The 144,179-nt window shown below is 40.5% G+C and overlaps 3 protein-coding genes across 6 annotated transcripts; 2 read left to right on the forward strand and 1 right to left on the reverse strand.

Moving 5' to 3' along the window:
* Positions 1 to 402: 402 nt before the first annotated feature.
* On the forward strand, positions 403 to 38,574 carry LOC115043775 (integrin alpha-5-like). Of its 2 annotated transcripts, none has more exons than XM_029502467.1 (30): positions 403 to 758; positions 8,601 to 8,725; positions 10,976 to 11,076; positions 11,471 to 11,594; positions 13,784 to 13,845; positions 14,037 to 14,082; positions 14,263 to 14,388; positions 15,400 to 15,444; positions 15,731 to 15,774; positions 15,919 to 15,975; positions 18,148 to 18,200; positions 19,269 to 19,477; positions 19,657 to 19,848; positions 19,936 to 19,981; positions 20,069 to 20,182; positions 21,492 to 21,547; positions 22,034 to 22,191; positions 23,722 to 23,859; positions 28,393 to 28,460; positions 31,559 to 31,709; positions 32,052 to 32,144; positions 32,559 to 32,638; positions 32,809 to 32,889; positions 32,997 to 33,102; positions 34,114 to 34,272; positions 34,380 to 34,475; positions 35,969 to 36,082; positions 36,354 to 36,455; positions 36,561 to 36,683; positions 37,202 to 38,574. In XM_029502467.1, exons 1-30 carry the CDS (start codon positions 556 to 558, stop codon positions 37,283 to 37,285), a joined length of 3,156 nt encoding a protein of 1,051 aa, XP_029358327.1. In that variant the 5' UTR covers positions 403 to 555; the 3' UTR covers positions 37,286 to 38,574. The 2 variants fall into 2 exon arrangements, with proteins under 2 accessions (XP_029358327.1, XP_029358329.1); XM_029502469.1 differs by having other exon boundaries at positions 34,114 to 34,267; positions 34,369 to 34,475.
* A 1,044-nt stretch (positions 38,575 to 39,618) lies between these two features.
* Positions 39,619 to 45,590, forward strand: fbxo2 (F-box protein 2). The gene is made up of 6 exons (XM_029503265.1): positions 39,619 to 39,692; positions 40,425 to 40,490; positions 40,634 to 40,760; positions 41,888 to 41,980; positions 42,058 to 42,199; positions 42,417 to 45,590. Exons 2-6 carry the CDS (start codon positions 40,454 to 40,456, stop codon positions 42,549 to 42,551), a joined length of 534 nt encoding a protein of 177 aa, XP_029359125.1. The 5' UTR covers positions 39,619 to 39,692; positions 40,425 to 40,453; the 3' UTR covers positions 42,552 to 45,590.
* Positions 44,618 to 47,755, reverse strand: svbp (small vasohibin binding protein). Of its 3 annotated transcripts, none has more exons than XM_029503266.1 (3): positions 47,639 to 47,755; positions 46,928 to 47,069; positions 44,618 to 46,792 (listed from the first exon to the last, which is right to left on the reverse strand). In XM_029503266.1, the coding sequence occupies exons 2-3, from the start codon at positions 47,039 to 47,041 to the stop codon at positions 46,706 to 46,708; spliced, it is 201 nt and encodes a 66-aa protein (XP_029359126.1). In that variant the 5' UTR covers positions 47,042 to 47,069; positions 47,639 to 47,755; the 3' UTR covers positions 44,618 to 46,705. The 3 variants fall into 3 exon arrangements, with proteins under 3 accessions (XP_029359126.1, XP_029359127.1, XP_029359128.1); XM_029503267.1 differs by having other exon boundaries at positions 46,928 to 47,124; positions 47,639 to 47,730; XM_029503268.1 differs by lacking the exon at positions 47,639 to 47,755 and adding an exon at positions 47,155 to 47,188.
* Between the last annotated feature and the right edge of the window lie 96,424 nt (positions 47,756 to 144,179).

A 144,179-nucleotide genomic window follows, 5' to 3' on the forward strand; every position in this document is an offset into this window, starting at 1 on the left:
GCAACATATGCCGCTGCAAAAGTCAGGTCAGAGCTACATTTTGCTGGGAGCAAAAAAAACAAAAAACAACAAAAACAAAAAACCCAAAAAACAAACAAAAAAAAACCCTTCCCTTCTGTTTGTCATCTCTTCCATTGCTTAAAATGAAAATCCTATGAGGATGTAATGCATGTGTGTGCACTGACCAACTGATTTTCCTCAGACTGGCTGTTTTGCTGTGCTGTGCCTGACTCTGTGTCTTGTCGTGTTTTCGCAGTTTTTCCGTTTTTTTTCCTCCCTTTGGAGACCCACATTGCCTGGTAATATTTAAAGCTCCACCCTTAGATTGCAAAGTTCTTCCTCTGCTCCTTTCCCTCCCTCTCTCTGACTCAGTTCTGCCTTTCTTTCGCATTTCACCGCCAGCTGCGGACCGGCACGCTGGACCTGTCGGAGCTGAGGGGATTATCCACACCACCAGGTCTATGTTTCGCCAAAGCGTCCCGCATCAGGAACAGCACGGATGACGCGTTCTGCGCTGCGGCTATTCAATGAAAGAAGAGACGCGCAAAAGCAGAGATGGGAACAGTTCCTGGACTTTCGCTTTCCCGGTCAGGGGGAAAATGTTGGCACCGCTACAACATGCTGCTTGTACATGTAGTGGTGGTTTTGGTGCAGTTTTGTGCAGCTTTTAACCTGGACACTGAGACGCGCGTCGTTTTCTCCGGACCGCCGGGGAGTTATTTCGGCTACTCTGTGGAGTTCTTCACTAACTCATCCAGGTAAAGTCTCTGCTCATCACCACCAACATCCCTTTTCCCCTGAGTCCCTGGGATTGGCACTGGATACACGAATTAAACACTGACTGACCCCCTCAGTGATTAGTGGTTCTCAGTCAGACCCCTATTTGATAAGATTTAGATGGTTTATCACAGAAAAGGGTTTTAAACCCATGACCAAAATAGTCAGACACAATGTCATTGTGTTTCCTTTACTGGGGACCCGCAGGAAATCTTTCAACGACCCATGTGGGTCTTAGACCCGCTAAAATCACCATACAAGTCTGAAGGGTCCCCACAACTGTTAAGTCACTTTTATTCTTTAGCTTTTATGATATCCTGATAATTTTTTCCTTGATAATATTTCAGCTGCATGTGTGTTTCTGAAGAGTCAGTTTTGCAGAGTAAACATTCAAATGTATGTTCTGTATATCTGCAATCAGGCATAGACTGTGACTACTGTAATCCAAAAAGAATATTTAATGCATATTTAAGATAGTTCTTGATGCAACCTAGAGTCATTTATATGTTGTTCTTTTTCCCCTCATTGCACACACTCACACACTTACTCGCAGGCACACACGCACACACCCACAATGGATTCCAGCCAGAGTATGATTGGAAACAGACATATAAGTCCTTGTGCGTGTGAGAGAGAGAGAGAGAGAGAGAGAGTCAGAGAAGAGGGGGTTAACCTTCAGAGGCGTAAGAAAAAGCTAATCTTCCTGTGAATATACTCAAGAGATAGTTCTGAGCTTCCTGCTGGTATTTTGTTGACAGATGAGGATCTTCTGAGTGTGATAAAATCAAAGACCACAACGTTCTTGCCTCATACACACCAAGCAAGTAAACTACCATCACCTGTTTTGACTGACTGAAAAAACTCCATTCTGGGTACCAGTTTGAAAACCACAAACAATCACAATTCAAAGTAGCCTGGATATGAATGAAGTGTTATGTATATCAACCAGGACTAAAGGCTTCATCAAGCTCGTTTATTACCTTCCAAAGAAAAACCCCAGTTTGTGGTTCATAGCACTGTATATGTGATCCTCCCCAACACAAAACTACAGCAGAAAAACCCAAAGGTTTGTAGAGGGTCGATGATGCATTTCCAGGCTAATATTTTTCATTTTGCATACAAAATATTAATAGTCATAATATATTTTACTTTTCTTAACTTAATATTTCACTTTTCTTTTTCAAAAGCCGCAGACCTTTAGACCCCACTGAAAATAGCCAGGTTTCTTCCTCAGATCAAGGTCCACTTTACCATTAAAATAAAAGTCACACACCACCCAACAAAAACCAATAGGGCTGCTACTTAAGAAATATTTGATCAAACCTGTGCCTTAAAGTTAAACAGCCCCTGCACTTGACATGCTTGGCAAGGCATCAAGTTGCTATTTATATTGCTTCAACATTATCACAGAAACATGCCACTGGCTGGATGTCATCATGTACACCACGATTCTCAGTTGCGGTGGTGACATAGCTGTAAAATGTGACACTCTGTGTCTGTTATATCACAGGCTCCATTAGATTTCCTTCTAATTAACTTCAAACTCAGGCTGAAAGTTGGTGAAATAGAGCTAATTGTTAGCTTCATCCGCGTTTACTTTCAAATGTCATGCTGATTATTTCTGGGGAAAACATAAACCATAATCTGTTAACTGGCATAGCTATAAGAGAACACTCAGTAATATAACTGTGATCAAAGTTTGAGAAATTACTAAAATATGATATTTAAAAAAAAATCTTATGGAAAGAAAGACTGGTATAAGTTATATAACTAATTTCTGCTGGTGTGATATGTCAGAATGCTACTGAGTAGGTAGAGCTACTGTCTCCGCTCCGAATTACAACCGTATATTCCCTCTTTCAAAGATTTGAATTCACAAGCAATAAAAAAACTCTCTTCAGACTCTCATGTTTTTGCTGTAGAAGAAGAGGTGGGCCAAAGCTAACATAGGCTCAATCAGTGAGAGGAATTCTCTACTTGTTCTTATTTGAATGAAATAAATGTTTTACCACTTATTATTATCCCATAAGAATCACTTATTGCTCCTGTAGCGATTATTCAGAAATGATTCTAGAGCTAACCTAACTTTGATCTACAACAACCACCACTGATGTTGTCACAGCCTTAACTAACATACAGGTACCTTATTTGAGAATGGTTTCAATAAACTGTATAATTTATTTTAGCATTTATGTTGTTGGAAATACTTAATCACATAATACATAATCACTTTAATTTTGAGTATATTTTCTGAAAGCACTGGTGGCTAGGTAACCAGATGCTCCACTATAAACCCATAGGGCTAACATGCTAAGTGAAACTCTATGTTTTGGCTTTGGCTTGTCCTTGTAGCCAGCTGTTCACAGCTGGCTACAAGTTGAGGATCTCTGGAGGATGTTTTACATCATCATAAACCTCTGCATAGATGATGACAGGAATCTTGCGCGTATCAACTGTTTCTTATCTGTGTCATGATAACCTGCTTAAAGCGGAGATTACTTGAAAGGTCACACCTCTGAGGTCTTTGCCTCATAAATCCCAGTGCCACTTTATCAGCTCCCTGTGCCTCAGTTTTTCCCTCACTATCATCCGACTGGCCTCACAGTGATGTTGGTTTAATGAATGTTGATATTTTCCTGTGAGGAAATTGGTTAAGATTCTCTCAGTTTGGATAACTAAGCCTCTGGTGGTTAGAGGGCATGTTGTGGAGGAATTACTGACATGTTTCCAACTGGTTTGTACAGACTTAGCCCATTTATGCCAGTAATAGTTTTGCTTAAAATGAACAATACCAGACTGTTATTGACCAAATTCACGTTTTGACAGCTCACAATTATTATTTTGCATTGCTATGTGAATCTAGTGTTTCTTGTTTTGTGGTGGGTAAACAACTTAACAGAAAATGGAAGCTTTTCCTATGAGAGAGAAATTTTCTCTCAGCATATGGGGTTGTTTTTGCTGGTTGTCAGGCCTGACAATAAGTAGACTGTCACCCTGTCAAGAGCTGCAGCTATTGCTCGCCATCAATGCCCTGAAGTCAAGTTTAGTTCAGGAGACTGACATCAACTGTGTTACTCCTCGTGCTTCCCCTATGTCTCTTCTATCCCTTCATGTGAATCAGGTCACTAAATATCAAATCAAGTTCTATTTATACAGCGTCAAATTATAACAAAGTCACTGTAAGAGCCTTTACACACAGCGCAGGTCTACACCTAACTCTTTGCAGAATTATTTAAAGAGACCCGAGCGCTTGTCAACACTGGCAAGGAAAAACATCCTTTAAACCTCAGACAGAACCAGGTTCAGGGGGGACGTTATCTGCCTCAACCAGTTGGGCTGAGAGAAGAAGAAGAAGGGAAGAGATGGAAAAAGAGCAAAAGCAGGAGGAAAGAGAACACACAGGAATACAAGGAAAACATACCCATGTAAAGAGAATTAATGAGTGTTGACGCTAAAAGTACATTAATAAGGGAGTGTCTATAGTGTTTATATTGACAGTGAAAATGATAATAACTGTTGCAGCAGCAGGTGTTGAGCAGAAACATGGCGGCAGTGGTGATTCAGTACCTGCAGGATCAGGACAGGGAGAAAGAGGAAGGGAAAAACACAAAGGGAAATGCACAGTACATGTATTTAAGTGAAGCACGTTTCTGTTCGTACAGTGCAGCTACTCAGACAGTAATTAGAGACATTTCAAGTTGGCCAGTTACTGATGAGGGGTTTTCCAAAAACTCATTCAATTCACTTTGACCAATTTTGAGATAATCGTAACTGGGCAAAAAGTGAGTGAGGTTTGGACTATTCCAGCACATCAGCTTAACAGGAAATAAATGACTGAATGATAATACGTTTTGGGTTTTTTTTTTTTTTTGTGGGGGAAAAAAAGGAAAGATTTAATGCTTATTTTCACTGAAATCTTCAGTTCTTCGTGCTATCTTTATAGACTAAAAGTAGACTGAGAGAGGTTTGTTCTGTTCTTCACTAAACTATTGTATACACTGTATTTTACATAATAATTACCATAGTGTTCTATTTTTGCAGTTATGATATACGAAATCAACAAAATTTACCATCTTGTTTAAATATGAAATAATAGACGTGATAATAGAAAACTTAAAAAAGGGAACTCAAAGAATTATCACTTAGTCTGTTGTTTACCACATTCTTCCTATAGTTGGATTATCAAATACTCTTTCTTAAAACTACCCCTCATCTTTATTTGTTCTTTTCATTACAGTAGATTCCAGACTGAAATGGCAATAGCAATTCAATTTTAGACAGGTGTTCTTTCTGTTTCCAGAAGATGAAGCCTGCTGGTGATTTTAGTAAATCATTTCTACAGAAGTAAAGGAAGTAAAAATCTTTACCACCTGGTGGTCAAAATTTATGTTTATGACCAAATATCTGGAAGACTAATTATACTTCGGCTCAGCTGTTTTCATTTAATAATAACTCAAAAATATTGCATGCTAAAATGTTACACTGAAAACATTTTGTTTTGTTTATGTGCAGCCTTGCACAACTAAACCTTCCTTGTTTATGGAACATAAATACTAAAAACCTGTGACTCAATGCCAAAGAACATGTTAACTAACCTATCTGTGAGCTCTATAGTAAAGGAAACCAAAAAGCAAGTCCTGCCTTAGTGCAGATTAAACATTGTACATTTAAGCAGAAAATAATACTGAAATCATAAATGCTTTAGTGCTATTTATGCCGTTTTACTCTCAATTACTGGAAGAGGTTGATAGATGGTATCATGTTTGAGACAACAAGAAAAAAGACAATATTGTCAGACAATTCTGGGCCACCCACATATGCATGAGTTTGGTGATTGTATTTACATGTTTACTAAATAAAGCAGATATCCGAGAGGTCGGACTGTTTATTGTAATAAGTCAGATAAAATCTTGAGGACCCAAATCAGGGTCAACTGTGACAGAGGAGCTTTGTGGTCTTCTCTAAATATGTATTTTACTCCTTAGTGAATGTAATGGAAGATCATATCATTGCATATCAGCGAATCCCAACTGTTTTGGATTGTGTTCATTAAAATAAAGCAGTGTCTGTGTGACCCCTTGTCACATATTTAAGATGACTATAGGAGTGTATGTGAGTGCAGTATGCCCATTTATAAGAACACTGTCTTGGATTTATTGGCATCTTTCAATGCCTTCCCAAGTGTGTAAGATAACCTACAGTGGTCACCAGAAACCAAAAAATATATAGCAATGTAGATTTTTTTTAACATTCTGAGTTACTGTAAATTAGGGCTGAACAAATAATTAACTAAATCAAAATAACCAATTTCATATTTTGACAAGCAATATTTTTGATAAAGCTCAAATGTGTCACAATCAGTCAAAAGGATTCATTCTGAGCTGATGAAAACTTGAATGAATATCAGTTTCAGGGGATTGAACATTAACAAATAATATAAAAAAAAAAACCCAACACAATCATGAACTGCATTCATGTTCTGAAATTTGATTAGACCCCCCGGCCCATTGCAAATCCAAACCAATGGTCCTCTTAAATCTTAATAGTGACTGAGTATAATCGAGAAAATGAGGAAGTCTGCATACGACAACATCATTTTCTTCAGAAGAAAAGCATTGAATAGGTTGTGATGCATATGAAAGGTAAAAAAAAAAACAACAAAAAACACTGACCTACCATAAGGGTATGACTTGTTTTAGAATACTGTAGTCATGTAAATACATCCAGTGAAGCTCAAACAACTTTCAGTAAAAAAGACATGTTGCAGCTTTGACCTCACTGTGTCTATAAGCCATTCCTCTTTTTACAGATGTTCATGTTGAATGTAAATTAGAGGAAGAGAGCGCCATTTCAGGTCTCTTCTGAAGCATTAATCATCCCACTGATACAACTATATTGTTAAGGGGGCGATTGTTCGATGTTAAGTTTTCATTACAATTGCTTTTAATTGACTTAAAGTATATATTACAACTCCACATCTGTAGAGATCACAGAGGGAGGCGGGTGGTTAAAAATTGTGTACCTTTGGAAGAGAAAGCCTCTGAAAGCCTGCACCCTGTCGGCTGAGGGGCTGTGGAGTGCGTGGTTTATAAGGAAAGATTATCCAGCCATGTAAATATTCCTCTCCTGCTTTCCAGACATTTAGGGGGATGGGGGAGTACAGAGTCTGTCTGATCTCTGCTAATGCCATCAGTCACCAATGTCCTCAGTTGTGCCATTCTCTGTGGGCCAGACATTTTAGCAGGGCTGTCTGAAATCTCTAAAAGTGTAGCTGCTCTGTAATAAACGATTACAAATCCACATAATACTTGCCCACGTCTATATGCATGTTATTCCCACTTACATACATATAAGTGCAGTGATAATGCTTAGCTGTTGCATGTGTTTCAGTTTATCTCTCTCTCTTTCTGCTCTGCTCACCATTAATTTCCAGACTGCACTTTCACGAAAATATGCAGAAGTATCAGCAGATAGCTCTTGTTTAGTCTCTTGCTCACACATTTTGTTCTGAAACCATCTGGAGAAACGCTTAGAACCACCTTCCTAGCTAACCAGCAAAGATTTAATATGCATATTAAAAAAAAAAAAAAAGAAAAAACGTGATAGATTTAATAGTGAATTGAAAACTTCTGCAGGGCCACTTCACCCATGCCAGTGTGCTCTGTCAATTGTAAGTCCACAAAAATTACCGCTTAGCACTTCTTGATGATGGTGTTACCTAAACAAAGACTAAAAAAAAATCACCAAACAAGAATTTGGGAGGGTGATTGCCATCCATTAAGTCAAAGGCAACAACAGTAATTGCTTTCTGTCATGTCACCATCAGTCCATAGAGGTCTAGGATGACATGTCATCACTCAGCTAACTGTTGCTGTATTTTCACTATGGCAGACTTGCAGCATGCTAATTTCAATGTGTGAAAGATGTTGAAAGTTACTGAAATGGATGTTGACACTAGGTCAAAAAAGTGTTGCCAATGCTGAAGAGTTTTAAACCTGCATTATTTTAAGTCAGATTATACTGAAGTTCCACGACCCCGGATAAGCAGATGATGATGGATGGATGGAAGCACTGAAGTTTATGGGGAAATGGCCCTACTTCAATCCCCCTTTGCTCTACTAAGGTTTTATCTGATTGTTTTGATTTTTTGAGCTGGTGGATTTACTGTTTGGGTTCATTGTCAAGACTTTCATCAGCATTGTTTCTGGCTATAGCTTTTGTATTCAGCAAACAAGTTACATAAAAACTAAAGCGCACGTTTACCTGCTCAGCATGAGAACATACCCAGTAACTACATGAACACAGCAGAAGGTTTACCAGCTGAAACGTCAGCTATTCCCCTCAGGAGTTGATCCATGGGGGCAGGCAAAGAGCCAAAGGGACAGTGTGTGTCATATGTGTGTTGCCCACGAATTAAGATGTGAAATGATTTTGCTTCTGCTGAGCTCGTTTCACAGAGGAAGCATTCTGGATTTCATACTGAGGAATAATTCTCTAGTGGCATCCTGCAGAAACAACACAGTTTTTGGCTCCTCCAGAAGGCTGCTCTGGCTATATATTAAATTCAGACATTTGCAGGCAATAAGGCATTTTGAAGTTGACTTCATGCTGAGGAGGCAATGCTTATGTTTAAATTTACAACATTAATCATTGATAGATCTTTAACCTTTGGAACAGTTATAATATTATAACGATCAGTTGTGTCCTTGTCAAAGCTTTTCAATTGTATTTTTTACAGATGTTTCCTGGTTTCATGTCAAAATTCTTCTGCACTCAGTCTTGATCACAGTGTGTGATACTTCTTTATCTTTTCGCTCATCTAGTATCAGTGTTTTGATTGGTGCGCCAAAAGCCAACACCAGCCAACCAGACATCACTGAGGGAGGAGCTGTGTACTTATGCCCCTGGAGCCAAAATAACTGCAGCATTATCAACTTCGACAAGCAAGGTAGGATGTCCTGTTAAACCTTCATTGACAGTCATCCCTTTTCTACCCACATGGATAAAAATGGGATCTGCGAATTGAGCTCTGTATGTAAAAGCCGGGGGTTTTCCTTACATCATAATCACAGCAGAAGTCGATAACTCTCATTGTTCTGGGATTTGAAAACATCCCGCTGTCTAACGGCACTGTTGAACAGTCGAGACGATGAGGTGAACTGTCGGCTATCTCTAACCAGCCATAAAAGTGTCTGAGAGAAGGCATAGGTAGCATCTTGAGTAAATCATCACTGTGCTTGACCCTGAGGTCAGAAGTGCAGCTGCCTGCCATCATACAGCTCCTAATCCAACGCCTCCCTGTGCTGATTGAAACCAGCCTTTGATGTCTTTCCTGGGTTTTAATGGTGGCTGATGCTTTTCCTCGCTCCACCCCTCTGTGAGGTCCCCATTTTGGGCAATAGGCTGTGTTTGCAGTATTTTCACAGGGCTTTGATTTTTTTGTTGGACTCTGGCCCATTGTTGTGAGCAGTCTTTAATTAGGGCAGAGTCATTACAGGGACAAGGACCCCAGAGGGCCGAGTCTGCCCCCGGCTATGCCAGGAAAATAATCACTCACATCACAAATGCAGGAAGTGATAAGGACCTCCGTTAGACGATCACAGGATCAAACTTATCGCCACATAGCCTTCACATGCTGATATTGAGTCGTGGTTTACCCAGACTGTTCAAAACCCTGCTTACATAAAGACACACCACCAAAGTGTTTACAAACACAAACTGCCTCTGAAGTGTAATTCATTGCAGAGGCATACTTACAGTGTGTTCTCATACTCGCTTCACCACACATGCTTTTACATTCAGTAGTCTTGTATTTCCCATTCCATGCCTCGGGACTTATGGTGTGTTTGAGGACGCAGGCCAGACTCCATTAACCAAACAGGCGCGCTGAGCTGCAGCCAGGACAGTGTAATGTCAGCCACTCTCCTACAGCCGGCAAGCACATATATCAGAAAATATATATAATCTTGCGTAGTTACAGACACACTTGAAGATGAATTGTAATAAATTACCTTTAGTGCTAAAACAAGCATCAAATATAGACTTTCTCTTTCAGACACACCGAAGGTGTCATGTTCTAATAAGTGACTTCTCAGAAACTGACATGCCATAATTTTTTTTGATAATTAATTTTTGTCATCATAGGTGGGACAAAAACACCACATGTGGAAGACATTACAGCAGAGACAGCTAAAACCCCAGCATCACAAACTTTTATTTAGTACTTGAATAAGGACATGAACTCTTTTTCCAAGTCCAAGTCAAACTTGTTTTTACAGGCTATGGTATAAAAGCAGCCTGGCTGGTTTTAGCTGAGCTGGCCCAGGAGGGAGCTGTAATCACAGTAGGAATATCAACGCTTTGTTTTTGCAAATTAATTATTAACATTATTAACATGTGCCATGAAAGAAAAGTGATGGAGATGTAGTTTTGCAAAAGTTGCAAAGTTAGAACATTAGAATTAGAACACAAACACACACACACACACACACTGCTCATTGCCTTCATACTGCTAACACATCTTGCCAATGAGGTACAGCTGTTTGGGTTACAGTAACAACAAAATCCAAGTGCCTTTTAGCTGTTTGATGTCTGCCATAGCATGGAGGATGGATTAAGACTGCAGAACCTGGGAACAAGGCTATTAAATTTATTCATTCATTCATCTACCACTTTTCCGTTTCCGGGTGGTGGGGGGTGCTGGAGCCAATCCCAGCTCACACCGGGTGAGGGCGGGGTCACCCTGGACAGGTCACCAGTCCTTCACAGGGGCAACACACAGAGACACACAGAGACCAACAACCACTCACACTCAGACTCAGACCTACAGACAGTTTAGAGTCACCAGTTAACCCAAACATGATGTCTTTGGATGGCGAGAGGAAACCCACACATGCATGGAGAGAACATGCAAACTCCACATAGTAACGGAACCCACAACCTTATTGTGGGGCAACAGTGCTAACCACTATGCCACCGTGCTGCCCCAGACTGCCCCAAATATCCATGCAAGTACATATAGCGAACACTCTCAAATGAAGCCCAAATGACAGGAGGCACTTTGACTTACTTAAAATAGCAGCTCCAGATATCACCTAGGTTTCTTCAAAGTCCCAGAAAAGTGAAGTGTGCAGAAATTATTGAATTTGTGCGTGCTGCTTACACATATGGACAATGATTTTTTTTTTTTCTTTTCCAGGTGATAGATATTTTTATGTTAATGATGTGAACACTCAGGTTGAGTTCAAGTCTCATCAGTGGTTTGGCGCTACTGTGCGTTCCCATGGCAACAGCATCCTGGTAAGAATGCATCCATGAGTTTGTTGGTAAACATTAAGTTTAACACTGATATGTTTTATTGCACATTAAACTTAAATTTAAACTAAATTTAGTATTTTTATTTTGTCTCAAATAGAGTTTGAACATGTAGTTTGTTTATTTATTGCTATTTTGGATTTCCTTTAGCTGTTGCCAGGCAACAGTTATTCTTCCTGGGGTCAGGTACTCCACAAAATACAGAAAGAAATAAAAATCAAACATATTATCACGGGCAAAAGGTTCAGCATCCATCCATCCTTATTTTAATTTGTAGATGTTTTGAGATGTTTTGGTTTCCCATTTGTCAGCAACAGCATGTTGAGAAGACGTGAGAATTTGGAAGTTGGATTTTTACCATAGCTGTCTCTTCTTCCAGGCTTGTGCTCCCAGGTACTACTGGAGGACTGAACATGACACACCCTTCGCTGACGTTACAGGAACCTGCTACCTCTCTGTAGACAGCCTCAAGACCTTTGTGGAATATGCCCCTTGTCGAACAGGTGAGCTACTGCTGACATCTGCAGATATAAAACTGCACTCATGGTACACAAGTGCAGAAATACACAGCCCCCACAAAGAAAATATTTAAATCCACAAAAAACAAGGCAAGCTTAGCAGTGCCTGTACAGGTAGAACAGAAGCAATATCTGTGGCACACAACTCATGGAGGCAAACTACAGATTTTAAACCTTCAACCTGTGATTGTCAAAATGTACCACTAATTTGCATTCCCCAGGTCTGATAAAGCCAGCTCAGCAGTTGGTCAGCTCATGACAGCGACATTTGCTGAACGAACTGTCAGCTGTAATTTGTAATGTTACAATATCTGTCGCTAATGAAAGCTGACATATGACATTATGTAAGTTATGGCGTGAACAGAGAAACTCATAAAGCTTAACTGGAAAAGAAATTCACCATCTGATTTATCTGTGTCATGCATATGACACTGAAGGAGCTGACACAGGGACTGACCATTGGCCTGTCATTAACATGACAGAAAAAAAATATTTGGATGTTTGGCAGTGCAGAGTGGTTGAATGGTTAACTCAAATGCTCTCTAATTAGAGCATCCCAGGTTTGAATCTGTTTTGAGGGTCCACCAGCCATTGCGTCAGCTAGCATGTTTCCAGTGTAATAACAGGGTCTATGAAGCCAATCATTTAACAAAAGGGACTCAAAGTACAGATATCCCAGTTTCTAAGACAAATTACCACAATACTGAAGAGTAAAAACCCAAAATACCTATACAAAGAGGTCAGAGCTCAGGACTACACAAAATACTTATATAGGAAATAGCTGTTGACATTATTGCTATAAATCTTACTTACAGCATCTTTAATAGAGCCGTCATGACTTTCAAACTGGCTAAACACTAAGGCTAAAAACTAAGAAAAACTAAGAATAACCAGCAGTCACAAAAGAAGTGTAAGAGCGTATTCAGAATACAGCAAACTGCATATGTTATGAAAGCTGCAATTTAGGTGAGACATTTTCTGAAACAGATAGTCCAAACTGTAGTAATGTTAAGGTCGTAAGTAGAGCGGTTACAGAAAGCAGATACAATGCTTGGTTAAGATATACAAAAATATTGGCGCCCTTATACTTTGTCTTTTGTGAAATGGGGATGCTAAGTAAGGAGACCAAGGAGGACCTTCTGAGTGAATGCCTTGTGGACAAATGAGACCATAATTGGCTTTTCGGTAAAGTATATTATCGTGCTGTTTACAGAAAACACAATGAGGCCTTCCAGAAGAGAATATGGTTCCTATGTTTAAACACAGTGGAGGTTCACAGATGCTTTCAGGTTGCTTTGTTGTCTCTGGCAACCGATGCCTTGACCATGTGAATGGCATCATGAAGTCTGATGACTGTCAAACAGTACTGGGGTGCCAGTAGGTCATGTAGGGCATCCATTACAGGCCATTGATCTTCCAGCATGACAATGACCCACAGCATTTCAAAAACACATTTCAAAAAATGGTTAAAGACAAAGTGCTTTAGTGGTCTGAAATGGCCTGCATTAAGTCCAGACAATAATCCAATGGAACACCATGGCTGATATCTCAAAACAGCAGTTGTAAGAAGGCAAACCTTCAATCTGTTTTCAAAGGAAGAGTGGTAAACAGGTATGAGAAACTTATTCGCGGTTACAGGAAATGATCCATTTCAGCCATGACAGACAGAGACCAACAACCACTCACACTCACACCTACGGACCATTTAGAGTCACCAGTTAACCCACACCTGATGTCTTTGGACAGTGGGAGGAAACCCACACAGACATGGGGAGAACATGCAAACTCTGCACAGAAAGGCCCCAGGCCGGGAACCAAACCCACAACCTCCTTATTGCGGGGCAACAGCACTAACTGCTATGCTACGCTGTGCGCTATGCAAACAGTTGTTGTAATGCAAACTAAATGAATAAACATGAATTGCTTTGCTATGACTTTTTTTAGCAGAAGTGACGCATTATCTGACAGAAATGTAAGGGTTCCAATAATTTTGACCATGACTATACATTTACATACCTTGATGTGTTTGTATGTGTGTCTTTTCTGTTTTTCCGTTTGGTTTATCTTTGATAATGAACATTTATTGTATATGTACTCTTTATGTTGCTTTCAGTTGCACAATTGTCAAACTGAAAATGAATTACTTTGCCATGTTTTGTTGCTATTCTTTGCAGAAAGACACGGACCTGCAGGACAGGGCTATTGTCAGGGGGGGTTTAGTGCTGACTTCATGAAGGTAAGAAAAATATTTGTAAACGTTTTTTGCTGGTTTCTTCATAATCACATAGTCACAGGTTTTTGTGTCGGCTGATGTAAGCAGCAGATATTACACTGTGTAGACCAGATGTGCAGAGTTTGTTTGAAGCTTGTGATGAAATTGGTGACACACAGATTCCTTACCTCTGGCTACTGTTGTGTGTGTTACAGGATGGGAGGGTTGTGCTTGGAGGACCAGGCAGCTTTTACTGGCAAGGTGAGCTCACAGGAATGTGAGCCAGCGTGGCTTTTTTGCAGATATCTTCCAATGGATTTTTCCTTTGAGGGATCCAGAAAATCAATCATCATCTTTGTCAGTCAATGAAGTACAGGAGCTGGAGGGAAAAAGTTAATTTCACCTCTGACCTCTAACCCTTGTTACCTGTCAATCCTGCAGGTCAGCTGATCTCAGCCACCACAGAAGAGATTGTTAAGGCCTACTACCCTTCTTACTTTCTGCTCTCAGTTGCCGGGCAAATTCAGACCCATCAGGTGCAGGGGGACTATGACGACAGTTACCTGGGTAAAACTGTACTACTGCATACTTCTTACAGCATACTACTTATGCTACTACTTCTTATAACACTTACAGTATACGTTTTAGTTCCGACTTACATGTTCATGGTTCCCACAGAAAAAAAATCCAATCCATGTTAATGCCCTGAATCTTTGTTCCAGACCACCGTGAGGTTTATATTTCTCCTTGAAAGAGTTCAAGAGTCCAGAAGATTTAAATGTTTTTGGTGATCCATTTACCATAAGAGCCAGCATCTTGACAGAATACATCAAAATCAAACATGCAGGTTTTTTTTTTTTTTCATCTCTTTCATCAGGCATCAGGCCCATGCTCCCCATGTCTAGCCAACCCCTGGTTGTATACACAGGAAACTGCAGACTATTGAAAGACTTCTTAAGTTGTCCTATGACCTCACCTACCTCATCTTTCGTTTTGATTATTGCGAGCAGTGTGAGCTGCCAAGATGGTTTCTAGCCTTATGTTCTCTATGCACTGTTGTTTCTTGAGCATTTCATGGATTCCATTAGCTTCGCCGATGTGAAGACACTGAAGTTCAAATTTAGATGAGCTTTCAAGATGACATTTACAGTGTTGTAACAGACCCATATAGAGCTTTTTTTGTTTAGATATGCGCCACCCAGTACTCAAAGCATGGCTCTACGACTATGCCAGTGTACAGCAAAACACCAGCAGGCTTCTATGCTGGCTAGCACAGCATCTTCGATATGCCACTGATTGTTTCCACTGTTGATACAGTGGCTATTTTCAATTTTCATTCACAGTTACTTGATATTATAACCATACCCAGATTTAATATGAATGGTATGCCATGTGTCTGTATTATACATATATGTATACATTTTACAGACAAGCATCGGTCAAATGATGAAGTGTTACATTTTGTCAATGAACTTGCAAAATGTAGGTTATAGGTTTGTTCAAATCACAGATATCTAATATTTCCAAACATGTTTTCCTCTTTTCCTACTCTGCTTTTACCCTCCATCTCTCCTGCAGGTTACTCTGTGGCTGGCGGTGAGTTCAGTGGGGACGATGAGGAAGGTGAGGGTCATATTTACAGTACTGAGAGCCAAAAGCTATGTCTGGGTTTGTTGACTCCCCCCTCAAGTGTAATTGTTAACTGCTCAGTCTTGGCACATGTGGTTGTGTAGAAACGGAAAGGGATTATTAAGGCTTTCAGGAAGCAAGGACATTTAGAAACGAATAAGAAAAATAAAAGGGTGGGTCAAACACACCATATTCTAAATTGCAGTGTAGATTTTGGTTATCAGACCTGCTTTGAAATAAATCCCCTTAACTATGTGCCTCTTGTTTTCTTCACTTGCAGATTTCATCACAGGAGTTCCCAAAGGACTCATGCTGTATGGTTTAGTAAGGAGTTCCCACATTTTAATTTCACACCAATTTACCCTCCAAATAGTCTTTCAAACATAAAAGTAAAATAATATCCCTATGAACATACTTGTAGTAAAACATAATTTGTAATAAATAATGACTCCTGTTTGTCTCAAATAGGTGTCCATATTAAATGGAAAGAATCTGAAGTCTCTGCTCAACCTCACAGGGGAGCAGGTATGTGCACATCTGGCTGGAGATTTTCTGTACTTCAGCCAGGCCTCTATTTTCATATGTGGGTACACATTTAAAGTGGCGTGTGTTGTAGCAGAAGGAATTTGCCCTGTGGAGAGGAGGCCGATACCAGGGTCAGAGGTGAAGTTTACTGTATGCACAGCTCATGGCTTCTGAAAGCTGTAAATCAAACCCAGAAAGAGCAGACAACATGAGCGCACCAGGATAGCGCTCATGTTGTCACTTTTCAAGCAGGATTTGCTCTGTCAGTTCCTTGGCGTTCGTTCACGTTGCTGAAAATATAACCCACACATGACAAAATGTCACTGGAAGTTCACATACATATATATATATATATATATTACTCATATTTTATTGCGGGAAATCCTTCGCAGCTATTTAGTTTCCTGTTAAGCCAACTTGTTGTGGGGCAACAGCGCTAACCACTATGCCCTCCACCTACAATTTCCAAGAGTAAAATAACATTTAAAAGTAAATACATTACCAAATAAATACGTGAATAAAATAATACATACATAAAAAGCAGAATGAGTGTATATTTTTGTGGTTTTAAAGAACAAATTTAAGAATAGTGGACTTAATTATGAATGTGACCGTAATTTTGGAGGATCAACACTTTGTTTTTCTAACCCAAATCTCTAATCGCTTTTATTAACGCTGATGGTTGGCCTGTTACCTCCTTGTGTAGTTTAAAAAATTGCTTCATACCGCAACATGGAAGAGCATGTGACGATTCACACAAAGGAAAGCATGTGTGGCTGGGTGTGATCAGTGTGGGAGGTCATCAGTGACTGTTCAGAGGTGTCAGTGTCAGGCTGGAGGGCGCTGAGTAAACTGTTAGGTCATAGTGAGAGTGATCTGGGGTAAACTCTCACTGCTCTCTGTGGGTGAATGCTGCTCCCTCTGTGGGTTCTTTGACTGTGCTGTCAAAGTCAGCTGCAAAAACACACCGGAGGGTCTTTTTGCAACAGACCCCCCATTTGGTGGATACAACTTTACATTTTCTCATTTGTTAAGCCAGCAAGTGCTTTTTCAAGACATTGATAGCAGCGATATTTACTCCACCCAGTCACATCTAATTGTCTTTGCAATCCTTGTTGTGTCCAGATTGCAGACTTTATATGAAAGTTTGGCGCTAAATCTTTAGTTGATGCACCTTACATTGCCAGCTCAATCCAGCTGTCTTTGGTATTGCCTATTATCGCTTTTCTTAGATTGGTTTTTGGTTTTAATTGATTGATTCGTTTTAATTTAGTTGCATTGGCTTTTTTAGTTATTTATTCATAAATGCTATTTAAATTCAGGAGTTTTGGCTTTTCATATCAGATCTTAAATGACCTTCTACTGAGAACTGAGTGTGGCATTTAATTTACATGTTTGGTATGCTGAATGACAAAGTATCCTGATCTTGATCACTGTATATACGTAAAGATGAGTATAGCCTCTGTGATGCCACCCATAGGGCTGTTCTGGTTCCTGTTACGGTGTCGCTGGTAATCAAAGAATCAAGTAATGGAAGAGTCAAAGGAATGTAATCAATGATGGCTGATCACACTATGAGTTCACCTCAGATGGGCATTCAGCTCATCATCAAGTTGTTGATCATGTCTGAGAGTGAATGCACGTGGTCCAATCATGGTGGATTGAACTTTGGCCTGAGCCTCAGTTTGATTTTTATTGATATGAGCTGTATTGGATGCTGTTCAGGAAGCGAGTGCCAATATTCATATTAGCATTTTACAGGGGTCTCCAAACTCACTTCTGTGTAGCTAGACTGCAAATCACTTTGAAAACAGAGTCACCCAAGGATATAACCCGAATATATCATATGTATGAAATTGAACCAGAAAAATTTAAAGCCCATGAGCATGTTCTCCAAATTGTATTTATAGGAGTTTCAATCCCCAATCCCCAGACCCCCTACCTGTCATTGAGCTTACAGAAGCTCTGACACTGAGCTCCATGAAAAGAGAGAGGAGGAGAACCCAAGGGATTGTGGGATTGAGAGATTGAAGAGGAAAGCTTGTGGGGGTGGTTGTGAAAGGTACAAAAGGGAAAAAGGACAAGGAGAAAGAAGATGAAAGAAAAAAGAAGGGATCTATACACCATGGTGTGATTACAGGCTAACTGGGTCTTGTTTGTAATACTTTCCAGATGGGGTCCTACTTTGGCTATGCAGTCGCAGCCACCGACATCAACAATGACGGGTGAGTAGATGGAGTGACAGTAACACGGAGGATGGTCAAATATGGGATAAAGGGTCTGACAAGTGAAGAAATATGGAAACTAAAAGTTAAGAGTAAGGTCACTGAAACAGCAGTCGACATCAGGATTTTCTGCAAGTTTCCCAGTCTTGTTCACTACACTTATGACTCATGATGAATCATGAAAGTTTCCTCTTCTCTTAAAAAATGTTGCACTCCTGCCTCCTCACCACTCATTTCACTTCTCCAAAACTGGTAGAAACAAACTGGGAGAACTTCTTTGGGTTTTACTTTTAAAGTTTATTCCTTGCCTTTCAAATATTTGTCATCCCTTTGAGCTATTTTACAAGTTATGCATCATAGTACAATAATTTAGATTATACTGGATTTTCAAATCAATTTTACTGTCATTGAGTCAAGGGACAGTTGTATTACATGCAGATACTAATTATACATGGTTACATTATTTTTTATCAACTTTACGTCAACTAATTTCAAGTTACGCAATCAAAAACACTTTTAGGTTTGATTTAAAGTGCTTCAAATTAGTTCTAAATATGTTAACATGTGGCGATTGAGCAATTAAGAGAGGGACACAGAATTTTTGTTTATTTTTCCTATCTTAATCTATCAGAAAGTGATGGGAGGGACATTTGATGCTGAATTCATGCTAAGTAAACACCTGTTAACCCGGGGAGTAATAAAGCTAAAAAAAAAAAACTGCATTAGCAGCTATTTGCAGGTTTTCATATTGCTATGTACATCAACAGAAATTTACTTGCCGAGTACAGGAAATTTTAATCAATTTACCAACCTGAAGATGAATCCAGAGGTGAAAAGCAATACTAATGTTTCTCTTCTATGTCTAACATTTCTTTTTTACTCCTGAAGTTAGAATATTAACCAGCTAGCCACTGTCCAACCGAAACAGCAGTATGGTGACATTGGCTAATATCAGTTTAGGAGACATGCTAAATAAAGACACCTGGATCTTGAAGTACAGTTTAGATATCTGATCTGCTTCGCTCTTTATCCACATTTTTTCCCTCCTGCCTTTGCTTGTGTCTCCAGTCTGGATGACCTGGTGGTGGGAGCTCCAATGTTCATGCTCCGGGGGTCCAACGGGCGTCTGGAAGAACTGGGAAAGGTTTATGTGTACCTCCAGAGGGGCCCATTGCAGTTAGAGGCAAGCCAGTCCCACCTCCTTGGTCGGCAGGCTTTCAGCCGGTTTGGAAATTCACTGGCTCCACTGGGTGATCTCAACCAAGATGGATTCAATGGTACCTTTGTTCTATGCAGCATGGATAATATTGCAATATTTTCAAAGCTGATAACCTTTAATGAGGGTCTTTGGGATATCCAGCATGCTGATGTATCCCAGCGAGTACTGACTACGTGACACTTACCTTCTTTAAAAGTTATAAAGTTGTAACATTGTGCTACTGCTGTGTATGCTCAGACATGGCCATTGGCTGCCCCTATGGAGGAGAAGACCAGCAGGGACTGGTTCTCATTTACAATGGCCATGCTGGAGGACTGCAGGACATGCCCACTCAGATGCTCTCTGGTCAGTGGGCTTCAGGCTCTTTCCCAGCCAGTTTTGGCTTTGCACTGCGAGGAAACCAAGATCTGGATCAAAATGGCTACCCAGGTACTCAAGCTGACAGTCCACTAACCTCTACCTTATCTTCATGTGTGATGTCCTTATGGAACTGACATTCACTTTCTCTTCTGGCAGATTTGATTGTTGGAGCTTTCGGGGCAGATAAAGCAGTTCTATACAGGTTTGTGTGCACCCTCAGGAGTATAATGATACATGAATAGACCCTTCTATTTATCCTCATTCTTCCATGGTTTGCGTCTTCAATCAGGGCTCGACCAATAGTGATCGCCAGTGCATCTCTCACAGTGCAGCCAACCATGTTCAACCAGGAGGAGAAGACCTGTGGGCTGATCACTGGAGATGAAACCATTGATGTGTCTTGGTAAAGTTCAGTTCCACCTCTCCATTAATAGAAAAATTATATACTGCTGGATCCAACGTGCATCTTATTTGTCACTGTAGTGGAAATAACTGCTGAACAAAAAGCCTAAGAGTGGTTAAGCTCTCCCAGAATAACTGAACATGGAAAGTCTTTAAATGTTATGTAACACGCGTTTCAGTTCAGTGGTAGCTTTCCAAAGCTTTCCTCCCGAGAATGTCAAATGACTTCATGTTCTTACCGTTTCCTGTCCAGGCTGCACTGAACTACACTCTCAGTTTTCTTAGATCCAGTAAATAAATGGGGAAATTCACCAGGCTCTCAAGATCTTTCCACCAACTCACTTTTACCATTGCATTAAATGTGGAACGTTTTTAGACTACCGTGGCAGGCATTGCCAAAGCTGCTGCTGTTTCAGATTTTGCCCAGTAGGCTGATACAAGTAAGTCTTGTTTTTGTGTTTATTGGTGTTTTTGCTGCCCTGGAAACAAAAAGGAGTGTGAGAGAGAGGAGAAGAGGAAGTGGGGGAAAGGTGGAGCAGCTTAATGGACAGATGAAAAGGGGAGTGGAGCGTTTAGCCAGGAAAAGGTTGGAAAAGCGTTGCAACTGTCTTAAAATGAATCAGATATTGTTTGGCATTAGCATGAGGCTTCCCCTCAGCTCTTTTGGACATTCATACGAGCGCATGCAATACCAGTTGGAAAGGACTAACCAAACTTACACATATTTATGGATATTTCCTAGTTTTCTGAAAGATTCAAAACTTGAAAGTCATAATCCTCAAGGTTTTCCTCTCCAATGACCCCATGGTAACTACCATGGCAACAGATATTGCGGTTTAACATAATAACAATAGACATTTTAAACAGCTCTACTCTCTCTGAAATACGACACAAAAGCAACAGCTGAATATGTTTACATTCACTGTGAGCAGCCAGAACTAAGTGGAGAGACGAGAGGACTGTGTTCCCTGTGGCTTTTTGTGATGTTTTTAAGTTGCAGCAGCAAGGTGCCCCTTTAAGCATTAGCAATTATCCAATAATATTATGGAGCGGAGATAAACTGTAAACATTAGAGCTGAAAAAACAGTAAGACTTGATAACTTTTATTTTATAGTTTACTTGGGAAAACGTGAGTAGACATGTAAATCAAGGCACTATAACATGCAGAAATAATAAAAATAGGGTCTGATTTTGTGACTCTTAAAAGTCCCATAAGCGTTCATCATGGTTGGCAGTGATCCGGAAGATCATTTTTATCTGTATGTTTGTAGGTTTTTTTTTTCACATATTTGTTTGTGTTCATCTTCCAGTGTCAGCGTCACCTTCTGCCTGCTGGCTAATGGGAAACACCTCCCCTCTCATCTAGGTGAGGCATATATACACACCCCCACACACACACATGCACGCACATACGCAAAAAATCACTCACACACACAGATGGTCCCCATTACCTTGCTTTCCTTGTGTAGCCACAAGTATGTTGGACCTCAGTGTGGTCAATTTGGCAGTTAAGATCAAGATAAAAGAACAATCATGTAAATACAGGGTAACTTGGTGGGCTCCAGCAGTTTAGAAGAGTGTGTGTGTGTTTATTTTAAGTAGGCGAGTGTGCATTGTCTGTATTTTTTACACAGCAATGCCCTCAGTACATTTCCATACAGTATATGCAGAACAAAATAGGTCATAAAAGCCCATTACCATGATAATTTTTACCACCACAATATACACAGGATATGGGTGCAACCCTGCGTTTGTGTGCCTATGCATACTATTGCTTTCTATATGTATTTGTTAAGATGTGTCCTTACTTTCTTACCTTGTGTGTATGTCTTCATATATGTTTCTATTCAAGGCTTTGTGATGGAGGTTCAGCTGGACAGTATGAAGCAGAATCAGAAAGATTCTACAAGGAGAACTCTGTTCCTGGACAGCCAGGAGCCCAGTCTGGTGAGGACCATCAGCCTTTCCAATGGGGAGCGCTCCTGCCATGACACCATGATCTATCTGCGGGTGAGTCAAACTGGCTGTGCTCATGCTGTATATCTTACCAATTTGATATTTTTGAAGTGCTTCATTTTGAAAATATGTTTATGCGAGTTTGACAGCATTAAATAATTATAAAACAAAAGCTGTTGGATGCTGCAAGTAAGCTTACAGAAAATAATGTTTATAATCAGCGTGCTAAAAGGCTCATAATGGCAATCCTATTATCCGATTATATGAGGTATCATGTTTGTCATTGCCAATTTCTTGGTGTGTCATCATAAAGCAGAATATTGTAGAGTTAAAAATGTTTCTTTGTGCAAGACCATCATCATCATTAGAAAGGAGAGAGGAGAGCATAATATCCAAACCAAATGTCATGACAATCCATAATCTCTCCACAGTATAACTAAAAAAAAAAAAAAAAAAACAACCTCATGGTTGCACTGGTAGGGAAATGTTCATCCTGTGGGGACCATGAATGTCTGTACTAGCTAGCTATCTAGCAAATCCGATGTAAACAAAAAAACACACACAAAAAAAGCAGCTTGAAGACAATTACAAATGTTTTTAGAAGAAGCAAATCTAGTGAAAACAATGTAAGTAAAGCAGTGTTGTTTGCAAGAAAACTCACAAGGGCACCATTGGAGCATTTATAAGGCCAGGCTGCATTACAGCTGTTTCCTGAAGACTGCAATGAGTACATTCATGCGCACATGAGCATTCATGGCCAAAACGCTGATGATAAGTCTCTGGTTGTAAATGACACAGTTTTTGTCCCCCTTTTATTTCAGTCATATTCCATACTGAAATGAAATCATGTGCTTTACAACCACAAAGGTATTGTTCACTAACTATTCCTCAGACCAGTTGGCTCAGGCTAACACCTCTTTAGGCAGTTTGAATATGTTCTGGTTCTTAAGCCGGTGCCAGATTCCGACTGGGTTCCGTTGGAGCTTCACATCAAAGACTGTTCTGCACCTGCAGCACCTGGTGACTGCTATTAACTCATTGCCAGGACAGAGGTTAAAGTCATTTCCTAATACACACAGTCTGAAGTTTCCATTTGAAGTGCTATTTGTAGTGAAACGACTACAATACCAATCTTCTCGTCACTCAGAGGCAGCCTGATCAAAGGCAGAGTCTGACACAAACACTTAGGTCATGTGTAGATGTTCACTGTAAGGACAAATTAATCAGAGCACTTTGAACTTTGACAGGATAAGAGATGGTTCCAGTCAAAACCATCCGCTCACCTGTGGTGACTTACCTGTTTGGACAGCAATTCTTTTGTGGGCTCTTTCTTTCAATTTAGCACATAAACCCTCCAGTTCAGCTGTGTAATATCCGCTGTTGATCTCTTGACAATGTTTTTCTTCTGCAGGGTTTCGCAATCATCTTTTACAGAAACACTTAAGATCTAAACTAAGGAGAAATTCAAAACCATATCAGCAATTGAAACAAACATGAAACATGAATGCACCAGGTGGAGGTTAATCAACCCGTGAGGCCAATATGTGGATTTGTGTAACTCACACAGTTGTGTCTCTGTCGCAGGGTGAAGAGGAGTTTCGGGATAAACTTTCTCCCATTTACATCAGTCTCAACTTCAGTCTGGATCCTCATGCCCCAGTGGCCCAGCATGGCCTCAGACCGATTCTGAACTATCAGACAGAGCAGCTTATAATGCAGAAGGTAAGAGACACGCAAAAAGCCCAGTTACATCATGCTAAACCCTGCTGAGATATTTTCTGTTGTCAAACCCAAAAACAAGAGAAGAAATCCAACAATCGCCTTTGACTGGTGGTCGACAGTGTCAGGACAACACTGATTGTAATTAATAGCAAATGAATCTCTAAGGAAAACAAAGCACTGTGTTTTTCAGCCCTGAATTGTATCACATGCTGCATAAATAACCTGCACTAATCAGATCGAGGAGCAGTTGCCTTTTTTGTTCTCAGGCTCACAGTTCTTGAGCTCACTGTAATAAGGTCTGATGAAAATACTTGCATTCATATCAACTGCTGAAAAAATTCCTAAATTATTTAAAGCCAGGAGAAAAAGAAAAGATCCCAAGTGGAAATTTCATTACCTAAAGAAAAAAGGCCAGATACTTTCTGGTTCCAGCTTTTCACATGTGGAGTTTTGCATTTAGCATTTTTCTGCCAAATGAAACCCATTAAACCTGAGTAAACTGGATATGTTTTGGATAAAACAAGCGTCTTGAAGACGTACAATATTCCAGGATTTCATACATGTGACAGTAAATGCAAAAGCAATGATGCGTTTGATGGCTTGTTGCAGGCCTTGTTGCTGCATCTGAAGTTTGACTTGGATTTATTTTTGTATTTGAAACATTTTACTCTATGCTGCTTGAACATGATGTGTAATTAATGCATGTCAGAAATATCAAGGTTGAGAAAACGTCCCTAATTTCCCAACCTGGAAACGCTTCAAGGGCTTCTCTTGTTCTGCTCTCCAAGGATATGACGTGTATCTATATATTTCATTACCACACCAAACATCAAGACCGCACCACTTATATGGCCACACGCCTTGTATTTCATGAACTAAACAGATGGTCACCAAAATGATTGCAAACGGAGAGAGAGCATAACAGATGGCAAGATGAATATTATGACCAAACGTTACCAAACAATCTAAAACCATGTACAAGAGGTTCTTCTATACACAGTGGTTCTCTGCACTCTATGTGTCCTGCCGCAGCACATAACCCAGTGTTTACAGTCTGTACGCAGGAAATTTATTTGAAAGGCAAAGCCGGAGGTTACGGGCCGCCATTTTAAAATTGACATCAAATGTAAGGGCCCTCTCTAATGCTGATTCACATATGGTTAGAGGTTGAGGGTCAGGCCTGACAGGCCAAGGGCTGATTACAGCACTCTGGTCTTCGTTGGTGCTTTTTTTGTTTCCTTTACGAAGATTGGAACGGTTTATGCAGGACCGGCGAGTCATGGATCTGCAAAAACACAGAGGGAGGACTGACAGCTCCGTCTGGGCGGGTCGACGCTCAGCTCTCAGACATCTGGTTGTGGTTTGTTTATGTATGTTGTCAGTGGTCTCCTGCACCAAAGCAAAAGCCAGAGTTCTGAAAATGTGCACGTGTTTATGGGAGTGATATAAGGTGAAGCGAGTGTGTGATGTGTGTGTGTGTGTGTGTGTTGTGTGCATGTAAGTGGGTGTTGTTTTTTAATTTACAGATTACAACAACTCCAGAAACCTTCTCCTAATGCATTGGTGAACATAAAAAGGAAGTGTAAAGTATAATGGTGTTATTCACCTTTTTCAAGTGTAATGGACAAGATTCAATTACTCAGTAGTGAGCAGCGAGTCTAGAATTGGGATGCAAACTACTCACCATTTTCTCTCACCTTTCTGGATTTCTAACGACTGCCCCATAAGAACATAAAGCCAGGCACGCATTAGGATGGCTACTGTGTGATTGAAAGACTGTACCAGAAACCAGAAATGATGACATACCAGGCAAAAGCACAGAACAGGTCAGATCCACTAGTCGCCAGCTTCACGACCAGGCATAGTTTTTTCTGGATTCAAAAAGTCACTAACCTCATGAACTAAGGACTTCAAAATACCAGTGGGTGACATAAGCTTGGTTGTGGTGGTGGCACAATGGTAATTTTATGTTTATAAAATGCACAACTATGCATCGTAAGAGGGTTAGCAATACCAGTCAGGACTTGCCATCCATACTCGCACACTCACAGACTTGCAGACTCGCAGAAATGAGATATCAATAAAACTGGGCTACAGCTTGAGCCGCATTGATTCGGTGCATCACATTTAAAAGTAAGAGCTTGCCAAAGCTATCAGAGGTCCACAGTTATACAGAGAATCATCACTGGATTACTTTGATGCTGAAAGAAAAGCAAATTCTGGCATTGTATATGTATTTTTTCCCCTCAAGTGGATTTATGGTCATGCATTGAGAGATGACATCGGAGAAGTGTCACATTGAATCAAAACACATGTGTGTCATGCCTGTTTTAAGATGAGCTATGACTCTGAGTCAAGTATGACTTTTTTATGACTTTCATCACATGCAATATCTTTGTCTCAGACATAGACTGTAAATAAATTTGTATTCATCACGGAATACTGTTCACATATGTCTTTAAATACACTCTGGCCTCCTGCCTGTCCTTCTGCCTCACATGTCATTCTCTCCTATGGCCTACCATGTGGGCCTCACAGTGTGAACACCTTTTGTTCAACCTTGTGCAAACATTTTAACGCACATGTGGAGTAACACTAGGTTTCATGTTGACCCTTTACGTTGAGCGCAGCCATAGTGATCAGCTTGTGGTGCAGTAAGTGTCTTCGACTGGCTTCAAATGAGGAGTGTCAAACGTTTCAGGGGGGGAAATGGATTGCAGCTAAAACCAGCTGAAACCAGCTGAAACCAGCAGAAAATCCTGGTTGTGTTGCCATCAAGCTATTAAAATTTTATATTGTGGCAGTGATGACAATTGACTCTAGTTTATCTCATGTTAGATCATTGCTGGGTGTGGTCACAGTGCAACAGGCCACAATTCTGACCACACCATCGCTTAAACTTGCATTACTCTAAATTTTTACTGTGTCACACTCCATTATTCACACTATCAACGCTTTTCCACTAATAGCCATATCATGCATCAATGTTCTGAAATTGTTTCACTTAGTTTTTATTGTTACTGGTGGCTTTCCTCTATTGACACAGGATTCAAATTACATACCCTCTTGGTTTGAAGATTCTCTTGTGATTTAAAAATACTTCTTTTCCTGTGAATTCTAGTGTTTCTCACCATGAATGTTGAGTAATGCACCATCATTTCCACAAAAGGACCTCTGAACCAGTTACAGTAGAATATTCCTTTTGTGATGATCTCCAATGTTTTTCATATTTGACAACACCACCATCATAACTTCCTTTAAGGGCTAACCATTAAGAAGCAGCAGCTGATGTTCAGTGTGTGTTAAAGTATTTAAGAGAGAATTTTATTACATTTTCTGGAGCACGTAGTTGGTAATTCTGTTGAACTATACTGTACTTCATGTGTTTCTGATATTTGCTTTCCCTTGATGATATAAATAGGATGGATACTAATGCCTGATTACTAATCTGGTAGAGCCTCAACATTGTCTTGGCATGATGTGAAAGAATCATTGGAACATCAGATATAATTATGATGTTTGTGTTTTCAGTGCTACATGGCTTAAAGGTGGCCAAAAGGGCGATAGTGTGGCGGACATGGGTCAACATGGGCCGCATAGATGAAGGTTTGGGAAAGATGAAGACATGAAAAGTTGTGAGGACAGGAAAGACAGGATTGCACTTATCACTTGTGTCATGTTAAGTCTATAATGGCATGCGTGTGGTACTGATTGTTGTTGATAGCCTTTTGAGTTCTGGGTAAGTCTAAAACCAGACACTTGAATGGTGAATCTCCACTGAGACACTGTTAACCACTGCCAGGCTGATTCTATCCTCTCCATAGCATTCTTTTACAATGTAATGTTTCCCATATGTTTGAGAAATGGGGGCAACGGCAACACTGTCAGTACAGAGCTACATGGGAGAAGTGGTGGAGACAGAGGAAAGAGAATAAAGCAAAGTTCAAGGGATATGCTGGAAAAGACAATACAGTCAAATCGAATCACATCACATTTATCTTTCACTGTGGGTTTGACCATGTCAACTGTCATGTGAGACTAAAGAGCAAGATTAAGCCCTATTCTCCTCTAAATGTAAGGCTTTTACTTTTTCTGTTCAAGGCTTTTCCACAAAAATGTCACAGTTCTTTGCAAGGAATTCATTTTGTCCTTTTATCCTCCGAAACCCTCACCATGTTTCTCTGTTCTTCCCTTTCTTCTTTCCCACATGTAGAGCACACATTACGTCTCTGCTGCAAACATGAAAGGACAATGCTTTTGCACAACAGCTTGGCATCTGGTTTTTACAAATATTGGTACAGTTGTACAGGATATGTATAGTCTGTATCTTCTTGTATCCTCTCATTAAATCATGAGACTTAGTGGACTGGCTTCTGTAAACATCCACTTCCTACAAAGTTTCATTCTCGCCATACCTTAAGACTCTGTTCCCTGGATAGCTCTTACTCTTTCAGCCATCATATCCAGCCCTGGCTCGTCCTTGGCCCAATAGCCCTCTTCCTACATTTATCTCTGTTCTCCTCCCTTTTACAGGCCCAGATTCAACTTGATTGTGGAGAAGACAACATCTGTGTCCCTGACCTCAAACTGGCTGTTTATGGGTGAGAGGAAATCACCTTTTAATCCCTTTACCTGATTCAACAAACAAAATATCAACCCTAACGTACCACAGAATATGTTTCTGGTAGGTCGTTTGTCATGCATGCACGAGCAGCAGTTGCCATCTTGTTGGACCAAAGTGAACAACAACCCTTATAGGAACCACATATAAAAAAGCTGCAGTGACATAGGCTTCACGACTGGAAAGATGTTAATTGAGTTTTTGGCCACTTGATGGAAGCAAAAATAATTGCCAGATGGTAACACTGACATAAAATTGATATCTATTGACATATTTGTGTATTTAGATATTCATTAGCAATCTCTACATACATTAGTATTCATGAAGAGTCATTTTTCAAGCCATCGAAATCGCTTCACTTGCTTGTAGGTCGTTCATCCATGTTGCTTTCACTACTTGTTCTCTATGCTTTTAAAAGCCTATCAGGGAGCAGTGGTGAGTAAATGCATCATAATTTAATTATAAATTATGATGCATGTTATAAGTCTAAATGGCACACAAACAAACAAACAAACAAAAAGAAGCAGAGTGGTGTTGACATCAGGAATAAACACCAAATATGATGCATTTTAAAACTAAAACATGAGAAGGGCTGCAGCGTTGATCAAATGTCCACACTAGTTTTATCTTTGCTTTGGTTACCACCACCTGTCGAGGGATGTATTTATACAGGAAGTACAGAGCAAGTTCATAAAAGCTACCTGACAAGTGCTTGATTGATGAAAGCAGTGTGTGAGCCGAAACAGCAAAACCAAAACAAGAACCGAAAAGAGCTAAGTTGAGAATGTTCCCCAGAGCTGAAGGGAACCGTCGATTTTGCTGTTAATCTTTGTGGGTAATTCACAACAAGTGAGCCCCTTTGACCTCACATATTGTCCTTTAAGCCATGGGTAAAATAGAAAACATCTGATTTAACTGTCATAATGTAGAACAGCTTGGAAAATAAAGCTCAGGCTGAAGAAAATGCTGTGGAAAATGAAGGTTAATTGTTGGCTGTTTTTTTTTTTAAGCCAGAGTAGAGTATCCATGTTTTGCCTTAATTTGATAAATAACAGGAGGAGACAGACAGGTAGACAGAGCAAGAGGGACACAGAGAGAGAGACATACAGACACAGAGTAAGAGAGAGAGAGAGGGAGAGAGAGAGGGGGCGAGGGGGGCAAGAGAGGGCTGTGACATGAATCAAAACTCCCCCAAGCCAGACTCAAACAGTGGCAGATTTAAAGAGCTCATAAGTAAATGATACTGCACATTGTGCACATAAAAAATAACACACACTTCTTGAGGTCGCGAGCAAAATGTGTTTGACTCAGGGTCAGTTTACCCTGTGAACTCAGTTAACCATTGATACTGACACTGAAGTATTGTATGGAGGAAAAAGCCCTGACTCCGGGCATACTCACCTAATGTTGTTAATCATGTATGCTTATTTGTGAATGGAGGTTGGCCAGATATTTAGCAGTGTCTCGGTTCATTCACACACACACACACACACACACACATACACATTTTCTCAGACTCTCTCCTCCCAAACAGCTAGCTCTGTTTTTTATTACAGGGCCATGTGATTTCTCTTAGCAGCAGAGTGCGAAAAGATTCCCATGAAAACTCAAAGATCTACATTTGTATCAGCCACAGAACCAAATGATCCTGCGTATCCACTGAACAGATTTTCTCTTCTCCTCTCCAACATATAAGCCATAGCATTTTTCTCTTGCTGGCCAAGAATTCATGGATGTTGGGACGGCTAGCGTTCACAGCCTAGGGGGTTGTCACTGCTGTTTTGGTTTTAACCTTTTGGCTTCCGTCACACTTTTATGAGCTTTATGATTCACTGCATTTTTCCAACAAATGACACTGTAGTTAATGTCTACTATATGCTGCAGACTTCTGTCTACTCCCCCAGCATCTGGTCAGTGTTGGTGTTTGGGGATCAGCGTTGCTTGCTCTGCATTCACAAAACCCTCCCTGACTTAATTAAAATCATATGGCAGTTGTCTTACCTAGCAAGGGGTCACTGTGTCCAAACTTTCTGAAGAGAGGGGGAGGGAGGGAGAAAAAAGAACCCCGATTCTGACCCTGAACCAGACTCCTCTCCCCCTTTCTGCTCAATAGAAACAAGAATTTACTACCACAAAGCATAGGTTTTGGGCGGAGGGATGGGGATGGAGGGTGTTGAGAGGATTTATCACAACACTGAAAGTGTGTTTACACACAGGGGGTGTCAACGTGACCGTGCTAAATACAGTGGGGGTTGGTTTCCTGAGACAAATCACAGTGATCAGATTTGGGTCATTTCCCAGGTCAGTCATGGGCAGATATGCGGGAGAAAATTGCCTTTGGGGTCTGCCTCAAACAGAGAAGTATTGTCTGGATCAACTTCATGTTCCTGCTTTTCATTATGCTTTGCAATCGCTCCTTGGGCATTTCAGTGGTGCCCTGCACCAACTCACTTACAATTGACTTAGCAGCAGAGATAGCACAAATTAATCTGCCAGAATTGAGAGGCTGTAAACAATAGCTGCTGCTTTTGGCCATTTTTCTTGCCACATGGATAAATAGGTTTTGGAAAGAGTGCCTTTTGAAGAAGAGAAAGTGCAGCCGTGACACTGTCTCTGTAAATGCTGTGGCGTGGTGAGGTAAATTCTAACATCGGCATATCAACATATTCACAGTGACTGCAAACATATTAAAGTTGGCTAGTTACAATCTTACTTACTTACTTACTATGTGAAGTTGAGTCTTATGGGAATGTCACCAATTTTGCAGCTATTTTGTCACAAAATATTGGACAGATGAAAGATGATAGCTAACCAATTAAAGCGCTATTCAATTTAAAAGAGTGAGGATAGTGATGTGATAACATACAGGGGATTTCACTCTGGACTCGCTAGTTTGCAAACATGACATATCTATCTGTCAAGATCCATTTATTCCTGTCCAAAATGAATAGTGCGTCTTATTATGGTTAAACCGTTGTCTCTCAGCTGGAAAACCTTTATATTTATGGCCCTTTTATGATTGCATAGTAAAACATTCAGAAGAAACGTGGTGCTGATGTTGTGCTTCTCCTCCTCCAGCGACAGGACAGAGGCTTACCTCGGTGATGAAAACTCCTTGAGCCTGACCTTCAATGCCAGGAACGAGGGAGAGGGAGGGGCGTACGAGGCGGAGCTGTATGTGGTACTTCCCCCGGAGGCTGACTACAGCGGGATAGCTCGCAACAATGCGGTGAGCACGAGTGTTACTGTTACTGGAATCTGAGCTCAGGCTCTTTATGGGTACGAGTAATGGTTTTCATTGCCAATTTCTTTATCACTGAAATATTATTATTCTCTAACTTGAGCACAGTACCAAGTTTGGAAAACCCACAATGTGTACGTATCACCACTGAGATCTGAGCAGAGCAAAAGACCGTAAAAACAAATCAAACATGAGAATTCTTGTAACAGAGAATACACTGTAATCCAAGCTTTTATAAAAGCTGTTAGTTCACTCAGATGTATCCAAGTGCCTTGTTATAAAAAGAAGCTAAATATTTTACATTATTTGATGCTTTTGTGTCTTTTCCAGAGCTTGACTCAGCTGACGTGCAGCTATGAAGCAGAAAACCAGACCCGCTATCTCTTGTGTGATCTGGGAAACCCCATGAAGCCTGGTAGCAGTGTAAGAGTCGACAAAACCAACATGTTGCTTTTGGCCTTTTTTAGTTTTTATGTCTTATCACAATTAAGTCAAGTTATAATATTCTTGTGCAGAATAATTGATGCATAAGCAAACTGGAACTGTTTTCTTATTGATCTGATATAACATACAAAACATTGCTCAGGCTTTTCCCAGTTTCCAGCAGCTGGGGAATAACTTAGGCTGAGTTTTTTACTGTTTACCATCTGTTATCTAAGAGAAATTATTGGCACTTCTGAAGAATGAAAACCTTTCATCATCCCTACAAATGGGATGAAATGATCAGGTGGATTTTGATAAGTAAAAATAAACAAGGCGTAATAACAAGAGGCAAAGACACCCGCTGAAAAAAAAGGTCTTGTTGTGATTTTTCATTTTCTGTGGGTCATTTAATAGTTATGGGCTGGCCTTCGGTTCACCGTGCCCAGACTGAAGGACACTCACAATACTGTACAGTTTGAACTCCAAATACGAAGGTAGGTCACAGCAAGAATACTTTTGTCTATTTTTTTCAATGCTTTCAATTCAGTTTTGGATTACATTACAAGTTCACAATGTTAAATCAATGATTATAACATTTCTGTAGTCCAATATTACTTATCCTTTATTAAAATCTATTAACTTTATGTTGTTTTTTATGTTGTAGTAAAAATGCAAACAACTCTGAGAGTGAGGTGGTGCAGTATGAGCTGGAGGTGGCTGCGATGGCTGATGTTATTCTACAGGGGTGCGCTTGATTACCGCCTCTAGTTCTACATTATTACGTCAGTCTCACATAATCATTCCAACCACTGTGATAAAGATGCCAAACTCTGTGTTTGTGTCTGACTGCAGAGTTTCCCGGCCAGACAAAGTCATCTTTCCTCCTCCCAACTGGACTGTTCATCAGACTCTGAGGGAAGAGCAGGAGGTCGGCCCTGAGCTGCAGCATGTCTATGAAGTAAGCCGGGATTTCTTACAAAACTGTGCTCATGTGATGCCGCTCAGCCAATCATTGTGACTCAAGTCAGAGCATATGAATGAGGTATACACACACGGGAGAGATAAGAAAGACAATGTCAGAGGGCCCATGATGATGATTGGAGGGAGGGTGAAAAGGTGACATTAAAGCTTTTTTTTTCTTATTCAGGAAAATGGACTTCATAAAAAACGTTAAGGTGAACTGAGTTATATTATGAATCTGTTAATATTAGATGCCATCTACTCTGCTCCCACATATGTGACAAATCAACTGCTCAACCCTGCTAGGTTTGCGTTTGCATTTATTAACATTAACATTTTTATGAGTTCAGCATCAAACGTCATTCAAAAGTTGTCTCCAGAGGTGGAAAGCAATGACAATGGTAATTTTTTTCCAGGTAAGCCCACTCCATCTGGTAATTTTCCAACAGCCACCATAGCGTCCAAATGCCGCAAAGTTGTGGCGTGGCTAAATACTGCCACCAAGAAGCCACATTTTATAATGTACAAATAGACCCTTTAAGTTCCATCAGTGTAAAAAAATGTTAGGTGTCACTGCAGGCATGCAACAAAATTATGTTTGGTGTCTCTCAGAACACTACAGTAAAAATAAAATCGAAGTAAAATGTACGACCAGAAAACAAAAAATACTTATAGGGACAGAACACATATCGACGTACAACAGTGCAGTTTAAGTGCAGTGTAGAGTATACTTAAGGCCACTGTGATTATGCACAACCACAACCACAATCTTGTTTTCAAATGAATGCTAATGTTGCTCAACCCAACCTACATATTTAGCTAACCCGAAAGGTTGCCTGATAATTTAATAAAGGCACATGTTTGTTTCCATTTTACTACAAGAGATTACATTTCTCTTCATTTAACCTTTGTCAGACATGCAGTGCATCTGTCTCTGATAAAGATTTATTCCATTCCATTAAGTTTAAACAGACAGCATCTTAGATCAAAATTTGCCTGTCTCTTTCAGCTGGTGAATAATGGTCCAAGTGTGGTCAGCCAGTCAACATTAGAGGTAAAATGCCCCCTGAGGACTCCCAGCCATGAGCTGCTCTACCCTATGGAAGTAGTTACTGAGGGGCCGCTGAGCTGCTCCTCCCAAACCACTTTTAATGCACTGAAACTCAAGGTGAGGACACACACACACACCTCAGTCGGTATGGTCAGGCCAGTAGCCCTGTTCTGCACTTGCCCATGTTAATGATTCTGTCAATGTCTTCTTGTATGAAACTCCAGCCTCCAGCAGCAGATGATCCTACATCACTGAACTCAAACACTGAGCACCACATCCGGAGGAGGGAAGCACATCCGCTGGCTGAACATGGAAACCTGGTGAGACCCCATGAAAGAAATAGAAATTCAATTTGTAAAGAGGATTTATGGGAAATTTGGGAAAAATTGGAATTGGAGCTGTTCACAGATTCTTGTAGCAATGTTGTGCTCAGGATTAATATCAAGTCCATCAATCCACCAAGATTACCCACAATGCTCACGGATTTCTGATGTATTTGGCTGTTATGTTCGTGGCAGCCAATGTGAACAGCCATTACTTTAAATACTTGATATGTTCCCTTGACTGTATAAGCAGACTATGGAAATTTTTACCGCTGGAATCCTTAAACTGGCATTAAAGAATCTTATTTTGAAGTGCTGCTATTGCTACATTTCGAGCAGTTTACTTACCAGCCCAGAAGAAATGCTGAGAGTATCGCATAAAACTTAATTTCCTCAGAGCTGGACACCAATGAGCCCAGACATTATTGCGTTTAATGTATCCTTTCACTCCAAACCTCCTGAGCACATTTGTTACTCATCAGGATAGAATTGTTGAGTCCATGTGTTTCATAAGGACCCCAGGAGGTGTTTGTTTTTCTCCTTCTCTTTCCTCCTTGAGTCAGCATGTAGGAGTGGGATCGCACTGACGTGAGTCTGTTCAGCTATTCAGTCCAAGCACACCACAACAGAGGCTCTTAAATAAAGTCAATGGCTCTTGTGTTGAGTGTTCAATCCCACCGGGTTTCTTTTCTGACTGTGTGTGTGTGGGTTTTTGTTGAGTGGGTTTGCATGCTTACGTTGTGTATTTAAACTGAAGTAGTCCAATGTGATTGTATGAAGAAGCAGCTCTCGCCCCTGAACTTGAAAAAAAAAATTGAATCATAATGAGATTACCTCTTTGACCGGAGGAAATGGGAATAGATATAATGAGCCCTGGTCAACATCTCCGGTTGCTTGCTGAAATTGTTTCTGGGATGAGATTAATTAGGTTTATGATACAGGCCTGGTTTACTTTGGTGCAGCTTGCGTCACTGGCCGTAATGCCACTGACGGCTCATCTCTAATGCTATTCAAATGATCCAACTTTAAATTAGAGGATCCAACCCCATAAGAACATTTCCAAACATTCACTCTTCACTGTCTGGAAATCGGTTGTTCATTTATGTATGAATCACTAACAACATGCAAGGTTACAGCGTATCGTATACTGAGTCTGCGTTCAAGTCTACTGTACTTTAGAAGCTAAACATCCAAAGTCTGTTATGCAGCTTTGCGTCTTTAAAAGAGTGTAATGCGCTTATAGGGGGACATCATCAGATGTCACTGCACACATCCTTAATAAGAAAATTTAAACGAAAAAGTGAAACAAACAAACAAACAAAAAAAAAAAAAACTAAATACAGGTGATGCAGTGGGACACAAAGCAGCCTGAGATGCTGCCTGTCACTGTAACAACAGGCTCTAATGAATGGAAATGATTTGCCTCGCAGGAGAATTTATTAGTTAAAAGAAAGTGTGTTGAATGCCACGCTCATTGTTTCCCTCCTCAGACCTGCTCTACAGCGGAGTGCTGGCAGCTGCAGTGTAGTGTCGGGCTGTTGGAGAGAGGAGCCAGTGTCATCCTGGCTGTTCGCTCCAGGATCTGGGCTGAAACCTTCATTGAGGTGAGACCACAGGTCATTGCTGCTCTCTGCCATTGGTCTTATGTACACGGTTAATGCAGAACGCTCCGGACTGGTGAGGATACCAACATGAAGTCAGATCTCTGTTCTTATACTGCCCTCTGCTGGAGAATACTGTAAAGTTATAGTTTTTTTAATACTTGCAAATTATTTGCAGAATATCCACCAGCACATAATTAGCTGTGTTAAACAATAACTGGGGGATAAATAAAAACATAAACCCTAAACCCTGCTTTGCTTTGCCTTTACACAGAAGGCCTACAAACAGCATGTCCTCGAGTGCTCTGTCCAGTTCCAAGTGAACAAAATGCCTTACTCTATTCCTCCGAAATTCAAACCAATGGGATCCAAAAAGGTAACGTCATCTAATTCTTTTATTGGATTTCACAATTTCACAACTTTATAAGCTATTAGAAAGCCACAGAGGCTCATTTGATGGCTGTGGTTTCCTGTCGCTCAGGTGGTGTTTGCTGTGATGTGGAACAAGCCGGACAGTCTGTTCTCTGTCCCAGTGTGGATCATCATCCTGGCTGTTCTAGCTGGGCTGCTGTTACTCGCCCTGCTCATATATCTACTGTACAAGGTACTGAGCTGGTGAATTACCTTTGCATGGCCCCACTGCCATTCCAAAAAGGGCCACTGGTATGGAAAAAAGTTTAATTCAGTTTTGAGTAGTAGGTTTTCATCCAATAAGGTGTCCACGTTTTCCTGATTATATGGTGATTTATTACAGTTCTCCAATTGAAGCCATAATCAAATTTCACTACAGAAAAAATTATCTGTGTCTTATATTAACTTCATATTTTCATGTTAAAAAAAACTGCTTGCTTCTACCAAGACATTTCCACACACTAATCAGCCACACCAGTGAATAACTCAGTGACAACATGGGTACTGCCTCACGTGGGGGAAGGTGCACTCAAACAAAACCCAAAGCGAAAATGGCCCTTACCATTACCACTGAGAGGCTCCTCTCATTCTATCACGTGTTAAGGGTGAATACTAGAGCACTTATTAGAAAAACTAAGAATGTTCCTTTTTTTTAAGTCTAGAGTTGATCATGTTTGCTTCTAAACTTTCTCTCTGTCTGTTTCCCTGTAGATGGGCTTCTTTAAAAGGTCAGATCCATACGGTACGACCATGGAGAAGGCCCAGCTCAAACCCCAGGCATCTTCTGAAGCTTAGCTCAAGGACAGAGCTTTTCCAAGGAACTGGAATGATCCTTAGATTCCCATACACAGAAGGAAACTTGCTTAGGATAGCTAGGCAACCCATTTATGAATGGATAATTATGGGTGCTGTATCACTGGAATACAAAATATCTGGTGCTGCACTAAAATGCCAAAGCAGGAAAGATGACTTCGAAAGTTGTGCATGTACTCCGATCAGGTATAACATTATGACCACTGAGATGTGAAGTGAATAACTCTAATTGTCTCTTCATCATGGCACCTGTTAAGGAGCAAGTGGACATTTTGTTCTCAAAGTTCATGCGTTAGAAGCAGAAAAAAACAAGCTTAAGCATTGGAGCGAGTTTGATAAGGGTCAAACGGTGATGGCCAAAGTGATGATCAGAGCATCTCCGAAACTGGAGCCCCTGTGGGGTTTTCCCAATCTGCAGTGGTCACTATCCATCAAAAGTGGTTCAAGGAAGGAACAGAGGTGAACCGGCGACAGGGTCATTGGGGGCCAAGGCTCACTGATGCACATGGGGATCGACCACATGGTCCGATCCAACAGAAGAACTACTGCAGTAATGGAAGAAGGAGACCTGGTCTGATGAATCATGTTTTCTTTAACATCACGTGGATGGCAAAGAAGGTGTGTGTTGCTTACCTGGGGAACACATGGCACCAGGATGCATTATGGGAAGAAGCCAGCAGAGGCAGTGTGATGGGAAACCTCTGTGTGGATGTTACTCCGACACGTTCCACCTACAGAAGCATTGTTGTAGGCCAGCTACATCCTTTCATGGAAACAGTATTCTCTGATGTCTGTGGCCTCTTTCAGCAGAATAATGTGCCGTGCCACAAAACAAAAATGGTTCAGGAATGGTTTGAGAAGCACAACAAGAAGTTTGAGGTGTTGACTTGGCTTCAAGATTCCCCAGATTTCCTTCCAATTGAGCATGGCTCTGCTGGAAAAATTAGTCTGATCCACAGAGGCCCCAACTCAAAACTTACAGGACTTAAAGGATCTGCTGCTAACATCTTGGTACCAGATACCACAGCACACCTTCAGGGAATCTGTGCCTCGACAGGTCAGGCCTGCTTTTACCAACACAATATTAGGCAGGCAGTCATAATGTTATGCCTGGTCAGTGTATATGTACTGTATATGTGCATTTCTCTTTTGGATCTCCATTCAGAGCAAGACTTGCTTTTACAGAAAAAGAAACACAAAGATTCGCCTCCCCGTGAAAAAAAAAAAAAAAAAAACGCTTTTGGAAAATACTCCATGGACAGTACACAATACAGGAAAACAAATGCATCTTCAACAAAGGCACTCATGTAACAGCATTTCTTTACCCCTAAAAGGTCTATTGTAAACCATGTTTGCAGTCCCAATGTTTAATACCTTTTGAAATTCCTGCTTTTGTATGATCTATACACCACTCGTTATTTATGGCACAGTGTTTTCCTGTTGATTGTTGAATGTTGTACTGTACTGTCTGCAGGACAATCCTGGTGAAACTGCAATGTTTAACTTGAAGTATTCCTCTCCCATATTGGGAGGTATTTTGTGTGTTGCAATGTGTGTGATGCATTCTTTGTGTTATGACTTGTTGGTGTTGTGGCCCAGAATAAAACCTAATTTTGTATACCCATCCAAAATGTTGATTGATGCGCGAACTGTGAGCAAACAGGGGTAAAAGACACCAAACATTATTTGGCATCAAGTTACTGAGACATGGTCACGGTCACAGGAATGGCTTTCGGAGCCAGTGAAGAGGAAAATGGACAGGGTTAAACGATTAAAAAAAGAAATGCTCTGGATGTTTTGTGTGTTTGTGCTGGCTGACTGGGATTTGAACTGGTACGCTTACTGAAGGAAATTAAGGAAGGTCCCTTTAACCTGAACACTGGGGCATATAATCTGCATATAATCTAACCCTAACCCTGTTGTGATGCAGTTTGTTCATCTGTCTGTCTCTCTTCGTTGGCTGTAAAATAGACTGGCCTAGCTCAGGATATTGGCTGGGATTGGCTCCAGTGTGAGTGAGTGTTTTGAACCATCCTGTTGGTTAATTTGGCCATTTGTCATCTTGCAGGATAAATTAAACACACTAACTGTAGATCAAACATCTTCAAACTGGTCAGTTGGAATCATCACATCAACATGAACTATTTTCTTTAGAGTTCTGCATTTCTTAAATAATTTCTCAGCCAGGGTTAGGGATAGGGTTAGCTCTCTGTCTCTTCACTTTTCTCCCCTGCTTGCTCTCTCTTTTACTGAACGTGTGTGTGTGTGTGTGTGTGTTTCCTGGCTATAAAAGCAAATGTCGTGTGGGTGCTACCCGACAGAGCAACTCAAGTTTCAGTCTGACAAGCACAGCGAAGAAGGGGAAGAGTGCGCTTGCTTTCGATACGCTGTGAGTAACACATTCTACTTTCAGTGCTTAGATGAGAGTATTATTTCCAGCAGGTTATTGACATTAAATGTACATGTGCTGCATCTTTAAGAGTCGGTAGGGGCAGATGACTCAGCTGGTTGTTTCTGGGCCTTTAAAGCAGCAGTAAAATACAGAATATAAAGCAGCTAAGTGATATTTCATCAACACTTTCGTCTGTGCCTCCAGTAAAAAGTAGATCAGGGTGTCAGACCAAGCCCGCACAGATGTCCAGCATATTGAAACAAAACAAATGGAATACTGAATAATCTTTTCGTGTGTGAAGACATGCAGCATAACTGCAGACAAATCTTTACAATCCTGAATTAGGAATGTGAGATGTAACTAGCCCATCAAAACAAATATGTCTGCAGCAATGCACCGCTCTAGAATGTTTTCATGCTGGCTGACTGTCGGTGGCTGATCCTCTGTGATTCCACCTATTCAGAATGGACAGGGTGAGGCATTTGCCTCATCTGCTGTGCAGTGAGTCAGCAGACGGGGTATTAAAGTGTTTAGGACTGGACTCTGGGGAGATGACCTGGCATGGTTTGGTTAGATTTCTAAATTGCCTTGTAAATTCTTAAGCTCTTCACCCCTGCTGGACCCAGCAGTGTGTCCATCATTAGACTCAGTGATTTAAAGCTGTGACTTTATTTGCCAACCTGATATAAAACTGCAGTGGAGAGATGTATTGATTGTTGCTCTGTACAGATCCTGCTTGCTCTGCATAAGCTGTAGTCATGGCCAGAAACCTGCTGAAAAACCCCAATGGGGAAGGTAAGATGCAACTGTGTAAGTGGACTCTGGTCCCTTTTTTTACTCTTCAAATTTCCTATAACTGCTTTTGGAACTGATGTAGATGATATAGAACATAGAATATAGAGTCATTAGAAGCTATCGACTGTACATTTCCCTCCCAGAGCAGCTGGAATTCTGGGAGTTGAAGGAGGATGGCGGGAGCCACTGGATTGTGGAGGACATGCCAGGAGATTGTGGCCACGACTTCTGCAACGATGGTGTGACAAAGTACTTTGCAACCTCATTTGAGTGAGTATTTATCACTGTAAATGTTGTTTCATAACAAAATTTGAAAGCTAAATAAATTGATACAGCTCCAGTTTGGTTTAGGCATCGAAACTACTTGTCTAGGTACAGGAAAAGATCGCAGTTTGTGTCGAATTAAGTTCTTGAAGATTATAAAATATATATTTTATTTACAATGCAGGGAAAGAAAAACTTCCAGCAAGGAAATGCCAATGAAGGGCCTAGCTGCAGGCCATAATAAGAAGATAGGAGTAAATTATCCAATTAAGGAATTTATTGAACAAACAATAAATCAACAATTTCCCTGACGGAGACCTCCCAAGGGATTAATAAAGTCTATCTTATCTTATCTTATCTTATCAAAAGCTAAAACAACAACAACAACAACAAAAAAACACCCAAAGGATGTGGGTCAGACTGCAGGGGTCGCCTCAGCACACTAACTCTGTGACTTGCATGATTTATTTGGTGACAGTTTTACACCTGATGCCCTTCCTGTTTCTTACCATTTTTCCAGGCTTGGGTCTGGTGGAAGCTGGTTTGGGTCTGTGGTTTGAACCCACCTAGCTACATCCCCGAGCCTAACCCTAACCCTAACCCTAAATTTAATTAGTCAATAATAATGAGTTAAAATATGGGGGAGATGGGATTTTTGTTAAGATTTTGGAGATTGAGGGAATATTTCAAATGTAGAGCAAATTGCATTTAACAGAAAAAATACAGTAGAGTAAAAAAAAAAAAAAAAAGAGATTTATTCCAGCTGTAAAAAGAAAAGAAAAAAAAAGAAAGACATTAATGTGTATTAGGTGCTGAGGAATCCAGTTCCTGGCCTGGGTTTCCCCCAGGCACTCCACCGTCCAAAGACATCATGTTTGGGTTAAGTGGTGACTCTAAATTGTCTGTAGGTCTGAGTGTGAGTGTGAGTGTTTGTTGGTCTCTGTCTGTCTCTGTGTGTTGGCCCTGTGATGGACTGCTGACCTGTCCAGGGTGACCCCACCCTCACCCAGTGTGAGCTGGGATTGGCTTCAGCACCACCGGTGACCCAGAAAGGGATAAGCGATCATTGTTCAGCTCAGTGCATTGTTTATCATTTGTGTTTGATATGGATTATAAATGTACGTATGTCCTAGGCTGTGTCTGAAGAGACAGGTGATTGACTTGCTGGCAGAAGGTTACACCGCTGAACAGTTGGATGCTGAACCGGCTGTCACAGTGGAAGACTGGTAAGGCCAGGGTGGACGGACATGCATGTAGACACCCTCTGTAAGTGTCACTAGCTCATGTGCTGCTCATCCTGCAGGTACTGTGGGAGGACAGATTGCGGCTGCACTTATCAAATGGCCGTGTATCTGCTGGATGAGAATCAGGAGGTGTTACAGGAATTCAAGCCAGAGTTGGTGACTCTTGACCCCGACTCTGAGGATGGCTGTTCATGGAAACAGGTAAACAAGAGGGAGATTGCCCTGTACACATGTGAGGACACGCTGCAGGGTCCACACCTGACTCGATAGTTTCTTGATTTGATAAACTTTGTCCCACAAGTGGGCTGATCACCCATTATGCAGTGATAAAACAACACATATGACCAAAGCATACATAGCCAACATGGAACAGCATAGCAATGTTAACGGTGGTTTTCTCTCTGTGTATGATCTCCAGGTCAGCCACATATTTTCTAATTATGGACCTGGGATGCGTTTCATCTCCTTTGAACATGGAGGACAGGACACCAAATACTGGGAGGGTTGGTTCGGAGTGAGAGTCACCGGGAGTTCTGTTACTGTTGATGTGTGATTGAGGTGGAGTGAGGGGAGATTAAGAGGGGAAGGAGGAAAGAGGGAGCAGGTGAAATATAGGTGCACTGCAGTGACAGAGTAGGGTTCAGGTTTTTAACAGGGCCAGCTTTGCCTTATGGCGCCCAGTGTTGCTTACACCTCTGTGGAGTGGATGTAGACAGTATTCAGACCCCTTCGCTTTTTTGCTTTTTTTTTTTTTTTATTGTTGGAGATTTTACTCTAACAGGATAAAGTTTTTAATATTGCCATTCAACCAATAACCATTAATGACAAAGAGAAAACATGTTTTAAGAGTTTTACCAATACATTTCAAATAAAAAAATGAGATCTCTTATTTACAGAAGTATTCAGACACTTCGCTGTGGCACTCTAAGTCAAAAACTAGCTTCAAGGTGTATCCTATTGGCTTTACCTATCTTTGAGATGTGTCTGGAAGTGGAGTCCACTCATGGTAAACTGAATTGAACAGACATGTATATAAAGTAATTCAAGCAAAGGCCCAGCGATGCACTCTATTGAAGACTTATGATAAAACTGTGGCTCAGCTTTGAGTGTTCCCACTTCTCGGCCTCAGCAATTGTGACCTAAAAGAGAGAATATAGTGCTGGTGGCATTAGGAGAATGGTTAGAACTAAAGGAAGGACAAATAACCGAAGGGAGGACAAATGCAGTCAATTAAAGACAACTCATTTATGAAAAACTTCAGCACAAGGCTTGGATTCCCCTTGAGTAGTGCTGCCAAGGCCCGACTTATAAACCCTGCAGAACATCTGCAGAGAGTCTTGAAGATGGCAGGGCTGAAATTTCTATTGTATCCATTCAAGGCTGAGAGGATCCGCTAAGAACGTGATAGACAACCACAATCCAGAAGTGCAGAGCTTGTGAAGAAGACCTAGGAAGATTCAAAGCTGCCAAAAGATTTCACATGATTTTATTGAACATTTATTGCCTTGATGGGTTATTGAGTGTTGGCAGATTTGATCCGTTTACAATTACAGCAAAATAATGTGCAGAACCTGAAGGGGCCTGGATACTGGGAGCCCACTGTACAGTTCATTATGCATATTGCTATAGATGCGGTTGAATTGCAGTGCTAGGATGACTGCAGTTCCTAATTTGTCACACCACAAACACACTTTGATAGTTGGATGCAGCTTGGCTTTACTAACTTCCAAATTCCAGCTTGCAACAATCATGACTTATTAACTACTACCTCTGTATATAGACCAGGGATTAACTGTATGCCCTGTTTGGTGGGCGGGGTCATTGTTGGCAATCAAATAGTTCATCATTCATATTTGAATTAAAGCGATGAAATAAAGCATGATGTATTAAAGTTTGTCACATCCAACTTAAATGTGAAGATCTAATCAACCAGATATCCAATGTGACCTTTAATCCCAAAGATGATCACTCTTCCACTGATGACCTTAAGTTGTGAACTTTGTGGCGGACAAAGCAAAAATTATCTCACAGTGATTCCTTGATCTTGACGGTGAGTGAACTTCAGGGACATCCCGGTCACCAGATGTGGATCCTGAAACAGCGATTTTATAATGGGAGATTGGCAGAATTCATGTGAAACATCTCGTAGGACCAAAGCCAAAAAAACGGAGGCACTTTTAGATTAAAAGGAGGAACAGCTCAGTATGAACATAATTGTTGTGAGTAGGAAGTGGTCAGAGCTGCAGCTCTCATAATGAATGAGTCATAAAGCTTGAATCTGAAGGTGTAGTTTGTATAATAAACTGGATGACAACGAACCATCTGACAGATACAAACATAACCTATTTCTAAAATAAAACGTGTGCTCGGCCAGAAAAACTCACAGAATAGAATTAAAGTCTCTAAACACACTTAAAGTTTACTAAAATATATCACATATGACCTAATTTCCTCTAGTTAGTAATTCTATAACAGCTAAGCGCTGTGTAACTCATCATGACAGCTATATCCAATATTAAACAATAAATTCTCAAGTTGCGTTCAGAGATCCAGATTGAATGTTTTACATATACCAAACAAACAACAAGAAGGAACAACATTTTTAAAAAACTTGTTTTATTTTCATTAAATCCAAATTGTATAACTCAAATGAGGATGGCTGATTTACGGTGTTAAACAATATAAATATTATGTTAGCATCAGCCATTGATAAACATTTGATCGCAAACTTGACTGTCACAGCAAAATGCAATAAAAATATCATATACAAGTCAGTTGGCATCACGTCACTGACAAGAAATTGATCAAAGTGAGCACCATTAACACTAAAGGGCACAGTTTTGATTAAAGCTACATGACAATTTTAATGATTCACTGAACTACCTTTTATTCAGTCAATCCATCCAGTGCTTGTTCTGTTGATCTGCAGCCTTTCTATCTCGCAGTTTAGTGCCGTATTTGTCTTATGCGTTAGTGTGTTAGTGAGCCGATAGAGGCAACAAAAATGCAATTTAGCTGTGGTGCTGTTAGTATTATAATCACAAACTGCAGCTCAAAAAACAGACGATGACCAAATGTAAACACCATTGGGCAATTATGGAAGCGAAAGATAAAAACAGTTATCTTCATGAGTGGATTTCTTTTCCAAGAAACTTTCTGACATGACAAAATAACAGCATAAAAAAATGTGCTTTTTATGACTTAGCCTCTTTGCACACAGAGTTTACTTTCTTCTTAGTCATCAGAATTAGCTCTACAAACTACACAATCGTTTCCACATCAAGTAAGAGTTACGGGACTGAAGACAAAGTCTGCTGCTTCTCCTGTGTGTGCTTGTGATGCTTTTAAAAGCAGAAATGGGTGTGGCCTACATATGACAGTTTGTAGTAGTGGAGCAGTTTGAACACTGAAAAGCAGAAAATACAACTTTCAGGTTCATCTATTAGGTATACTTGTAAAAGTATGATACTAAAATAAATTTATTGGCCAATTTCCTAATATTCACCAGATTTCATATTTATTTACATTGAAGTAAAATAATGTGTGTACAAGCATAAATGCAAATTCAAATATTAATGATCCGTTAAAATTCCTGCAGGAGTATTGCCGTGCATGTTTAGTATATATTGTACAAGCAGTAATACTGCTGAAAATTGTCAATGTACAAAGCACATTGCAATGTAATTTTGGGTGAATGAATGAATAACATTAAAAAGCCTCCTAAAAATATATATATTCTAGCTATTGTGATTAGGTAGCAAGAATATGAATATTGACAAACGAGTAACATCCAAACAAGGGAGCAACTGTTTTAGTCTGCTCTCACTGTGCATTAGTTTTATGATATGTTGGATTCAGTTGATAGAAATTCCAAAATTGTCTGTACTGACAGAATTGTCATTTATAAGGAAAACCGTTTTTTCCTCTGCATTTCTCAAGCCGGTTATAACGTTAACTCAGTTTTAGTCATAACAAGCTGATTATCATTCAAACATTCTTTCTTCTGCCGCTTCATGATAACTCCAGGTTACAACTCCTCTGGAGCTCTCTGATATTAAAGCAAAAACAGAAGTGATTTCATATGTGAAGAAGGTTGAGCACAACAATGCATCAACGTGCTCATTTCAGGCAATTTGCTAAAGTGTTCTTAGTCAGAGACAAACCAATATGAATAAGAACTTAAATGTGAAGCTCATGTTGTGCGTGTTCATTTAAGCAACTTAATCCACTGTGATAAAAACGTCAATGATTGCACTGTCATGGATTGATGTCACATTTCAAGACTCTTTGCCTGAGGGTTTCTGTCTGACAGTGGTCAAGGTCCACTGAATGCAGCTTTAATTATTTCATCAGCAGGAAGATGTCTGGCAAAATGGCCCATTCTTCCACACTGTGAGTTGATTTGACCAGGACAAAGCGAAACATGTATGTGACAAAAGAACCAGAACAACCATAACACAGAACAAAGACAGGGTTTCAGGGGTGCAAACTCATCAAGGCCTTGTTTGATTCGACAAGGAAGGCAGGGGAGAGTAGTCAGGCCGCACAATTCTATCCAACTGTCAGCATAAATACGTGTGTGTGTGTGTGTGTGTGTGTGTGTGTGTGTGTGTGTGTGTGAGAGAGAGAGAGTGTGTATGTACATGGTGCTGTTGGAGTGACAGGTCCTGATCCTGATGAAGCAGGAAGGCAGGGCAGGTGGGACTGTTATTCTCCCTGTGACTGCATCTGTTTACAAAAGGCTTCAAACTGCTGCTGTTCCAACTCTGTCATCACCTTGTTCAGAGCATAAATCTGTGAACAAAGAACCAGCAAAAGCAGTCACAGCTGATTATGCAGAACTGAGTAACAAAATCAAACAAAATACACCTAGCACAGCGTGTGTGTCAGGTTTAACAATGAATAAGGCGTAATGATGGACTTGATCACCTCTGCTCTCTGTCTCTGTTTGAGCTCCTGCTGTGCAGATTTCTGCTTGCCTCTGTCTCCTCTGGTCGGGGTGGAGTTCAGCTTTGGCTTGTCTTTACGGCAGGCAGGCTCCATGGTGGCAGTCCTCACTCAGCCTGGAAACCTTCACAGGAGATACTCGACATCTTTGACCATTTCATGTTTACCCTAGAACAGGGCTGAACGAGCGCATAAAACATACTACTTACATTTCACAGATACTGATCAATGTTTAATGGAAGATGATGACTGGGGGAAAAATGATAACAATCATGTGACCCTTCCAAACAAGAGTCTTCCCTTATATGTGGGGAATACTATAGGCTCGCTACAATGCCTCAGTCATAACGTTATTTTGTTATTACATCGTCTTAACAACTTGGCAATGTAGCTTTGATTCATTGATCGGTTGGAGCAAACATCCCGTTGTCACTGAGGCACAGACAGAAAATCACATAAATGCTAAATCTTTTAGCTGCTACAATGCTAATAGGCGCTTCCAGTAGCCACTCTACAGAGCTACAGAAGTCCTGCCTCTGCTCAACCCAGTTTTAAACGTCAGGAATGAATTAGTGAGAGACTGGCATGTTAGTTAGCTCATGTTAAATAATATCGGTTAGCTGTCGTTTAGTTTTCCTAAAACGACATTTAAACCAACAGCAACGTTAGTCCAGGTAATGAATGCTAACCTACCTCGAAAATATATAACAGGCGGGGCTATCACAACGAATTCACCGTTAAGTTCGCTAAGCAGCTAGCAACTAGCCGATTTAGCAACTACTCTTAATGTGTCACAAGTAAACAAATCCGAGCTGAACCACCAGCCCTTTGTACCAGTGTTCCGTTTCTTCTTCAGCCTCTAAAGGCGGTTAACTAGCAGCTGAGCAGCGCCTTACTGACACCCAGTGATCTGAAGGGCTGATGGAGTCTGTCCAAAAAATGCAGTGGCCTTTTGGAATGCCAAGGTTTTCTGAATAAATTTGTCATAAAATGTGATCATCTAAGTCAACGGTATTGACAAATGTGTCTAAAATAATAAGAAAAAAAATCAGATCTTTCACATCTTTATTGAACACACTCATTCAACATTCAAAATGGCAGTGGGAAAAGTGAACCCCTTAGAATTAATAACGGTTGACCCTGCACCCCCTTAGCAGCAATAACCTCAACCAGGTGCTTCCTGTAGCTCTGGATCAGAACTGCACATTGTTGGAGGAATTTTCGCCCCTTCTTCATGGCAGAACTGCCTAAACTCTGCCATATTCTTTGGATGTCTCATATGTATGGCTCTCTTCAAGTCAATCGCAACAGGTCTGGGCTCTGACTCAGCCACTCCAAAAGGCAGATTTTGTTTTCCTGGAACCATTGTTATGGACTTGCTCTGGTGTTTTGGGTTGTTGTCACCCACCTTCTAGAGAATTTAATCTGATATACAGACATTCTCAGATTATCCTGTAGAATTCTCTGATAAACTTGGGCATTCATCTTCCCCTCAATGACAGCAAGCTGGCCCAAATCAAGGTTTCCTCCTCCATACTTTACAGTTTGGATCATGTTTTCATGACGATATGCTATGCCCTTTCTATGCCAGATGTAGTGCTGGGGGTTTTGCCAGTACTACTGTGGAGTGTCAATGTGCTGTTTTGCAAACTTCAGGCGTGCAGTAGTGTTCTCTTTAGTAAGCAGTGGCTTCCTTATGTTTTAGGTATTGTAGACCCATGAACAGAGATGTTCCTGTTCCAGTTCCAATGATATATTCAAATCTTTGGCTGTCTTTCAGGATTGTTTCTTTACCTCACTGATGACTCTTTGTTGTGCGCTTGGTGTCATTTTGACTGGGTGTCCACTTCTTGGTAGAGTAACAACAGTCCCAAAGTGTCTCCATTTGTAGATTGCTTGCCTGATTGTAGACTGGTGAGTATCTAAAGCACTTTGTAACCCTTGCCAGCTTTATGTGAATAAAGGGTTCACATACTTTTTCCACAAGCACAATGAGACATGAAAATTTACTCAGAAAACCATGAAAGTCCAAAAGGCTTACATAATTTTTCTTGCCACTGTACACTGTGTCTCTACTATCAAATAAATAAAATACTAGACTAAATTCACAAAAGGACTTTAGAGGATTAATATTATTCCTGGTGTTGCTTTTTTATTATTCATTAATTTATTAATTATTTTTTGCGCATTTCATGTTATGTGATTTAGGGTTAGAGTTACGACTAAACTGAACTCTATGAGCCAATGTTGCTCGTTTTGAAATTAATAATTTGATTTTGTAGTTTTGTGACGTGGCACCAACTAAAGCTCAGGCTCAACTAGGGGGAAACTCAGCAGGAAAAACACTGCTTGTCCACTGAAGTAAGCTGATGTTGCATGGAAAGTGTGATGGTGTCAGTCAGCCAGCCAGCTCACTGTTTAGGGATTCCAAACCCATTTCCCCAGACATAAACCTCTGAAAATAATAGTTTGATAACTCTAGACTGGAGCTGACCACAAGATGTCGCCCTTGCATCACAGTTTAGTTATAGTCCTTTATAGTGAAACAAATAGGTTTGCATTAAGATATTTTGGGCATGTGACATGATTTTGATTTAATTTGAATCTGATAGGTGTATCAGATACATTGAAAGAAAGAAGAAATTGGTTTAAAAGGAAAGCGCTTGATGAACTAAACCTACACAGGTCTTTAGTGTCACTGATCATGACCCCTGACACCTGCTTATGGGACAGGTAGGACAGTCAGTCAGTCTTCCAATTGCTTTTCTTGCATTTTCACTTTTGATTTAACAGTTAACTGATAATCATTTCTCAGGCCATACGGGCACACACAGACACACACGGACACACTCAGACTTCCCTCAGGGTACCTCTTGTGTGAATAAATCAGGTGAGTGAGGAGGGAGCCTGACACCAGCTGAAGGGTGATCCAGAACACATCTATCACCTCAGAAACAAAAACAGTCATTAAGAAAGGGGCAGAAAAACTAAACATTCTCACATATGAAGTGAGGAAAATCATCCTCTCAGACCAAACTACCTGACAATGCTGAAATTCTCTGGTGTTGTTGCGAGCTTGAGTGCTGAATGTATACATGTGTGCCCTCTGGCAGCGCTACGCCACAGAGATTTATCGTGCAGCATACCAATGGTTTACCTGGATTTATCCTCCCAACTACAGGAGAACGCTCTGACTTGGAATAATATCCTGCCAAGAACAACTTCTGCTGAACACTGCAGACAACAGCCAGACCTGCCGCTCCATATGCACAGCAGCATAAAGGAAAAACACACTTATATAAAGCCTGGCATCAACTCCCACATCAGTCCTTTTGGTTGAAAACACTATCTGCGTGTTTCCAGGTGTGTTTGTTATAATCTGAAAATTCTAGGTCTGACTTTCTGATTTATATGTCCCAAAGGTTATTTTGACCAAATATAGCTTGTGAAACCTTTTTATATGAGCTGTCCTAAGCCCCCAGGGTTGGGAAACATTTATTTGAATTAAAAAGTAGACAAAGTGGGGCTGTCAGAGAAATGTGCCACCCACAGAAAAATCCAAGGTGAAAGACGTCAGAGGTGACCGCGCTGTCTGAATGACAAGAGCTTTCTGGGAAGAGGCACAAACAGCTAGAGTGATGACAGAACCAAACTTAGCAACAAATCACACGAAGAGGGCGGCACAGGAACAATTACTAAATACATAGCCCCCTGACCACGCAGCTGAGATGTTAATATTTTGAAGATGATTTGAAGGGGAGGAGAGTTAATACTGACTCTATATGTGTGTATGTTTCTTTCTTTCTTTCTTTTTTTTTTTTTTTTTTAAATCTGGTTCAGTGACTTTAAACAAACAGGGAGGAATAAAATATGGGGCTGTTATCAGTCACAACTAAAAGAAAAGTACAGATGGTTTAAAATTAATTTTTTTATTTTTTAAACTGTTGATTGACTATCCTTGCGAAGAGAAGAGATAAAAACCTACAACGCTATTTGTCGGGTTTGAGCTGATCTTCAGCTTTTTTCATTAAATGATTCCTGCTTAATTCAAACCAGTGAGGAAAGCCTGGGAGCAAAACAATTTTTTGCAGCATTGTGTGTGGAAATGTAGGGCGACAAAGCTTTTGCAGATTTTGTTGTTTCAATTTCAAAACATAGGAGCAATACAAGTTAAATTATTGGATCGTCAGCTATTAGCTACTATTTTCTATGGTACCATAGACAGCCATAGATAGACTAATGGATGTAAACTCTGGATCTGTAAAGTGAAGCCAATTCTGAAGAGCATTTAACCTGCATTCTACCACTGACTATTGATAGGTGACACCAACTATCCATAATCTATACCACTTATCCATGCAATATCATGGCGGAGCTGGAGCCAATACCAGCTGCCACTGGGTGAGGGCGTACACCCTGGACAAGTCACCAGTCCATTGCAGGACAGGTGTGACTCAAGGGGTATAAAAATTAGTCAGATTATTTTGTAATATATGTGAAAATGTCCCTGCTTCTCACCTGATTTATTTACTTATGAAACATTTTTGTTCACAATGTTATGGTTACGGACTTTATGATCTCAGTAGGTTCAAGTCAGTTTTAAGGTACTGAAATACACCTTGTGGTGCAACCTGGGCAAATTTCAGGGATGCAACCTGGGTCACAGGGCGGTTCAGGTCATCGGACACCCTAACCCGGTGACTCAGCTGGAGTTGATCAGGCCCCGACTTGTGCCCAGCTAACTAACTGCACCACGTATACCCCTTCCTCGACCAGAGCCAATGTGAAGCTTTCTAAGCAGCTCCCAAGATGTTCTTGATGGCTCTTTACCTCTGCGGTCTGCAAATCCCTGGAGGTTAAGGATTAACAAATCTTTGGCAAGTAGGCCCCCTTGGATTTTTTGGGGGGGCTGGGCTTCACGCTTACTCAAATAAAGGTGATGCTGTACTGGGAAGAGTGTTGCCTTGTTGCTGTAGTTGATGACAATACAGATGCTACTGCCCACAGAAACTTGTCATGGTGCTAACAATACCAACTATATCCCAGGGCTTTTGAGTAGCAGCTGAGGATATGTTCCAATGAATTGGCAAGTCCACCAGGCCCCAGGTGAACAGGTTTGCAGGGCTTGGGAAGACGTCATAGACTGACTGGACCAAGAACTTAAAATGACTCCACCTTCAAGAATTCTGCCCAGGTGATCTTACGGCCAGCTGTATGCCCCCGCTTGGTCTCCCCCTGCTTGGACATGCCCACCATTCTGCTGAAGGGAGCTTCCTCCACTTCAGCACATACCTCCTCCTGGAACAGCTTTCACTTCTACTTTCCACTGGCTTTGCTGTAGCACGGTTTCAGATAGCTACCAAGCCTAGCCACAGTGCAGGACTTCTCCGGCTTGGGTGACCTTGAACTCCTCTGCCAGTGGTATCTGCTCAGGGCCAATTACACCATCTTGCATTAGCAAGGCCTAGCCACAGCACTGCCAAGTAGCCCTTGCTCTCTCGTACCTCTCAGATCAGTTGGGTTACATCACCTTTGTGTTCAATACATCTTGGGACCCCTGGGATTTGTGACCTGGGACTCCCTTGTCTATATAGGCGTTCTTCAGGAGAAATCTTGTGAGGCGATTGGCAACAATCTTGAAGAAGGTCTTGCACTCAACACTAAGAAGGGAGAGGGGCACTGCACTTGCCCCTCTTCCTGTACCACTCAGCAAGCCGAAGGGTAATTAGCCTTTCCCTTCCGTACCTCTTAGCTCTGCCATGAGTGCCTTCTCTTCCTCACTTGCTTTCCTGTACTGGCTCCTGAGTAACTGCAGCTCTTGCCTGAGTTGGGTAATCTTGACTTCTCGTTGGTTTGGAATTCGCACTGACGTGATGCCGATTATAAACTTGCTCATCATTCACTCCTCCCTTGGCTGTTACTTCAAGGACTGCATCAACATCTTCAAACTCTCAATCTTTGTTAGCAGCAGGCCAAAAAACCTAAAAAAAAATTATGTTTTGCTGTGCAGTGTAGATTGTGGTGCTTGGAGGCTCTGGGCACTGTGTCTGGGCCAGGGTCCTCCTCCATCTCCGGTGGAACTGGCCTGCAAAGCCCCTGCAGGCTTCTAAACCATGAACCCGTCTTGGACCCAGTGCCAACTAGCCTCTTTAAAGTGATTTCCTACGTAATTGAGCCCTTCATTCTTGATCTGATTAATTTGACCTACTGTTTGGGTCATGTACCCCGGAGTCTTAAGACCACAGTCATCAAACCCCAACTTAAAAAAATAATAATAATGATTCAGATGTTTTGGCCAATTATAGACCCATATCAAACCTTCTGTTCATTTCTAAAAACATTGAAAAACCAGTTGCTTTTCGATGTAGCTTTGAGTTCATCACGGCACAGAAACAGCGCTGGTTAAAGTCTCCAATAATATTTTAATGGCTTCAGACAATGGATCAGCCTCCATACTTCTCCTCTTAGATCTTATTGCTGCATTTGACACCATAGATCATAATATTTTACTACAGAGACTGGAACATGAAATTTGGATTAAAGGAACTGCACTAAGGTGGTTCAAATCCTATTTATCAGATAGACATCAGTTTGTTCATGTTAACAAAAGCTCCTCCTCACGCACTATAGCCAATTATGGAGTCTCACAGGGTTCAGTACTTGGACCAATTTTTTTCACTCTATATCTGCTTCCTGTAGGCAACATTATCAGGAAACACGGCATCAATTTCCACTTTTATGCAGATGACACTCAGCTGTATTTATCAATGACGCCAAGTGAAGCTAGTCAGATAGACTGCAGAAGACAAAAGACTTTTGTGTCTTGAAGACCTACTCTGACAAAACTGAAGTTGTTGTACTCGGCCCTAAGCACCTCAGGGAAACCCTATCTAATCATCCAATTAGTCTAGATGGCATTACTTTGGCTTCCAGCTCCACTATAAAGAAACCTTGGAGTAACTTTTGACCTGGACAGGTCCTTTGTCCCTCACACAAAATGTCTGTAGGGCAACTTTCTTTCACCTGCAAAGCATTAGGAAAATCAGAATCATCCTGTCTCAAGAGAATGCAGAAAAAACTAGCCCATGCATTTGTTACTTCTAGGCTGGACTAGGCTGTGACTTGACAGCGGGCCTTCAACCCATTCCTCTGACACTCAGCTACCAGATCTCCGTACTTGGCCCTTTTCCCTTTTTTGAGCTTCCTCCATTCAGTCTTCCCAGGGGACAGTTAGCTCAAGTAGCACCACCTGCCTGCTCGTCATGGACATCAAGATCATATCTGGCCGGAGTAGTGGTGTTGTTAATAGAGAACATGATATTAATTTTTCAAATTAAAGTGACTGGACCATGGCAACCTGCCTTCCAATAATGCCTAGCCCTCACTCCTCCTCAGCTCCATGTTCTCATCCTATTATGGTTTCTTCTGGTTTTAAAATAACATGGTGATGACTACAACTACAAACTGGCGGCTTCAAAACAGCAGTTCACAACCCAGTGGGTGATTCACTGTTCAGACATCACACAATCCGACATGCATCAAACTGGTATTCCATCATCTGACACTTCTTGAAATCACAATGTGACAACTGTTCACAGTTGACAACTGGCTGATTTTGAAGAGGACCGTCAGTCAGACCCCAGCAGAGCAGATGAGTGTGGGAGAGGAAGGACGAAAAGATAAGATGAAGAAGTTGAGCAGTAAGGGAGGAGAAGATAGAGAGATGGTTAACGTTTTATACAGTGGCATAAAGAGAGGGCTGGAGAGGGGATGGATAAGGGGTGTGGACAGACGGGCCAGGGAAACGGCAGAGGCACAAGTGTGTTAGGAGCCTTGTTCTTCTAAATTAAACTCTCTCTCTTCAGGGGGAAGCACAGCTCTGACTGCTCTTTCACACCAGCGGCCCTGAACACACAAACTCACCACAACCTCCTAATCCAGCTCGCCAGTCCACTGCCAAAAAACACACACATGCACATACCCAGCACACACACACACACACACAAGGAAGTTGTGTACAAATCCCCATAGATATGTACACACTCATACACACAAAGTCTTTCAGGACTAAAAATAAACAACCATGGTGACTGTGCCTAAAATAACGGGACACACACACACATCTACAAACATATACTTACTGTATGTGCGCACACAAAGGCCTTCAGGCATGCACACACACACTCAGACACGAACATGCAAACACACGCTGCGGCTTTCTTCACACCTGAACCCCAACAGACCTGCAGCCGCCAGAGCAAACAGCAACCGGCACATATGAACAGGATATGACCTGACAAGCTGGGGTCAGTGTGAGTGAAGCAATACACGCACACACACACACACACACACACACAGATGAACCCTTTCAGGATGTCTTTGGAGTTCCTGTTTCTATGCAGGAAAGGTTTTCAGAGTTTATGTCTTCATCACTTGTTAGCTGGCAACAAAGAGACAAGTAACTTGCTAAAGGGCACATCAACGCTATCTGCCGAGGAGATGGAAGAAAAGGGGAAATCAAACTTTAAATTTTACTGGGTGAAGTAGAGATGGAGTAAAAGAAAGAGGATAAGAGAAAATGTCCCACCATCTATTTCATGGACTGTGACATTCACAGCTGTTCTGGGGAAAATCCAGGTCACATCTAGTTAAGTCCATGAGACCTAGTGCTAATACTCAAATCAAGTTTCTAGTCCCTGAAGCCATGTCTCAGGTTTGCCAGAGTAAATCTCAAGTTTCAAGTTCTCAGGGGGATTTTCAGGGTCAAGTTCTGCCAGGTGAAAAATAGCTTTTAAGTCAGAAATCAGTTTTAGTCTTCAGGGAGCCACTCTCTAGTCCTCATCTTGTGACTTTAAGTGATGCCATGTCAAATTTCAGCTCTCAGCCTGTCCTGTTATACCGAAATGACTGAAATGACAAGACATCTCGAAGATGGTTGTGAGCATCATCATGGGATGTTACGTTAATTAAACCTTGAGTAATTTAACCTTAATTTAACCTTAATTTAACCTACCTAATGAGCTAAAAGTAGTGGATTTAAGCAAAAGCTAATTTATTTTTTTTTAAGAATTTCAGCGTGCCAAGTCAAAAGTGTCAAAGAGACAAACAGAAATGCAAAAGATTCCCGCAAAAGTTGAGAAGACATCCTGACAATGCCAAAATCCCTAAACATCTGTGTAACCAACTGACTCTACTGCATCAGGATGGAGACTGAGGGACTTTAAACCTTAATCTCCTGTCTCCTCCTCCAGTCTCTCCCATATCAAAACAGACTCAGTGTGCTGATGCACCCACACACATACAGGTTTTTGGCAATTGTTGGGACAACCTTTTTGACCATGACTATTGGGGACAATCCTTTCTGGAGGTGCTAAAGGTTTGGAGAAAAAAAAAAATTTGGTAAATTTGCCAAATTTTCTGAGGTCAAATGTTTTGGACATACTTACTGGGGACTTTGGGAAAAGCCATTAAATATGTGTCAAGGGGACAGGAGTTTACATATAATTTGCATGATTCACAAAGTTCTCCATTTGACTGCAGGGAAATTTAAATGCTCAGATTATTGCACTTATCACTTATGTATGGAGAATTTGAGCAATATAAGGTTTCAGAGCACCTAAGACAAGACCAACAGCTGAAAACGCACGTAACACGCACAGGCATGTTTGATTTATGTAGTGTAAAGATTCTTGTTAGTTGTGCCTGACTCAACGTAACCTTTGAACTACCTTCTATGAAGCATTTTTCTATACTTATATTTCATCTAGCATGATATCTTCAAAACATCAGAAAATTGTACTCATAAACAGGCCTGTAACTGTTATTTAATAATTGTCTAACCGTGATTTTTTTGCCGTTGCGGTTTCTTTGTTTAACCACAATCAAAGCAATTTTGGGGGGGTGGTGGGGTTTATTTTCATGAGATGAGTCAAAGCATCGTAGCACTTTTGTTTGCATCCATCAAACACGTTTCCAGTGTTTGTGTGCATCCTTCAGCATGACAGAACAGTAACTGTCAAGAAGTCAAATCGGCTTTCTAATGTGAACAGTCCAAGGTAGTTTTGTGAGAAGCGGTATTGAGAAATGCCCATAACATTAAGCTGGTACATGTTTGGTTTTCACTGGCGTTTTCGTTTAGTGTTGGGAATAAAAGAAAGAAAAAGCGTCACTTGACACTCTCCCGCTGGTTCTGTCATATTGTAAGGAATCTGCAAGCCCAAATGGTTTCAGATAAATTATGACTGGATGATCGGTCATTCGGGAAGGGACTAGACTGTCATCCTGCTTTCAGCTATAGCACCATTTTGACACTGAATTTGGAAAGCGAGATGCAAGATGGAGATTATTTCTAAATGTAGTACAACTTCTCCGTTGTGGGATTATTTTGGTTTCAAGCCAAAACAGAGGGGAGAGCCCGCAAATCTGGAAGAGGTGATATGCCGGCTATGTAAGAAAACAGTCACGGTAAAAAATTGCTAGCACAACCAATTGAAGACAGCATCTCAGAAATCACCATCCCTCACAGTTTGCACAATTTAACAAATCGATCAGTGCCCTTGCATCAGTGGATGCCCCCTCGAGGCAGCTGGGCATAGCAGAGTCATACATGTTCATATCAACTAAAATGACAAGGGAGATACATTTGGGAAAAAAATGCAAGTCAAGAATTGGTGATGACTGTTTTGACACATAGCTTTCTTTACAAATAGTGATGACTATAGGACTTGGATAATGAGAAAAGTAGTTTCAAGACAATTATAATTGTTAATCGAGAGAATTAGTTGTGTAGCAACATTTGGAATTGTGACAGCTCTACTCATAAAACACCTAATCATGTCAAAAGATCAGTTTCATTTAGATCTTTGATATGAGTTTTATGAGGACAAAGAAGTTGAACACTTTAAATTGCCAACTGAACATCAATACCTATTGATCTGGGAAATTGGTTCAAACCTGGGCTTTTAGGTACACCTATAGGAAAAGTCTTTTGCTTTGCTTTTTATTATTTGCTCAGCACTTTCTTTTTGTAGGCTATAATGCGGTTGTAAACAAAGAATTTCACTTTCTGCCAGTCCGGTTCTTGCGAGCTTCTGGTTCAGCCTTCAAGTATCTCTCATAGTTTGTCAGGCTGGCACAATGAAGAATGGATGGATCCACTCATGTGCCTCTCCACGGCATCAGCCTCTGATTGCAGCTATGGTGTTCCTCTTTGAATAAACTTACTTGTTACAAGCAAATAGAATTTTTTTAAGCTTATCAAGATTAGCAAACCCAAGTACCAATTTTTCATTATGGATTCTCAAACATAACGTGAATTGATACTAAAATTATGATACCCACTGGAGAGATTTAATATAAGCAGAGTTTCTTTTACATAACAAGTACTATAAATCCTGGTTCTCACTATTCATCCATCACGTAGCTATAGTTTAGTATTGCCTTGTCAATTCCTGAGATAAGAGCCTAACCCTAACTAAAGCACGTACATTTTTTGTAATTACATTATAAAGTGTTTAGCTGGCTTCTGTGAACTTTAAACTAGGTGATAATAGACATTTTGAAGAGGCCGAAACCAAACAGACTCCTGAGGACTCCCGAAGCTCTGCTGGACCTGATCTGCGTCTCTTATGTGTTGGTAACAAGTTGTCACCATCATCAAGATCAAATGGTCTCCTTTGCTGATGGCATGATGAAAATAGACGAAATGTCAATAAGACATATTACACTTTCAAGATTGCTGACTTTTACGAGTTAGTCCATTTTTGACTCTTTGTCTCTGTGTCTTTCAGTGAAATAATGTTTGCATTTTCTTTTTTTTTAAGTTTTTAAGAGGAGCAAATGTTGAGGTGCTTTGTACTTCAGATCACATCTTACCCCTAGAGTAAGGTATAATGGAACAGAATCCTGAAGGCTCCCCATATGCATCCCACAAGCCGCTCTCTGCTTTGCAAGAATTTCTGAAGGTTTAAAGAATAGGAACGAGTCCATCTCGCTTATGATGATTCTTGTGAAGTGTCTGCAAAGTCTCTTTTCAACCTCAGAGAGTGTCCAGTCCAAATCCTTATGATGATCAGAAACATCCCTCGACAAAAAACCAGACCAATTTTATTTGCCAGTGAAGGAATTCTAAATTTGTTGTTATTGCAGTCATCTTCAAGGCTTTGATCACTTCCAAATATTTTTGGGGATTTATAAATTCCACCATCATTTTCAGTCTGGTAACTTTTCTGGCATTATCAACCAGTCTTCCCAGTTCTCACAGCTTGTCCCATAAAAACAGTTGGTTTTTTGCTGTCATCCCACCTTTGTTTAAAATATGCTCCCCAAGATCGATAATAGAGGGGTCTGTAAAAGGGATTCACGGAACTTATTATTTTCCAGAGGAGTCTGTTGATCTGTGAAGGCACAGACGTTGTGTAGGCACACAGACTGAGCTCTGCTTTGTCCTGGTTTATTGACATGTGAATCTGTTTTCAGAGGGCAATTGTGTAGATGTGGCCACGGGACCTTCCTGGCAAAGAGTCCTTGGCAGTATGCGCAATGCATAAAATCAGTTCCCTGCACTTGTTTCGGTGGTCGTTTGAATGGAATGAGTTTTCCCTTTACTGATTCCAGAACAGAAGCATTGTGGGCAAAATTTTCTTTGTTTTTAATATAATTTAGCAGCTGTTTTCTCTCTTTGGAAACCTTTGGAAGGCTCACAGCTTTAGCCACACCAGATTTATCATGGTGTGCACTTCCAACATGTCTTGCACTCTTGGAGTTTACTGCAATGTAAGCAGTAATGTTTGACATACACTTTTTCCCCATGTATTTTTTATTTATTTATGTATTTTTTGAATGCCCAATAATTACATCATTACAGGGATGTGAACAGGATTCTTCCTGTGTCTTCTCTTCAGCGGACTCAAAACCAGGGGTAGTGGTGTCACACACTGAGGAGTCTGTGTCTTCCAGTACAGCATTATAGGGGTTTTGTGTTTTGAGGCTTTCGTCACTATCTTCTCTATGGGAGAATGTGTCTGGAACATACTTCTCACTTACTGAGTCTAAAGAGTCAGCATCTTCAAAACCATCTTCTATCTAGAAGTCAACAAGTACAGTATTAATTAGATATGTAGATGATTCCCACATACTAACACAAACATGCTTATCGGGGACATTTCATACAACAAGCTGTTGTCCCTTATGGGGACTTCGTCATCTCTGGTTCTTCAACTGATTCACACCAATATTGGATTCAGTAGCCTAAAGTGAATTATGGGGACACTGTAACTGTCCAACAATCATATTACAAAAAAAAAAAAAAGAAGTAAAAAAAAATGTTCAGGTTCTAATCTGTACTGGTGCATCACATCAAAGTGCTCTACAGTTCTGATTCACAACAGTTTACCTCATAATATGCTGACTCCATTCACTGAACTACTTCAAAACTATGAAACAGAAAGTATCAGTACAATATATGAAGTTCTGAACAGAAGTGTACCTCCGGTGGACGGTTGTGGGAACATGCACCTTCAACCATTTCTGTTTCTGAGCAAGCAGCAGCATGGGAGCCTTCTGCAGGTTGCACATCCTACATGTTGGGCTCATCTGTATTACTTAGTATAAATTACTACATTGTACTGCAGCAAAATTATACTTTTGGCACAGAGCTGTCTCAAAAAGACAGCATAGTGAAAATGAACAAAATTCCCATAGAATATTTCTTGTATATGGACACACTGACATGCTTACCGGGGATATTTTGGGATATTTTGCACAAGCTGTGGTTCAAGACCATTCAGTCTCTGGTCGTTTAGGTTCTCAATGAGCTAAAATCATAAGCTATTATGACGTAGCACGATGAACATCCAGCACACTTTAATCTTGATGAAACGTAAATTATCTCCAGGGTCATCTGTCCTGCACGTCCTATAAAATTTTGATTGTTTCATTTGTTCTAACTTCAATTACACTACTTTCAAATGATGTGATTTTCAACCACTGTTGAGTGACATATCTTCCTCCATTGGCCTCCATGGCCATGTGGGTGAAGAGACACAGATGGGGCCTTCCATTTACATAAATTATCTTCATCTTACAGTTGGGCTGTCTATGCTCACCATTCACCAATCGGCTGAATGATTCCTCATCTCTTGAAGCTTTAATACTTATTGTACAAAAACAAGACCAAATGGGCAAAACAATAACTTCAGAAACCTAAAACTATCATTTTAAATGTATAATTTTGTGTAAATCAGTATCATCAGTTAAGATATAACTTCAATTTCTTACCACCATGTTTTATCCTCTCAAACAAAAATGGCCACAAAATGCGTAGTAAAATTGTTTTCTTATCTCAACTTCAGCATCGTTTGAAAATCTCCCCAGCATTCGGCCACAAAATCCCCTTTGAGGAATGGACTTCATGCAAGTACACCATGTCCCGTGAATAGCCATTACAAAGTGCAGATGATGCATGTATAATATCTTACCCCAGCGTAGTTGCCATTTTCATACGTGACACCTGGTCAGTGATGTTAAGATAATATTAAGAAAACATTGGATGGATCTTGGCAATATTCCTGAGATGAAAACATGCTGAATTGTTCATGTTAGAGACTTATTCATACAAGTCATACAAAAGATGCTCACCTTTTGGTTTTGTGTGCTTCTCAGGTATCTCATTAGCTTCCATCCGCACATGGCGCTGACCGTGATTACACACTGATGAAAACAGCTGCCAGTCATAATCATTAGTAGCAGGGACGGGCCAGGACTGACCATATTTGGAATTCAAGCGCATGTGCAGGAGCGAGTGCAATACAGTGTGAACACATACCCAACGCAGTTTTTGGAGACGAGTTGACATTTGGGCCAAACCTTCACATCATATTAACACGCATTTGCACAACCCCAGCTCTCATTTCACAGCGTTTCCCTTTTGAGGATGCCACTTCTGTCCCCATACAAGCATTTTTTTTGTCCCCTGAAGAAACACAAACAGAGACGCGTGCACACACACACAAAATTGGTCCACTGATTAAACTATAACTCATGATATTGTATTCATAACATTTAAAACAGGAAATTGGATATTTTTACTGATGAAATGAATAAAATTTTTAATTAATTAACCTAAATCTAAGATCCTGTTTAGACATAGGGAAAGATGGAAAAACTCTAAGGCTGTGAAACCTAACCCCAGTGAAATTGAAATTAATTGGATCTATAATCAATATTACATTTTTAGATTTTTAATTTAAGAAGGTCACAGGTTCAGTTCCTGGCCTGGGGCAGAGTTTGCATGTTTTCCCTATGCCTGCGTGGGTTTCCTCCCACCGTTCAAAGACATCATGTTTGGTGATTCTAAACTGTCTGTAGGTCTGAGTGTGAGTGCGAGTGGTTGTTCGTCTCGGTTTGTCTCTGTGTGTTGGCCCTGTGATGGACTGGCGACCTGTCCAAGGTGTACCCCGCCTCTTGTCCAATGTGCGCTGGGATTGGATTGAAGAAGACTTGATGCTAGAGACTGAGATCTTGAAGTCAGGAGGAAAACCCTTTATGAGCTTATAAATTAACTAAGGGGTAGGATAATTTTCCCATCAACTTCAATGCAATCTGACTTCTCATGACAATCAGTAGAGTTGACCCCTGATGATCATTAGACAGAATAATTAGTGCTCTTCAACACTGGCTTCACTTGAGAATCTTTGAAGCAACATCTGGTTATATAAACACTAAACCAGTAGCTCTTCTGTGGGATCAGACCACATGATCCGCCCATTAGTCCAAACACATCAGTGAGCCTTTGTGCTCGATCTCTGGCCTTGTAGTTTTCCTTCCTTTTAGTGCCTTTTGGTAGGTCCTAACTGGGAACATCCCACTGAGCAACAGTGTAGGAGATGCCCTGATCCAGTCATCATGGTTTGGCTCATGCTAAAGTTGCTCACATTCTTAAGCTTGCCCCTTTTTTTCTGCTTCCACCACATCAACTCCAGGACTAAATGTTCACCTGTTGCCTCATTTATACCACCTGTTGACAGGTGCCATGGTAACCACAGTGGAGTTATTCACTTCACTGGTGGTGGTCATAATGTTATGGCTATTCATTTCCTAACACCCAGAATCCACCTAGCCTGGAATATAATACATCACCTTCCCCATATTCCTCTATCAATATACCATATATTTTACATCTATATTTACAAAACTTCAAATGTGATGTGTGTATTAAAATAGGGACGATTTGTTCAGCTCCTCTCATGCAGTCAGCTGCTGAACCAGAGCATCTGCAGGCAGCCTTGTTCACCCTGTGTTTCCCACACACAGTAACAAATCAACTTCTAACTGCATTCGCTCACCGTATACACCCCAGACACTTCTGCTATCACCCTCCCTCACCCTCACACCTCGGCGGTGAATAGAAGGGTGAGAAGTGGGGGACAGGAAGGAACGAGGAGCAGAGAGAGGGGTGAGGCTAATGAAGGTGATGGCCGTGCTATATATGGAGGGCGGAGGAGAACAGTGTATCCTTTAAGTCCGAGTGAGAGAAACAGCGGGGTCAGTGTGTTTCGCCTGGCTGGTTCTCCATTGCACTCTCTCTCTCTCTCTCTCTCCCTGTCTCTCTCTCACTCTCTCATACTCCCTCTCTCTTTCTTTCTCACTTTCTCTCTCCCTGTCCCAAGAGCTGTTTCTCATTAAGCCTGTTTGTTTTGGCCGACACATAGTGGCACTTAGCAGCAACACACTTGCCCATGTGTGTGTGCGTGTAGACATACACGCACCTCATATACACACAGCCACACACACACACACACACACACACAAATGCACACATGCACATACACACAGAGTTTTGTTTGTTTTGGCACTAACCAGGTGCCACTTAGTAGAGCCTCTAAACGCCAGCGATCAGCCGAACACACCACTGTGTTTATTTTGCCAAGCGTGGACGCACACCCCCTGTACACATATCCAACCAAGCTCAATATGTGGTGAACTTCAAAATGTACACCAGGAATTAATAATTTACCCGATTTCAGCCCCCATAATAACTTTACATTCCCATGACAATTACTATTCAAGTCACAGATTGATTGTATATTAAAATTACACCGTAAATATTCTTTGCAAAGGGCTATGTTAAGTGTACAGTTTATGCCTATACAATGAGTATACATTCACCTTATATTCATATTTTTTAAATCTATATTCAAATTTTTGTTGGTAAAACTTGGTAAAGCTTTTAATCCAATCAGAAGATCACACCCAAAAGTGTTGAATTTAAAATCGTACAAAACCAGACAAAACCAGCTTATCACCACATTTTAGAAACACAGAGAGTATTTGTCACTTTTCAGCAGTATTATGTTTGTAACTTAAGTGCATTAAGCAGAAATTAGCAAAAGCTTAGACAGATGGTGAATTACAGTCTTCAAATTATGATACCGTCATAATATGCTACTTACAGAGGTTTGTCTTCCAGAAGCACTGATGACATGAGCTGATATTCCATACATAGATTAGGAGAAATGGCAATACTTTGTCTATATGCCGCATTATTAAAACACAAGAAAAAGAAGGCTGTATTTGGTTATGAGAAAGCAAATGCTTAAATTTTTGTCAATATCACATATCACATGTCATTGGATAGATTCAAGTCTCTTGGATTAAAATATTAATTTCATTTCTCATTAACCAAGAGCAGATATATATTACATTAATATCCACAGCATTGTGTACCAGACTGTGGCACCTCCCTGCCTCTGAGGGGGTCCAGATATCAGATAAATTGTCCACCTTGGGAAAAAAGTTATTAAAAACAAAAACAACAACAACAACAAAAAAAAAAAAGACTTCAGGACAGAAATGCCATTATCCTGAGTTTCTGTTAAAATATACTCTACAGGTGACAAAACAAAGTCCTGACTGACAAGTGAAGATCCAACCCGTGTAAGATTGAATTTCAGACATTTTGAATTCATGGGGACTAATTTTAATAATTATTAGACAGGTTTGTATCTTGCACTGTCTCTGAGCCACTAACCCCTTTAAATATAGTGCCTGTCGGGTTGTCTAACAGTATCTGCAGCTCCCATCCCACACACCTCTTCAATGTTAAAGGCATGAGGTCAGCATCCAAGAAATTGTATAACATTAGCTGACAATTGCACAAACACACTCAGCTTCCCACAGGAGCTGGCCGGGTATGAAAAGGTGACAAGTAGTCAGTGTAAAATGTCTTCTGCAAGCTCTGGGCTTTTGTTTTGTGAGTGCAGCCAAAAGACACACAACGAAAGCCTTTGAGGAGAGGCAGTTCCGAAGTGTGCACCATTATCCTTATTTCTATTATTCATTATGTAAAGAGAACAAAGAGACACAAAAGACGTTACATTCTTAAAGCAAGATCACGGAGGAGGTGTATCAGCTCTCAAGTGTCGCTGATTGATTTAAAGTTGATTTTATTTGCAGATTTTTTTTAAAAATAAGCTTACATTAACTGTCGCATTAATCATCCTTCTGATGAAAGCTGAATTATCCAAAACTGTAAATGCACACGTAATTGTCGTTAGCCAGTAATGACTCAGGTATTCAGTGGGTTTGTGTTATATTTAATCCATATTCTACACATCTGTCCAGGGGAATGATGGTGAGCATTGTGGATTTTGCTCACAGGGACACACACACAAACACACACAGGGCTAGTGTTTTGTGTGTTTACTCTACTGAACACTGACACCGTTTAGTTTAGATATAATCGATAATTCCCCTTAAAGAGCCTGTCACAGTGAGGCTGCTCTTACCCACAGTTGGCCAAGCCAGAGAAAAACATATGCCACACAGCCATTTCACCACACGACACACACTCCCATCACTGTACACATGGTGAACACACAGTGAAGGAAACAAATGCAGCGTTCTCTTCTCTCACCAAGTGTAATTTGGACCCCAACCCTCCCAATTTTCTGTCTGGGACAGCCTGTTGACGGGTTGTGGAGAGCAGTGAGCGTACAGCCCTGTTAAGTTTAGGTTTCTCTGTTTCCCAACACACACCAACAGTGTGATAAACAATACACACATTCTTAGGATCTGGCAGATACATGCACGTGCAGTCATACATGCAGTGCGACACATATGTAAGCACACATACAGATTGATTTGACCACGGCCTCCAGCAGTTATAAAACTGACTTTACAGAGGTTTAAACTCCATGGTCTTTCTCCCACACACAAAGGCATACACAACGGGACTGTGAACACACAAATGATTCAGTGAGCATTCTCCAGAGCTCAAGAGTGTTTCCCAACAGGGTCCAGGCAGACTGCAGCCCTGTGGTTGCAATGTAACAGAGAGATGTTGAATTACAACCAACAGTCACTCTTTTCTTTGGAAAAAACGGGAAACCCTCATGAAACGCTAAAGCCTGAAAAAAGCACACTTTTGGCCAAAAAATTACATTATTGCAAGTCAAGCATATAGGAACATTCACAACTTGACATTAATAAGAATCATGTCAAAATATCAACTGGGTGAAAGAGGCTAATACCAAATATAGAACAGAAGCTCTTTGTATAGTTTGTTCAGTGATCCTTTAACAAAACTGCTCAGATTTATGAGAATAAAACAGCAAGTCATATATGAGTAGTATATTTACTTAATGGGTGTTTTATTATTATTTTTATTATAATAATGATTACTTTTTTGTCTTTTTCTTTCTTTTTTTGGATTGACCCTCTTGCCAACTCATATATATTTGAAATTGATGTAGAGCCTATGGAGTTGCAGGTGCACTGAGTTATTTTGGATTCTGAAAGTCTTTGAAGTGGAAAATTTGTTTGTTAATTCAACAGTCAAAGGGTGTTGGTACATACTCAGTTATACTAAACACAGTTACACACCTGTATATTTACGTGTTTCACACATACTCTGACTCAAATGAAAATGACTCTGAGCTTCTCAGCTGTAATATATCATCCTTTGCAAATGAAATCTAATGGTAAAGGTGGACAAATCAAGTCAAATCAAATTTATTTGTATAGCGCCAAATCATAACAAAGTTACATCAAGGCACTTTACATATCGAGCAGGTCTAGACCCAACTCTTTAGAAAATTATTTAAAGAGACCCAACAGATCCCCCGATGAGCAAGCACGTGGGGACAGTGGCAAAGGAAAACTTCCTGTGACAATGACACACAGTATTCTAAAAAAACAAGGAAACAAACATTAAAACGAACTAATGGTAAGATAAAGCTAAAGGTAAGTTGAACAATGAGCAAACTATAGCTAGTTATTACTGTATGTTCTGCAGTTTTGATTGATTTAGTTTGGATTAATTGATTTCCGCAACAGTGACAAATGTTTTGTTGTTGACTGCAACAGTACAGCTTGTCTGAGCTAAAGTGTCCCTGCTGTTACACACTTAAGGATTTGAAAATTTGTCCTGACTACTAAGACTGAATACTAAACAGCCAACCAGGCTGCTTCCTCTCCTCCCATTTGGCTGGCATTGCGATTCATTTACATACACGGTGCCAAGTTGAGCCGCTGTGCCGACCGAACTGAGCATACATGAAGTGCTGAGTGAACAGAGACACTCTGAGTGAGCACACTGCATGCTGTTCGTGGCAAAGATGAGTCTCACTAACGGTGGCGCAAGTATAACGCCATCGCTTTGGTGTGAGAACTGTTGGGGCAGTTTGAGAGCATGAGATTGAGAGAGAAAACATATGACATGTTCGTCAAATCAACAAACATTTTGCTGGAATTCAAAATTCACATTCTAAAATAAATAAGTGTACTATCCCCAGTAACTTGATACTTGATCAAATATGGTCACCCACGCTCCTTGACTCCTGTTCACGTTTACTTGTTAACTGACTACAGGGCTGGCTGAATCTCACTCTGCAGCTGACTTGCGTAGCTGGTGGCGTGTGGTGGCAACTGAGGTGCCAGGTCAAAAGGTTATGGTTTCTGTGGGACGTCTGAGGACACTGTGCTGCCTACTTTGAGCCAGCTGTCAAAACACACGCAGACATAAGCACACACATACACAGAAAGCAACATGCTCTCCAAGACAACCAGATGTCTTTGTATGAATGAGTGTAGTGTATCCCACTCACGCACACACACACACACACACACACACACACACACAAATACATATACACAAACTTGTGTTGTGCGCATGCAGCCAGGCCTCCTGAAGGGGCGCTGTCAGTGTTGAAATCGAAAACTATTTGGTAGCCCTATTACAGTTGTCAACAAATTGTGTGCAAGATTGTGTGTGCGTCTCTGTCTCACTCTGTGGAGCAGTCAGGGTACTGTATGTATACATGTGTTGACTCAGTGAGATTGGCGGCTTGGTCTCAAGGGAGCTGTGGCTTAGCCGACGCTGGCGCACTGTTAAAGCTAAACACGCCTAATTGAGAGGGACGCTACAGGCCCTCTTCTGTGTGTGTGCGTGTGTGTGTGTGACTGTGTGTCAGTTTTTGTGTGTGTGTTGGAGAGAGAAAGTGTGATTTAGGCAAGACCATATGGAACGACAAAAACACAGTAGGCTTGCTGTGGTAAATAGCATGGGATATTTCAGAGGCCTTTCTGGCCTTTTCTTGACAATTTTCTGCTGTCTAGTAGCCAAATGAAGCGTATGTCTTCACTGCTCTCTGTCACTGCCTGACAGAATTATTTTTGAAAGGATTTGATAATCATGCAATAATTTCATGGTGCTCTATTACTCAAAAGTAATGAAAGCCAGATATTTACACACTTCAGAGGATTGTGTGAATGTACAGTGAGTGACTACTGACTGACTTGTCGCTTCAAAAGGGAAGTGTAGCCCTGTACAGCATGTATGACGTCTCCGTGACATTTTCCAATTGGTGGTTCTTCCTGCACATCCAACTGGTATGGGACCCAGGGATAGATCCAGAACATCGCTAAGAGTTTATATATGTTTAACCCTGCAGTTATGCACACCAATTATATGCTGACCTGACCCTTGAAGGTAGCATGTGATCTCTTCACACAACATGCAGGAATACATGTACTTTGGTAACTTCATCAGCTCACTTGTAAATACAAGTCATCACACGTTTGGAGAGCAATCTATTTTTTATTATTATTTATATTACGCACATGATTTCCTTTTCAAAACTTATTTTAAAATATGTAAACTCAGAGAAGACAGACCAAAGCATCAAGTCCACCTTGCTATAGTTACAAATGGAGACATGAGTTCAAAGGGATTTTTTTGGCTAAAATCTGACATGAACCACATCTTAAAGCAGCAGTCTCATATCTGCTGTGTCTCCCACATCATGCCAACGCCACCTTAAACAGGGCAGGTGCTGCAGGTGTTGCAGATCTGCTCTGGGCCGCCTCGCTTGCTGAGCCTCATTCAATGCGGGCACTGTTAAGTGAGTGCGTGATTCCAGTGTTTCAGCAACTCCTCTGGCTGTTTCCCTCAGATGATTACGACAGAAGGGTTTACTTAAGGATGGGAGCGTGACAGCTGCTGGAATGCCTCTGCTCAGCCCTCAGAGAACGGGTCACACCAACACTAGAGTTACACAGGCCTGGGCAGCACGGTTCCACCAGGCAGTTCAAATGGGCCGTGGATCAGAGAAGCTTGTTGCCGACTTGGCAACAGAAGTTGCCATGGATTGTATATTGTAAATGTCCTGCAAAACATTTACATCTGTCCTTAACTTTACAATTTTTTTCTGGCTTTACTAAATATACAGGATTTATGCAGAAGTGTTTTTCATGATGGTTAGTGAGTTTCAGTAGTATAGTCAATCAACTTATTCTCTACATTGATATTATTATCTTGTATTATATTCACTTCAGGTTTTATTGAACTGAAGAATTTGTGCCCAGAAACTGTTTGCTCATCTCCTAATGTTTCCATTACAGTCATAAAGGAAATGCATTTTCTTTTTCAAAAAAATGCAGCAAATTTGACAGAAGAAATGCACAAAAGTTCTTATTTAATAAGGTTAGATACAAACCTCTGAGGGGAGGAGGTGGCACTAGTGAGATCACGGGATTTGCTGTTTTCATTATCATTCCGTCATTGCAGTGAGCTACTGTTGGTATGGCTTCGATCTATGTCAAAGAGAAAAAACAGAATGAAACATACTGCTTAACGACTTCACTTCTAAATCAGCAAAAACATTAGGCATGATGAGATAAACAGCTCAACAACAATCCCATGGCCAGCTTGTCAAGCTTTGAAAAGCTCCTTCAAACCATGAGAGACATTGTATAGAAGTATTCAAGAGGTGACTTCCTGTGCAAATTCTGTGTTGTGTCTATGTATTGACAGTAAATTATTATGGGATAGAATGATATGACAATGATATTGAAGCAGTTGGGTCAGCATTTCAGTTTAGTCAGCACTTGTGATTTGACTGGCTGTGTGAAGTGACATGTCTCTACAGTTCCAGTTTATTAAATAGTCAAATCATGTGAATTTATGCCTCCATTTATCTTTTCAAAACTGTTATTTTTACACTTGTGTGAACATGAAGTTGCTGAGTGACATAATTTTGAGGTCTTGTCACCTTCCCTCAAAGCCTGCCACGAGTTTGTATGCTGATCCAGTAATTCCCTGTTCTGTGAAGGTTCACCTGGGATCAAACATAAGTGAAAGGCGCATTAGTCCACAGTCTTCTCCAGCTGTATTTATTTCCTGGCTGGCAGCTCAGTGATGGTGACGGTGGTTCATGTTAGTCACGGCCTGGCTCATTCAGAGTAGCCACAGAGAGTTACTCTTGGCCTGGCTTCAGCCTGGATCAGAGACCTGATTGGACGCTCAGAACGGCAGCCGGATATCAAGGCTTTGGACATGAATTCACAAAGCTGATGGTCTTTGCACATATTACCTTATTTCAGCTATGAGGGAACAGCACAATAATGGTTTGAATTCATGCTGTGAAATGGCCTATTGCAATGACCTGGTAGTCATTTAAGGTATATTTACAAATCCAAATATGAAAATGTCAAAAGTCGAAAATGTCCCAATAGGTAACAAATGTAGGCGCTCTCATCTCTTTATTTTCAGAGCTTTTCCAAGCTGTTAAATGTACCATTTCCTTGTGACAGCCTGACTATCCAGGCCATGGAAGAACAGAGTTGGCTGGGCAACCGCCAATAAACAGCTCAACATGAAAGGTGAGGAGGTCCATTAAGCAAATTAACTGACAAAGTGGATTGACGTTGGAATGGCCTTTAGCGTGAAACTGGCACTCAGAAGTCCTTCGTGCGAGACAGGCATGCCACTCATTGAATCTGAACTTCACAAACATACGCAAACTCATACAGGCTCAGAGAAGTGGGAAAATAGAAAGTGCTTTGGCATGAAGATGTGCCCTCAGCCCCTTGTGTCATGCTCTAACTACAAGAGATAAGAGTTCTCAGAGCTCCAAAAACCACAGATTATTGCAACATGGGAGCATGGCTACTGTGTTCTCACAGTGGGGGATGTCAGTCACTTAATCAGTAGTTTAACAAGCATACTTTACCACACAAAAATATAGGACCAAGAAACAAATAACAGCACAGAAGAGTACTGCCTCAACCCATGAGTAGCAACTCTTGCAGTTCGGAGTTGACCATTATTTGGCATATTATTTTTGACAAACTGCTGCTTTTGCATGTACCATTTTGAGAAGAGCATCCAATGAACTCAGAAAAATGTATCACCTTGCGAATTACCATTCTACGCTCCTGGTTTGTGTTACCAAATTGATTTTGGAGAAAACATGGTCAAGTGTGATAACCTGAGGAATAACTTTGGTTAGCTAGCTGTAACATCCCTGCAGGCTTGCAACTGGTAACCAGTGTTACTGTTGTGGGTTACAGGTAACCCACAATGAATTGGACATTGAACCCTGACAATACAATTTATCAGTAACTTAAGTCTGACATTTATGCCAACGCTACCTTGATATACAGAAGACCTCTTTGGGAGCAAAACCTAGTGTTAGCTTAACGTTGCAGTGTCAGTTAGCCAAATTTAAATTTGGTCAATATGTCGTTTCGTGTTGCTTTACCTGCAGGATTCCAATTATTCCAATTATTTTTACTTTGTATTTCATGCTAATAGGCAGCACAGTGGCATAGTTGTTAGGATTGTTGCCGCACAATAAGAGGGTCATGGGTTTGGCACCTTTCTGTGTTCTCCCTGTGCCAGCATGGGTTTCCTCCACCGTCCAAAGACATCATGTTTAGGTTAATTGGTGACTCTAAGTTGTCTGTAGGTCTGAGTGTGAGCGTGAGTGGTTGTTGGTCTCTGTCTGTCTCTGTGTGTTGGCCCTGTGGTGGACTGGCGACCTGTCCAGGGTGACCCCACCCTCACCCAGAGTGAGCTGGGATTGGCTCCAGCGGACATTGCTGGATTGAGAAAAAGACATGGCATCTTATAAGACAGAAAGAGGCTGACAATCATATTATACCTGCTATTTACATATTTTGATGTGTGAATTTGTGTGAGAGTATGCGTGTTAGTGTAAGCCCATCACTCTTTGGCACGCATGGCCACCAGTTGTGAATAAAGTGGTGCAGCCCCTGCTCCCCTCTGCACTACTGAGCCTTTATCATGAAGTTTACAGTAAGGTGATATTCAACATGAGGGCTTCCCCATGTGCTGCTCCACAACAAATCAGAGAGCATCTGATAAGTGCCTTAATGCACAAAGCTGCAGGGCGCATCCCCTTTCACCAGCCACCTTACACTCACACATTCATCACATTCAGGTAAGACAATGACGTCCTCATGACTTAACAAGGACAGTGAACTTCTGAGACCAAGGTAAACATCTGCTTTATCCCATTATGTTTTTCATTTTTCTGAGTTCTTCTGAATAAAGTCTGCCCTCTTTCAGCATCAATCCTCCTTAGTCAGCATCTTTTATGTGTTTATGTTGTCTGTTAGCTTGTAACCGTCAGTGCCTGACAGAGTATTAGTGGTTGTGCTTGTTTAAACTCAGCCTGTCTTTACACTTGAGTGTTTCTCTTTCATTTTGTCATGCTCCTCATCCCCACAAGTCAACAGGATTAGTTATAATAATAATAATAATAAACACCATGCTGGCAAGGTTAACATTTTAATTTTCTTTAGGGGTGTCTTTAGGGGTGAGTGTGTTGACTTAAGAAGGCACTGAATGTCAGTGGCGCATACAAATGTACAATGAAAATTTTGAATTGCATTAATGGTTCATTTCTACCCGGGGGAAACGGCCCAATGGTAGACCGCATGAGCGTAGACGCCCCGGGTTCAAACCACAGCCACAAGGCAAACCAGTGGTAGGCTTGTGCCGGTCCCAAACCCAGATAAATGGAATGGTTGTGGCAGGAAGGGCATCTGGTGTAAAAACTGTAGCCAAATCAATCATGCAAGTCACAGTGCTGACTTGCTGTGGTGACACCAAATAGAGAAGAAGCTAAAAGAGAGAAATCAAAAAGAATGGCTCACTTCTGCATTTTAATTTAAATGTATATATTTTCATACGGGTTAATATAACAAAATAAACCTAAAAAAAAGTGGCAACACCAGACTGTAAAATCAGGTCCAGTTAACTGGTGCATTCACAATCTTACTAAAACCCTTACTAACTTACTAAAAGAGTTTTATAAGAAAACTATTCTTAAAATGTTGAAATTAAACATTGGGCTTTATTATTTAATTACAATCTCTGTTGACCAGTTACTAACACATTGATATTCAAGACACAATTTCTTGTCACACATTGAGAAGATTAGACCAATGCTGGGTAATTTACAGCAAATAGTTTATAAGATGATAAGGTTTTGTGTGTAAAAAGTCCTTAATGATAGGAAAGTATTGTATTGGTCAAGTTTGTCCATATGGGCTCAGGTATGGGAAGCACACATGCTCACATACCAGGAGTCTTCACCACCTGTGTCTCCAGTGACAGCACGGCACAGCACAATCTGATAACAAAGGTGCTGGAGCATGCATGGTTATACACAGGTGAGGTGTGTGTATGCGTGTGTGTCTCAGGTGTAGTGTAGCATGAAGGGAGCATAGCAGCAGAGGAGATGACCCAGATAAGAGGATTATTAGTTTATAAAACAGCCCTTACCTACACAGCTGGGCCGGGATCATTAAAAGCAGCGCTGTGAGACCAGGCACTGGACTAGATCATCATCCTGCGGCTCATCTGCTCCTGTAATACAATTAGCTGCAGCAGACTCCACATATCTGCTCTATGACAGCGCAGGTCTGCAGGAGGAAAGCAGATCCTGCAGCTCATTTGAATATGTTTATTTACAAAACTGTGTTGTCTTGTTTTAACCCTGTTGCTGTTTTAGGGGTCAAAAATGACCACGTTAAACAGCACAGAAAAGCCCCCAATCATCATTTTTCATCTTGAAATTTTTTCTCCAGTGACCCAAACATGAGAAAAAGTGTCCTGAGGGTAATTTTTGACCCAGCAGTTCTACAATCATTTACAGACCACAAGAAAACGCAAAAGCGCACACACACGCACACATCCACATATACACACAATGAGAAGCTGAGAATAAGTGTGCTACTGACTGAACTCAGACAAAACTAGAATTTTCTTGCGCATGTGCAGCATCTCCCCTCCAATGACCCCACACATGACTCAAGTTCACAGACAAAACAAACCAATTTCAGACAAAACAAACATTTCTTGAAATTCTCTAATTTTCCAACAAACATTTCTAATTGCTTACAAAGATAAAATCATATTTCTTTTTGCCAAATTTTTGTTGTAAAAAATTACAATAACATAAGAATAAATAGAATAACTAGGCATATAAGTGCCATCTCTTGCTGCAAAATGAATGTTTACACCTATGCAGTACTGTGCCTTTAGCAAGAATGCTACTAATAATAATTAACCTCTACTTATTGTGACAGCAGTGTGAAGAGGCAAAACCCAGATAGTCACAACGTTTGTGGTGAATGACAGGTTGTTTCATCATGCATAATAAATTTAAAACTTAATATTCATTGAAGCTGCTGTATTTTTGGGGTTTAGTAGATGCGGTCATTTTTGACACTGAGGACACGGGGTGTATAGAGAAGGTGAAGACAGCACACGGGTTAAAACCTAAATCAGATGTGACATGAATTGACGTTATGAAATTACTGCTCGGCCTTACTGTAAATCGGCTGCATGCGTGTTAAGCTTATTTTCTCCTCCTGTTGAGGGTTGACCTTCTTTTGCATGGTTCAGCAGAACTCTCCTGACCTTATTTACTGTGGAAGGCAGGAGGTGGAAGAGCCCCTGAAAGGAGTTGGGATGCTTTGAGATCTCTTTAAACTGCTTCATTTGTTACCTGTGTGTTTGATTGTAAATTATCTCTCTTATTGCAGATATTTTTATATTCATGCAGTTCAATGGCTAACAACACCCTAACTGTGCTACCACATCCCATCATCACTCCTCAGAGTGATATCTCAAACTGTAGAGGCACTGGCGCTTCTGTGTCTTTGTCTTTATGAACACACATGAAAGACTTGCTGTTTAGAAATAAGTGCGACAAGCAGCTACTTGGACTTATTAACTACTTGGACTAAAAAGCTATTTACACATCTACACATTTTGGTTCATGTTCATGGTTCATGTTTCGATCCATTTGTACTGTTGTATTCTGTCTTTAGCTGTTTCGGCCTTTCCTACCATTATCTGGATTGCTAATTATTTGTTTTGTGTGTCTGCTAGTGCTGGACAAGAACAATTAGTACGACTGATCCAAAGCTTATAGCTTCTAAAATGGCCCCAAGGGTCTATCTCCAATAGTCAGTCAGTCCCCATCAACAAGTTTGCAGCAAAAAAAAACAAAAAAACAAACAAACAAATACCAACAACAAAAAAAACCCAAAACGTTTTGATCTAATTTGAGCTAATTTCCTCCTTCATGATGACTGTACAGGCTGAATGTTTATGTGACTGGCCTGCTTACATTACATATATACATGCATCAATGAGGATGTTGGTGCTTTGAGCGCCAGGTGAGGGAAGATACTTTGACACAAACAGGGATGCAGTGAAGTCTTCACTCTTCATGCTTTATACACTTCTTTGGCAGTTTTTGGATGATCTTAGAGTTAGACCGAGTCAGCTGTGATCACAGATTAGTGCAGTCTGAGCTTCGAAACCACTCCCCAATTGCATGCAGGTGATACATTTCTGCGGATGTACACATTGTGTGACCGTTTCACGACATACCCATTTGTTCCAGTGTTACTATAAAGACATTAAAACTAATTACAGAGCAACATTAATATACTTCAATATAAAGTGTTTATTGATGCAGCTCTAAAGCCTTCTGTCTCTGCAGTTCTCCAGTTTTTGTGAGTTTTTCTGTTTGGTGTTTATCACACTGAGATATGTTTGCAATGGAATCATTATATTAACACTCCATGGTTTCTACTAAAATGAATTGTTGTTTCCTGTTGAGCTGTGTGCGTGCCCAATAAAGGCGAGGATTTAGTGTCTACGTATGCGTGCATGTGTGCGCGTGTGTATGTCATTTTGTGTGTAAAAGCAGTTCTAGATGTCTGGGATTATTTATACTGACTGTGGCTTCCCTTGTCATCACCAAAGGCAGCAGAGACCCAGGATGAATAACACATCACAGAGGCTAACTGGGAACACTCATGCGGCTGAGGAGATTGCGGTTCCAGTGAGGTTTTGCCGATCTCACGACACCACGCTCATTTAAAAACGTTCCCATGAACATTGTTATGCTAATGGCCTTACAGAGAACTTCCTGGTCTCCGTCCAATCACGCAGCTTCATTCGTGGTGACAGCAGGTCACGCTGTGGAGAGGAAGAATCACATGGATGCAAAAAAAAGGAATGGGATGTGATGACAGGCTTAATGGGATCTGAAAGTCACACACATGCACCACAGACTGAGAAACATAGATAGCATTGCTCACAACAAGCAATATGTGTGTGAGGTGGCCTTTCAGACCTTTTAAACATGCACACACGCACATACGCTTACCTAGGTACAACCCTCAGAGCTCAGTGGTCTGTTTTTGTCTCTAACTTGACATTTATTATGCAACATCTGGCTCTGACACATCACAGACAAACTGAAGCCAGTGTTTGGTTTCCCTGCTTGGTTAAATTTACCACGCTTTGGGACCGCGACACGCACACAGTCTCTTTCATGACACCGTCCACCATCTATCCTTTCATCACTTGCTTTTCATCCTTTCTTTAGTCTCATTTTCTTTCCTTCTTGCTTCCTTTTTGCTCCTCAGTGCCTGTAAAGTACTCGGAGGCACAGTGATGTTTGCCTTTACACCCTAATGTAAGCAAGTTCCACATGTTAACCTCGAAAAAGTGTTATTTAAAAGGCTATTTATACACAATTGGTTCCACAGAGAGAGCAACTGTACCGGCCACCCCATAACACCAAGGTCATGATGTTTCACCATGGTGCTGTTTGGTGCTGGCAGGTAGCTACGTATAAAAGCAGCTAGAAAGAAGAATAATTTGGTGTGGGTCTGCAGGCTGCTCAAGTTTCTGTGTGGCTGTACCATTTGCAAAAATTTAATCATTTGCTTTTGTATTGAAACCCTTAAGAGAGAGAAGCACCTCTTTACTCATGCCCTGAACTCAAAATGAGGACAGCTGCAACATAGATGAGGTGGTTTGGAGGGAGAATCTGATGTCTGTGTGCTGATTATTAATCATGGCGCAGCTTCGATTTGTACCAGAATAGCTGCACATTCCTGCATAATCCATCACAAGACACGAGCGCTTTCTGCTCCCAAACATCTTTATTAGCATGCAATGTAATCTCCCTAACTCCCCTCACTCCTGCTCTTCAGCCTGGAATTCCTTATCTCCCATATACACAGTGCAAATAAAACTGCGTGTGTGTGTGTGTGTGCGTGGCGTGGTGCCCATTGCATCTTTAGGCCAGGATATTACCGAGGTCTGGAACACCTCAGGACATATTAGCGCGGCAGGACTGGTGGAGGTAGCAGTCGAGATGGTGTTTGTTTGAACAATGGCTGATGGAGAGCAGCGAGCACAGCTTCACCTTGTGTTTGGAAGGTTTCTTTAAATAGACTAATTCTCCTCTTCTTTCTCAATCACTTATTTTTCTCTTCTACCCCTTATTGTCCATCTCTTGTTCCTCCCCTTTTTATTCTCTCCTTACATCCCTTCTCCTATGTTGCTCTGTTGTTTCTTCCCATCTACTCCTGACATGTACCCTCTCCAGTCCTGTCCCACTCCTGTCTTGTCTGGTCTTGTCTAGTCTCCTATTGTCCTCTCCTCTTTTATTATCACATCCCTTCATCTCCTTCCTCTCTGCTCCTCTCTTCCTACTGTCCTGTCCCCAATTCTATAGTACTGTTCTTTCCTCATTTTTCATTCTCCTCTCCTCTCCTCTGTATGATTGGATGGACGGAAACACAGTACAGTTTGGAACAATAAGACATTTGTGGTGATTTAATGGCAACAATAGTAATAACTTAACATAATATATAACAAATATCAGCAGCTGCAGCTCTAAAAAGCATCAGTAGAATTCTTTGAACGAATAAACAGACTTATGTGCTATATAAAAACAGGCCAGTTAGGTTACGTGACATTCAATATTTTGTCCATTTCATTTCCATTTTAATTGCGTTGCTTCAACTTTTGGCTCATTTGAAAAGTAAAGCAATGAGCTTTTAATACCTTGATGAGGCAATTAACTCAACCAAAAAAGATAATGTGCGATAAAAATTCAAACCTTGCATATGTTCAGCTTTTGCCCATATGGTCCATATATCATGTATCAGTTTGGCATGCATGTAGCGTATAAACCACTTGCCAGCGCTGTATGTAGTGCTCTAACCATCTTCGGCTGCCAAACTTACTTCAGCTTGTCCTCTGATATATTCTGATAATTATAGATGGCTAAAGAAACACAGGGAGAGTTTGGCTGTGGGCTGTTTTCTTCTCTCCAGCTCTGTGGGGCATCACTACAACCAAGGCACCCATCACAGTTAAAAGGAGTGCCTTTTGGACACTGGGAATGTATAATGTATTCCAAGTATATAGAGGACATGATGAGGTCAGCAGTGGGACCATCCCACCCACAGATGAGAGGCCAATGAAATGGCCTAAATGATAGTTTTTGGTTGTGAAAGTAAAAAAATGTCAAAAAAAGCAAACTGTCCAGCAACCCCAGAGGAGTAAATTGGAAAGTTTTTCCATCAGGATTTGCTCTGAAAATATCATACCTCTTGATGAGAACAGTTTTGTTTTCATCCAGGTGATTTCTTCTGTTCTTCATTCACTCACTCACTCATTTTGTACCTCTCATCTGTGTATCTGTGAGGGTGCTGGAGCCAATCCCAGCCAAAATTCCGGGCGAGGGCGGGGTACACCTTGGACAGGTTGCCTGTCCATCATAGGGCCAAAATACAAAGAGATCACACAGCAAATGTTTGGTCAAGCACAGGGAAATCATGCAAACGCCACACAGAGAGGACCCTGGCCCAGGAACTGGACCCACAACCTTCTTGCTTTGAGGCAAAAGCACGAGCCACTATGCTGCCATTCTGCCTTGTTCTCCATTCGCTGTTTGTACATAAAAGATTAAATGTTCACTTCATATTTTAGCCACACCATAGCTCAGTGGATGCTAATGCCGATTTGAGTTTGTTTGTCTTTCTGCATGTTTGCCTATTTGTCTGTCACTCTGTCTGTCCACTCGTTGATCCAGAGCCTCATGACTCCCAGAGAATGGATCCTAATCAATCCTAATTTATTGCAGTAATCCCCTAAATCTTTCAGTATCATCTTCACGGTTCTTTGTGGTTTAGAGTGACAAAAACTACTAATTGATGTTCCCTGCCAGTATAAACTGCATCAATTTTGGTTTGAGTTAATACTTTGGTTAACTTTTCTTCAGGCAACATAACTCAAATATTGGCTTACACACTTATAAAGGCCTTTAAGGCCTTGCACACCAGCCTGAGATGAAACACAAATACAGGGAGTGATATCAACTCTCAGAGTACACGCACACACACACGCATTTAAAATGTGAGCTGTTAGCTGATGGTCAGACTGTTAAAACAGATCTGCGGTGTCTCATCCCTGGAATGGTGCTTTGTTGAGTGTCTGTGTGAGACACCTATTTTAATGCTACAGCAGAGAGATTCTGGTTTTATGGTACTTATTATTATGCCCCCTTTGAAAAAGTTTGTGTCCATGTTCATCTTCAGACAAACAAAGGCTTGGTGGAAACCCCCCTCCCCCAAAAATATCCATGTGATCAGTTCAGAGATATGCGAAGTCATCAACGTTCCAGCACAAACACACACATACACAAAGTGTTTCCGATCATCTTCACACTGACGATCATAAAGACTTTGTCCTCTACTGGGAATCATAGCTGGATGCTTTCATGATTAAGGCCAGACCTGGAGAACTGGGAAAGAAAGAATCAGATATGTGCGTTCACATTTTATGCTGTTGTGAACCAGGAAACTCATTTATGCAGCATACATTACACCGAACTATTTGTTTAGTCATGTGTGAAGCATACTTGGACGCAGCCAATCTTCTCATGGTACATGTAGATGGAGTGTTTCCATGATTGTGTGGTACTGGACAAGTTTTTTTGAGAATATAGGTCCTAATTACTGTATGTGTAGACAATGTGTGTGTGTGTGCGTGCCTGTGTGTCGGAGGACAGAGGCCATTTGTATTTAATTTATGCTGGGAGGGAAGGGGACCCCGACTGAGAGACTTGTCATCACTGGGAGAGGACTGCTCTGCTCTGCTCAGCACCCTCATCTCCATAATGGCTTCCAGTTGCTCGTAAAAACACTGAACCCTGGGAAACCAGCAGAGGCCAGTGGCCATCAGAGCCTCCTCAGAATGACCTGGTTGACCTGCTGGTTGTATGTAGCTGCAAAAGTTGGTGTGTCACTTGGATACCAGAGGAGATAACATGCTGATGAAGCTCTTACTGCCCATGGCAACTACTAACCAGAATATTTCCTCTGAAGCAAGAGAAGCCATTTATCAGTCACATGCGAAGCAACCCTCTAACTGGTAACACGTACTCCCTCCGTCTGCTGGCCACTGAGAGATGCAGCCACTGAATTGGGACAACAAATTTTTATTTTAATTTTTTTTATAGATTACCTTCTTGGCTGCTGTGACATAATGTCTGAATGGCATAACAATGAATGAAATCATTGCACCAACAGCTATTCTTCCCTTCTGTACAAGTGGTTTGTGTCCAAAATCCCCACTGCCTACGATGGAAACTGTTCGTGCTCAAAGCCTTTCTGCTCCGGACTGTAGATATACTGTACTGCTCACTTATCAGTTGCTTACTTTTGCATTTGTTGAACCAAATCACAGTAACCAAAATGACGAGTCAACAACACGCTTGCACAAACAATATTCAACTGAAGATAAGTCTCTTTTACTTGTTCTCATGCAGCACTAAGTTTACAGTAGAAGCTACTCTATGAGCTCCATAGGTATACATACAGTACTGTATATATGACATGTCTATATACATTCCGTTGGGGCACTTAAGTCATAATCCACGTCAACAGATTTGTGTTTTATTGGGTGGAGAAAGAGCAGCAAGGGCCTGCGGCTCTGTGGGCACTATTCATGCCAGCATAAACACCTCTGACGTTGTTGCAGTTTTGTGTGTTTGTGCATGCATAAGCGTGACGTAGGTGTCTAATTGTCTATATCCAGTTTGGTCTCCAGTCTGTCATGAGCGGTTTGCTCTGCTCAGAGGGTATTATTTCATGTCTTGAATTAACAAAGCTGCTTGGTGGCAAGTAAACTAAAATACTAACGTGCTAACACTGTATGTAGCAATAATAGAATTTACACATAGCGTCTATAAATGATAATGTAATGGCAGTAAAGCCATGTTTAATTTGTTTCCCTTTTCATTTGAGTGAAACTGAAGATTGTGTGCACCTGCATGTACACAGAGGCATATTTAACTGATAAACATACAAATGGATGCACCCCAGACATTTGTGTAAAAGCATGTCCAGCCTTTTTAGCTTCTGCCTTGAGTAAACATGTTTTGCAAGACTGAAAATGGTGGGAAATGAAATTTATACTCTGACCAGCCAATCCAAAAAAAAAAAAAAAAAAAAAAAGCCAGCACAACAAAACCAGTCACACCCACAATTTACATAAAAGACACATTTTGATTGTGTGTCTGTTCAGCTATTTGAAGACAACATGGGATCTGCATCAAACTGCCCACAAAATCACAAACGTCAATAACTCATTCCGTGCACAATGACTTTTAAAGTGAAACTTACAAGTCAGGTAAGAAAGAGAGCAATCATGGTTTTCGATGAAGCAGCGATGGATCACACTGACACACAGTGTAACAGAAGTGTTAACTAGTTTTGGTCTGGCGATGTGTTTCAGGCCTGAATGTATTTCTCTGGGATACTGACACATTCCTCTGGCCCACAGACTCTGTGGTCAGCCACACATAATGTTTTACTGTGGGAGAGTGTGTTACAATGTACAATGCCAATGAAGTGATTGATATTGTCGATACTGAGGTCTTTGGTGTGTGTGCGCGCGTGTATGTGTGTCTGAGTTTGTGCGTGAAGTGTCTTGTTCTCTGCTCTGCATTGTGAAAGGACACATGTTTGATAGATTACTTGATTTGGACCACAGACGTTTGCGTGTGGCAGACACAGATCAGAACTCTGTCAAATAACATCACCAGTACCTTCGCCAACAGAGCATTTACATGTGCGTGTGTGTGTGAGTGGATGGGTGGAACAGGACAAAGAGGCAAAGAGGGCTGATGCGTGACTAAATGATAGTGTGATTTAGCGACAGAGTTATGAGGAATTTGTAATCATGTGGCTTTTCTTTGTGTGTGTGTGTGCGTGTTTTTGTGCGAACATTCTTCAGGAATCTCATCATTGACACCAAAAGGACAAAGCTTCACTGTATCAAAACATTGTGTCTTTGCTGCATTCAGGTTATCTAATTGGCTCCAGACAGAAAAATGAATGCTGATGCTGAAAATAGATATGAGGGCCTCCACTGACCCAACGCACGCGCACACATGCACACGCACGTGTCACATCTATATATGTTCTGTATACATGGACTTCACACATTATTTTCTTAAACAGTAACACAAACCCATTTATCACATATTTAAAATTAAATATAATACATACGTTACAGGAATGAGATCGAATATCGGTTGAGGGGCAAACTTGCCCTCAACTTTCAAGATCAGGCCTCAAACATTCCTTTTGATAAAGCATATAGCTAAAAGTTAAAGCGTAATTACTCTGTAGTTATGCTGCTATAAGCGTAGACTGCTCGAGGATGCAGTGAACACCTCGCCTTCTTTCTCCCTTCCTCCCTCCCTCTCTCTCTCTCTCTGCTCTGACAGTTATCCATATCACATTATTACATGTCACTAATTTTGCTTCCCATAGTCTTGTGTCCTCTCCCTCCCTGTCCTCATTTTGCACGTGTTGCATCATCACTGCTCCATGTTCCTGCTCAACGACTGTCATCAGCAGCAGGGCGGCACAGTGGTGAACGCTGTTGCCTCACAATAAGAAGATCATGGGATTCAGTTCCCGGGCCTGGGGCCTTTCTGTGCGGAGCTTGCATGCATTAAATGTAATAAACAACACTTTAGTTTTGTACAAACATTATCGATATAATGTTAGGATTTGCAGGGAGGTTTCCTTGCAAAAATGTCAAATCATCAAAACTTGTATTTTTTTGATTATTTTCCCGTTCCAAGCTACACTTTGTCAACAAAAGAATGCACAATGTCCAGCAGACTTCTTGTAAGTAGTGAAAAAAGGTATTGGCACAGCAGAGGTGCAGCTTGGAAAGGGAATAAATCAGGCAGAATACATTATTGGGGGGTGTGTTCCGGTCATCACTCATTTCTAATCAAATCAGCTCCTCCCATTTCTTTTAAGTGCTGTGCATTCACAGCTGTAGCACTCTGACAAGAGAGGAAAGTCTTGATGCGCTTCCTTCCAACATCTCAGTGCTGTTTCTGGAGCTGCTCAAAGATTTCCATATAGTTATAACAGGAACTTACCAACAGGTGGTAAACATATACACAAGAGAAGAAAAATATGGAAAAAAATATTTTTAAAACTTCTTGGCCAATGTCTTGGGGGGGGGGACCTTCACCATAACCGGAGGACTTCGATACACACAATTGGTTTTTATGAGACACTGTATGCAAACTGTTAACATAATTGTTAAAGGCAATGTGGAAAATCCACAGAATAAATTTCACAATGACTCAAAAAGCTGCACTAGGTGAAAGACTCAGCTGCAGTCAGTCAGTTAGTTAACTCTTAGGGGCACACGTATGTGCTTTTTCAAATAAAATTACTGTCAAAATTATCAACAGTTTTCCAGGCAATATTCATTAATCATGGATCACTTTCTCTTCAGCATGACATGTTCTGTCAGAAAGAGTGCCCAGTCACTGCTACGACTCGATACCACTATAGACTAGCAACAGCATTGAAAACAGTGATTCATTCCTCAACGCACACTATTGAATTCAATACATAACTGCTAATGTAAGTTCTGAAAGCGAGTATAACAAATAAAATATTATTATTTTGATTGTGGTGAAAAGACAAATGACTTGAGACCTGGACAATCGGGAACAGACAGTATGACCTCTGTAAGTCAGTGTTAGTTCAGTTAGTCAGTGGTGCTGGGTCATCAGATTCCAAATGTTTCAGATTGTCAGATGTGTATGAAACCAAAATAAATGTGTCATCTTTATTATACAAGTAGACAGCCATGTATGCTATGACTATTTCTGGCCATCCAGCATGTTAGCTGAGAATGGAAATACGGCTTTGTTGTTTCACCTTCGTTGTTCCAGACTGAAATATATCAATAACTAATTTCCAAAATGAAATCCAGTACATACAGTCATGATATCACGGCAGTGTATCCAGCTGACTCACCTCTGAGGCATTTTGTTACTGCCAAGTTTTGACACTTTAATTACTATTTACCTGGAAGATGACACTACTTGTTATTCAGGACCAGTGTTGTGGTTTATTTCCTGGACCTTATGTTTACTGTTGATCAGCTTGTATGGATGTTGCCAAGATGGTGAAAATGTCAAGACACTGGCATGTTACCACTGCAACTGTGCATATATTAGCACGGTGATATTAGCATATAACTCCAAGTGCCCCCTTCACTTAAACATAACCAGGTAGCGTGGCTGTATTTTTGTCCATATTTTCAATATTATGAGCACCAGGATCAAAGCATCTTTATTCAATGTGAGCAAAAATTTTGACAAGCTCTTGAAAAACAACCATAGGATTATCAGTTTTTTCCATTCTCTTCTTTTTACTTCTTTTATATCATAAGACAAGTGTGTGACTGCTTTGCACGAACATATAATGATACTAAAGTAGGCCACCAACAGACCAAGAGTGTAATCTACAAATCATTCAGCTGTCTGTGTACTTACAGCATTAGTTCGCCTCATGGCAGCTTGTCACTCTTATGAGGCCCAGTGGACGTCTGAAAGCAGAAAATCAATACCAAACACAAACACACATGCACAGAGGGAGGAGGTCATAGTGTCTCAGTGGGAGAGTTAACCGCTTCCAGCTTCTAAATGACCTGTTGCTGTTGAAACCCCAGTCACCTCCTTAAAGTGGACAACATTTGGACGACTCCTAATGAGTTTCCAAAGTCTGACAATGTATGATGCGCACACACGCGCACACATGCACACATGCACACAGAGCAGGCAGTGGAGCCAGAAAGTAAATGGGATTTATTGTTATTGGGATAACCTGGGAGTGTAGCAGTGGTTGAATGTGGCTGAAATGAGGCTGTTTTAATAAGGCCAGATTCAAAGTAGGACCCCTGGAGAAGTTACAGACACACGCACACACACACGCACATCTTTAAACATCTAGCTCACTCTCCCTCTTTTGCTCGCTCTCTCTCTTTCTCCATCCCTCGCACTCTCCTTCACTTGCAATAACTTTCATCTTGTCAGCCCCTGGGTGTGTGTATGCAGGGAAGAACACTGAGGTATTTATGAGGATCATTTCAAATCATCTGTTTTGAGTTGCCATGCCATCTCTGCTAAGTTTTGAATGTGTGTGAGGATGTGAATGTCCGGGTGTGTGAGTGTGTGTAACTCTGCTGTTGCATCTGAAGGGGATTAGGTCTGTGTATGTCCAAGCTGAACAGACAGCCATGACAAGCATAAGGCTATTACGTTTTGACTTGCAAGATACAAGTTTTGAGTTTCATGTTAGGGGCAGCAGTAGGGGTGTTAGTAGAAATTACAGAGACTGTCTATTAAGAAACTCAGAGCTCAAACTGAGCATAATGAGCCTGGCATATCTAAAATTCTATTAAAACCCACTGAATATTGAATCGAACTGAATAAAAAAAAAAACAAAACATCTCTTGCATGTGTGAAATTTGTAAAAATTTTCCTTGAGAACCAGGTTTAAAGTCAAAGCCACTTTGTGTTCATTTAGGTGTGCAAAGGAGAGTGGTCCAGAAAAGAGGTCAGTGTGAATGCTTGTGTGTTCCTAGATAATGACTCTGCCATGGACCAGCAACCTGTTCCAGGTAAGCCATGCCCCTGCCTACCTTGTAATATAAAGTTGAGTGAACAGAAGTGAATGGCCTTGCCAAGTGATGTTAGACAGCATCATTTGACATGACGTAAATCTGTGCTGGATTCTGTATTCACCAGAAAGAAAAAAAAAACAAAAACTTAAAATTGGTATGATGTGGTGGATGCATGTGGCACTGGTTAAATGATGATCAGGACTACAGAGTGAGCTGCAGCAGCACAAATTGAACCACTTAAACACAAGACATGACCTCATAGGATGGAAATGGTAAGTAGTAAACACACAACTACTTTAAGCTAAATTCAGTCAGAAGATTGATTTTATGAAATAAAAACGAGTCATCTGTCTTTTTACATCTTTTAAGGGTCAGATTTTTCCATGGAATTGAAGTTTCTCTAAATGAGCAGCATGACTTGAGGGGAAGCAGTGTTCTTGATTTGTTGCTCACTTCACCATTATTTTGTATAGCCATGCTGGTCTAGGGCCGCTATAAGGTTCGCTCAATTATGCTTTGTAGTGAAATTTACCAAGAACTGAAGAACTTGATTGGATTGTTGCGAAATTTGCTACATGCTTTCATTTTCCCCATAGTATGACCCTAAATAAATCTTCCTCTGGCTGACTTAAGGGTCTCGTAGAGGTGCTCGCTGTGCAAAGTATTCACACACATTCATCCAGCACTTTTCTAGTACACCTCTGTGACAGAGAGGGTAATTTGGCGTTCAGTATCTTGCCAAAGGACACTTTGTTAAAATGGGGATCAAAAGACCAACCTTTGGTCGTAAGATAACCTGCTCTACCGCCTGAGGGTGACAGAAGAAGAGGACCACTGAGCGTAGTAAAACAGGATGAATTCTTTTGAAAATCTGATGCTCAATAGATGAGACTTGAATGAGAAACTAACATCGTGAATCAAAACCAATGCAGATACAGTACGGGCCAAAAGTTTGGACACACTTTCCTATTCATTTGAATGAGAAGGTGTGTCCAAACTTTTGGCCCGTACTGTATTTCTGAACCAACCCCTCATTTGACTCTTTGCACATTTTGCTGAGCTATAAAATCATTCACATCATCCTTGCGTTTCTATCTGCGTGGGAAAAGAACTTCTTTGCCAAGACCAAGCTAATCCACAAAGATACTAAACATGGGCCAGATGTTAAAGGGAGGTGAATACTTTTTACACACAGACATTCACAAAAATATTTGATATTGCCCTCATTCTCCCAATTTTAATTGTCCTTGGGGTTGATTCAATCCATTTCTCCTCTCCAACTACTCCCTTCCCTCCCGTCAAATGATTTACAGGCAGCACGATAGGATCCTGATCACAGTGTCTTATGGCCTTGCTAATGTGATAACCTGACATATTACGACCCAGGATATTACGCTGACCTCATCCAAGGTAATAAAGGATTCATCGTTATCATCACTGTTTGTTGAAGATATACACAGTGTGTGGTTTGTGAGCAGCTCACCGACCTTGTTAACTCCTGTAAAATTAATTAAAGTCAGTGAGTCAGATGGTATGTTGTGTACTTGGGTGATTGGAGTGAACCAGAATTGTGCCTGGCAGAGACACAGTGGATAAAATAAAAAGTTTGGGAAGGGGGAGGTGGCAGCACATGTCCTGGAATAGGTAAAGGAAACAATGCCTTAGTGATTGACAAATTTTTATCAAGGTTACTCAGGCAGTAATAGAGCGTGGTAATAAAAGGGTTCGATTATTTAAACCTACCCTTATTTTAATCAAAGTGAGAGTTTTCACATAATTTGTTTGAAAATACATTGTTAAACTGCGCTCATGGGAGTTTCTAATGTGTAGTCTCAGTGTTGGCAACACTATTAGTCAAGCGACACTGTGCCTCCACTTCCACGTTTGAGGCCATCCTCCTCTGCTGGAAGACAGCGGCTGGGAATGATTGTCTATCCCAAATCAAAGAAGTTCAGATATGTCAAGGTGTTTTTTTGGTGAAGCCAAGATGCTGTGCAAAGCTGGCAGATGAATCAGTGTAGCATGTTCAGCAATATGGGTATTAGACTTGGCTTTTGTGGAGAGAAAACAACAAGCCAGGCGATGAGCTTCATGATTCAGCTGCTGTCCAACATCAAGGCTGGACCGGGATAGTTACTGACACTGGGAATGTAAGATCAATCCAGGTCATATTCACATATCCTCATGTATTCTTTGGCTTTTAGAACTACAATCAAAAGGTATTTCATTATATATATTATATAATATATTCAAAATATTCAAGCACAGCCAAGTTCTTGGTCTAGATTCAATGTCATTCATTTTCACCATGTAGGTTCATAAATGCAATAATATAGTAAACTGAATACACTTGCATCTCTCTGTGCATATAATCTGGACCCTTCTATTCTGCTTTTGCCACATTTCGCCTTTTTACTGCGCTCCCTCTCTGCTCCAAGTCCTTTCCATTTTAGTTCTCTCACTTGATTCAACTGTCCGTTTTCCCCACACCCCTTGGCCATGTACACGCCACACACTGACTGAGTGTTGTGTCCATGAGCAAGCCCAAGTGACCAATGGGAAGCCAGCAACGATCGTATTATCAGATTTAAACCAGGTGTCAGTCTGAGACACTATATTCATTTAAATGTACATTAACATTGTCATTTAACATTTAACATTGTCCCTTTCCCAATGCTCCTTGTGGCTCCTTGTCAGCCCAAATAAGTTTCCCTCTCAGGCTGTTTGAGCTTAGTCGTCGGAACAGGTTGAGAAGATGAGACATGAAAGAGCTCAGAGTGTTCTAGCTGCAAAGACAATTGAGCGGCAGATTGACTACTTTAAATCCATCTCAGATTGCTCTCAGAGCCATGAAAAATCTGTGTGCATGGCGAGCTGGTTACAAATGTCAATTACATATTTAGGGAGGAACAATGGAAACAATGTGAGCAGTAATTTTTTTGGTTTTATTTTCGGTTTCTTTCGATTTCCTCGGCAGTATTTCTTTCAACATTGTCTGATTTCACCGTCCAGCTGCCAAAATCCAGACAGTCACAGACAGTCTGAGTTGATAAAATATGGGTTTTTTTTTATGGGACTTTATGCTAAAAAAACAACCTAACTAGAAGTGTATTTGCCATATAGTTGTAACACAAGTGTAACACACTTACATTTACGTTCTCTTTAACATCTCTGTCTGACAATATCTCTTTTGCATCAAAGTAACCTTTGGTTACACAAGTTTCACCACATTTTTTTTTTTTTTTTCATTCACTTGTCACAGTCTGGTTCAATAACAAGCCATCTCTCGCTCTCTCTTTCTGGCAATACGCTGAGAGTCCTGATGGATGGGTGGTATGTATGAATGACTGTCTCTATTTATTGAAGGTGGAGGACACAGGCACTGTGTTGTTGAGACAGGACTCAGACCATGACCCACTGACCCCGCATCACACACACACACACGCACACACACACACACACACACACACACACACACACACACACACAAAGTCTGATCATACCATAATGAATATGTCCCGGTCACAGTAACCTCTTTTACCTGATTACTCAGACACTGATGTAGATGCAAACATGTGCTGATCAGTCACCATGTCTCTGCTCACTGAAAATGACTGAATAACTTTGATAAGTAGGCTGTAATGGCTGCTGCTTGCAGTACAAAATAATTTTTTCTCTATAGCCCAAGCACCATCCTGTTAGCGTGCATCTGTGTTTTCGTCTTTTTCTTCAATTTCAATTAAAAGAGGGATTTTGGGAAAATGGGGATGGTGATCTGGTAACAATGAAACAGGGCAAGACAAGATGATGGAGGTGTTACGGCATGGCATAGCATCTAGTTATTGAGGAGCCGATCTAGAATGATGATAAAGGATGATGGAGAGTAGTGGAGGATGCGGGTAGCTGGACAGTGGCTACGGTGAACGAAGTCTTTGGTTTGTCTTTGGATGCTGAGACACACAAATCCATAGAAGAGAAACAATAATAGAAAAATGCCTGTAACAAGAACTAGGCCGTGTGCTTGGTACCACTGCAGGGTTAGGGTTAGCAAATCAGTGGGTGACGTCATGGTGGGTGGACACTTGAGAACAAGTGAGCTGGTTGTAAAATGCTGTTTCTATGTCCAGCTCAACCCTGTCGAACTCAACTTAAAGTCTCAAAACAATCATCGGTCATAATATCACATTTGTGGTTTGTGGTGGAATTTGGTCCAAACAATCATGTTCTCTTCAGAATGAATTGTAATAAGTCTGGTGATCTCAAACATCTGCAGCGCTAATGACGTTCTTCTCTGGCCTTGATTTCCTGAAACTGGACAGTTGAAGTTGATTGAATGTCCAACATATTCAAAATAAAGCATTTAACCATATTAAAGATTATTAATGATGCAAAGTCTTCTATTGTGATATTATGAACGAGGATCAGTGTTTCAAACAAGCACAATAAGCCTTGAGATGTGTAAAATACACAGACTTACAAACACACACACACACACACATATATATATATATATATATGTACATATATATATATACACCTTTAATTATAGAAACAGGTTAGAGCACGCATCATGTAGACTAATTGACCTGCTTATGAGTCACAGTATAAGGCATTTACAGTAAAGAGCCTTATCAGTCATAGTATAGCAGAGGCCAAAGAGTTTTAATGTCGCTGCAGTTCTGTCAGAAACACTTATAAAAAGTTATTGCAGAACATTTGGCAGCCTGGATGTTGGCAGTCGTGACACAAACAAGAAGTTGGCCCCATCACTGCAAAGCTTTTAGTCGTGATCAACATGACTCAGTGCTGAGACAAGAGCTCATTGTACCTGTATGCAATGCCCTCAGCTTGATGCCCTTCCCTCAAATTGTTGTTGAGCTACTTTAATAACTTCTTCACCCTATTATTCTACTGCCACAGTGGAGCTTCATCAGGCTTGCTTGTGATATTAGTTTCCTGTCACTTGTTCTGTCCTGATTAGTTAAAAGAGGAGAAAACAAAGTGGGCTGATGTGAATTATTCTCTAAGTTCCATTGTCTCCTTCTCACTGTTGTATATCACTTAAAAATGTGTCAACACTCTCGTGTTTGGAGTTAACACTAACTGTCAGCAGTCTAAGATAGTTAAGTTTGAGGTTTTGAGTTTTCTTTAGGGCATTCTGCAAAAACAGCATTTCAAGTCACGGCACAGAGAAAGACACAACATGGAAGACAGGTCATGAGCTGTCTGAGGAGAGTGAGACAGTCTGCAGGTCACTCTATAAACCCTCCTTTATAAGTCGGGTGTAAACTCACTCCCCCAGGACCTCCTCATGAATGAACCACTCAGCTCTCCCTCCAGGCTGATTCGGTGTGTGTGTTTTGAGGAAACTACGCTAGTTTAAGTTGCATATAGTCTGCAAAGTGAGATTCGCACTTGCTGTGCTATCGGCAAAAATTTGACATCCTTGATATGAACTCATACATGGATGCATAATCAAAGCTGTTAAGTTGTTTATTTAAACATAGCATACATCTCCCCAAAACTGGTCCCACTGCCAAACAAACAATGTGGTATGCTGAGGTATTTACGCTGAATGCTGCAAATGAGATTCCATTGCGCCACCTCATGTTCAGCAAAACATTCCTTTGAGGCCGTAGACTGACTCCATTCAGCTCCATGTTAGTCACTTTTATCTTTTCCTACTGCACTAACTGCCTGGCGAGCATGTTTAAATGTAAACATCAAAACATTGATTCAAACACTTTTATTTGCATGGTGTATTTCATTTTAATGTAAGAGAACTGAAAATGCTTTTTTCTTGGATAGTGTTTTCTTTCCTTGGTTAGAAAGAACCCTGATATGCATATTCTTTATATTCTGACAAGATTTCCCATAATGACAGTGTGCTGAAACATTAACCAGCAAGTTATATTAAGATAATTATCATGAAAAAAAAGGAAAAAAAAAATGGCAGCACCTCAGTTTGAACAGGTGTAAGCAAGCTTATCCATCCGTGGTGTATATCACTCATTCATCACAGTCAGGCCTACAAGCAGTTTAGAGTCACTAAAGAGAAAGGGCCCATACCCAGGAAATCAAATCTAGCACATTCTTGCTGTGAGGCAACAATGTTGTGTTTTTTGTGTGTTTAGTTCGAAAAGTGACATAGATGAGAAGAAACTTATATGAAGAGTGACTATCCTAAAAGTTAGCAATCAAGCAAAAACGTGTTGTAAATGTCCTTATCAGCGGGCGATTGGTGGCCTAATGGACACCACATGACTGCAATGTCTACAATTCAGTTTCTGGCTGGGGGCCTACACGTACCCATGCCGAACCCTTCTGACCCTGCCCTTGTTTCTTCAGATTTTGTAGGTAATTGGCACAAAAACATTTAAAAATGAGTAAAGTCACAAAGTGTCTGCCAAATGAGTAAATGCAGATACAAGATGAGCCCAGACAGCAGATGGGACCCAGAATCTCCCTGTCTAGTTTGAATATTTTTCCTTAGAAAGATAAATACAGCATTTTCTGCTCACACTAAATTAACTTTATGACTTCCTAATGGTAGTGACTACCATTAGGAAAGGGAACAATTTCTCATAAAGTAGAGCCTCCATCTTCACCTTGTCGAACAAGGGCAAAAGAATGAGACCTCAGAAGTCCGGTATGACGTCAGGCCATTTGTCTCAGCGAGTCAGAAAATAAGCAAGACAGGCTCAGGATGTAAACAGACAAATACACACACAAGCCAATAGCAATCCTGAAATGAGAAGAGTAAATCACTCCTTGCTGCCAATTTTTACTTGCAAGTGACCTTCCATTCATTATGAGTTACGGACAGGAAGTGCAGCGAGCAGCCAAAATAACACAATACATGCATAATGTAATAGCGGCTAACGCAATAAAAGAAAGTGTAAATATAAATTGAGCAAGTTGCTGTCTGGGATCTTGAGAAGATATGTGCAATGACTTTTAGGAAGTCATTTCACTATGGTGGGCAGCACAGCAGCAGCAGTGGTTAGTGCTGTTGCCCCACAATAAGAAGGTTGCGGGTTCGGTTCCCAGCCTGAAGCCTCTCTATGAAGAGTTTGCACGTTCTCCCCGTGCCTGCGTGGGTTTCCTCCAGGTACTCCAGTTTCCTCCCACCGTCCAAAGACATCATGTTTGGGTTAACTGCTGACTCTAAATTGTCTGTAGGTCTGAGTGTGAGTGGTTGCTGGTCTCTGTCTGTCCCTGTGTGATGGGTGGCCCACAGTGAGCTGGGATTGGCTTCAGCACCTCCTGTGAAACGGATAAGTGGTATTAGATGGACGGATTTCACTGTCGCTCTTTAATTTTAAGAAAAAGACTCCTGTTAATAATTTGCGATTAATCAGTACTCAGTACATGAAATACATAAGTGAACAACAGTTAACTTGTTAAGTTGCACTCAGACCAGAACTATCAAGATGAAGTACACACACGCACGCACACACACACACACACACAAGTGTAGCAGGGCTTGAAATGTCAGGATACAAGGTTACATTTTTGAACGCAAAGCCTGCAGGCAGTTCCAATCGTATACATGACGCACCTTAGTTTTGGAGATTTTGGAGGTGAAAATCTATTATAATTCTGAGCTTCATCAATGGGGGTGAACTGGAGAATATTGAGTTTGGGACTTGGCCCTCCAGAACAGGTGCAGTAAAGACTGCACACAAACATCAGTTTCTGAGAAGAAGTTATGAAGCTCAGAGTGAGCTGCCTCCTTGGCTGTGTCTGAAACTGCTCCCTAATCCCTAATGAGTGCACTATATGGGGAGCTTGGCGTTTTCTAGTGGTGTCCGAAAATCTTTTGCAACAAAATGTAGTGCACTGAAAGTATCCCACAATGCATTGCGCTGGTGGCAAAAATTTAAAATCCCACAGAGACTATAATTAATATAAAATATATAAATAAAAAATTAAATCTAATAAAAGAAGACCAAATACGAGAATAAAAATTACAGTGCAGTGCAAGATTATCAAAAGCATTTAACGCAATGCAGTGATAAACAGAAAGGTTTAGCCGTGAGTTGGGTATGTTATAAAAATAAATAAATATATAAATGACGCAATTAACGGCGCCAAAAGTAGTGTCCGAAAGAGATTTGGTGAATGTCCACTACATACATCTCCCTGAATGGGGAGTAGGGATTAGGGAGTGAGGGGGTGGTTTCGGACACAGCCCTTGTTGCCATCTTTGCAGTGCCTGAATCTGCGTAACTCCCAGCTATGTCCCAAATATGACAATTGGGCATGTGTGGAGCTGGGATTTCATTTCAACAAGTGCATATAAAGATATAAGTTTCTCTCCAGATGTGTTTTAAACTACATAAAAATACTCTTCTATGATTAATGATTTACTTTACAAGGTTTTCACACATAAAAAAGTCAAAAACTTGGTCTGAAACACATCTACACTCTCCCCCTCAGTGAGAATCATTACATCAAAGACTGTCTGTAATAAAGTGTCTAAAGATGGTTGTCCGTGGTCTTATTTTTGTCAGTTAAGGGGTCCTTGATGTGAAAAAAGTTTGAGAAGCACTGTAGGTTATATGAAGTATGACGCCCCGGCTGTCTGGATCAGTTTTTATGAGACTCTCGCTGGTTCCAAGGTGGAAATATGCAGCCATGGCTTTGACTGCATATTTTGTTCATGAAGCATCATGTGGACATGTTGACAAGGTTAAAAATATTTTCATCTTAAGGGCTCTTGATGCACGTACGAATACGACCCTCAGATGAAACAATGCACCACGATTTATTCACTTTTTATTACTGTTTGAGTTTTTGCTTTCATCTCTTTTCCCCTGTAGAGATTTTAGCAGTATTAGTTTGTCTTTTAATTGGTCAGTTGTAATACTGCCAGTGCATTGTGGAATAAATCATTACATTACAAACAAAGAGTTTAGAGTGAGAGGTTTACTATGATTAAGAATTATGTCATTGTTTTATTACGGCCAATTTCGCTGCCCACGGTGGACAGCGAGGTTGGTGGTCAAATAGAAATCATTTATGACACGAAATCAGTGAAATGTTTTACTGCTTTGAAAATGTTGCTGTTTACAACCTCAAACACACACACACACACACACACACACACACAGACACACACATGCACTGTGAAGGTGATTACTGAAGGAGCTATGTGCTGACTTTATGTGTTTCCAGTCGGAATTATCCAGGAATGAAGACTGACACACCAGGATTAAAACCAACATGAAATTACAGTTAACCAGCAGTGGAACACAGAGGATCACACACAAACACCCAGCTACACACATAATTGAAAATGCATTGAAACTGAATGGCTATGCTCTCACAGAAGACAGAGTATAACCGAAGTGTGTATGTGTGTTTTTGTACGTGACTGTGTCTGTTGTTTTAGCATCATTCACAGACCAAAATGATGATTTAAGTGCATGTAAGTAGATTTCCAATGAGAGTTGATTTTTGCATTTTGGACTGAGGATATTCACCACCACCACTGACATACACACACACACACACACACTGACCACAAGTACCACATTGTCAGAACAGCATCAGTCAAATTAACGCTGAGCTACTGAAAATCACTCCATGTTGTCTCACTTTCTTCTCTCTCTCTCTCTCTCCCTCTCCCTCTCACATGCATGCAGCCTAGGAACAAGTTTCAATTAGCATCCTTTTCCTTTTCTTTTGGAGTTTTAATACAAATCTATGACTGTCTGTTTAGTTGGCTTGGGCCGTGATAGGCGTCAGCTGAGGCCTGTCTTCTGGTATAGATCCTTATGGAGTCTGTCCATATGCCTGCTACATTACAAAGTTATCAATTCTCTCTATTTTACCGTCTGTTAACAGTAGGGACAGCCAAATAGGTTAGCATTGGCTTCATTGACACTGCACTAAGCCAAAAAAACAAACCAAAAAAAAAAAAAAAAAACACTAAAAAGATTATATGATTTGTTTCGCAGATGATCCACAAATATGTGGTTTGGATGAGACTCTTCAAATAGGAAATTACTGTATATTCTGCTGACACAGGTGTCCCAGCTAACCTGACTCACTCAGTCTCACTCATGGAGTAGTGCAAATTGTGTTTGATTGATTGATTCATAAAACTGTCTCTGTCATCTCTCTCAGGGTTTATGTGCCTCACTGGTGTAAGCCACCAGATGAACACATATTTCACTATTACAATTAGTTGAAACTTTTCATTCCACAGAAATTGTGATTCTGCTAAACCCATTTGTATTACGGTTGTGAAACATTTGAAATTTTTAAACAGATTAATCTCATGGCCACTGTGGATTCATTTAGATTAATCAGATAGACTAGAGACATACGTATGGATTAATATTCATTCATTATTGTGTGACCAATAAAACGCATTAAAGAAGCCAACATATAAATATTTAAAATGTGTTTATTTAAACTAAAGAGCAGATGTGGTGTCCAGATTGCAATATAAAAAAATGTATAAAAATAAATCACTCTTTCTAATGCTCGGCTTTGCTCTTTACCACCAGCCGCCATTGCTGCATCGGCAGAAAGGTTTTTTTCAGGATGTTGAGACTTTGAGATTTTTTCAAAATCAAATTAATCCTGCAAATGGATTAATATGGATTACCGTGTTACTCTCGGCACACACATACGTATATATGTAAACCTGCATTAACATTTCCCACAGTTTCAGCTGCGGTAGCTCTTCTGTATTCCCCACACAGATCCTGTCACTGGTTTTACTTCCTTGGATCACGTTTGGTTGGTTGATTTGAGCAACTTCTCTGTTGGTCAGCTGGTCGTTTTTTAGAAAACACCATGACCAAAAATATTCCCTTCTGAAAGCACCCAAAAATGTGTTCTGTGTTTACTATTGATGATTCATACTCCCCCTCCTCACACATTTACATCCAGCTGAAACAACAAACAGGGAAGTAGATGTAGGAATACAAGTTAAATTGTTTTTGTGTGTATTTTTCCTTTAACTGGAAGTTAAATCATCTGCAGCTAACCAGCAGTCCTCAGTGAGCTGAGCATCGGCCGGTAGTTTGATCACGCATCAAAGATTTTACTGCTGACATGAACAGCACTGTCTCACAGCTCCACCATGTTCCCCATTGCTGAGCTGCTGATCAACCTCAACGATGCAGCTGTGTGTGTGCGTATGTTTATGTGTGTGTGTCCAGAGGTTAACAGCCTGCGGTCTCACTTGCATGCAAGGCCAAATCCTTTGGGTTTGGCTCTAATGTTGTTGAACAGTGGATCCACAGCAGCGTTGCTGTGTAATGTGTGTGTGTTTTCCTGTGGTTGGCTCCATAGCAGTGCAGAGTAAACAACAGCTTTGCTAATATCATCCATACGAGCATCCTACTGAGCTACATATGAGCTGTGTTTTCTCAGCTGTTGTGGTTCTGAAAGCTACCACCTAATGCCACCACTGAATATTGCTCTGTTGCTGTGTGACAAAGGGCAACTGGAATAGGCAGGCCGGATTCTCTCTCCTCCTCTCTCTCCAAGTGTTTAGTTGAAAACATTTAATATAAAGTTAAGGTTTGATAAATGTATGTGTTCCACTTATTATAAAAAAAAAAGAAAAAAAGAAAAAGAAATACATTAAGTAGTAATGGCAAAACCTAGAGAGCATCTCTCATTAAATAATTAATTCCTCATGTCAGCAAGTGTTATTACAACCTGGAAACTCAGTACAGCCAAGTTGAAAGAAACGATGTGTTCAATCATCGCAAAGTATGTCATATTTGGAAGATATTCAGATGAGATTTAACAAAATTTTACCGCAGAAATGAACATGGATTTTGGCCAGACCTTAAATCTAATTGATAAGGTTTTCATTAACTTTGGGCAAATTCAATTGGAGATTGGTTATGTGTCCTCAGTTGGAGAATAACTTCTACTCCTCAGCAGGTAGGTGAGAAGTGCTTATCCAAATGATAAACTAACTGAATCATATAAATGAATCGCCTTCTTCCTTGAATGCCCTCCCATACTCAAACAGACTCTTAAAGACTCGGTGTGTCTTGCATTTTATCGGAAACGTTCAAAATAGCTGGATTCATTTTCCTTATTGCTTTACTGAGCCAGAGAACAACAGCTAATTTCAATATATTTTTTTAAAATGTAATTTTAGTGGTCCTCTGTCCAAGGACAGAGGAGACAGACAAATAATGCATTTAGAAAGTCAGACAACAGTGATCATGATGAGTGATCCAATATCGAAGGTGTAATAGATTGCGTTGGCTTTTTGGTTGAGTTCAGACAGCAACCAAGTGTAAATGGGGTCAAACATGAATAAATACGTCAGTCAGTCTCCCATTCAAGGTCACATTTAATTTATATAGCGTTAGAGTTCATTTAAAAAAGGTTGAATTGCCAATTAGTGTCTTGAAGTATCCAAACGTTGGCAAGTCACAGTAATCTATCAGGAGTCAGTGATGATGTGAACATGGCATTAACTCAATTTCCACTTTTTGGCATATGTGGTGGCGAGAGTCTGCGGAACATAAATTTCATCATCTTTCCATGTCTGTGAAAGTCTATGCACATCATCCAAAATTTATGATGATCTAAACAAATGTGACCGTGGTTCAATTGTCTGTGACATCTTCCCTGTGGATTTTCTGTTTCCAGCTCCTTCTGTGTGTGGTGGTCTTTCTCTCTTCAGTTATCGCATCTGTCAGTGGTCATGAAGTGTCCAGTTCTTTTTCTGTGGTTCCAATGTAAACAAAGGATGTAGGACAAATCATTTACACTGTACAACATGATTATTTCTTGGACAGACATACCAGACACCAGGTGTTTGGAGGAGAAAACACACAAAGCTTCATGAATCCAAAAAAAGAAATGAAGAAAAAAGTCATCACTTTAATTCTAGTTATTTGCTAAATTTATCTGTGTAATAAAACCAGAATTGAGCTCAGGCACACCTAGGCCACATTTTTCCATCACAGACTTTCACGACTCCCTCCGAATACCACCAAAGACTCTGTAAAATGAGCCAGTAGGACGGAGGGAAATTCCACGTCAGTGTTTCTTGAAGATTCAGCCTTGTCTCGGTAATTGAATTAGGAAGTGGTGGGAATCTAAAGAGCTGCAGAGAGGGTTGTAAGTAAACAGACATGGCCTTTTAATCCCTGCCTCGGTTTGAAGTGCACAAACGCCCCCATCCCTTTTATGAGGTGTACTTCCATTGGTGTTGTGCCGTCAAGGATTGAATTTCACAAGTGAGGTCAGTTAGTTTATTTTAGAATGAGGCAATGAAGGTGCCGGCTGATAAGAGGAGGAAAATAGTTAAGAGAGATGCAAGCATTGAGAAGAAAACAGAGAAGAACACAGTGTTACAGCACATGGGGAGAAGTCAGACAGGGTTTAAGTCTAAGTGGGTAGTAACAGTTTGTTTAGGTTGTCAGAGGCTCCCCTGGGTCAGGGTCAGATGCTGGGAATCTGGGCTGTAATGCTGGGAAAACACCCCAGACACCATTTGATACCAACAGCCTGCGTTAGTCACAGAAAAGGACAACAAAAAATTAATTAAAACCATCAAGCACTGTTCGTCATTTGAAGTGAAAGCTGGACTTAAAAAATGTGCATAGTCACAGTTGAGTCAAGCGTTAGACGAGAAGAAGACACTGTTCCCATATCTCTGCCGTGAAAAGCTAATGCTGGTAGCCGGTTAGCTTAGCAGACAGACAGCCAATGGGGAAACGGCTAGCTTGGCTGACTGAAGAGGTAACAAATTCTTCATATAACGAGTTCCTTAAAACATCCAGTATAAACACAATTTCTTTCTTCTTGTCCTTCATGAAATCTAGGACAAGAACAATGGAAGCATTTCCATTTGTGTTTCATAAGCTGTGTCCAAGTTTATTTTGTGAGTTGGCCAGACTGACACATTTTTGCCATTGTTGCAGATCTGTATCCTCAGCCATGAAATTAAGAGTTTACCGGAGAGAGAAATGCCATTTTGTGTCTCATTTGTATTTTCAAAAAGTGTTGATTGACTGTGGATAGTTCCCAGGCCCGTGACTTTAGCTGAATAGAGCTTGAGTCAGACAAACATAGCTGAACAGCAGGCTTTTTGTCAGTTAATGCGTGACGATATCTATCGTTAGCCCAGAAGCCAACAGGGAGCATGAAGACGGTATCTGATATATTCTGCTGTTTTGTTATTCATGAAGCAAACAGACATGAACATATCAGTCACTGGGCAGTGGTTAGGACTCTCGCCTCACACCAAGAGGGGGATCGAGGTTAGATTCCTGGGTCTGCACCTTTTCTGTATGGAGTTTTGTATGGAGTATGGAATTTGTTTGCTCTGTGTTGGTTCCTTCAACAGTCCAAAGACATGGAGGTTAAATTTAATTGACGGCTTGAAACTGTATCAGGTATATCACTCCTGTGATATACCTGTCCCCTCACCTAATGTCAGCTGGGATTGGCTCCAACCTGGACCGACAAGCTGTGTATGTATCGAATGGATGTGTATCACTCTCACTCATTTTCTACTGCTTATATGTCAGAACCAATCCCAGCCAACATTTATCCTGGACTGGTCGCCAGTCTACTGCAAGACTAGAGACATATATGTATGGATAACATTGTTAAGTCCACTTTTAGAGTTGTAAATCTTTCAGGTGTTAGACAGGCCCAAATCCACATCACGAGATCATAGCAAATTAAAATAAGAAAGTCTTTCTTAATTCTCAGTCATAATACTAACAAAATGCTCCCGGCGTTACAATAAAAATAATGGATGACAATGAAATTCAACAAACAGATGATACATGATCAATTATATCAATGGAAATAAAAAAAAAAACAAACAGGGTGAGATAACATATGAGTGAAAAGTTACAATCAAAATAAAATAGGCTTTCAGCTCCTGACAGGGTGTCTGATTGTTTTTGAGAATGGTTCATTAAAACTCCAATGAACAGAGGTTGGGATGGAAAATGGAACAGCTGTAAGAGGAATATTATACATGGCTGCATTAATGTAAGAATAAGATACATTAAAGCATAAATTTACAGTTGCTTCATTCCCCTTTGAAACGAATGAAAGACAAATGACTGCATTGCTTTTGCTATTCCAAATCTTGAAGTAAACATGTCTATCTTGAAAACTGGTTGAGGCTTATTTTGATTTGTGAGTGCCAGCATATTGGAGAACAATGTGGAAAGCATGACTATCTTAACTTAATATCAACGACACCGTACCAATAGACATATACTAGCTCCTCCCAGAGCAACCAAAAGCTGTGATCAAATAATTTATCTCTAGATTATGGCTTGGCAAAATACATGGCATCTATTTTATGGATATCCAGATTTCTCTCTCCTGCTCTCGCTCTCTCTCCTTTCTTCTCACCCTCCTTAGTGTGAGGTCCTGAAAATCACCAAGCCACATGGAGAATTTATGACAGAGGACTTGAGTTGCATACCTTAGATTTCTCTTCAAACAGATCCATCTCTACATGAGCACAGCCGCTCTATAAATCAACCTGATGAGGGGATAAAAAAAAGTGCACAGGTCTTTGCAGGAATGGTGGTAACTAAAGCTTTACATACGCAGATATGAATATGTATTATGCCCAGTAACCCCGCATGCTCTATTGACCCCAAGTTGCAGCTCCGGTGCATGAGGCTAGATGGCGTAGTCTGTTCAAAAGCTAATCTTAGACAAAACAGGGCTTTTTGCCAAGCTACTGATAACAGCAGTAAAGCTTCTCAGGTAGCAGCATAAGCGGTTTTCATTCCCACTGCACAAAAGACAACATTGGTCTGGAAAAAAAAAAACAAAAAAAACAAAAACATATGACGTCATGCTTTTATAAGAAATCTGCATTTGCTGATCAACAGAAGAAAGATAGTGGCGGCCCTACCGCACAAAAAAAAACAAAAAAACATTTCTATTCGTCACAGTTCATCATCTAATTCCCTCATTGCTGTGTAATTATGGTGAAATAAAGAGATACAGTGATGGAATGACGAATCCTTTTCTTTTCTTTTTTCTTTTTTGACAACAGGGAAAAGATTATGCAAAAGAAAGGGCAAAGAGTGCGGGGTAAGCCAGGTCGCTGCTTTGGCTCTGGGAGGTTTTAGGGCCACTCAGCAGCACGGCATGAAGACTCAGCCGCTGCACATTCAGCCTGTGTGGTTGTGAGGTCGGCCTTGCCGTCTTGCTTGGCTGCTGCGCTGCATAGAGTGGCTGCAGCCAATCTAAACAGCCCTATACTCCGCCATCAGACACACACACACACATTGCTCCAAGTCTTAATTTAGACTTTATTTTGATTTCTCCTCAATCTGTGGGTGTTGGATTCTCGCTCTTTGACGCTGCCCAGCTCAGCTGTTCCCTTCACCTTGCTCTTTCTCATTACTCTGCTTGTCTGTCCATCTGTCTTGTTGCTAAGTTCTCCGCCATTCAAAACTTGTTTTGCTGTTGATGCTGAACCCTGGCATTGCTTTGCATCATTCACTTCAATCACAATTCTCTTTCTACATGCTATTCTGATCACTCACTCACTCTTGTTGGACATTTTCTGTGTCCTATATCTGTACTGTGTGTTGCACTTTCACCTTTAATGGAATGCGCCTTCATTCTGACAAGTATTTCTTTGGCTGCGTTATTCTGAAAATAACACTTATTATAGCATTTTACTGTGGACACTGAGGAGCTAACAGTGAATTGGCCCCCCCGTAAGCGTTACTGCTAGTGTCAGCCAGAGAAAAGAGGCGAAACTCAAGGAGGTTCTTCAGCAAAATCACATATATGCTGGTGATAAGACACACACACACAGAGGGGAGAGAGACTCATTAAAAAGGTAATAAATCATAGGGAGCAGTGCCAGAAAGCGATCACTCTCCCACTGTTTAAACACTGCTTGCACTAAGGCTTATTAGCAGGAGTACGGCTCTCACCCAGACAGGAGATATTAGTCTCTTCTCTAAAGATAATCACAGAGATTATATTATTGTTTCCAGAGATACCAGGACCTGGAAAACTGGGGATAACTATCCGATGAGCTGACATTGGTTACATCCAGGGCCTGTGCTGTGTATTCCATGGCAACCAGTGTATTTCTATCCACAAAGTGATGCTGGATAAAAATCTGGCTTACCTCTGTTTGTCTTCCTGCCTCAGCTTGGGCAGTTCTCACCCACTCATCTGGTTGCTTTTCAATTGACTAGAAGTTTGCACAGATATTGGGGGAAAAAAACACTTTCTTCTTATGCACCTTGGACATGGACTCTCTAGAAAGTGACCTAAAAGTTTACTTAAAATTAGGTAAATGTATGTGCCATGGAGCCCTAACCACCGTGCTGTATGGTCATATCCCTTCACTTTGTAAGGCTGCAATCTTGGCCTTTTTCTTTCGAAATGGGATATCTTGTTAAAATAATGTATTTATTAACAAATTCCAATATCCTTTTCTAATATTAAATCCATTCAATCCAGCAGGCCCTGGGATAGGCCGGTGACCTGTCCAGGCTGTAACCCCGGAAACAGATAAGTGGTAGAAGATGAATGAATGAATAAATCCAGCAGCTAGTCTTTTGTTAATATATATGTTAGAATTGTTCATCTCTGGTCTGCCACCGATACTATACCAATCTTGATAGACTACCATAAACCCGATACATCAAAGCAACATAGGCAGCAACAATCTAATGTGATATGATGTGATTCACATCAAAATCGTGACGGAGTCCGATTCAATACCATTTGGTCCAACACAGTGCGATTCAGTACCATATAATGGGATATGACAATGCAAAGGCATGACAATGAGTCACAATTAAATTAAGGATGAGCAAAGATGAACAGCAATGAATCACGGTGCAAGAAAAGAAACTACTGCCAGGCATCAGATGTGCTTGACACTCTTTCAGTATCTATATTAAGAACAATAAAAAAAAATAGCTGAACCTTTCACAAAGTGGTCTTTCATAACTGACCAAATGGAAAAAATGTGAACTCTTATTGTGACACTATCATAATATTTAGTTATTGTAGTACAGTAGCAGGAGAGAAACTGAAAATAAAAAAAAAAAGATTCAATTACTCAAAAGAAAATTATGTCAAGATACTTTGTGCCCCATTAAAATAGTGCACATACAACAGCACACAGGTCAGTTACTTTTAGTTCACACTGTATTCATGTGTCACATGTCTTACTTTAAGGTTGTTCTTCAGGAGTATCAGTCGGTCCATGTGATCAGGGTTGAGAAAACTGCACTGTGCCGTAACTATGACACTAGTACTGCGAAAAACTCATTTAGAGGCAACACTTCTTGCTGGTATGGGCAGGTAGCTCTTTGCCAAAGCTCAAAGCATCTCCCTATATTTTCTGATTTCATTCTTAACTCTCTCCCTGGTGGAGTTTTTCTGTTGAGTGGGACAGAGGAAAAGAGAGGCTCATAAGTTGCGGTGGAATAATTGTCAGTCAATGCTACTACAATGTAACTAGAATAACTGTTACATAGGGAGAACTGCTAATAGGGATCCTAATCAATGATAAAGATTTACTTTCACTCCTATGAAAGTAAATGAGGACATACATAACAATACATGCATGCAATAAAATAGGACGCACATCCCCAAATCAGCGTACTTTTATCATTTTGGGGCATTTCTGTCCCCATCAGAACCAACCTGTCGCTTCTGTTTTGAAGGGACCTCTATCACCTTCTGTGTCAGCTGCCTTGTCCTTATTCGGTGCATCTGTGTCACTGCCTCCTTCCTGGCAACAATCACTATAATGCAGAGATTAGCCATTAGATTTCCTTAAACTAAACAAATTTCAGTGAGACACAAGTAAGTAATAGTGAGGGTGAGATTGAAAGTTATTTCATTCTTTATTTTACTTAGCGTTGCATTCACATTATATTATCTTATTTATTTATTTAGTCTAAGTAACAAATATAACTAATCAAAAAATGCACGCACAATTGCACATACAAGCAAATTAATACTAGAAGGTGGAAAGAAAAATGCAATCATCTGTGGTGGTAACTTACCTCTCCATTCATCTTTACCATCTATCTGTTGCTATTTTAATGAATATGAAAACGACACCAAGGATTGGTAGCCAGGTCTTTGAGCTGCGGTGTAGTGGACAACGTCTTAGAGAGCTGTATAGCGACCATCCAGGTCCTGTCTGAATTGCTCCGTCATTGGGGAAATTACCAGAAGAACGCTTTTATCAAATCAAATCAAATCAAACTTCATTTGTATAGCACTTTTCATGGAGGTGAGCAACACAAAGTGCTTCACAGTTTAAAAAGAAAAAGAAAGAACACGAAAAAAGAAAAGCAGGGTGTTCAGCACAGCAAGCTGCTGTTCCAAAAAGTGCTCCTACATTGCAAAGGAACTGCTGCATCCGGTGAAAACATCATGGGCAGGTGCAACTGGACCTACATGTAGAACTTCAGTTGCTTTTGCCGCTTTTGAGAAAGAAGCTGACCAGCTTCGTCACTTTCATGACAAGCCTGATACAATCCTTAAGGGCTTTTCGGATGGTCAAAATGAGTGTGTGTGAGATCCTTGTGTAACTAATGCCAACAAAAAAAAACAAAACACTGTCACCAGTTAAAGTGAAATACTGGGGTCTGTTGTCTAAAATAAGGAAAGGTAATGTAGGAGGCATAGTCTTGAATATAAATTATTGGCTGGATTATTGGCTAATATACAAATGCACTCACATCGCGCCCGCTGATGTCCGTGTATCAATACACATCAGCAAATCTTTCCATCCCTAGTATCTATGAATATTTTGTGAAATTTAATGGGCACAACATTTTCAACTAGGATATATCAAAGATGATTGCTTTTATCATCTGGTAAAACTAGATTGACAAATAAAGTACATTATAGTAATTAAACCACTTTATTTGTCCAGTGGTTCATTTACCTGCTCAGCCTTCAATCCATTTTGAATAAAAGGCTCATCTCTTTGTAACAACTAGTTTATTTCCTATTTTCTGGCATAGAAAACATCATTAAATGCCAATATTTGTTCGTCCCACAACTAAAAGCTAAATTCTGTGGGAATGTCAAAATGGAAAAAAATAGTCATAGGTGGGATAAAGATCTTAGACCAAACAATTAAGCTGATGGGATTGTAACTCCAGGAAGCTCTTGATTTTATTCCAACAAGGGAAACTTATTTGTAACAATGACATTACGAGAACACTATAATTATAAGCTGCATGTGGCTTACTGATTTATCTTTAGTGGCCTATGGACAATAATACATTAATTGCTGTATTTAATTGTCGGTTTATGTAGACTTTGTTGCCATAAGAAAATATATGGAATCATTATATTCTCATCATATCCCCTAACTCTGAGGTGAAATAAAGCCAGGGGAAACAGCAGCCTTAAATACAGGCCTCTTTGCATTCATTCTCTCCTCTCTTCCTCTCCATGCCTCAAGCCACTTTCCTCAGTCAAATGAAGGGAAAAGAATAAAACTTCCCAAGTTTTACACATATAGAGTTTATACCAGAGGATGGCTACAGTGTATCTACTACTCTATGTGCTCTATTTCTCAGCCAGATGCTGCAATTTCTGGTTTTCAGAGCTCACTTTACAGCATGTAATTTGTTATAGAACAAAAATGTTCACTGTTTGAATATGATTTAGTCATGTCAGTAACCTTTATCCAAGTACACCAGGCCTTTGTTTTTAAAAGCTCTTTTCTTGATAGGGCTTGAGGCATAGCAGACACATTAAAGCAAACATGAAGCTGCAGACAAATAGCACACTACATGCGATTAGCTCCTCTTATAAACATATGGGTTTATAGCTGAGTTTTATGCACTGTCTTGAAACATTTAAGCAGGAATGTGTGCTGCTAAAATCACAGCAAACTGTTCATAAATGTTTGTGTGTGTAGTTATTTTTAATGTGCGATCCTTGCTATCTGTCAAGCCAATGATAGTCATGCAGACAGTGATATCATCACTTCATTACTTGCTTGTGTTGGTCTGCTGTTGACATGGACACGCTGGAATTACTTCTAAATCTTGACATCACAGATACCAAAGCTCAATAATCATGAATTTGAGATTATGATGTTCCCTCACTAACATATGAACACCATGCCACTTTGTCCTGTCCATTAAAATTGGGATTGATCATGCCTGTAATTTGTCTCTACGTTAGGTTCACAAGACAACAGCTCCACTTAAAAGATTGCTTCATAGTTTTTCAACCTGAGCAATGCAAATATACCGGCTGAGATGACAAAGACGTGCACCAAGTTGGTAACTGGTTGGGTTTCTGCTTTGGTCCACCTCCAAACATTGTCAAAAGGAGCACAAGCAGGAGCAACAGTGTTTTTAGCGGCAGTCTCCCCTGGGATCCTTTCAACGCGTATTTCACCGGCAGCATCCTTATTTTAAAACGGTAATCATAATGACTGAAGAACTTGCCTGAGATATCATCATTTCATCAAAATCAGAGACTGTAGTGACAGCTGTCGGTGCATCCATGAGTGCATCACAAACATGCAACAGTCGGGGTGGGTGCAGGGATATGCACTCAACAGGCTCAACACACTATCTGAAACAGTTTACTTGACAAGTGGGTTAGACAGAAGAGATGGTAGTCAGAAAGCAACCAATATCCCATAGAGTTCAATACAATCTGACCTCTTTTGACAACCACCAGTGAAGTCGTCCCCTGACGAGAAAATGCAGAATGACTTTAAAGATCACATACTGGCTCCTGATCATATACATGATGCACATGATGTACGTACATGATGTTTTTCCTTGCTTGATGAAGAGATGAGATTATTCGGATCGGAGCAAAAGTTTAACTGATATTCTTTTTTGTAGGCAGCTAAAGTGGCAAACACAAGTTAGCGGATGAACGTTGCGCTAGGCTGCTTCTCCACATTGATCCAAATCTACTGTCGGCAACACACAGGCTACAGATAAGTCGCTCACACAACCCAGTGTCACACTGCCTGTATCTTCACTGGCTCATACGTACATGAAAATTCAATAACCAGCATGTCCTCAGAGCCTGGGAATGGGACTGACAGGCTGCAAAAATAGCCTCACAGTGTTTCAGAGGCAACACCCAGAGCCACCCAGCTCAATGATAACACACACACACACACTCAGACACTGGCTTCTATGGGAAACTATTACAGTGTAGTGCATATACTGTAAAACAGTCAACACTATCTGGGTGGAAATCATTCAGTCTGCATCTGCTGGAGGTTCAGAAAGTTTTAAGGTTTTTGGAAAGTATGAGTGTTTGAACAATAAATTAGGCAGTGTACGATTGTGAGGCATGAATGTTACACACACACACACACACGCTGCTGTTATCTCTGCTGTGAGGGAGTACCTCCTCAAGGTTCTGCCTGGTCATTTCCCTGCGGTGGGCCAAAATATTAATCACTGTATTGAAAGTAATATATGTGTGTGTCTCCGTCAATGTGTGTGTTTTATGGTGGAGTACCTGCTGGAGTGGCTTCCCTTGAAGGAAATGACATGTTCAACAGACAGTGAGTGACCTCAGAGGGCTTTCCATCAGAATCTGTGCATTCCTGCAGCAGGGTGTCAGTTACTGAGAACCAAGCCTCTGTTATCTGTAAATCAGTGTGAAATTTTGCTTACAGAAAAAAAAAAAAAAAACATAGAACAGTACATTGTTAGTCACAACAAGTTAGGGGCTTTACACACCCAGTAGTCACACAGGCTCTTTACACCAAGCCTGCTCCCAGTTCATGGTGAAGGAGTGAAGGAGTTAAAGTAGGAGAGAAATTGGGAAGCGATGGAAGAATGCAGGTAGAATGAACTGAGTCCAAAATTCCTGAAATGCTGTCAGTAGTTTAGAGCATGTAGGAACTAGAAGACTCATGCAAGTCCATTCCATCACAGATTATAATAGTTATTCACCAAATTCAGGAGAAGACAAACAGGACGATTCCCTAACAGTGTCAGGTGAATGTGAGCATAGGTGAAAAAGTCAGGCAGGAGTTCACATTGACATTTAAGATTCTGAAGGATTCATTATCTCCTGCTATGGGAAGGTACACAATTGAGTAACAGACACACACAAACACAGACAATCAGAATTCCATCACCATGGACAACTACGTCGTAAGGCATTTTGTGGCATCCTCTAATTCATGACAAGAACAAGGCTTGAGATTAGTGACAACAGGACAATAGCAACTCACGTGTGTGTGTGTGAAGTGTAAATCATTCCATAAGAAAAGGAGTGTTTACTTGAACCAATTCAGCGAGAGAATAAGGATGAACGTAAAGATCTTTATCGTGAATGTTTAGCTAAACTCAGGTAAAAGACACAAGTTTCTGCATTATGTGAAAGAATCATTTGGTAAAATATGTTAAATATCTTTGAGCCTTTTCTTCTCATGAGGGCTCTCATTTGCTTTATGACCAGCAAATGTAGATCCCTGGCCTTTCTCAGTAGGACAGCTTGAAGAGTGACTGAAATCGGGGAATGAGATGCAGTAAATGACAACGCCTGAAACCAAACCGGCGTTGCCAATGAGAACTTTGTAGTTTCCTGTTCATGGGGCGTGCACTGCTCCCTCTCCACCACGGGCACCCAAATCCTTACCTCCTCTTTTAGGACCACGACACTCTGTAAAAGCCTATGAGGGAAAATCTGATTGCAGAATAATTCTCTCGTTTTACTGAATATCTTCTAACACATTTTTATAAAAACTAATTTTTATTGTGCGGTTTCTTTTTCATTTTTATTTGATTTACATGCATCACTTCCAGTGGTTTGGATGTTATATATTTGACTTGTGTAGCACTTTGTCATTTGTATTGAAAATTTTGCATGTAAATTGTCTTGATATTAAAATTCCATAGAGAGCACTATAAATGCATATATTCATTTACATCACGTGGGCCTGTGCAAACACTCGCACAAAGAGTGCACTGTAGTGGACAGCCACTACATCCGGGCACACCTTCATCTTAACAATAGTTTTCCTTTCAGTTGTCCCAAGATTTAATATTCTGTGAGCCAAATAAAATAATGTTTCAACAACCCTAAATAAATCCATCCCTTGATGTAGGGCAAAATCGAGTATACTCTGACAAACAACCGCTCGTGTTCAGCAGTAGCTGACGGTGAATGAGGCTGAAGAGTAGTGCAGCTCCCATGGAAGAAACTTTTTTTTTTTCTTTAGAGTTAGTGTCCATCCAATGTGTACAGCATTATACAGTTTAGTACGATCCGGAGGGTGACAAGCTTACTTGAGTTAACAAAACATGGAAGACCTTTGTGTATCTCGTGTGGGAAACCAATGGAACATCAGCATTTATTTCAGCCATGAGCTAAACTGCATGTTTATTGCTGTTATCATGACAACAAGGGCCCTCCAATCTTAAGGAAGCACTTATTTTAACCCAATCCATAGTATTTTCGTAATTTAGTGATGCAGTTTAACTGAACCATGACTGACGCATAACCTTAACTGTGTGTTCATCATCGTTGCCATGACACCAAAGATCCTGGATTTCTACAAATGTCTATCTGGACTTGTTAGGCGGAGGCCTCTCGCCCTACTACTCTCACATTGTAACAATCTTATGTCAAGCTTATTCATGTGTGACATCATCACATGGTATGTTATTTCACTGGCTATTTCACACTCGAACCCTGGAGAGCAGAGAAAATTGAAATGTTACAAAGTTTTATGTAGCATAATTGCCAAATTCACACTGCAGAAAGACTAGCAGCCTTTTATATTCTAACCATTCATTTGGCTAAAGAGCGGTTTCCATGCATGCAACAGTTTACGGATATCATGTTTCAACGTTAAAGTGTTTTGCAGTTTCACAGAACAACAAACATCCGAAGATGCCACATGAAGTTTTAAACAAGAAAATCAAGCTGAGAACAATCATATGGCTTTGCTAGATTTAAACAATAACATATCTGTTGCTTATCAAGGGTCAACATATGTGTGAAATTCTGCACATAATTCTGCTTCAGCAACAGATCAGCATGAATTTTCAAAAGCAGAATGCTGCCTGGTATGTGTTGTCCTGCTGCGGGTTAAGGAGGATACCAGAGAGTTTTAAGTGCTTTCACTCTTCCCTTCTCTGCTCTCACCTCCTTTGTCTCTGTCCGATTGCCTTTCTTCTCCCCACTGACAGTCTGAGACAATAGGATTCAGCTGTGAGGTTGTAAAACCCTCTGGAACGTCACTAAAGAGGCAGCATAGTCTGCAAATGGCTTCAATTAGCCTGTCACATGCTAATAAAGATAGTAAAAAAAAAAGGAGGGGGACAACCATCCAAGTCACACAAGTCACACACACGCACACACACTCTTGCTCGTAAATACTGAGAGAAGCCATCATGTCCTGATCAGCGCTCACACATGTGAATGTCAGCCTTTTGTCCCACATAAACGCACATGCAGAAAAAAATACACACCAAAAAAAACCACACGCTTAATCTGAGAATGGACTCGCTCACATTTGACCAAATAAAGACACGTGTCCGTATGATACACAAATGAAAGGGGCTCAAAATTGCACGAAGATGCAAAATTCTGGACATGCGTACACATCCCGGGGACTTATAAACAAAAAAAAAACACAGACGCTCATATGCACACCACATGTACATGCATGTGATAATACGCAGACATTGTGCACACAAACACACACACAGGCATACACCCACATGTGGACAATCACTGTATAAAAAGCAGTGACAAGCAGTGTTGTTTGTCAGTGGGATGCCCTGGTTCCTGTTTTCAGTCTGTTACACTCCACATCCACGTCACTGTTGTCTGACAGCTCTCACTGACAAACACCCAGAGCTCATCATCAAAAACTAAACTACCCACACGTATCACACACTTGTATCTTCCACAAGGTGAACATCGTTAACAAGACAAAGTCAAAATCTCTTCAAGCCTTGTATACCTTGGAATGAATCCAGCAACTAAAACTGTTGGGGAACTTCTGCAATTAGCGGATTTCAATGGTCACACTTTTGCCTCGCAGCAAGACTGTGTCTGTCAAGCCTGCCAACGTAACGATATTACATGTTTTCCTGCAAACTCCAAAGACTTGCAGGTTAGTTGGTGACTGTACTGAGTTGTCTGAAGGGATAAATGTGAGCATTAATGCTTGGTATGTCTCTTAAAACTCTAATTCCGCAAAAATGGTGATTGACAAGTAGAAATTCAAGGTAAAAAAATAAAATAAAATTAAATATGAATTGGGGTACAGAATAGTTTTCATCAACACATCAACACACTGCACTGTTGACTGTCACAGTAAACAACATTCACAATTTTCCCCAGCAGGTTTGTGGTTTTTGCCGCGTGCAATGTTTCTTCATCTAATTCCAAAAATAGCACAGATTCCACAAATGATTACAACAGAAATTATCACAAGAGCAGCTGTCATAAGCGCAAGACAATATTTCATCCCCGACCTATAATAAAGACTCACAACCTTATCTGCCAAACATCTTCACCTAAATGCAGTCTAACATCAACCATCAAATACAGCATAGAGCTAATGGCTGATGCAGCTAATGGTGGCAAATCTGAAGCAGCATTTGCAATAATAGAATGGCGATGATATTGTCTTTAAAGGTTCTTAGTTGTTAAAAAAAAATAAAAACTGAGATGGAAGAATAATCTTTTTTTCCTCTTTTGGTTCACCCTGCCCAAAAGGAAACAGGAAGTAGGGAGTATCCCATCTTTCCAGCAGTGATTGGTTCCCATTCTCATGACTGATGATATCACTAGGAGTGCGCTGAAATGCAGTTGGCATAGCAAAAGGCCTGTAATTACCTTTACTCCTTAAATGCACCTCTCAGGGTTTCTAAAGACATCTATGTAACTTAATTCTAAGTGTACTAGTAATGGTGAACCCAGGTACAGATCATGACATTTGGTTAAAAGAGCAGTGTTGATTATAATGTATACAGTACAGGCCAAAAGTTTGGACACATCTTCTCATTTAAATGAATAGGAAAGTGTTCCCAAACTTTTGGCCTGTACTGTATGCATTCATGTTTGCTATTACAGGTTTCAGTATGCAAAATGCAAGGGTAAGCAACAAAACGTTTGGATTTCTATTTGGCTTTACATGTCATATCTTCAGATGGGCAACACGGGGGCATAGTGGTTAGTTCTGTATCCTCACAGCAAGAGTTTTTATGAGTTCGGCCTGGAGCCTTTCTGTGTGGAGTCTGCATGTTCTCCCTGTCCAAAGACATCATGTTTGGGTTAACTGGTGATTCTAAATTGTCCGTAGGTCTGAGTGTGAGTGTGAGTGGTTGTTGGTCTCTGTCTGTCTCTGTGTGTTGCCCCTGTGATGGACTGGTGACCTGTCCAGGGCGTACCTCGTGCTCGCCCAGCATATGCTGGGATTGGCTCCAGCAACCCTGCGACCCGGAAACAGATAAGCAGTGTAACATGAGGGTGTGTGTGATATCTTCACATTCTGGTTAAAATGGTGTCATACTTTTGTACTATTCTGGATATAATATCAACATATACTGGCAGGCTTTTGGTTGAATAATTCATTATTTAAGACATATCTAAAACATAAGATGACATACGGATTCATATTGGTTACAAATTGATTGGTACTATCACCTTAAATTGCCCTGAACCCTGAGTGTGGATGTGAGTGGTTGATCGTTTCTGTATATCAGCCCCTAATTTGTGACCTGTCCAGGGTGTACTCGCCAAATATCAGCTGGGATTGGCTCCAGCCCCCTCGGAGAGATGGGTGTTTCTTTACTGTAAATGCAATTATATGTCACACATGAACATTTCTTATAAGTTCACATGTTATACCGTCAAATTTACGCAAATGTAAATTTGGACAGTCTGTTAGTTAGTAGAAGGAGGCACATTTGAAGAATGCATCTAATTATCCCATTTTTCGAGCTATTTATTTTTTTTATTAAGTTTCAGTATTTGTCATACTTTGTAAGCATTTACTAAATATGAACTGTGGCGTGGTATGTCACACACACACGCACATCATCTATAAAACATCATATAACATCGTGTAACAGGAGGATGTGTGGAAGTTGTGTGGAATGTTTCTGTTGGCACTAAACTGGCAAATAACTTATTTGTTGTCTGTCAAGTGCAATGAGATACAGGCACTTCAGGTTAGGTTCACATACACAAGGAGATACGCACCCTGCAAGTATAATTTGTTGATGTCGAGGGAAAGTGCAAATTTTTCTGGAGCAGAGAAGACAACACGAGTCCCTTGAAAGCAACATAATTAGGAGTAGACTGTTTAATGCTTGTCACTGAAACATAAGTGTCATTATACTTGAGCACCCTTTCCCTCTTGCTCGTAGTCACGCTCTTCCCTCTGAAGCCTTGACTCGTCTGTCAATGTGTTGCTTGGCGAATGTCAGTGTGCAGAGAGAGTGATTGCAGAATCCAGCTATGATGAATAACACTAATGAAGTGAGAGGTAACAGAGCGCACAACCTGTGAAAAGCTGAGGACACAAAAAGACAGGGGAAATGAAAACTCGGCGATGGCTAAATGGTCTGCAATTTTTCATCCAAATGCATCTTCAGCCGATCAGGGATAAGTGATTATATTCTTTGTGCTTTGCCGAAGACATGTTCACGTAGGTGGAGGAAGACACAGACAAGAAAAAATAAACAAATCTCTCCTTTGTCTTTTCTCCTGGACATAATCTGAATTTAACCTTGCTATGAGACTTTAATAAAGGTTAAAAGGTTTCACTGGTATGTGAAGGACTTGAATTTGAAAATCTTTGCTCTTTGATCTTTGATCATTGCTTGTGCTTTGTCTACCGGGCCGGTTGGAGGCCGCACTGTCAGTAAGTGGCCAGCTGGACTGGGGCTGGACTGGTTAGCATGTTAACTTCATTAGTGTTGCTTTTCACGACTGGAGACAGCTCTTAGAGGGTAGAAACGGTTGATACTGAAATCACAGCATTTTTCTACTGCAGGCCGAATTGACAGGTAATGCTAATGCTATAGTTAATCTGAAAAAGTAAGTAGTACCTTTTAGGCTCAGTACGTGTAGCAGTGAAAGCATTTTTGGTTAAAGCATTGACAGATTGGGCAAACTCCTCATAAAATATCATGCTTCCAACAAGGCTTTCTAAGGCCTTGGTCTAATTTCAGTTGTTGATAACATAATTATAGGTCTGGTTACAATGTGAGAGGAAAAAAACCTTTCTTTGTAGTTTATTTTCAACATCACATGATATGATTTTTGTAATTGTAGTAAATTTTGTATGGTTGACTCATGTTCTCCAATGGCTGATTGGTATGTATGTTTTTTTTTTTTTTTTTTTAATGAATGGGCAGTGTAGAGGCGTCCATCAAGCCCATCTTGTATTAGCACAGTAAATTTTATGTGAATATAAAGGACAGTGGTTCTGAACCCTGCCCGAAAAGGTCATAAAAATCTGGTGCAGAGTGGACACTAAAGACCATTGAAAATGCTTTCCCATCACTAAACCAGCCATTGCTCTCACACACAACCACATTCTGCTATTGTCCCGCAGGATTCTTGCTGCTGTAGCCAGGTAACCTGCTTCAGCAGCCATGAGGACAGATGTCCCTTTTATGGCATACAATTCAAGCGTCAAGCTGATGTCTGTTTCCCTTTGAAATGAAATATTGTTCCTCGGAGCAGGGGTCACCAATGAGGATGCTGGCTGTTCTGTACATTTTCCATCAATAATTCTGAGGTTTAAGGGGAGCACGGAAACTATACTTTAAAATAATCAACTACTATATCATCAAGGATCCCAGATATTGTCACTAATGGCTCACTCTCTAGAAGAACCTTTGTAGTGCATGCTATAGATGATGCATATAACATCTATAGTGCTCTTCAATCAAAAGTAGTCAACTACTTATTAATGGGAAGTCACTGTACACCCTCATGGATGTATGGTATTATAAGAACTGGGCACTTTAAGTCAGATCTGGGTCTATTTAAACTTTGAAGTTATAGAAATGCAAAAAAAAAAAAAGATAAAAGAAAAAAAGAAATCACTTTAGAAAGTACCATGTTATCATGTATCATCTTAACAGTTTTCACTCAGCTCTCTCCATGTGTGTATGTAAAAATGCATGTCGTTATCTCTGATGATCAGAAATGGGAACATGCTCCAGCATTGCCATATGTCACTTAGACTGGGAGTGAACAGTTAGTCTTTGAGAAAACTTTTAAAACTAAAGCTTTATCTGCTTTTAAGCTTCACTGGTCTTGTCATTGGCTGCTTATGTGAACGACATGCTTTTATTGACCAATTTGGCATATTGTCTCAGACTCTTTCATGTGAACTGGTATAAGAAACACAAAGTTGATGTATTTCATCATTAAAAGGCAAAGTTTAGAGAAAGTATATTAAAGAATGAACATAATTTGAGCAGAATATGTTTATCATCCTATTTCTGGTGAAGTTACTCAACTTTTAACTCTCTAGCTTTGTTGCCTTGACTTTTTCAAGGATCCAAAGCCCCGAGTTGGGAACCACTGAATTCTGCTGAATTTGAACTTGACAGCTGTTACAAAGGCCTCCTGAATGCATCACTTATGTAAATGTGTACCTGGGCATGAAACGTGAAAAAATTATTGTTTTTCTTCCGCTTTCAACACGAGTGTTTGCACACAACTTTACCAGAATCCAACTGTATCAGGTTAGTTGTATGATTCTTTACATTTTACCAAAGTGAGTGGATTTGTTTTCAGAGCTGTTTTATGAAAAGCACATTACATGTAAACTGGAATATTTCCCTGACCTGGTGGTAATTTAAATTTTCTGTTGGTTGAATGAGTCAGCCTGTCTTGCGGTGTTTCTCCTCTCATGAGCCAGTCTCCTCTTCTGGCAGTTCCTCTCCATTGATCTTCCCTCTCTGACTGCCTTCGTCCACCCTGAGCAGTCATCCTGTCCAAACAGCCTGCTGGGTCTGGATCATCAGTGCAGTAGTGCGTGTGTGTTTGTCTGTATGTCTTGAACTGGGCCAGGCCCTCTTTGTGCCAATGCTGGGCAGTCAAACCTTGTGGCTCCTGCCCTAATGGATTTGTTTTAAAGGACCCTGACAAACACAGAAGGATAAAGGTTGCTGCTGCTTTGTGAATACAACTCTGAAAGATTCCCAAATCTCCCTGGGCAAAGCATTTGTGTCAGAAATGTCCATGTGCTCATGTTTGTGTGTATGTGTTTCCCAAGCCGTAGTTCTCTGTCATGTTATTGTGTAGAGTAGACTTCCTGTGGTAGTCAGGTAAACACCGAATACAAAAACACATGCCACCACAAACTATTCACATGCTACCGTCAGCTGCTGCCTCACGTAAATGATGAGGCTGTTTGGGAATCACTGAACCAACTGTAGAAAATTATACAGACTGTTGTAAAGTAATTCATCTTTTCCGGTTATAGCATTGCCATGAATCAACAAAGTCCACAGATGTCTACAGATGGTGAGCAAAAGACGAAATGGAAGAATGATAACACAATCTGTCACATCAATTATGTTGTGGAATGTGGTCAGTTCTTCAGTCAAGCACCAGCACTTGCTCACCAAACTGTTTCTTCGTGGACAGAAGCTGCTAGAGACCAATCTAAACTTCGTAAGGCTGCATAAAGCAAACCGTGGGTGGACTCCTGGCACTGTCAGGCTGCCTTGTATTTTAGCCTAAATTTCTTAAATTTGGGAAAAGTGGCACTATGCAGAATTCCCTATTAGTAATACAACTGCAAGTGGATTGTTTCGATAATAGTTACATTAAAAAAAAAGGGAGGGAAGAAACCTACAGGCGGTACCACCTTTTTTTCTGTGATCCAACATGCAATGTTTTCTTTTTAAGGTTTTGTTTGAGACAGTCTTAGCCCAGTATATGTGCGACTTCTACCCATTTACTTAGGGACTTAAAATGTACCATAAATTCTATGTGTTCCATATGCATAAAATTGGGAATGTCAAGTGCCTGACGAATTGATCCTTCAAGGTATTTTTCCTGATTTCAGATGTGTGTTTTGTCAGTGTGTTTTCTACGAAAAGGTACATATGTTAAGTATGAGATAATAATGACTACACTAACTACAGTAATATGAAGGAGGTGGGGATTTCACGGCTCAGCTTTTGTCCTGGGGCACAGTGTAAGCTGTCCTTGCATACACAGGTGAGGCCCATATGTGCTGTCAGATCAGTTTCCTGCTGATTACATTCTGAAAATTGCATCCCAGGGTTTTCCTAATCTGGGAGAAACACTGACACACCCAACATCCCAACACAGTAAAAACAATGATAAGTGTGCCTTGGTCTAATCTGCTCCAAACACCGCTGTGACACACCCTTTCTTGCCCAGTAGCCAATCAAACTAAGAGAGCGTTGCATTAGACAGCTATGTAGGAGGTAGGACCTCTAACCCTGCATGTTAAAGGACACTATATGCTTATGGTCAGTGAGTCTAATATGACTCCATGGATGTACATGGAAGAGAAAAGGCTGCATTGTGCCTTTGCCCAGCTTTTCCCACAGAGCTAAAACACACACAAATACACACGTATGCACAGACACACTCTTGCTCACGGTTTTCCCACAGTGCTCGGCACTCCTGTGGGAGTAAATTGCGGTAATCCAGAGCAGCAAATTCAGACACAGCAATTACACTACAGGGAAAGGCTTGGGAACCTACATATACACACACACACAAACACACTGTATGTGCAGATTAATTTGCTTTGCAAGTAATTACAGACAACGGACACACGCTTAAATCCAAAAAACTCACTTTCACTCCCCGGTCTGTGTCCTTTCTCTCTCGCATTCATACTTAAATACACATGCAAGCACACACATGAAAACACATACATAAGCACACGCACACACATGCTGTGCTGAGCAGCCATCCGCCTGTCAACACCGCAGCAAATTAACTGACATCAAACACCGGCGAGCACAGGCTTAGACATGTAGGGGACAGGGTCTGACTGGGAGAAAAGGAGGGAGGAGAGGAGGAGAAGGACATGGGGGTGGAAATAGGTGGAGAGGGAGATGAGGGAAATTAGAGAAAGACAAAAAGGCAGAATGGGGGGAAGAGAGAAGCAGGGATGCTTCAAGATTTGAAATATTAATTTATTTATCTCCCAGTGGATAACTGAATTTACTAAAAATGCAAAGATTGTGAATACAATTTTTTAAAGCTTCTCTTACAAGGGATTTTTATGTTATTAATTTACCTGTAATATTTTATTTTATTCCTCTCGCTGCCACACGTGTATGCTAAAGGCAGCTGTGTCCACCAAACAAGCTGCTATAAACCCACTTTCCAGTCACTCCAAAAGAGTATAGTTACGTTTTTGAGCTTAAGTTTCACTCTAATTTAACAGTACATATATATTGGTCCACACGATCTCTACTCTGTATCAGAAACATGTAGAAACTGGTGTAAACAGGAAGCTGATTGTCTGCTCTGCAGCTGATTAGCTGCACGAAGTACTATAAACTGGGAACAGCAAAGGTCTCCGTTTCTGCGCGTCCTTCCAGACTACAACATCATACTGGTTTTCAAACTGAAATGCATCCGGCAGCTCCTGATTTGTGTATTAGGTGCTCAATAACTTTGAAGTACCATCGTTCCACTGACCTCCATCTCATGATCACCTGCAAACAGTTTATCTTTCGTGGAAGAAATTTTCTTCTGTGAGAGGTGATATCGATGCCAAAATTAAGAAACACAAGATGCTCTAAGATCTACTGAACTTGTGGGAAATTTTAAAGCATTTTGTTTTTCAAAGAACTTGAAAGCATTCCCTTGAGAAATGCATCAAGCTGGATATGAGCTTAATTTACCAAACATCTGTTTTCACGTGTACCTCGTTCTTTCGAAGTCAGTTGAGGCACAGAGAGTAAAGAATACTTAAGTCTGTTTCCACAGCCCACGGTTGGGAATACTTGTCCTGACTGTGAAAACATTGCTCTTTACTGCACCTCATGACCTCCTTGCCACTCGTGTTTGCTGTATGATAGGTTTGAATGCTGGAGCATGTTATACAATACTGAGGCTTCAGTCCTGCTGGGTTAAAATCAACACACAAGTTTCAGCCTCATTAACTGTCATGACATCAAGTAAAGGGCAGGCGTGAGGCGGCTAACTCTTGAACATGAGTTGAAGTGTGCACTAGACAAAGAATGGAGGGCAGGCTGTCAGTGGCCCCAGCTGCTTCTTATTCAGCTGCAAACCGCTGCACACGTGCAGCCTCCACCCAGCACCTGCCTTCAAACAGCCTCCAAGGTCATTGCTGCAGTAAAATCTAAACCCAACCTATAGCAAAGTCTAAGACATGATCTGAAATAAACAGTCCAGAAAACCAGCCTTCAGGGAAAGCTGAAACAATAGTTGTTGTTGTCCCGTCCAAGACGGGAGGTTAAATGTAGCATTGATAGCATGCCTATTTAGTTTATTCAGAAATGTAATCTTTTTTAAAATGACTCACTTGTGGTTTTCATGCTCCGACAACTATTTTGGCAGTTTAATACAATCAATTGACGAACAAAACCTAATTTGAAGAGCCCTTTTCATAAAAGGTTGCTGCGGTACAAAGAGCTTGAAAGAGGGATGGTAAGATAAAAGGGACAAAATCAAGTAAGAAATCTTGAAATTACTCACAATGAAGTAGATTAAAAAAAAAAAAAGAACACAGCCAATGATAAAACAGCAGATCAAATTGAGCGCCCCGGAAAAAAAAAAAAAAAAAAAAAAAAGAAATGCATAAAATAAAGTGACTTTTGGCTAAAAACTGTATACAAAAGCCGCTGAAGAGGTCCTAAATCCCACACGCCACATTTATGAGGTTAAGTGCCATCAAAAACTGCAATTATGCTCTCCAGTCATCTTAAATCAATATTATCTTGGTTCATTTCTTACATTTTATTTAAGGATACATTATACTTCAGCTTCCCATGTTTTGGTTGGAAGATGTCCTTATTTTAAGTGAAACCACTCAGTGTGTGGGAGTACATTTTATCATGTTTTTTAGATACTTTGCATGCTGGTACCATGTTATGCAACATCAGCAGCACACCCCCATGGGCAGCATCTTGACGGATACACTCCCCCATTTCAAGCATTTTGACCACTGATCTCTCCAAAGAAAACTTTATCTGTAAACCCCAGTGATATTAACATTTTGTTATTGTTTCTGTGGCAAGAGCAGGATAACAAATATCTGCCTACTAAAAATTACCCTTGAGTGATTGATCCTGTCAACATAAAGAGACACGGATCCATTTGAAATAGGACTTTTAGTGATTTCGCACAAGAAATATCTTAATCAGCAAATGAAGGAGCGACCGTTGCTGTTTGCTGTCATAATGTTAGAACCACAATTGATGTACAGAACGCACTACAATGCAAGTTTTCAAACTAACCTGGTGCCACTGGCTTTTACAAACTTCAGTTAACCTCCTTTTTTTCTATCACCGGGTAACAAATCATACAAACACATTTACACTTACAGCCAGAGTTTCTAACCACTCTTACTGTGAGGCAGCAGAGCAAATCCCTTAGTCACTGAGCTGCACTACTGTTAAATCCCGGAGCTGATTTATGTAACAATATTACTTTTAAAGCGTCTCTCCCACGTAGCTAAATTTTTCCAGCCAAAATAGTTATTGCTCCTTGAAATGAGTTTGAGAAGGACTTTGCCCAAGCTGTAAATAATAGACATTTAGAGTATCTTAATTGATTCATCGACCAAAGATAATCTTAAATTTACTGCAATACATATGATCACAAGTTTGTACCAGTATGAGATTAAAATACATTTTAGTATGAGGTTAAAATACATTTAAACTCATACTACACACTATATCACTCAGGCCTATGTGTTTCTAAGTGCTGGCCCAAACAGAAATGTAGCTATAGACTTATAACTGTGCTATGATGTGAAGGCAAGCATGAACCATTTTTAGTCTCATATATTTGGAGGCTGAAAAAATGAAGACACCAGAATGTTCTGGTCCAGCTGGCTCCCTTCAGGTCCTGGTCACTGGTCTGATTGTTGCACCGCTGCATGCTGCTACCAGTTAGCATAAGTCCCTGGACAGTTACAGCCTTACAGCTGGGGATTTGCTGGGTGAACTGGAAGCACTGACAGTTTCATTGCGCGTGCATGCGTGTGTGTGTGTAATTTGGGCCCTTGACAGGTACATATTAGTTCTGTAACTGATCTCAGGGAGTGTTTTCCTGTCTGTCAGGGTTGGCTGCTCAGAAAAAGCTCCGTATAACACATGAGCATGGGCATGCAACTCATGCTATTGGTCTTTTTTCAAGGGATGTCACAAAGAGTGTAAGGGGTGACCAAATAAGTTTCTAACTGTAAATGCAGTCACTATTATCAAATTAAATATAAATGTACAGTATATATCATACAAATCTACTGAAAACTCGCCTACAACACACCTACTCTAGAGCATACACATTGACTTGTTTTAGTAACTCAGGATGACAATACATTGACTTCCTTTATCTTCATCACATTTCTCAGAGATGACATCTTTACTTTACAACGAAAATGCAACATCAATAAAACAACAAAATGAACTATATGTGAACTGTGCTATAGTAGCATCCTAGAAACTGGTCCATGCCTTCATTAGCTGTGATTGTTAAGTGGGTATGTAAACTATCTATATTTGGCATACACATAACATTTAAAGCTGAGGCACAGACCGATCAGAAGTTCACACTACAAGAGTAATAAGAAATAAATTCATGAAAAGTTAAATATAAAATATAAAGTTAACAACTTCTTGATCAAGATAATCAGAACAATTACTATTAATTTGCTAATAAGAGCTCAGAATTAAGTTACTGATCGGTACTAAAAGCTAGTTTTAGTATGATAAGGATTTTTAGATTTTTTAGTTTGGTGAAGCAACAACATTATTTTTTATGTCTGTGATACAAAATTATAAATGCCATATAAAAATTTGATCAAAACACTTGTTTCTGATCATGTAGGCTATGGATGAGACTTTTAATGATAAATGTTGAAGTAGCTGATGTCACATCAAATCTTTTTCATGTCAGGCCAGGATGATAAGAAATCTGTCAAAATATGACGTGAAAGTGGACAAATCAAGTTTTTGGATCATCTAGCTTTGATGGACTGGTGACCTGTCCAGGGGGACCCTGCCTTCAGCCAGAGTGGGAGCTGGGATTGACTCCAGCACACCCTGAAACCTGGAAACGGATAAGCGGTAGAAGTTGAATGAATGAATGAAAGAAAGGATCATTTAGCTCGTAGCTCATTTGCCTCAGGCACTATTTATGTAAGAGTCAAAGCACAGAATTGTCCCAACCATACAGACATGTGATCAGTATTAGTGACATATTCAAATCAATTTTGCAGCAGTTTGCCACATACAAAATCATCCATCCATCTTCTACTGCTTTTCTGCTTCCGGGTCGCAGGGTTGCTGGAGCCAATCCCAGCCAACGTTCCAGGCGAGGAGCGAGGTACAACCTGGACAGGTCGCCAATCCATCACAGGGCCAAAACACAGAGACAGACAGAGACCAACAAGCACTCTCACTCAGACCTACAGACAATTTAGAGTCACCAAATAACCCGAACATGATGTCTTTGGACGGTGGGAGGAAACCCACGCAGGCACAGGGAGAACATGCAAATTCTTGGTGTGAGGATACAGAACTAACCACTATGCCACCGTGTTGCCCATCTGAAAATATGACATGTCTAAAGTAAATGGGAACGGGAATGGGAACCGAACCCACGGCCTTCTTATTGTGGGGCGACAATAAAAAGGTCTAACTCTGATGTCAGAGCTCATCAGGAAGTCCACCTTTCTTTCTTTCTTTCTTTTTTTCATATTGTCTCTCAAATAGTCATTCATTCTTTCCACTAATTTCACACATTTTTTATGTAGTCGCAACATATTGTAGTTCTGTCTTGAATCTAACTCTTTCTTTAAAAAGAGTGTCTTAGTCTTAGTGTCTTAGTGTCTTGTAATGGTTTACAAGTCAAGTTGTTCAAGTATAGTTACTTCCCTACAAAGTGATTAATATGCACATACTAACACACACACACACCCTCTCTCTCTCTCTCTCTCTCTCTTTCTTTCCACTGGGAGGGTTTTTCAGTTGTACATTACGATAACACATTAGCAGGGTCAGACCTTACTCTGAGGTGCAGCTGTGTCATGTCTCCTCCCTTGTTCTGTCCTTCACTGCACAGCTGGATCTTATCACAGTCTGTTCGCCTGTGCTTTCACACTTGTGTATGCAAAGGTGTGCTATGTGTGCCTATATAATATATGGTGTGAACGACCATTGAGAGAGAGTATGTGTGCGTTAGTGTACAGTGTGTTTGTCTGATCTGTATTTATAATTAGGTTTTGTATATGATATGATATGATATGATATGCAACTGGGGGGGACTTTAGGGTAAATGCGAGGGAGTCAAACTGCCACTTGAGAAAACTCATGCTGCATAGTCAGTCATTCATACACACACACAAACACACTATCACTGTGCAAAACATATTAAAACCCTATTTGTATGCCATGTCGTTCTTTCTCACACATTTTTATTCTCACTCAAACCCAAAAATCATTCATCATTTCATAATTTAGTAATATTCCCAAAAGCCAGGGCTGGCACCATAAAGTGAATTAAACGCATGGCTGACCCTGAGAAAAGTTGCAGGTGGGGAGTGTTGGTGCTGAACCTCCTCAGATGTCTTTCCACTCAGCTGCATTTTCAGGCTCGTTCCCTCTAAAAACTAACTGGGCTTTTCTTTAGCAGAGCGTTGTGTGGTCTATTTTCTGAAGTAACATTTGCTCACCATTCCCGCGGCGGAGATGGAGGAAGCTTTGAAGGTGCAGCTCCGTGTTGCTTAGCCCGCTGTCTATTGCTGTTTGAAGAGCTAATACTTAATTATTCAGTCAAACATAATGATCCCCGCCTCGCTGTTTGTTATATGCTTTTCCCGAGATAAACGTGATAAATCAACCCCCACACCAATGATCTACTTCCTCAAATGTGAGCTTATGAAAAAAAAAAAAAAGTTATTATTGTTTCCTTTTTGCATTTATATTATTTAGTTTTACTTTTTTAAAAAGTGAAAATTATTATTTTGGCCTTTCAAAATAGTCAGGAAGAGAGCAAAATGACAGCATGCTGGAAAGAGCCACAGGTCAGACTTGAGGACTACATCTTCATGCGAAGCCCTCTCAGGCCACTGGGATGCCCTCCAAGTTCTTATTTTTTTAATAAATACATAGAAATGAATGAATACACAGAGTTAACTTTAGGATGTTTGGGATGATGTAGTTTAACATAACATAACTCTTCATTTGATGAAGAATGTGCTTCCTGTTAAAAGGTTAAAATGTCATGCAAGTTAAAATAATGACATGGAGCAAGGTCATTGGTCCAAATAGGACTACCCACCAAGCCTTTGTAATTCTTGAGAAGAAACTAACCAAATGAAAGAAGTGAAAGGTATAAATTACATTTTTTCATGGATAACACATGCAGTACATTCAGAGCATTACACTACAATACACAGGACTGTGACCCCAAACTGTAAGTTTGATGGGCTGCGATGAGCTTCTGGACACTGGCGAACTGCACCATGTGCTGTGGTGACTGACTCATTGTGTTGTTTCACAGCCACTAAGATATTAGCTTTCTTCTTTATTGGTGCTAAGTGTTTTCACATTGAACACACACATTTCACTGATCATGTGTCATTGTCAGAGAAACTGTAAGTACAAATTAAATAAATCAGTGATGACTGGTTGATGCTAACCCCTTAATCATTAGAACTGGTAGTTAGCCATTAATCACTGAAGAGTGCGTCAGAAAGTGATGACTGCTCAAATCCTTTCCAGTAGCACGCTCACTACAGGAAGATACTTTAGCCTCACTGTGTTAGATTTACAAGCGACACACAACCTGCTACACGTACAGATGAGCTTTGATATTCAGGTTGGAAATTAACTGTCCAATGACCTTTCATGTCTTCAAGAATCTGCTGTTGTCAGAAATACAAACATTTCAATTGCACTTTCATTAAATGTCTTACTTCAACTGACATTAACGGCCACGTTTTGAAGGGAGACATGGCAAGACAGGACAGCAGCATCAGTTCCATAAATCCAACGATGCTAAAGCCAGGTGACAATGTAAGGTGGTTCAAATAAGCTAAGATCAGAGAAAGTTACACAGCAACGGTAAATATTTAGAAAAAAATGTAATGAGCGTGAAGGGAAGGACTCATTTAGCACAGAGTATACAGTGAGCTTTAATTCAGTCTGGGACACCAAACTCATTTATTTTCAGCATCAAATTGCCCCCAAAACCCAACATGAATCTTAATATTTGAGTTATTATATGGAGTCATACTTTCACGCTGTTATGGTAGTTTTTAGCTATGAAAACTTTATGTATTGACAGTCTTTTCACAGCTGTCAAACGTGTCGGCCCGCATCAATAGCCGCAGTGTTATAGCCTGAAACTGCCTAGTACACTAGCTTGTGTGTCATCACCTTAAGGTGACGCTTTCCTGCTGTTGTTTTTGCAACAGGCTCAGCTGCGGGGGGAACTGCAAAAAATCAAAACTAGAGTTGATCAAGTTTTGGAAATCCACTGAAAAGTAAAATCACTACAGTTTACACAATGGAGCCACTGAGTGATGAAAGAAGATGATCTGTATGTTTGCAGCAGAGCACAGTCTTTCGTTATTCATTTCCTACGGGAGGAATTTTAGCCACTTGGTATGTTCAGGGGAGATAAAGCAGAGTTTTATACGGGCCTATTGCCATGTGTCTCTCAAAATAACCAGAAATACACACACACACACACACACACACAGACTCCTGTCCAACATCAACACTGTGATATGTCTCAGCGATCGGGGATGAGTTAAGGGGAACTTCTTGGTTGGGTGCTTGCTTGTCTCGATGAGAAGCTTCCAACATTTGGACCATTTTTAGATTTAGAAAACAGTGGCGCAAACACACACATGCATACAGACAAGCCACAAACATACACTCGTACACTCAACACATACACTGATGCTGTGGGGTTTTCTGTGCACACAAACTGACCGACTCAGACACCTCCGCTTGCTGCCGATAGATTTTCTGTTAGCGTTCTCAGACCAACACAAACACACACGAGCCCCCACACAACTTTCTCAGAATAGAAATGGTTTTTAATCACGGTTTTTGGAGCGTCGTCAGGTCTGTCATTAGAGTAAATTACCTCCCGGATTGTTTGGAAGCGGCACATTTACACAGAGATGTACACACTCTTGCACAGATACTGGAGCCTTCTTACAGGCACATACACACACACTTTCACATCCGCACGTAGAAGTTAACTGCTTGGGACATGGCCACCCGTGAGTGGGCTTTCTGCAGAAGAAGCCTGTTTACTCTGTAATGGAAGCTGAGCAGTCATAGATGAGGGATTACAAGCCTGCATTGTCCCTAAGATTTACTCTCTCCACTTTTTTTTAAATCTCTCTTTTCCTCACACACGCAAACAGATAAACACACTTCGTCATTTAGAAAATCTATGCATTATGCACTGGTGTTGTTTGCACCTAAGATGCATCCCCACATGTATCACTATACAGTATCTCTACAGCATGTTGTCATCTAAGGTCCATTACATGACACTACACATGATTTTTCAGTGAATACCTTCAATAGTACAAATGTAAAAAAAAAGACTGACAACTGATCATCACGTAAATCGTGGAACATTAGCCTTTTTTGATAATAATGGTAATAAAAAGCTTTCTTTTAATAGTAATAAAAGAAAGCTGTTAATTTGCTGTTACTAAGGAAGTAAATAAAACCCTGAGTATTAAATCAAACCCTGCCTTCGGGTGATACAAATTTTGTTGATGAATTACAAGTGCTCTGAGTTTTGAGAGGAGGGCAGAGTGTAGAAGCAAAAAAATCAGTGAAAAAGAGAGTGACATGTTAAGAAACTGAGTGTTTTTAATGGCTGGAAAGTCTTTTGGTTGGAAGTGGCCAAAAATAATAAGAATGGGGATGCCAAATAGCTAGAAAATTTGAAAATGTAAATGATGAAATTCAAATTAGAATGATGAAAATAGATATGCATCATATATATTGATTAAAGCAATTTTTACCAATCATCAGCATAAAATCCTGGAATAGCTTTACGAATACAGTGTTACTATTTGTTTTATTTTCTCAAAGTGTCATTCAAAACCACGACTGCATGTAAAAATATCAGTCTCCACAGGAAGTGCTACCTTTTTGGGTGTCCATCAAATAGTGAGAGAAAAAAGTCAAATTCTTTATGATGAGAAAAAGTTTTAGGGCTGAAATTCTAATGTGTCCTAAGAGACTTGACTTTCTGTAATAACTTTCCACTCTAAAAAGAGCATTGAAATGTTGCGCGCATAAAAGTAAAGGTCTAACATCCATTCATGAGATCAGGTGGCCTCCAGGTTGGCCCAACATTGTGCATCTGAACCTACCCCAAGGCTTCTGACCATTTGGACATCACTGGATAAAGACCAAAAGGCATCTTCATCCAATACCACCTAAACCGGCTCCTTTAAAGGTGAAGGAGCAGCAGATCCTCCAGATGGGGTTGCCACACAGCAGAGGAAACTCATTTCATCTTTTTTTTTTTTTTTTTTACCCTTTTGTAAAGCTTCTGGTCACTACCCAGAGTAAACAAGTTAAAGAAAAACTCCTGACAAGATAAGATATTATTTTTTATTGCACTTTTTTTAGGTTGAGTGGAGTACAACAGGCAACAGAGACTCAAAGATACAGCTGGAGATAGGCACGGCAGGTCAATGTAGTGGTAGTCCTGTTTTTTTTTATTATAATTGTTATTATTATTACCCTTTTTATTGATTCCTTCATCCACTATAATCACACTTATCCCACTGAGAGTGAAACACCAATACAACAACACAACTTCAGTAAAGATTTAACCAAAAACAGACACAGGAGACTGAATGGACTAAATATCTGCAAGAATGTATCTGCCAAAAAATCCTAACAATGAAAAAATATTTTACTATAAATAAATACATAAACAAAAGTAAAAGTAAACAGGTAAATGAATACCATAGCAGAATCTGGAATCTGACAGGAGATGATGAATTCTGGGAAGAAATGCTGGTACTGAACCACAATAAACAAGACAAAAGACTTGAATTACAGACGCTACTGCAGAAGCACCCTATGAAGACTCGACTAGATAAAAGTAGAGAGACTGAACAATCTGACTATACTGTGGAGCCACTGGACAACAACACAGCACTGCACTGTGATTCAGACATTGTGTCCTGTCAGATGAGGACAGTTTTCCTAATCAACAACCAGTTGTGTTCCTGCACCTCCCTGATTTCCTTCAGATGTGATTTTGTTTCATTCCGGCTTCGAAACAAGACAAAATGAGAAGTTGATTGCAAGCGTGCTCCTATAATCCCAGTATGTGGTAACTTCCATATAAAATATCTCAGGAAAAAAACATCTCATCTGCGACCAATCACTGATTAATGAGCTTTTGTTTTTGTTTGTTTTTGCTGATTGACATAGTTTGTCATTGCCCCGAAATGAATTCATATTAGAAATAGTGGTGTCAAAGTGGTCGGAAGAAAACACCAAAGTTTCAGACCACAACATATGAAAAAAGATCAAAACAAAGTTATAAACTGGCCAAATCAGAGTCAGAAAAAGATGAATGTATATATGTAATCAAAACAGAACCACAATCCCATTATACAGACCACAAAGCACATTCATCCACATAATTGCTCCTTGAGGAAAAGTCCAATCTGGGACCAACAGAATCAGAGGCCAAAGCTATTTTAATCTTGACAAAACAAAGAAGAGGCAGACTCTTGCTCAGTCTCCCACCGCATCCGTCATCATCAGGTTCGACCCACAAGACAGGCAGACCCTCTTAGCTACAAACCATTTCATAATGAGGGCAGAGTGGACACAGAGGCCAATTTTCTAAATTAGCACGGGAACTATAAGGAAATGCAGACTCGTCCTCAAGTGGTCTGTCCAGTAATGTGTAAACTATCATAATGTAATCAGCGCATTGGGGCTAGTAAAATGGTGACTGAAAATTACATAACTATTAACACAAAAACATAGGACGGTAAATCATCTTCTCAGTTTTCACAGTTTGGATATATTAAAAAACTATGAATTGTTGGTTTGATAATTATTTGTGATGTGAGGAGCGTACTTCTTTAACTAGATAGCTGCTAAGGTCAGTGCCTAACCTGTTCGCAAGACAATTTCCTCTGCAGCACTTTCACAAGCAGCGCATAATACACAACAGTCAAGCTCGATCGATGCAGCTCTTTTAGTGCGCCTCATTAGAACTGTGTACTGGTTTAAATCTACTTCAAACTGATGTCTTGCAGATGAAGAGCCATATAGGCAGGGGACCAAATATATTACAATGACATTAAATATATAACAGACACTAAATATTCAGATTTTGTCACCTGCTTTGAAATTCTGCAATGCCATGTTGACTGTATTATTATTGGTTTTCAATAATGTCATCTTGACTGTCATAATATTAACAAGAAGGCTCACATTTGGAATGAAAAATGTGTTTCCCATCTGAACAATACTAAGGAATATCAACACATTCATTTTTACTCACTTGGGGCACTAAATTCGAATAACAGCAACAGTGATACACCAGATCACTAAGACAAACAATACCACCAACCCAAAAGAAAAGGGCATGCAGTTTGCACTAATATTAACACATTCACTGACCATTAAAGCATTTCACATAGTTACACAACTGCTGTGAATGCACATCAATCTGTGTGAGGTTTTTTCAGTAAATGATCACACTTGTGGGTAGTTGCTTGTTTCCTGCACCCAACTAAAGAATAAGCACTCAGTAACAGCATTCCAATCTTTTAGTTTGCTTCAATTAGAGTGTAACTGACCGTGGCCATTCCACTGAAATGTACAAATTCAGTCCAAAGATTGCAAACGCTGGTGTGACTGGACTAAATCACTTTAATTTTTCCGTCAGATTTTCTGATACAGTGAGTGTGCATCAGACAATGATACTGTCCAAATGGTCAGCAGAGTTCTTCCAAATGTTTAAACCAAGGCTGCTTGAGCTCTGTCACTCTCTGTCAACCAGGAAACACTCCCATCATTGAACAAGCTCCACTAATCCCTTACTATTGCGTGTGGGTGAGAGACACCCAATCTGTGTGTGTGTCTGTGCACGTCGGTGGACCATTGGGATTTCCCTTTTTAATTAATTCAGGATTTGTTTGGGGCACAGGGTCAGAAATTGAGAGTTAGGCAGAGACATTTTCTCATGTAAAACCTTGAGGCTGATTAGTGTGTGTTTTAGTGTAGTTTGCTTGTGTGTGTGAGGAGAATAAATAATAAAGAGAAAAAGTTGGGAGTGTGACAGTTCACCATCTTACTCCGTTGATATACCTTTAGCTGTATTCTCTAACAAAGTGCATATGCAGTTTTAACAACACAAATGATCCTAGAGGCCTGACTCCAAGGATGTCTACCTCCAGAAAATAACTTAATTTCAATTTATTGACCAAGTTTTTTTGTATCAGGCAATTTGTTTATTTATTAAATACATAAATAAACCCTTGATGATGAAATTTAGGTCAGCGCGGCGGCATAGTGATTAGCTCTGTGGCCTCACAACAAGAAGGTTGTGGGTTCGGTTCCCAGCGTTTCCTCCCACCATCCAAAGACGTTTGGTATAACTGGTGACTCTAAACTGTCCGTAGGTCGAGTTGTTGTTGGTCTCTGCCCGTCTCTGTGTGAAGGACTGGTGACCTGTCCAGGGTGACCCCACCCTCAGCCAGAGTGAGCTGGGATCGGCTCCAGCACCATGACATTTCATTTACTTATTTCCGTTGTTTTTATTTACTCTTTCAGCAACATAACTGTGGTCACCATAAAGTCTCACTCATCCCTCCTCTTTTCTGGGTCAAAGAGTTTTCCCTCTTTATTTTTTTGGCTTTATTTTTTGGTGGTGGTGGTGGTGATGGGCAGGGGGGGGACATGTTCAGAGTCACGTTTGCCAAAGTAAAACAAACACATTTTCAAACTTTTTGCAGGATTTAGAAAAGTTAGAACATGAGAACATTGGTCAGAACATTATTTATAATGCGTGGAGCCAATCCCAGCCAGCGTTCTGGGCGCGGGCGGGGCACACCCTGAACAGGTCGCCAGTCCATCACAGGGCCAAAACACAGAGACAGACAGAGACCAACAAGCACTCACGCTCACAATCAGACCGACGGTTAATTTAGAATTACCACTCATCCTAGACATTCGGGTATGCCGCATTACCTGTCTGTGCTTTGTGCCATTCGAGATGTTGGGGTGTAAGATGTGTAAAAATTATCACATGTAATGTTATGCATGCCATGTAAAGCACAACCCTCATGCATTGATTTTTCAGGTGCTTCCTCAGCGGATTTTCCTGTGCAAACATGCATGTTCCAGGCATAGCTGGACCTTGCATTGCATGCTCCTGAAAATTTGATGCTGTATTTGGCAGGTTGGCTCAGTATATACTGTTGTAATGGCTAGAGCCCATGAAATGCAACCAAGCATTCATCAAAAGCCACAATGAGAAGTACCAAAGTTCTCATGGGAATTATCTTTTCCTTGCCCCCTTGTAATGCAAATGCAAATTAAAAAAGCATCATCATGATAACTTTATGCTTAATCAGTTGTCCCTCTTCAAATTAAGAATAGTCATGAAATAATCAAGCTGATGGTAGCTGGTTGAAAACACAGTCTTCAGCTGGCTTGTTAATGTTTTACAAAGAAAACGTTGCTTCAGGTGGGAGGCCGTAACACTGGCCCATGACTAGCAGCTGGCTGGCAACAACACTTAGACTGACATTTTTTATACTGGTTTATACTGGTTTAGGTAGCAAAGCATGCAACAATATGTAAATCAAATAGTGCAATCATTTTTATTTTCGCTGTGCTGAAAATGTGAATTTTGAAATCCACAATATTTTGTGTTTTACAAATAGATGTCAGGACCTCTGATCCTGCGATTAAAACTTTGGGGACTGTTCTGCCATGTTATTCCGTTATACCAGTAACTCTTCATTTATAAGAACTTTTGAACAAGTTTTTCCAAACAATTTCAGTTTTGTTGTTTTTTTTTTTTAATTAGGGTTAGCATAAAAAGCATATTTAAAATGGAAAAGTACATGAGATATGTGGAGGATTAACTTTTAAGTTAATAAGCCTACAATACTTTATATGTTAATTTAACCTCAGCTATATTAGCACATGGCAGTTAGGCCTAAGCTAAGAGGGTCAACTAAGATTTTTGAAAGAAAAAGGCACCTTTACAAACACTGCTTGATTGTCTGAAACTGTATGCTGTATCCAATGACACGTTCCTGTGTGCTGTGTACATTAATTGTTGACCTCTCGCTGCATTTTACTCGTGTATAAGATGCCCCAGTTCATAACGTGCATTGTATTGTTGAAGTAATATTGCATTAAAGGTGTGTGTTATTTACCAGTTTCTATTAAGAAACGGCAGAATGCTAAAATGCACAAACCTAAATGATCAGTGTGGTTAAAATTTTTTCCTGCTTGAAATTAGCATGATAGTCTCATCCAGTGCTTGCAGTTTCCCCACTGTGACATAAGTAAAGGAGTTTTCATTTGTCATTAATTAGCTCAAAGCACAGCTGCAGGCAGGTGTAGTCTTACAAAGGGGCAGCAATTTCGTCATAGAGAAAAATAGCTATTTGTAGTCTTAGTGTGGATTTACGTGTTAGTGTAAGGTGTTGAAGAGTAGGATTATGCCTTAGCCTCCGGGAGGCATCCCCTCCCATGTAGCAAAATAAATCTGACCCAAACTTGAGCCACCTGCATGTTTTCTCCTGCCCCAATCTTACACCCAGTTTTATGGCCCAGATCTGGCCCAAATCTGGCCCATATCGAGAATGACTGTCAGATCACACAGATACTATTAGATCTGGACCAATTCTGAGACAATAGTGGAGAATAACAACCAGACTTTACCCAGATGTGGAAGCATATGGAGCAGACTCAGGCCAAGGACCCAGGCCTGTGTTGAGCCAGAAGTTTGATTTTGCCATCTAACGTATGCAAAGTCCCTATTACCAGCCAGCTCAGATCAGTGTACAGTATGTGTGAGTGGGTGTCTGTGTTTTCAAATGCTCCTTTCATTCAAATTTGCTGGTTAGTTTCACCAGCAAAAGCTGTCCACCCTACTTTTGCAATTCCCACGAAATCCCTGTCAGCCACTTTTATGATTGATACATACCGTGGCATGTACAGCTCACACCGTAGGCAAACACACACACACACACACTGTGTTTTTCTGGATATTCTAATGATTCATAGGGAGTAGCTGAGTTATTACGGTTTTGAGGGCTCTCACTCGTCAAAATGGCCCCTGGGTGCACACATGTGTTTTCGTGGACCTCATGCTCTGTGACATTTCTTAGACTAACATGAGTCAGTGAGCAAGAATTTCAAAACTCTTTATGAGTGTTTGAGATTCATTTGTTCTTCAGAGAGCTCAGCGCAGCGTTTGGTGCAAGTGTGAGAAAACAAGTGTGAATATGATGGGTGTGTGTCGCAATGGTTTAAATGATTTTAATGAAGAATATGAAATATGGGAAGCAGCAAAAGCAGTTTGTCATCCTCTGTCAAAGCAACGTGGCTACAGCTTCTTCAGAGCTCATTTTCCTTGTGGGCAAACGTTGTCTATACTTTTAGAAAAGAAAAATTTGAACCATTAAGTCGTGACTGAGAGTAAGTGCAGTCATGAGCGGGGCAGTGCTTCATTTTGAGATGTTTTGAATTTAATACGCAGGTGCGTGTGTGCATGCATGCATGTGTGTGGTTAACAGGAATGTGCTGGGTGCACTAATTGAGAGATAAGATCGCAGCAGAGGGTTCGTGTGCTGACAGACACACAGAGAGGTGATGAGACTGGTGGAGACAATCCTCACCTATATTCTCCAATTTCCAGTAGCTGCATCTGTCAGGTGTGCTCCCACTGACCCACTTCCAGGCCCTGACGTTTCTGAATGTCCATGGTGGCATTTCATTCCACTTTGGCTTAACCTGTTCAAAATCAACCAAAAATTAGCTTAGCAAAAGTTTTATCAATTAATCCAAAGCCTGTTTTGTCATTTGTACAATAGGACTCACATGATGAAACCAGACCGTTGCACCAGGTGACGTGTTTCTTCATTACTTTAAACATCTTTTTTTTTTCAACGAACTTCCAGCATCTTGCATCCAGAAATCCAGAAAAAAATAATAGATGAAATATTGTTTAATCCACTGCAGAAAATAGTTCCAAACATTTAATTATTCCCCTATGTTACTGTGTGACTATTATAGTTGGCTGGAGGTGTTGTTTTTTTTTTTTGTTGTTTTTTTTTTTACCAAGTTTTAAATTACACTGAGATAGATGTTTTATTTTTTCAATTCGATCGATTTTAGCCAGATGAAGAATTGTTGTCATCAGAAATGTGGATTAACAGTTGCAAAAACAAAGCCAGGGAAATGTTTTGCAATTCAGTTCCCATCCACCACGTGTCCATCAGACACTGCTGATTAATCACTGATGTTTAACATTAAACTGCTTTATTCAGCATTTTTCCTTGTTTTAGCCACCTGGTCTGTTGGTTGAGCTCCTGGTAAAAACATCTTAACACTGAAATCCAACCTGAGAAGCTGATGGCAATAATGGCGAAGAATCTTTTAAATATTCTGCAGCATAGATGTGCTTAAAGACATACATATTCAGTACATAGTCATCCCAGAGTCCCTGAGTGGAGGTTGGGGTCACAGGGTAATGAATGAGCTTTCAGGAAACCAGTATTCATGTTTAATCACAGACCTACGAGGACTGGAACCACAATCTTTTCAAACATTTTATTAACCCTGATGCAAACTGTGGTTTACACCCAAAGTCTTTCTAATTGTAAATGTTCAATTTATAAAATCATCCAGTATGAACTTTCCCGTTTGGTGATAGGTTTGACAGCAACATCAACAGAATGAATGTCAGCGTTCACAGGTTATGATGTTTTGTCAAAATGAGAGAAACACAGTTAATCCAGTTTTTGGTGTTGAGCGTCTGTCTTCTTTGCTGTAGTTTTACTCACACAAGTCAAGACATATGTGCGTCGATGGGAAAAGCGGATGTGTGACTTTGAGTAATGATTTTCCAAATGGATGTGAGATATAACTTCTTATAAGTACACAGGGGACGACTTAAGGGTGGTTTGCTGTTGAGCTGCATCCAAGCACACTTCCCTCTCTTATTGGACCCACTAGAGTGTGTGTGCATATTTGCGTGTATGTGTGTGTGTACATAAATGTTGCAGTTAATACCAGCAGGGTCAGGGACATGGTGGGTTATGAAACTTAACTCCCCTCATAAACCGATTCATTTCCACCATAGTATGTTGAGCACACAAGGAGGATGGTGGGAGTAAGCAGAGCAGGGACCAGGGGGAACTAATATTTCAAGATTTAAAAAAAAATGTAAAAGAAAAGGAAATTACTTAACAATGGAGCAAGGAAAAGAATACGGATGGAAATAAGGAAGCTGAGTGAGGGAATAAATGTGAGAGTGGTGGAGGAAAGAGGGTTGATGAGAACAAACCTAAGGTGGACAAGGAGAGACATAAGGAAGGAAGCAAGTGATTAAGGGAGAGAGGGCCAGAACAAGAACAGGAATGGAGCAGGAGGAGAGCTTGGAGTCAAATAATGATACGATAATATATAAATGACAGTGAAACATGGAAACATGGAAAGCAGGTGGATACAAGTGCAAAGAGAGGGAATCAGGACAGATCGGGGGGAAGACAGGAAAATGGATGGAAGGGAAAGCTAATTGTGGGTATAAATAATGGGCCAAATGAAAAATTATAGCTTGAGGAACAGGTAAAATGGAAAAGAAGGAAAGGGAATCGGGACGTAAAAAGAATGAATGAGAGGAAATAAGGAATATAGATGGGGAGAACTAAGGAAACAAAAGATGAGGAAATAAAAAAAGGGAGAGGTAGGAAGTGGACTGGATCAGGAGGGAGGAATCGTATATATGGGAGGGATGGATGGAGGAATGCCAGTATTAATCCTTGTGTGAGAGCTGCAGCTCAGTGTCAGGTGTCTGCCTGTGAATGGGCCTGTGTCACCACGCCAGGGCTGGGAAGCAGAGAGGGAAGGAGCTGCAGCAATGGGAAACAACGGCATTTTGTTTTTGAATATAACAGAGCAGCAGCAAGCAAACCAACGTGAGGAACACAGCAAGTGGGGAAGGAGAGGAGAGAAGAAGAAGATGAATATGTATATAATATATATAAGATAATGACGGTGATGATGATGATGATGATGATGATGACGACGAAGAATAAGGTGTGGAGAAAATAATTAAACATCAGCTTCTCTAGCCTGTGAGGCTGAGTGTCTGTCATCAGCAGGCTTCTGTGTCCTGAACAGGAGCCAATTTGTAGAGAATTTGTAGCCCTCCCTTCTGCTCCTCCTCCAGCTCTGATTCCGTCTGTCTGACGTTTCTATGCCAAGGGATTGTTTTTACAATACCAGAGCCTAACACATATATCTCTACACGCACACACGCACAAACATACTCAAACTCATGCTCTAAGCCATGAACAGTGGAGGAGAGAGTATTCATATTAATTATAACTCTTTACAAATCAAATTGTTGTATTGTGATATTGACATCAGATTTAGACAGGGAATTTTAAGAACCAGCTGGTGAAAGTTGTGGACCATTTAGCATCTAAACTGAGAGGAGAGATTTCTCCTTCATGATATTTGCTAAATATCTGTTAATATGACCTGCATACTTCTAGCCACTGTTAGGAAGTATAGTAGCCAGGTCAAGTCATGCACATTTTTTAACTATGTTGTCAACTATGTTGATATGTTAGCATGCTGGTTGGTCCACTAGTTTGGACCGTACTAAAATATCTCGCAGTTATTAAAGTATAGGTTGGCCATACGAACCCAATTTACAGGGACAGTCCCCAATTTGGGCGACGTGTCCCCGAAAATCCGAATGGGGGAGGAAAAAAAGTTGTGCACAGACTCCAGTTATTGCAGTAGCCAGTCAAACTAACATGCTGGGGTGGGTAAAATCGGTGTGTATGTCAGTTATTCTTTATTTTATAAAAAAAAAAAAAAAATGGCTGCAGTAGAGAGTCTCACGTGGTCTGAAAGCTTTAGGAACCTCTGATGTCGTGCATTTCAAAAAGAGTCAGTTACATAGAGGGGTTGTTGCCTTTTTTTTTTTTTTTTGCAGGGAGCCTAAATTGACTGTGAGAGGATAGAACTCTTATTTAGGTTGGGACTACCAGTTATGAAACTTGGCTACTCATTTTTTTAATACACATTGTTGAAACACATGAACGTGTTATTGCCCCTGTCAGTCATTTGTCAGTCAGTCAATGATAACATTCAATTTTTGTCCCAGATTTCCATTTCAGAAATCTGGTCATCTAATTATAGCAATTTGTCCTCTGATTTTCAATCAAGCAAATACATCAGTTCATAATTTCACTTAAGGTCTATAAATATCTGCAAAAATAATGAGGATACATGAGCAACATCCAATCAGTCCCAGCTATACTGGTCAAGGATGGGATACACACTGGACAGGTCACCAGTCTATTGAAGGGCATTTAGACATACAGAGACAAATTCACAACTACTGCGAATTCACCAGTTAGCCTAATGAGCATGTTTTCGGACCGTTAGAGGGGATGGTGAACCTGGAGGGAACCCATAAAGGCCAAGAACATCCAAAGTCCACACAGGAAAGCCCCAGTCACAAGCTTAAAACCCTGATATAGCACTCAACAGCACTAAACCCAGCCCACTGTACTACTCCAAATTATTTGAGTTCCCATATGAAACTAAGATGGCAAACATGGTGAACATTGCACATACACGACATCAGCAGATACAGTTTATTATCAGAATATCTTTCAGCACTGAGTGGATTCACTCCAGTGCAGTCCCTGCATAGCCGTTTTCATTGTTACTGGCAGACTCCACTGTCCTCATGTTCAGATTGAGTACCCCAAAATGAAGGACTGACAGGAAATTTTGTATGAACTTACTGGACATGATGCAAATGCCAGAAGCCAGAGTACACAATCAGGATTTCAAAATCAGCCTAACAGCAAATCTGCAGAAGTAAGTATAACTCACAGTAAAATTAGCCATACCACAAAGTGAAAATTACTGTAAAGGTACAGTGGTACAATCTAAAAACTGGACCAACCTTAGCATGCAAACAGCAACTTGATGTGTAAGCTCAGAGACGAAGGGCATTTCACGGGGGAAAAGAGAGTCTGGGATGACATGTGGCAAATGACGCTGGCTGGAACTGAACCAGCATCGATGCCGAGGGCCTTACAGCCTGTTGTTTAAGGGGTGCACACTGTACAGGTTGCCAGTCCATCAACAACCACTCACACTCACACAATTTAGAGCCACCTGTTAGCCTAAGCATGATGTCTTTGGATGGTGGGAGGATGCAGACACAGGGAGAACATGTTAACTCCACACAGAAAGGCCCCAGGCCGGGACTCAAACCCACAACCTTATTGTGGGGCAACAGCACTAACCAGTATGCCACCATTCTTACATTTTAGAGTTTGTTTTTAAAATCTTGCTATGCAATGTTGTTAATAACTTGTTGTATTAAAAGAAAAGCACAGTAATCAGACTTATACGTTACATGGATCTGAAATACTCACTGCACTTTTGCATATTACTTAAGTGTGTTGAGATGTGAACGAATTGATCAACTTAGCAGCTTTTCTGATTATCACAAGCCAAACATATGCAGAGAACTCATGAGGTGTCTGAGTGTGTGTGGTACTAATTACACTCGTTCTGTCTACAAAACAGCTTCCTCATTTTTCACCTGTCTAACACACACATTCCGCCCTGACACGCACATTCAGCCTCTTCCCCTCTTTCGCACCAACTTCTCGCTTGCTGTCCCGTTTCATCTCATCGCTTCCTGTTCTTCTCTCTGACTAGTGTTTGTGTGTGCATGTGTGCGTGTGTGCGTGTGTGTGTGTGTGTGTGTGTGTGTGCATACGCTTTACTGACGCTTACTGATAGAGTGATGTCCATCTGATCCGCCTGCTGTCTCAGGTGTCCCTCAGCACTGTTCACAACATATCAGTCATCCTAAAGCTGCCCCGCAGCCCCAAAACACACACACGTGCACGCGCACACACACGTAAACACACACACACACCACCAGTCATACACAACTGCAAAGATAAAATCGCACATCTTAACACAGACACCGTAGAAACATCACAACAATGACCCACCCACACACACACAAAAACACCTTCAGTACAATTCCACATCTGAATAGTGGGGGCTGAGATGGTGGGGGTGTTAACAACGAGTGATAGGATGCTGTGACCAGCAACCTAAACACACACAGACATGCACACTAGGCCTGAGGCAGATTCTTTAGACTATAGTCTCCATCCTGGGTGGCAAGACTCACACACTCACTCAAACACACACACACACACACACACACACACACACACACTATAAGGGTGCTGATGGAAGCGCAGTGTCAGAACGGGGTGATAGATTAAACTCAAGCAACAGAATAGTAGTCGCATTGAACTGGACTAGTAAAAATCTGTTCTATGTGCTTTTGTACGTGTGTATGCGTGCGTGGGTGTGTGTGTGTGTGTGTGTGTGTGTATGGCGCAGTGGGTTGGTAATTCCATCTGAGACCTTCAGTGTGACCCCAAAACACACAGTGACCCCCCCGCCCGAGGCCGCACACAAGCCAAAACACACACTTAGCCGAGCCACACACAGTCACCGACCCTGGCTGGCGTCCCCAACACACACACATTGACTTGCATAGGTGCATTTCATGAAGCTGAATCGATCAAAATAAAACGCGGTCACCTGGCTTAGCAAATTAAGTTAGCTGAAAACAGACTAATGTTCTTGTGTTGATGCTGAAAGAATCAGCCGACAGGTGCTTGTTTAAAAAACAGTGTGACATGATGATACGGCATTGAAGAAGAAGGTGCTCAGTCCTGTCTATCGGCCAGAATGCTAGCTGTCGCTTTGGTGTATTTATCGACAAATTTATTTTGTAATGATGTTAATGCTGACATTTGTCATGTTTCATCAACAAACAGCTTACAACGCATGGCAACATTGTTCACAAATGACAGCTGATAAAAAACACTAAGTCCAAAATCTTTAACATTTGATGTTGAATGAATCGAATCAAATGAAGTATACTCTCTTCATATGTTGGTACCTTATATCAACCTATTTTGACGATTTTTTGTTAATTTATTGGTTGTACATTTCATATCTAATAACCTTAGTGTGCATATCTTTATTTGCAGGTCTTGGCGCCAAATAAAAAAAACAATTCTTTTCTAAATGGTTCTCTTCCTGTAGCATCAGGTAAGCAGCCAGTCATGCACATGTTTAACAGGTAATTCAGAAAACAACCAGAGATCCATGCAGCCATCCATTATCTATACCACTTATCTATCAGGGTCGGGGTGGGGGGGGCAAGGGTGGACAGGATTTTGCTGCTGTCAGACAACAGCAATAACTACAGAACCACCGTGCCGTCACTCAAGCCTGAGGTATATACATATGACTTCACACGTTTGTGAAGAATGGTTTTGAAGCGTTCAGAGTGTTCACCATCTTAGCATTACCTGACTTAGCCTAACTGTAAAATCTAATTAAAGTTGAAGCGTGCGTGGAGCTGAGATTACAGCACATGGCTGTATTGTAACTGTGGTGAACATACTGTAAACTACTGTTAGCACTGATAGCACACATGGGCACGCAAAAGCTAACAAAAAAAACGAATAATATGTTGGCTAATTTGCTATTTTGAATTTCACTACATTTCATATATGTTGTAAATGTATGACATTTTATCCCAATTTCAATGCCGTAATTGTGTAGCATCATGAATTCGTAAGATCCTGATTTTTGGACTAATTTTCTATATTGCTGTGCATCTGAACAATGGGCTCAATGTGCCTTGGCAGCAGCCTTGTGTAGAGTAGAAATAATTGGAAATACTCACATACAAAAAGCTCCAATTTTTGTTTTGTACCATTTGAGCTGCTGTGTTTAGACACATATTCCCACTACAAAGGCATTCTCTTCAGGAATCGCATTGTATTTGGTCTGGAGCTGGCCGGTTCCTGAATCACCCAGATTAATGATTCAAATCTGCGTACTGAATTATGACTCCCGAGTCCGAGGTCTCAGCTAACCCATATCTTGGCTGCTGCTAAGTACACAAGGAGAGCCGGCGGACTGAGAGGAAGCACAGCAGACTCAGGTGATTTGGTTCACTGACTTCACTCCAGTTCAGTGAATCTAAGTAGTAAATTACAATAAATATTGTAATAAATAAGTGGATAAACAAACTTGTGTCTGTTATGTGACTAATTTTATGCACATGCTACAAAGATGATGATGCATCACATGCATGTTTTACAGTTGTGGTGCACATACATATGCAACACCACAGTATATGTCCATTTCTGCAAGTGTCCCAGAACAACAGTCTGTAAAGCCCACGAAGGGCCACCACTTCTGTCTACATTTACCAAAATGTTGCTCAACTGTAGAAAACCACTGTAAAGGGACAGTGAGACCTCTTGTGAGCTCACCTCAGGGAGCGTCTGTGGTTACAGAGTTAAACCTCAGCCTCCCTCGCAGTGAGGTTTTAATCACTCCTTGTTTATTCAAGCTATTGTATTATTAATCCCCAACGTTTAGGATGATCGGTTTCATAAGCTGTGGTGCTGTGTCTGACTGCACACGTTTGTGTAATGTTTTTCTTGGGCGTGTGTAAAGGAGACACGGAGCATAATAAGAAGGGATGTGAACACCGACTACTGAATGTATAATAGACCGCTATTAAGTATGTCCTAAAGGAACCCGGTTGAAATACTGTCACCAAGCAGAAAGAACTGTGGTCGGAGGTTTGAATGAAGAGGGCTTTCTTCTCGCTCAGCTTCCACAACCTGGCATTGATTCGAACTCTACTGAAGGGATGGACACCTTCTTTAAGCTGTTCCGTCATTTGGTGCTTTGATGATGGCGGTGAAAGCTCTGTCTAACATGCTGGTCCAAAGTTTGGTGGTCATCTGCACTAATATCTGGTAAAGGTTAAGGCTTGTGAGTCATTTTTTTTTTTTTTTTAGTTTTTTGGGGCATTTTGCATTTTTAATTGACAGAGTAGTGTAGAGAGGTCACTCAGCCAACACACCATATTTATCCTCATCAAGCCTTTTAGAGACCACCTGTTTTTTTTTTTTAATTCATCAGTCCTCACATTAGAAGTAGCGATATGGTTTCAATACAACATCATACTGAAACAAAAGACTGAAAATGTAAGACCACACAGGGAAATGCCAAA

The sequence above is a fragment of the Echeneis naucrates genome, chromosome 5, assembly GCF_900963305.1.
Source record: "Echeneis naucrates chromosome 5, fEcheNa1.1, whole genome shotgun sequence".
In the NCBI taxonomy this organism is placed as follows: Eukaryota; Metazoa; Chordata; class Actinopteri; order Carangiformes; family Echeneidae; genus Echeneis; species Echeneis naucrates.

Coding starts and splice junctions, on each gene's coding strand:
- LOC115043775 (XM_029502469.1), top strand. CDS start 556: ATGGGAACAGTTCCTGGACTTTCGCTTTCCCGGTCAGGGGGAAAATGT. Junction 15,775..15,918: donor GACTCATGCTGTATGGTTTA/GTAAGGAGTTCC, acceptor TGTCTCAAATAG/GTGTCCATATTAAATGGAAA. Junction 19,982..20,068: donor GATAAAGCAGTTCTATACAG/GTTTGTGTGCAC, acceptor GTCTTCAATCAG/GGCTCGACCAATAGTGATCG.
- fbxo2 (XM_029503265.1), top strand. CDS start 40,454: ATGGCCAGAAACCTGCTGAAAAACCCCAATGGGGAAG. Junction 40,491..40,633: donor GAAAAACCCCAATGGGGAAG/GTAAGATGCAAC, acceptor TTTCCCTCCCAG/AGCAGCTGGAATTCTGGGAG. Junction 42,200..42,416: donor ATGGCTGTTCATGGAAACAG/GTAAACAAGAGG, acceptor TATGATCTCCAG/GTCAGCCACATATTTTCTAA.
- svbp (XM_029503266.1), bottom strand. CDS start 47,041: ATGGAGCCTGCCTGCCGTAAAGACAAGCCAAAGCTGAACTCCACCCCG. Junction 46,793..46,927: donor AACAGAGACAGAGAGCAGAG/GTGATCAAGTCC, acceptor CTTTGTTCACAG/ATTTATGCTCTGAACAAGGT.